The sequence below is a fragment of the Ostrea edulis genome, chromosome 3 (assembly GCF_947568905.1).
Source record: "Ostrea edulis chromosome 3, xbOstEdul1.1, whole genome shotgun sequence".
Taxonomy (NCBI): domain Eukaryota; kingdom Metazoa; phylum Mollusca; class Bivalvia; order Ostreida; family Ostreidae; genus Ostrea; species Ostrea edulis.
In genome coordinates, this window is record NC_079166.1 from 90,030,058 (window position 1) to 90,151,929 (window position 121,872).

Below are 121,872 nucleotides of genomic sequence, written 5' to 3' on the forward strand. Positions count from 1 at the left end.
CTGATCATGAAGACTTTTCCTTAGTACTGAAACAGGTGCTCCTGTATCTATAAGTAGCTGGCAATGTTGATCTCCTATTTGTGCTTTTACATATAAACATGTGGTATTTTTCTCCACATTCACTGACTTCAGTGAACTGTCTTTAATCGCGTGTTTTGATTCAGTTTTACTTGGTAACTGACTATTTGTCTTAGATTTGACATCAGGATTTTGGTTTTCATTAGAAAACTCTTTCAACGCGCTGAGATCAGTAGTTGTCTTTGAAACCGCAGGTGATTTCATCTCAATTGAAACTGGGTCATTAGTACGGTCTGTTGACTTTTCGTTTGCAAATGATCGTTTGTCACTTTTCAAGGCTGACATTCCGACCTCAATGTCAGCCGATATTAGTTTAAAGTTTTTGGGGTTTGCCCGGGTTTTGTAACTGCCGGTCTAAGATCGGGAAATTTCCTGTAACATCGGTTTTCTATGTGACCTACACCTTTACAATAATTGCATATAATTTCAGATCTGGTCTTAGGCTCTGGTGTGGAAGTTTGAGTACTTTTTAGTAAATCTTTTATTTCTATTTTGAATTTCTCTAGTTTGAGATCAATCATTTTCTCCATTTCCTCTCGATGGACAGAAGTTTCTCTCTTCTGAAGCGTGTGCATGGGTATCATGCCCTGATCGCGTTCGGTCCCGAACTCGTTACACGGTTTTTTTTACATGATCTAGAGAACCATCAAAGGCCTCATATTCCATTGCGTATGCGATCGCTTGATCTAGTGACAAGGGATGGTGAAATTGGACATGTTTTTTGAGTTCATAATGTCCTAAACCATGAATGAAATGGTCTATAATTTGCGCTTCTAAAGCAGAGTAGGCGACATGGGGATATGCTTTTAATGCTAATCTGCGTAAGGCATAACCGAATTCTGCTGCAGATTCCTGTTTCTCGCGTTTTCTGTTTTTAAATTCACACCTAAACGCTACTTCTCTTTCAACAGGATTAAATCGTCTGCCCAGAATAGATTTAAGCCTAGTATAATCTTGCAAGTCAGACCGCGTACATTCACTGAGTAGTTTTTGCGCGTTGCCTTTTAAAGACATAATGAGCTGTTGAGAACGTTCGCGTTCATTCCAGCCATTCCAGTCTGCTACTTGTTCGAAGCTAATTATATAATCTTGCCAGTCGGTTGATGTACCATCAAATTTCTCGGGTTCTTTTTCTTTAAGAATTTTGTCACTGTTAAGTGAGTAGCCCGGTGAATAACTATGCAAAGTTCGCATCGGAGTGTAACACTCCTCGTCCCGATATAATCTGCCAGTATCTGTATAAAGTGGCGGATCTAGAAATCTATTGTGATCTATAGGAGTATTGTACTCCACGTGCCGATCAATACTACGTCGTGGCGGATCTACCAAACCATTGTTATCATTGAATGATATTCGACTTGTTTGCCTGGGAGTATTGAACTCCTCGTGCAGAGTTCTATCCGAAATAATACGGCGTCTTGGCGGATCTACCAAACCATTGTTATCATTGAATGATATTCGACGTGTTTGCCTGGGAGTATTGCACTCCTCGTGCAGAGTTCTATCCGAAATAATACGGCGTCTTGGCGGATCTACCAAACGGCTATAATCATCAAAACGATGCCAATCAGACTGACTAACAAACTTGTTTGACAGGTCTCTATTCTCGGACGCATTCGAAGGCGTCTTTTCAATTTTTGGTCTAGCACCGCTAACTGAATCGTAATCAGTGTAAAAAGGGGATTTCCTGTTGATTTTGTCTTTTAATTGCTTTAATATGTCGTCAACATACTTATCAAAATCGCGATTTGATTCATCATGTTTGTCCTTACCCGAAGGACCAAATGTTGCCATTTTCAAACAAATTAGACCTTCACTTTAAGTTTAACATTCATTCAACATTCAAATTTGACTCAAATCCTGGTTCAAACGGCACCACTGTAGTAGTTGGGCATTCTGCCACTACTATTGATATGTTCTTTTTACTTCGCGTTGTGTTTTTTTTTTTTAATGATGATAAGTGTTATATAAAGTATTCAACCCTTTAGATATTTCCAGGTAAGTTTGAGTCCGCCTAGAGTGAGGCTAGCAATAAAATAATAAATAAATAAAGTTTTAAACCTTTAATAAAGTTCAACAATTGTATGATAAATACCAAAATAATAATCCCGGGGAATGAATGTGGCTTGAGAGAAAAATATAACTAAATAGGAAAAATAAAGAAACAATAATCAAAAATACAGGGTGAGGCAACTCCTGATATTTACCTTGTTGCAAGGAATGGCTCAGCAGAAGCCCCGAGCACGGTTGTGCTCGGGTTTAAATACTATTCTTAACAAAAGAATGAAAGTAAAAGTTACCTGTAATGTGATTTGATAATAAATCTAGAAGTAACCAATGAGAAGTTTTGTAATAAAATACGTTTGAAAATATAAAAGATAACTCTCTTCCTGTTTCATGAAATAAACAACTCGAATACGAAGATAGGAATTTACGTAGACAAGTAAGTAGAAAATAATGAAATGGAGATAATATAGACCGATACTACCACATAAGAATGATCTGACATATCAGAATTAAGTATTTTATATTTATCAGAGACATGTGTAATAATTTAATTATATGTCTCAGTAATTATGAAATGAGTTGTTACAAAACTGCACTCTTAGTCTTTCCACACATCAAAGTAGATGTTTATCTGTTTCATTGAAAAAAATATAAAAATTGTAAAATAAATAAAAAACAGATGTCTGAAATTGTTCAAAAGAATTTGTTATGAAATTCTAAAGGGTTCCCATAAAACATTTTTGTAACATGCAATGAAATAGTTTTTAATCTATTTAGTAAAACGTTGTATAAATATTTTCATACATTTTTTTTCAGAAACATTTGAAAAACGTTTTTGAAATGTTCAATAAAGATATTTAAAATATCATTTTAATGACATTTTTTGAAAACGTACTTAGACTGTTTTAAGAAAATGTCATATCAACATTTTCTAAAATGATTATCAGAAATGTCAACATAACATTCTTAAAACGTTTGAAAAAAAACGTTTTAATCAGGGACTGAAAAACTGTTTAATGAAACGCTTAAAAAACATTTCTGAAACAATTCATTAAACAGATTAGAAAACCTTTTCAAGAATAAAAATAAAAATGCTTTTTACACGTTTTTAACACAATTTACAAAAAGACGAAATGTTTTAAAAACATTTTTAGAACGTTTTGAAAAAATGTTTTATCAAACCCCCAATAAACCATTAAAAAAATGTTTTGAAAAAGGTTCGTGCTCCTTGGGATCCCCACGGGATGATAAATAGTTAGATGTAAAACTTATACGGTACCAATTTTGATGCACCAGATGCGCATTTCGACAAATAATGTCTCTTTAGTGATGCTCAAACCGAAATTTTGGAAATTCGAAATAACAATAAACTTGTAAGAGCTAAAGGGAAACATAGAGTGCCAAAAAACTGGAACCAAATTCGTCCAAGAATAAGAGCTATGCATCAGGGAGATATAATCCTTAATTTTGAAATGAATTCCCTAACTTTTATCCCAGCAATTAAATATACATCCGTATTTTGAAGCTAGTAACGAAGTACTTAGCTACTGGACTGTAGAGACCCCCGGGGACTAACAGTCCACCAGCAGATGCCTCGACTTAGGGGTCGTAATGTAAAACTTATACAGTACCAATTTTGATGCACCAGATGTGCATTTCGATGTGATAGAAAGACAGTTAAAGGATGATATTTTAACTTCTATGGAATGGATGCATAAGAACTAATTGATAAATTCAAAGAAAACACAGTATATTTTAACAGAAACGTCATAGACATTATCTAAATGTAGAAACATTTCTATAAATGTTGGTGAAATATTAATAGAGTATGTTAAATGTGGCAAACGTTTCGGTCTTTACATCGATGATTATCTTACGTGGTCTTATCACACAGATGCCTTATGTAAAAAAAAAAAAAAAAAAAAAAAAAAAAAAAAAAAAAACCTAGTCAGAAACTAGGTGTTCTATGGAGATTGAATATTTTTATGCCAAAGGAAACAGTACTTGAATTCTACAGTACCATAAATTTTTCCTCAATTTAATTATTGTTTAACAGTATGCCAGATACAAGACAAATATTGATAGGTTTTTTAAATTACAGAAGAGAGCAGCAAGGATCATTTTAGAAATCAAAGTATCCCTCTTTCAGCGTCAACTTCTTTTATACTTGCTATCAAGTTTGAGACGGATGCCTTTGTCTGACTACTGTAAAAGAGGTTATTTATGTAGAGGTTAAGTAAACGTTTTTCCACGTCCAACATTATGTGTTGGGGGAAATACGCGGTCATGGTAACTGAATATGATATATATTATATCAAATATTCTTAGTTATACGCGTGGTGGAAAACGTACTTTTTACGTAACTGCGAAGTTAGTGTGAATTTCCCCACGTGTAAATAACCACTTTGACAGTATTTTATGTATCGACATTTTTTTTTTAATTTTTTTTTTTGACATCTTATGAATCCTGGGTATTTGAATGTTTTAGATTTGTGAACGCAGTAAACACAAGAAATACAAGACAGCTTTAATAATCTTATTGAATGAAAGGTGAAAATAATGAAGTGAAGATAACGAACAGTGACTCCTATAAGCAATACAAAATGGAGAGTTGGGCAAACACATACCCATAGATATGCCAGAGGTGGGATCGTGTCTAGTTACGAATTCATTTAACGAGGGAAATATAACGCAGTTGATGTAAACAGTGCACTGCACACGTCATCATTAACCGCGATTCTTTTTCTTTCAAATCAAACAATTATCCACAACAAAAGGTACGAAGGTATGGGAAAGCTTGTCTGGAATTTAAAATCATGTGTGTACTTTCCAAACTATTCATTTGTTTTATCTACGGGTGTTGATAACGGCCAGAACGGACACTTTAGTACACGAGCATACAACACAGACTTCACAGGAAAACAGATTTATATAGAACTGCGCATGCGTGCATTGCACTAAACTATGGAAACACATAATGAACATAATTAAGATACATAATATCAACATCCCTTTTTCTTTAAAGAGCTTTCAAATTAGTGCAAAATAAACATATAATATAAGAGAGCATTTGACTAGAAATAAAGACTTTCTTATTCTTGGATTCAACTTTTCAAATATATTAGACTGTCTTTTGTTATGTTTCATCATAAGAAAATAATCAAATTAACATTTAAAGATATTGAATCAACAAACAGTCAATCTGCAACATGATCAATGGCGAACATAGTCTTTTAATTTTACAGGTTCCTTGCGAGCACGGATAGATCTACGCAATGTTGGTTCCGGATTGTTTGTAGATAATGTTTCTTGCACAGGACAATCACTTGCATTCACTATTTCGCGAGATGAACCGATTACAGCTGTGGTTTCAATTGGCTTTTTCTTTTCTGGAAGATTTGCTGGTTCTGGGCTGGTCATTGTTTTCTCAGGGGGTGTATTTTGAAACGGTTTCCTCTTGTTTTCCAGGCGCACTGGGGACTTATCTCTTATTACTGCTTCAATTTCAGTGGGTCTAATATGAAGACGATTTCTGCGATAAGTTGTTCCATCCTGTGACTGAATTATGTAGGTCTGGTTATGAAGACAGTCAACAATTTTGCCAAGAATCCATTTTTCCTTTTCTTTCCTTTCAAAGAAAACACTTTGGTTCTGCTTCAGTGTAGGTTTGTCATAAGCCGTTTTGTTATAGTAACGTTTCACCGACTTCTTCCGTTGTTCACGTTTTGTATTGCGACTCGTCTTAGAGAGTATTAGTTTTGGAAGTCTTGTTCGAGTTGGTCTTCCAAACATCATCTCGCACGGACTAAGACCTGTATCTTGTCGAGGGGTATTTCTCTGTTCCATGAGTGCCTCGAATTGGTCTGTTCCTTCCTTGTCGCATTTAATAATCATGTTTTTGATGATTTTTACAGCCGATTCCGCCTTTCCGTTGGCTCTCTGATGGTTTGGTGAGGAGGTAACATGTCGTATTCCCCATTCCGTGGTGAATTTGCTGAATTCATATGAAGTAAATTGGGGTCCTCCATCCGAGACAATAATTGAAGGAATTCCGAAATGTGAAAATTGTTTCTTCAACGTTTTAATCAGTTTCACTGAAGTTGTTGTTGACATCAGATCAACTTCAATGTAATTTGTGTAATAATCAACACTAACAAGGTAAGTATGATTTTTCACTTGAAAAAAATCCAATCCAATCTTGTTCCAGGGTGTGGTTCCTTCATCATGTTGAGTAAGCATGGTTTTTGTTGGTCTAGCTTTCATCTGCTGACAGGCATAACAGTTTTCAGCAATCTGTTTTATGTCACTTTGCATGTTTGGCCAAAATACTGTTCCACGAGCACGTCGAATCATAGAATCATAGCCAAGGTGAGCTGAGTGAAGTCGACACTTAACATCAGATCTAAGAGATTTCGGAATCACTATGGCTTCTCCCTTAACGATAATGTCATTATGGACACTCAATGTATCTCGTAAGTCATAATAATGTTTCACTGGTTCCTCTACCAAATTCTTTCTCTCTGGCCATCCAGTAGTGATGTATGCAATTAAACTTTGCAATTCAGGATCCTTTTCTGTTGCCTTGCTAATCTCTTCAAGACGAACATCTGATATATCTGGATCAAAACATACATTCATAATTCGTGGGCGATCATCTGGATCTTCTACTGTTGCTCTGCTCAATGCGTCTGCAATGACAAGGTCTTCACCTTTGATGAACTTGAAAGTAATATCGTATCTGTTCAATTTCATCATGATATCCTGTAGTCTACGTGGAGCAGCTGATAAGGGCTTTTTCAGAATAACTTCTAGAGGTTTGTGGTCATTCTCAATAATCACTTTTCTTCCATAGGTGTACTGGTCAAACTTTTCCAGTCCGAATAGAATGGATAAGGCCTCTTTCTCGATTTGAGCCCATTTTCGTTGTGACGAAGAGAGTGAGCGCGAAGCGTATTCAATTGGCTTTCCACCTTGTAAAAGAACAGCTCCAAGACCATCTTTACTGCTGTCTGTTTGTACAGTCAATTCCAGATCAGGATTGTAGTAGGCTAGAATAGGAGTACAGGTTAGCTGTATCTTGATATCAGTAAATGCCTTTTCACACTTGTCAGTCCACTTCCAGTGAGTGTCTTTGCGTGTGAGTTTTCTAAGTGGTTCCAGAGTTGTGGATAAGCTCGGTATAAATTTGGCCATGTACTGCACCATAACACAAAATCTTCTTACACCTGACACATCAGTTGGTCTAGGCATGTCGACAATGGCTTTCACTTTTCCATCGTCTGCTTTCACTCCATTGCTAGTTACTTTGTGCCCATGAAAAGTAATTTCTTGGAGTCCGATTTCTTTTTTTTCGTCATTCAGGATGATCTTTGCTTCATTACATCTTGAGTACAGGAGTTTCAGTTTTTCCTTGTTGTCTCTTTCAGCTTCTGGAATAGTATCTCCACATCCAGTAACAATGATATCGTCCGCTATGGTAAAAACACCTTCAATATCACCCAGAGCTTCAGTCAACTTTCTCTGAAAAATTTCACTAGAAACTTTTAATCCAAATGGGAGTCTCTGCCATCTGTATCGACCAAATGGGGTGATCATGGTTGTCAATAAACTGGATTCATTATCCAACTTAACATGCCAGTATGCCTCTTTTACATCTAACTTGCTAAACAGCTTTGCATTTTGTAGCTTGGGTAGCACATCATCAAGTACAGGTAGTTTATAGTGTTCACGCAATAATGCTGAATTTAAAGCTTGTGGATCAAGACAAATCCTCAATTTGCCATTGGCTTTGTGTACTACTGCCATCTGATTTACCCATTTTGTAGGTGTTGTAACTGGAATAAGGATTCCTCTGTCAACTAGACTGTCAAGTTCTGCTTTCACACGGTCTTTGATAGCGAGAGGGAGTTTTCTACATGGGAGAGTTTTTGGTTGGATCTGGCTATCTATTACAAGTGTAGCTTCTCCAAGGTCACCTAATTCTGATTTAGATGTGGTATTCAGCTTCCAGATAAACTTTTCACCATTCACTGTGATGAGATTCATTTTCTTTATAACATCAAGTCCTAATAAACTCTGAAGTTTATTGCTTACAACTGCAAATGTCACATTCACCACTTCTCCAGATTTTGGGTTTGTAACACACAGGTCTACTTCTCCTAAAGTTTTCAAAGGTGCTGCATCATACACGCGCAGAGTCGATGAGGACGGACGAACTTGTTCCTTTCGAACATACTTCTTTTGGATCGTATTGGTTTGTGCACCACTGTCCAATTGGAAACGTACGTCACAATTGTTCACATTCATAACTGCCGTTAATGAATTATTATTACAGTTCAGCGAGTTCACAGCATTCAGCCAGTGTTCATCTTCATCAGATGACTCGTCATACCGATTTCTCTCTACCAGGTGCACTTTCTTGCATTTCACACTGAAATGATTTCGTCCATGACATTTATTACAAGTTTTTCCCCATGCCGGACATAATTCTTTCTTCCAGACATGTTTGTTTCCACAAAATTTGCACATTTTCTCTCCTCTGTCTTGTGGTGTACTTTGTGCTGTTTTCTTGTAAGGGAACTTGTTTGTACTTTTTCTGTTTCTTGGAGTTTGATGCTCACTAACTTTATGTACACTAGACTGGTTTTCCTTCTTCATTTCTTCTGCTTGTCTATTCGCTTGTTCATAAGACTGACAAATTTTGATTGTTTTCTTAAGGTCCAAGTCATCATCCCTAAGAAGAAGCTGTTGCATTTTTCCTGAGCAACTGAATACAATCTTGTCTCTAATCATTCGATCCTCTTCTTTGAAATTACATGATGCCGCTTTTATTCTTAACTCGGTAAGAAACTGGTCAAAAGGTTCCACATACTTGGTACTCCAGAATTTGTGCGATTCTGCCACTTCATTTCTACGAGGATTACAGTACTGTTCGATCTTGCTAAATACATCACCAGGCTTGTTTTTATCTTCATCTTGTGTCCACTCAAAATGATCATAAATTTTAAGAAGTCTCTCACCTCCACAATTGATAATCGTCGCCGTCTGAATTTCCTCCGGTAGTTTCGTCGTACCGCTAGCAATCAGGTAAATTTCCACTTGTCGCTTCCATGATTTATAATTCTCCGCTATATTACCAGTGAGAAGGTTTAATTCCGGTGGTAATCTTAAATTAGGATTTATCAAAGCACATGCATTTGCTTGAGCAGGAACTTCATTATCCTCAGGGGGTGCCATACTTTCACAATGCGGTCAAACGTGGAGTGGTACAACTGTAATTATTTTCAAATAATCACACATACATACAGTTTTTCTTCAGGAAACTCAAAGAAATAAATGTTCCAGATCCTGTGACACTTTTTGCACCGCTGCCACCATGTTGATAACGGCCAGAACGGACACTTTAGTACACGAGCATACAACACAGACTTCACAGGAAAACAGATTTATATAGAACTGCGCATGCGTGCATTGCACTAAACTATGGAAACACATAATGAACATAATTAAGATACATAATATCAACAACGGGGTTGTCAATAAAGTATACCCCAGTGATGGCGACATTTTTTTCCAGAAGCACTATGGGTAAACATCTTTTTTCAGCTGATGAAGAGCAGATTTCGTGATTCCTGTGTATACATTATTTTTAATTTTTATTATGTCTTACGGCGTGACCGTGCTTAAGGGCGAAGCAAAAAGTATTGGCATTAGTATCTATATCCAAAAACAGGACACCCCCCCCCCCAAAAAAAACCCCCGAAGTTAGCACGAGGACAGAGTTTTATCAAAGCATCCTAATATTGGACATTTGATCCGCCTATATATTGAACGCGGGAAATATAACGCAATTTATGTAAACAGTGCATTGTGACGTCATATTCAGCACCGGTATTTAGCAAATTTACAAACATAGGGGACATGACACCATCGCGTTAATCGAGGCATGATTCTATATGATTAAGAAAATAATATTTACATGCTTTTACGGATTTTATGTAACATCTCAGAACGACGTGAACAAGGGTAAACGCGATTCAAAATGGAGAAATATATGTCCACGTGCTAATATTCGAATCGACACCATTCGAACAAGAATTTTCAAGTTCCATAGGTATGGTTCATTTTTTCATTAGTTTTCTATATTTTCCTTTTCAACATGTATATACGCGTTACCTATAGGGAGAGTTCCGACCTCATGGCCCCTCGGGCCGTGAAAGGGCTTCACCCTCTATAAGTCACTGAAATACTCAGTATACGAATGAAACTAGGCAGCAGAAACAACCCGTTATAGTTTTCTCCCAAGGTTATGATATTGAATCATTAAAACATGATGAATGTGATTGAAATGTTTTTATACTGTTATATATACATTTTTTTCTGCTGCCTTCACTATGACTTGATTAATAACCTTTGACAAAGAATTTCACAAAACATTTAAACCATCATCTTGTGACCACAGGCACCTGAAGTATGGATATTACTACCCCCCCCCCTTTTTTCTTTTGATAATTTTTTTGGTGGCAATAATTTCTCTGAAATATGTGAATTCCCAGTCTAATACACGTGGGTTTTATTATACCTGTAAAAGGTCAATCTCTAAAGCTTTACAAAAAGCTTGAAACGATTACATGGATCGACAGAGGGATGAGATAGACTGGGAATTCACACATTTTAGGTGCTTGTCCTTGTGACGAAGTGTCGTATAGAGTATAAGCTTTAGTGTATTGAGGTACTACTTTAAACCTAGGGGTCGGATTGACTGGGGACGGATCAACTAAGGACAGTGGCGGATTTAAGGGCCCGAGTAAACTGGTACCCTGTTCGCTTCTCTCAAGTCACACGCTCGTCTTTTTCCGTAACCGGTAAGACGACTCGGACGTGGATTAGCCTGGTACCCGAGGCCTTCCGATGTTCAAAGAACGAAGACATCGGAAGGCCTCGGGTACCAGGCTAGGACGTGGATCGGCGCAAGAATTGCATCAAATTGATGCATTTCTTCGGCGGAAGCGCGCCTGTGGATGAGGTTAAAAGGCCCGAACTGAATCCCTGTATAATGTGTTATTCATATTTTCGCCACAGATTAATTTTGGTATCATAACATTTTATTCACTCTAATACATGATTCATTTGTGGTTACGGAAATAGCCGAGTAGTTTCGATTGCTCTCGTGTGTAGCACCAATCAGCGGGAAACTAAAATTTTGAAATTGAAGGTAAATCGTGGTAGGCCTATCTTGTTTAGGAAAATGTTCTAAACGATAAAAGAAGTAATAATTTCTTCCACTCCCGGAGAAAATATATGAGAATATCTTTTGATTTCTTGAATTTCTTTATTGGGAGAATTTTTTTTCCCAAAACCCTTAAAATTTGCGTCATTTTATTAATTTCACCTTATTAAAAATGATAGAAAAATAGTACGAATGATTTTAGTATTAGGAGACATTTCGACTATATACTGTTATCTACAACGCGTTGCGTACACGTTTTAGGGTAATAAAATCGATCCCGAATATATATTACGATACCAAAATATACATCGGGTCCGTCTTCTCTATAAGAGATTAAACTGACAAGAAAAATTTTCTATGAATATCAAAGAAATTGCATAGAATATAGAGATTTATGAACAATATCGCATGCTTCATGCGGCTTATTCCGTAATACCATTTCTCTTTAAATTCATTGTTTCTCTTTCATATTTACATGTCTACATGTATATCAACATTTTAACAATTAAAACATGTGCCCTAATTATCATAGATATTATTTACGAAATTAAAATATCACCATCATGCTATTATAGGCGGAAATTGGGGCAAGTGGGGCACTTTAGATTATTTTTGATATTCCATACTAATAGATCTGTATTTACAAAAGTTTAATGTCATGCAATAAAAGATAGATATGTTAAATTTCATTTCTCAGGTATGAAATGCTTTCAGAAGCACTACTCCAAAAGAAGGGAGACAAATCGTATAACTGCTGAGTGTCCCAGTTGCCCTTCTGTAATGGGGTAACTGGAACAACAATGGTGATACATAAAGTTAGAAGATTAAGTAGGGACAGGGACAAACAAGGGGTTCTTCCTCTCCCTCCAACCCTTTTTCCTGATCCCTCCTCCCCCCATCTTGTCGTTCAACCCCCTTAAATTCTCTCCCCAGCCCGTTTTCCTCCCTCCCTCCCTCGATCCTTCACCCCCCTCCCTTTCCCGATCAATCTTGACATTAAACACAGGTAAAACCGGCAAAGTGCTTCAAATTCGATTATCTATTAAATATTGAGCATAAGTTCAATTATATTCCTATCAATTGTCAACCCAAATCCACAGTTAGCCATTTCTAGAATATGACCAACAAGCTGATTCTCTTGATCCGATGTTAAGTACACGGCTGGTCGGGAGGCTAGGACATCAGTATCTTGTTTTCATTTCGCACTCCTTTCATGCGTAGATTTTGGTACTGCATACAGTAATTCTGCAGCTCTGCGAAAGCTTAGTTTATCACGTGTAGGTCTAATTTTTACTGCTTTTTTCATAGACGATTAAGACCACTTTACTTGTTTGGGGTTTTGGATTTTCTCTCGTCTTGCCCTTCAAACCTGCACATACCATATACATGCAATCATAAGCAAATGAAAATGACCTTTATTATGTTTGAAATCTAAGATTATTTATTGAATCAAATCTGCTGTGTTTTAAAATAGAGAATTATAAATTTATTATTTATCCTTTTAAAAGCATTATGAACTATCCAAAATCCTGCACCATTCACCAGTTCTAAGGATATCATTTTATTTGAAATGCATAAAATCTGAAACTAAAATACAACTTGAACACCTGTCCCACTTACCCCAATTCAAAAAGGAAATAGTCATGGGGAGAATAATATACATTTAAATAATTATTATTGTAATTATTGTACTGGCATTACTACCAACACCTTAAATGAATAACAAAGATTTGGAAACAGCGGTGGTTTTAACAGAAATGGTTGAGAATAACCCCACTCGCAATTATTTAATTGCACAATGTGTTTATCAAAATTATCAATTTGTGACGTCACAATATCTCAGACCACAGCATCCGGTACGATGTCGTATATGAATTCCATTTTCGTAAATACTCTAATCAATTTGAATGTGATAAGATATAAATACTTTGCAAAAAATGTTTATATCAATATTATCATATGAAATTTTCCACTTCTAAGTGGTTTATAAGGTGCATCGTTGTATTTTGTAAAAGCCGTCATGAAAATAAATGGTGTCTTTATCCCGAAGGAATTTCTTATTCTGAAATCCAATGCGTCATTGATAAATTGCATGGTACTCAACATTTTTCGCGAGTGTTTGTTACGTTTTACAAATCGAGGTATTGGAAAGTGATTAAAACGTTTATCCATATAATTTTAACAAATCAAATTGTTAAATAATTTGTATGATAACAGTTATAATATCTACATCGACAACCCCCTTCTTATTGCGTAACATACGCAAAATGCGCTTACCTTTCGGATCAAATACCCGATAATTGTTCTGTTTATTTCGTCTTCAGCTGCCAAATTTCGCTTTTTAGCAGACGACACTGAGGTAATGTTTTCAACCGAAGAATTTCATACTAGGGTTATAAAGGATTTTTTAGCTACAGATGAAAAATATCAAAGTGTCCCAGTTACCCCGATGTCCCAGTTACCAAGAAGTTGTGGGCAACGCTCCACGGTAAAATGACCAATTTTCTCGTAGAGCGTTGCAAATAACAGGAGTATATCACAGGGGCTCGGTTGTCAGATATTGAAGTTTTGTATTATTTGTTCCCGAATAATAAATTGAAGTTTTGCATGATTTGTGTCCGAATAATAAATTATATAAATAAAATCCACCACCAAATTCCGCCTTTTTCGAGATTTTAAAAAAGGTGTATCATGTGTACATTAAAAAAAGAGCTTGTATGGATCTATCCCGAGACGCATTCTGCATGCCATAAGATTAAAAGGACACCTAACGAAGAATTGAATTGTAAGTAGTTCACTTTTTATTCTTGGTGTATGTTTTCATACAATTTTCAGCCAGAAAAATATTGATGCGTTCGTCGTCAGCGTAAACACGCCGCCATTGTGACCGAATACTTTTTGCACGTGTACATTTTAGATTGATTCTTAAACAGGGAAGTAAGAATCGTCGTCCTTTTTATACTCCTGTTATTTGCAACGCTCTACGAGAAAATCGGGGATTTTACTGTGGCGCGTTGCATGCAACGCGTGAGTTATAAAGATGGGCCTTATTCCGTCTAATAAACTTATTTAGCTTGATTCCCCAAAAGAAACCAAGCCCCATCTCTGATATGGTTCCTAACCGAGAAAATAAGAATATTCCGGATTTTCGTAATTGTTGCTTGTACGAGTTGTCGTTCGTGCGGGACGGTATGTATCCAAAGTTTGGTTGGTTTATATATATGCATGTGCTAAATACTATGGATAACAACGATTCGCCGGCTAACCGATTACTTGGTTGAAAAAAAAACAACTAACTGAATAGAAAATTTGTAACTGATTGGCCGGGTTATTTGTAGTAAAGAAATACTGCCATGCCTGTATTACAAGTGTTTAAAAAAAAGGGGGGGGGGGGGTCCGTAATATTCAACAGTCTAGGTGATGTTTAAATATTAACTTTTTAAATGACTGATCAGATTTAATAATCTTCAAAGTAAAATTTCATACCGATATTTATATTCCATTTGTAGGTAACACCTTTTTGAAAGTTCCCAGTCAGGCTCTATAATGCTTGCGTAAAATAACTGGCCTACCCGGCAATTAAGCAGTACTAGTATCACACTGATAAATTCAACGCTGCCAGCATGATTTTCAGATGGATTTTATGATCAGTTCAATGAATCGTACCATTATAATGCATGATAATACATGCATGTATATTTCTCAGAGAAAGATATATTGTACAAAGTTAGAGGATGAAAATAAAAAGGAAGGGGGACGCCTAAAATCATGGAGGTCAGACTAAATCATATTTCAAATAAAATTTCTGAGTTAATTCTCAATGTTTCATGCATAGTAATACTTAAACGAGAAAGAGATGAAATGTCAGCAGTGTTATGTAGAACAGACTCGCTCGTCCTGAGTAACTTTAGTGGCGTCCTAACGGATTTTTGCCACCTTAGCAATTCTTGTAAACAAAATTTGAAGACAATAGAATTATTTCTTTAACATAAACTTTAAGCCAAATATTGTAATAAAAATAATTTATGATGCACCGTGGCTTTGCAAAAAGTGAACATTTTGAATTTCTACAAGGCCTATTCCTGCTTTCATGCAGTTTTTGTTCACGTCTTTACCTATCGAAGCATTCGTCATACTGTTATTTAGTTAATTAGACAAAACTGAAGCTAAAATGAAATAAAATAATACAGTAATTGAGAATTATAAGTTTAACGATTAACTGGTTAATTACATGTAATCGGTCAAAAGAATTTTAAAATATGACTAATCGGTTACCAAATTTTCACCCCAGGGCATTGTCATCCCTACTAACTAAATATTACTGCTGTGTTCACAAACAAGCTCTTCAGTGTTTGCGCCTCTGGTGTGTTTGCTAAACACTTACTTTTGTATTCTTTATATAATCGATGACTATTCGTTCGTTTTATTTACCTTTTCATACCGCGTACAATGTTTAGGGTGGGGGGGGGGGGGGGGGTTAGTGGAGAAGTCTGCTTTAGTAAGATTACTAAAATCTCCGTAACCGCAATTCCTGGATCCGCCCCTGAGGGACATAACGACTAGGGGATGAAACGACTTGGGGACGGATTGATTGTGGGGCTAGAACGTTTTCCAGAATCAAAACATGAATGCTTGCGAAGAGAAGTCCATGAAGGCTATGCCTCTCAACTTCTCTAAAGAGAATAGGGTATTACTACCCCCCCCCCCCTCCTTTTCTTTTGATAATTTTTTGGTGGCAATAATTTCTCTGAAATATGTGAATTCCCAGTCTAATACACGTGGAGCCAGAACGACGGATCAAGTCTACATGTACGGCTATTATTTTAGTAGAACTCCCCTTTTCATAATTTGCTGGATCCGCCACTGATTTAATATGAAGAAACACAACTCCTTCCACGTTAAAAATTCTACAAGAGTTGTCTATCTTTATGAAGCAGAAGACGCTGTGAAAACAAAAATGGAAGACGAATCTGAACTGAAGGAAAGTTTATTTTAGGTATAGTTGCAGGCACTCAACAAATATGATTGTCGGGTACAGTACCTTTAGGTATTACTGAATTACTAGTTATTTACCTATAGGCCTATACATACCAGATCTAGGCTATACAAGATATTTTATATTGACCGATCAAGGGGACCGGAAGTTAAATTGTTAACTTGTTTAGCATAGAAACTCAACGATGTTACTTATTATATATTAATCATTGTCTCTGGTGTTGATGATGAAATATGATTGTACCTGTGTGTAAAAGTACCTGGTAGGCCCTAATACATCACAATGTTGTTGCATTTAACAAAAAGATTTAAACTCCAAAAATTGTAATTTTTAAACCTCTCATATTTTTATATTGACAAACACACACTATTTGTCTTCAACCTCCTGCATATCACATTGAAAGCATACTGATAACTCAAGGGTAAGTCCTGTATACCTTCCCTTTTTCTAATTAATGTGGAGTTTAGTTATACTCTAAAGTCTCTTTGATCAAAGTTATTAGTTCACCTGAGTTAGCTTTCTGTGATCGCCTGTTGTCTACCGTCTTTCTGTAAACTTTTTACATTTTCAACTTCCTAAGAATTACTGGGCCAATTTCAACCAAACTTGGCAGAAAGCATACTTGGGTGAAGGGATTTCAATATTGTGCACATTGAAGGGTCATATACCATTCAAAGGGGGATAATCACAAAAATGCAAAAATAAGGTGGGGTTATTTTTAAAAAAAAACTCTCATTAAGAACCACGGGGCCAGAAAAGCTGATATTTAGGAAAGCTTTCTGACATAGTGCAGATTCAAGTGTGTTAAAACCATGACACACGGTTGGGTTGGGGCCACGATAGGGGATCAAAATCTTTGAATATATTCTTCTCAAGAACCACTGGGCCAGGAAAGTACTTTACATGAAAGTTTCCTGACTGACATAGTGCAGATTCAAGTTTGTTAAAAACATAACCCCCAGGGTATGACTGGGCCACAATAGGGGAGTTTAACACACAAATACATATTTAGGGAAAATATTTTAAAACCCCAAGAACCACTGGGCCAGGAAAGTTACAAATTTATATGAAAGCTTCCTGACATAGTTTTGTTAAAATCATGCCCCTGGGGTAGGATGAGGCCCAGTCTAATTAAGACCAACCCCCCTTCTCCTATCGTCGTCAGAGGATAGGAGAAGGGGGGCTGGTTTTAATCAGACTGGATGGGGCCACAATAGGGGATCAAAGTTTTACATAGAAACCAATCTAAGGAAAATGAGATTTAGATGTTTAGATCCACTCGCATACACATGCAAGTATGCGAGGGCGTCTAACATCTTTAAAATTCTAATTACATTGACATAGAAATATATAGGGGAAATCTTTAAAAATCTTCTTCTCAAGAATCACTGGACCAGAAAAGTATATATTTACATGAAAGCTTCCTGACATAGTGCAGATTCAAGTTTGTTAAAACCAAGGCCCCTGGGGGTAGGATGGGGCCACAGTAGGGAATCAAATATTTACATGGGAATAAAATCTTTGAAAATCATCTCAAGAGCCACTGAGCCAGAAAAGTGTACATTCAGGGTTTGACATTAACTTTTTTGGGCACTTGACCAATCGGGCTACTTAGAATGATTTTTGCTAGACCTGACCTTACATCCACTAGCCCTGACCAACGTTCCAGAAAAAAATCTTATAAGATTCTCCATATCTAAATACATGTACTTAATTTAAATGAAAAACGTTAAGTTTGAACTAAAATGCATTTAATTGTCTCAAAAAAATCTTTAATCTGGTCATTCAATTTGATGCTTTTACTTTCAACCCTATTTTCAGTTTCTTTAAATTTTTACCGGCACGGAAATTCTTTAATCCATTTAGAATAAATTGACCTCAATATTTTTTTTTTAAATTTCTATTTCATAAGCCCTGCTTTGTTTCTTCCCAACGTTTTTCTTTTTTTTCTTTCTTGAGACATCTTTTGCTTTCATTGAGGACGAGATTTCATATTTGATTATATAGACATTCCCGCACATATGTTTAATAAACACTTTCTTATATTCAATTCAAATGAACGGTTTTGGTGTTTTTTTAATGAAAATGAATTCAATAATTCTATTTAACCAAAACATAACTTTACACACATAAACAATGTGTAGATGTCGTAGAACATCACTTACGACCGCGACTTATTAGAACTAAAGATAGAGATTATATCATCATGCAGTTCAAAATTACTCGCAAACTCTTTACAGTTACTTTCTTTTATGAATAAAATATCTTATGATTTAAAGTAAAGTTTCTTAAATTTGTTTATATTTTTAACACGACCAGTCGGACTACTGTAAATAAACATTTTACCCGACCGAACCTATCATTTAGTAGTCTCGGTCGGTCGGACGTGCCTTAGTGTCAAACCCTGTACATATACATGAACGTTTTCTGATATTATGCAGATTGAAGTTTGTTCAAACCATGGCCCCCAGGGGTAGGATAGGGCCACGACAGGGTATCAAAGTTTTAGATACAAATATGTAGGGGAGATATTTAAAAATCCTGTACTTAAAAACCACTGGGCCAGAAAAGTTTGTATTTACATGAAAACTTTCTGACATAGTACAGATTCAAGTTTGTAAAAATCATTTCCCGCAGGGGTAGGTTGGGGCCACAATAGGGGGTCAAAGTTTACTAAGAAATATATAAAAGCTTCCTGACATGCATACATACATACAACATGTATATGTAGTACAGATTCAAGTTTGTAAATAGTGTGCTCCCTGGGGGTAGGTTAAGCCCACAAAAGGGATCAAAGTTTTACATGTATACGAATATGTAGGGAAAATCTTTAAACATGGGCCAAGATCACTCAGGTGAGTGATGTGGCCCCTGGGCCTCTTATTTGTCTTGGGCTAGTAATTCTGTTTATATCTTGTTTTCTTATGCACTGAGATATTAAATATTGATGTGCTTTATTTATCCATGCTGTCTATATTTTATCTAGGATGTTGCCACTTAGACACTGGTGTGGATGACGGCACAAGACCTACCCCTGTACACTAACATTGTATGGAGGTGTCTGATCCTTCATTAAAACCAGTGAGCATGCAGCACTATGCGCCCCGCCAAAGAAGTGTCTCGATAAGGTAGCATTATGAAGGAGATATTTAGAACATCTATTGTTAATCTAACATTATACAGTGTACCTATATGCTCTTAACCATGTCAACTGCTGCCAAATAATTAAGTCACGAACTTCCAGGGGATGGTGATGTGGGACATACATGGAATACAAATTGATTACTCATTTTAATCTATATTGTAAGTAATTGACAATTATAGAAAATGACTTAGAATATATTAAAATGATTTTGTTGAAAATTCTCATACAATTTTGTAAAATTTCTACAAATGAAGGAAATTTTTATCTGTGGAAGGGAAAATATCCATTTGTTGCAAAGGGGAAAGGTACCTTTTACCGGTACCTAGTAAAAACAACCTTGATAAATCCCTGACATTTAGTCGATGTCATCTTTGTTTTGTCATCATCATCTAGTAAGTAACCATGTATTCAGCAAAGTTCATTCTTAGTCACCATTTTAATTATTTCGTGCTTTGAGTTGACAGTTTCATTGAAGAAGTACACACTTTAATTGTGCTGCTAGTCGCAAGAGCGACTTACTTGAGTACAGGGGTTATTGTACATGTCATCGCTCTAAACAGGGATAATTACAGGTAGAGATTCGTTTCTCCTGAGAGTCTTGACATGCACCAGCTCACAACATCTGTGACTCAATCGTTTCAGCCTCAATTACATTCTCAATTGATCATAATTTAATTTTATCAATGAATTTTTAGGGACTTGTAAGTGTTTGAGGGCAGAAGCGGTTTTCTTAACTCACCAGCCCATCATTACCTGCTAGTGAAGGCTGAACACTTTTATAAACATTGCTGGAGTGTAGCAATCAGTGGGAATCCTCATCTACCCTATGAAGAGTCAGAGAAGTATTCGTTTTCTTGTAATAACTTGAAGTTTACTTTAAACTGTAGAGAACATGAAGGCAGATAATACAGTTACCTCCTTTAGACTGTATGAATTATAATACAACACTTGCTAATGATGTTATTCTACATAATGTTGTTAGAATGTTATGAATTTGGTCATTAGTCAAAAGATACATGTATGTGTTAGAACTGTATGCATTGATTTATTCCAGTTATAACTGCACACAATGTCACATTATTCCAGTTTACATACAATGTATAATTATTTACATCTATCTTTATATTTAACAGTAGATTTCAGTTTACATATAATTATCTACATATATCTACATATTTAACAGTAGATTTCTGTTTACAAAAATTATAATTATCTACATATTTAGCAGTAGATTTCATGTACCTGACTTTCCAGGAATGCAATTTTAGGTCATCTGAGTGACACTGGTGACCTACTGCTATTGGTATGCATCCATCATCGTATCATGTCGTCTGTCGTACATTAACAATTAAACATTTTTATATACCTGTCTTTTGATGGAAGTAATTCGATACAGTAATGTCTGTAACTCCGTCTGTAGATGAGACATATTTATCATGGTACAGTAATGTCTGTATGCCTGTCTGTAGATTGGGTGCATTATGGTACAGTAATGTCTGTATGCCTGTCTGTAGATTGGGTGCATTATGGTACAGCAATGTCTGTATGTCCGTCTGTAGATGAGACATATTTATCATGGTACAGTAATGTCTGTATGACTGTCTGTAGATTGGGTGCATTATGGTACAGCAATATCTTTATGTCCGTCTGTAGATGGGACATATGGTACAAGAATGTCTGTATGTCCGTCTGTAGTTGGGATACATGTATATTATGGTATGAAAGCAATGTCTGTTTGTCCGTCTGTTTGGGTAATATGTAGGAGGGTCCACCATCTGAACACTTTGTTATGATGTATGAAAAGACCTCTAATTCAAAATGTAAAATTGATTGCCCCTTTGTCAGAGTGAGGCTGTAACACATTGGCTCTTTGTCAAAATCAGGCTCTAGAGCTTGGCCAATATAAGATTGATAGATTGATTGAATATTGTTTAACGTCTCTCTCGAGAATTTTTCACTCATATGGAGACACCACCAAGAACGGTGAAGGGGTTAAAATTTAGGCCTTTGCTCGGTGCTTATGGCCATTTAGTAATGCGGGTTCTTTAGAGTGATACACCTACTGTGACACGGAACATCCATTTTTAAGCTTGTCTCTGAAGTCCTGTAACATTCACACATGATGCCGAGCATTTGGCAATGGAAATATCAATATGTTTTAATGACTTATGTCTGTCGCAGCCGGGACACAAACCCCGGCCTTCCGCATGTGGGGCGAACACTCTAACCTCTAGACCACTGCGGCGGTGCCAATATAAGAAAATTAGCATAGATTTTGTAGTCCTAGTGTTACTTTTAAGTAATATTCAGGTGACCGATTAAGCCTGCGAGTCTCCCCTTTATATTTTGTCATGAAACTGATAGAGTTAGTTTGCTTGCCAAAGTTATCTTTAAAAAAATAGTTAAGATTTCTAACGTGAGCAAAATTTCACTTGTCTGATTTCTTGTCATTCCAGCACTCATTTCCACTTTGGTTTTTCAGCATCCTGGGCCTAATTGTGATGGTGGCACCCTGACCACAGAAGCATTTCCTGTCCCTTAAAAAGAGAAGGTTACTTTACAATCTGATCCCTATCTGGAGACAGTGTTTGGTATGGAGCTGGTAAAACTGTCATGTTTTTAATTCACTTAAGTTGTAAGTTGAAGTGAGATTTTCTGATCATCACTATTCTGTTTCCGTCTGTCCTTTTATCTGTAAACTTAGCACAACTTCTCTACAATCACTGGGCAAGATTTCTACCAAATTTTGAACAGAATATTCTTGGGTTCAAATGAAGGGCCTTGTGTCCTTCAAAGGTGAAATAAGAAATGGCAAAAAATAGGATGGGGTCATTTAAAAATCTTTTCATGAACCACTGGGCAAGAAACATGAACCACTGGGCTAGAAACACGAACCACTGAGTTAGAAACATGAACCACTGAGTTAGAAACATGAACCACTGGGCTAGAAATATGAACCACTGGGCTAGAAACATGAACCACTGGGCTAGAAACATGAACCACTGGGCTAGAGATATGAACCACTGAGCTAGAAACATGAACCACTGAGCTAGAAACACAAACCACTAAATTAAAAACATGAACCACTGAGCTAGAAACATGAACCACTGAGCTAGAAATATGAACCACTGAGCTAGAAACATCAACCACTGTGTTAGAAATATGAACCACTGAGCTAGAAACATGAACCACTGGGCTAGAAACATGAACCACTGGGCTAGAAACATGAACTAATGAGCTAGAAATATGAACCACTGAGCTAGAAACATGAACCACTGAGCTAGAAACATGAATCACTGAGTTAGAAACATGAACCACTGAGCTAGAAATATGAACCACCGAGTTAGAAATATGAACCACTGAGCTAGAAATATGAACCACTGAGCTAAAAATATGAACCACTGAGCTAGAAACATGAACCACTGAGTTAGAAATATGAACCACTGAGCTAGAAACATGAACCACTGAGTTAGAAATATGAACCACTGAGCTAGAAACATAAACCACTGAGTTAGAAATATGAACCACTGAGCTAGAAACATGAACCACTGAGCTAGAAACATGAACCACTGAGTTAGAAATATGAACCACTGAGCTAGAAATATGAACCACTGAGTTAGAAATATGAACCACTGAGCTAGAAACATGAACCACTGGGCTAAAAACATGAACCACTGAGCTAGAAATATGAACCACCGAGTTAGAAATATGAACCACTGAGCTAGAAATATGAACCACTGAGCTAAAAATATGAACCACTGAGCTAGAAACATGAACCACTGAGTTAGAAATATGAACCACTGAGCTAGAAACATGAACCACTGAGTTAGAAATATGAACCACTGAGCTAGAAACATAAACCACTGAGTTAGAAATATGAACCACTGAGCTAGAAACATGAACCACTGAGCTAGAAACATGAACCACTGGGCTAGAAACATGAACCACTGAGTTAGAAACATGAACCACTAAGTTAGAAATATGAACCACTGAGCTAGAAACGATGAGCAATGTTGTGAAGCCTTCCTGACATATGGTAAATTCTAAATTGTTTGAATTAGGGGATAGGATAGGGACAGAATAGGTGATCAAAATTTTACATATTATTTTTTTTAAACAAGGTCATGATTTGTCATATTGATATGCAAACATTCTCAAGTAATGCAGATTTAAATTTCTTCAAATCATGGCCCTAGTCCTGCAGGGGTAGGGTAGGGTCACAAAAGGAAATCAATGTTTTACATGGGAATTATGGGGAGAAATCTTTAACAATGAATTTGTGGTCAAGAACAGTAGATTCATGATTGATGTGTAATCACCCTCAAGTAGTGCAGATTTGAGTGGGTTTTTTTAAATCATGGTCCTGGGAGATAGTTTGATTAAGGCCTCGGAAGGGGATTAACATTTCCATTGTAATAGATGGTCTGATGCCTTTTCTGAAATTTACGTTGGGAGGTGAGGGGGCGGAGAACTATTTTCTGAAATTAATGTTGGGAGATGAGGGGATGGGGAACTATTTTCTGAAATTCACTTTTTATACACCCATCATTATGTTATGGTGCTGTCCATGCGTCTTTCCAGCTGGCTGGCTGACTGGCCGTCCGTCTATCCTGGGTCATGTTTTCTGGACTTTTTTCCGGAACGGATGTATGTACAATTTTGAAATTTGGTCACAATATCTTCCTCAAGAATTGTAGGAGTGAGTTTGCATTTCAGCCGGATTGGTTCATCCTAGACCTACTTTAGGGCTTTAAGTAACTCAAACACTTTTCCGGACTTTTTTTCAAATTACAGATACAGATATTGCCTTAGCATATACACATCTTTCAGAGAAAGACAAGTTCAGTTTCCATTTCAGCTGGATTAGTCTGTCCGTCTGTGTCCTTCATTAGGACTAACAAGTAGGTTGCATAGTTTTCCTGTCTTTTTTTCATTATGGATATAGACATTGCCCTAAAATTTAGTCAAAGGCTTTCTCTTGGAGGAATTCAAGTTCAGTTTGCATTTCAGCTGGATTTGTCCATCCTTGACCTACTTTTTAGCTGAAGTAGGTCAAACTGTTTTCCGGGTTTTTTTTTTCATTACGGATTCAGATATTGCCTTGATATTTAGTCAAAGGCTTCCTCTCAGAGGAATACAAGTTCAGTTTGCATTTCAGCTGGATTGGCACACTATGACCTACAGTACTTTAGGGGTAGAAGTAGGTCAAACAGTTTTCCAGATTTTTTTGGTATGGTCACAGGTATTGCTCTGAATTTTAGTCACAACCTCCCTCTCAGAAAAATACATACTCAGTTCACATTTCAAACATTCAACTTAATTGGTGCACCATGACCTACTTAAGGGCAAAAAGTAGATCAAATGGTTTCCTGGACTTTTTATCATCATAGATATTGCACCGACATTTCGTCATGACCTCACTCTCAGAGAAATACATAATCGGTTCACATGTCAGGTGGATTGGTGCACCATAACCCACTTTAAGCCTTTTCTATTCAGAATGTGTGTTGTATCAATTCAGAGTGCATAATACGCTTCCAGGTTTGATTTACTGTCCAGCGGGCATATATTGTACCGTGTGTGGTACCATTGTTTAGGTGAGGGGGTGAAGAACTATTTTCTAAACTTTGTGTTGGGAGGTGAGGGTGTGGAGAACTATTTTCTGAACATAACGTTGGGAGTTGAGGGGGTGGAGAACTATTTTCTGAACATAACGTTGAGAGGTGATGAGTTGGCAATTTATTTTCTGAACTTTACATTGGAAGGAGGGGGGGGGGGGGGTTGAGGGGTGGAGAACTATTCTTTGAACTTTACTTTGGGAGGTTAGGTGTGAATAACTATTTTCTGAATTTTACGTTGGGAAGTGAGGGGTTGGAGAGCAATTTTCTGAACTTATCATTTTTAGGTGAGTGGGTGGAAAACTATTTTCTGAACTTAATTTTGGGAGATGAGGGGATGGAGATTATTTTCTGAAATTCAGTTTTTAAGGTAAGGGGTGGAGACTTATTCTCTGAGCTTTACGTTAGGAGGTGAGGGGTGGAGAACTATTTCCTGAGCTTTACGTTAGGAGGTGAGGGGTGGAGAACTAATTTCTGAACTTTATGTATGGAGGTGAAGAGGGGAGAACTATGTTCTGAACTTTGCATTGGAAGGTAAGGGGGTGGAGAGCTATTTTCGTAACTTGACTTTGGGAGGTAAAGGGGTGGAGAACTATTTTCTGAAATTTACGTATGGAGGTGATGAGGGGAACGACGTTGGAGCCGAGGGGGGGGGGGACTATTTTCTGATCTTTGTGTTGGGAGGTGAGGGGATGGAGAACTATTATGAAATTTACGTTGGGAAGTGAACGAGTGGAGATCTATTTTCTGAACTTTACGTTGGGAGGTGAGGGGGTGAAGAACTATTTTCTGAATTTAACGTTGGGAGTTGAGGGGGTGGAGAACTATCTTTTTAACTTTACTTTCAGAGGTGAAGGATGGATAACTATTTTCTGAACTTTACATTGGGAGTTGAGGGGTAGAGAACTATTTTCTGAACTTAGCATTGGGAGTTGAGGGGGTTGTAGAACTATTTTCTGAACTTAATGTTGGGAGGTGAGGGAATGGAAAACTATTTTCTGCACTTGACTTTGGGAAGTGAGGGGTGGAGAACTATTTTCTGAACTTTACGTTGGGAGTAGAGGGGTGGAGAACTATTTCCTAAACTTAACATTTAGAGGTGAAGGGGTGGAGAACTATTTTCTGAACTTTATGTTGGGAGTTGAGGGGTAGAAAACTATTTTCTGAACTTTACGTTGGGAGTTGAGGGGTAGAAAACTATTTTCTGCGCTTGACTTTGGGAAGTGAGGGGTGGAGAACTACTTTCTGAACTTTACGTTGGGAGTTGAGGGGTAGAGAACTATTTTCTGAACTTTACATTGGGAGTTGAGGGGTATAGAACTATTTTCTGAACTTTACGTTGGGAGTTGAGGGGTTGAGAACTATTTTCTGAACTTAACATTTAGAGGTGAAGGGGTGGAGAACTATTTCTGAAATTTACGTTGGGAGTTGAGGGGTAGAGAACTATTTTCTGAACTTTACGTTGGGAGTTGAGGGGTGGAGAACTATTTCCTGAACTTCACATTTAGAGGTGAAGGGTTGGAGAACAGTTTTCTGAACTTGACGTTGGGAGTTGAGGGGTGGAGAACTTATAATTTTCGTTGATGATGTTTAGGACTTAATGGATACAGAGATGAGATATTGTTTTATGAAAGTTTCTGCATTGAGGTTTGGTCTCATTAGGGTACATTTAGAATGATTACATGGAATTTTGTAGACATCTGCCTTCTAAAGACATTATATAATGGTATGGAGAGGTCATTATTTGGTTTTCCAATCCTTTATGTGAGAATAAATTTTGCAGGATAAAGGTTACTGGAGAAGCCTTGCTGATTGATGAGGATAAATTTCCTGAGACTCTGGCATATGGTTGGACTTGGAGAGCTTTATTGCTGTAGAAAATGTCAGGTTTGTTAATGAAGTCATGTAAAATGTTCCATTTTTATGCCTCCGCTATGAAATGACACGGACATGTAGTGTTGACCTGTTTATGTCATTCCGTTCTTCTGTCATTCTGTCATTTCATCATAATTCAGTTTCCAATTATCTCTTCTATTGATGTACATATTCCACTGAAATTTGGTATAAAGATACATCATGACAAAACTCAAATTAAGTATGCTTGTGTGATTTATAACAGAGTTGTGCCCCTTAGACTTAGAAAAAATTAAATAATTCATAGTTTTCACCCATTATACCCCATGCAAATGATCACAATTCACTATTTCCCACCATTCAATGTTGCTCAGCGGGGAGCATCGGTGCTGTTAGGACAGTGCTAGTTATTTCTGTCATACATGGACATTTTGAATTGATTATTTCATAAAATTGATGCAGGTCATTGACAAGTTACTCTATGCATGGTTTCAGTCAGATTGTTATACCTCTGAACGAAGTTCTGAGGGGTATATCTGAATCACTCTGTCTGTCTGTCTGTCCGTCCGTCCGTCTGTCTGTGCAGATTCGTGTCCAGGCCATAACTTCTTTGTTCTTCGATTTAGGCATACCATATTTGGCACACAGGTAAATCACCATGAGACGATGTGTCGAGTACCTTTATGACCTCTATATGATCTTGACCCTTGACCTCAAGGAAAAATTAAAAGTTTTTTTTACAATGGATTTGTGTCCACGCCATAACTTCTTTGTTCTTTGACATAGGCATACTATATTTGACACATGAGTGTATCACCATGAGACGATGTGTCATGTACCATCATGACCTCAAGGTCAAAATTAAAGGTTTTTACAATGAATTTGTGTCAGGGCCATGACTTCTTTGTTCTTTGACATAGGCATATCATATTTGACACATGAGTGTATAACCATGAGACGATGTGTCAAGTACCTTCATGACCTCTATATGACCTTGAACTTTGACCTCAAGGTCAAAATTGATTATAGGATTTTGACATAGTCATACCATAACACATGGGTGTATGACCATGAGACTATGTGTCATGTACATTCATTACTTCTTTATGACCTTGACCTTTGATCTCAAGGTCAAAATTATAGGTTTATGCCACGGATTTGTGTTAGGACTATATCTTCCATTTTGTTCTACAAAGGCATACCATATTTTTACACTCAGGAAAGAAGTAATTTATACCTATTAACAACACCCTTTGGGAGATTGGGGTAAGCGAGGGGTATTCTTAGTGAGCATTACTCACAGTACATCTTGTTTTTAACAGAGTTGTGCCCCTTGGACTTGGAAATCTTAAACAATGTACAGTTTTGTTCATTATGTCAGTCGTGCATGGAAATTGTGAATTTAAGTTTGGGATATGGATACATTTGATTTGGGAATATGCAGGTCAAGTTTGTATTTGGTTTTGGTCGAATAAGCTTCGGAGGTCAGGAATTGAGCCACTTGGACTTTTAAACATAGATATGGCATGAGAATACACATGGTTTTAGTTGGATAAATTTTGTCAGAGTAATGGCCCTTGAGTGGATGAAATTGTGTCGCTATGACACATTCAATCGTTCGTTTTCATAAAACTATGAAATTATCTGGGATAAAATTTAAAGGACTGTGAACAGCAAAAGCTTAAAGATGTAAAAGGAAATTATCAATAACAAAGATAACAAAGAAAAAAGTGTGGTCATCGACTTATGAGTGATTGATTGACCATGAGTAATTAACTTTCTACAATTAGCGTGGACATATTATAAATGCATCATTATGTATTCTTGTACAAATTGATTGAAGAATTCAAGATGAAGTGATTGGTTGTACAGAATTTTTTAAGTTCTCTCAGATCCAGGGAAACATAAGGTCAGTCTGCTGGACTTAAACCTAAAGCTGTAGAATGTCATAAACATCTGGTAAAACACCAATATACAATTGTAGGGGGAAGGGGCAGTGGGAGTCACTGATTATACCCACCGCAACAGGTATACTGGAATCGGGTTGTCCGTCCGTCTGTAGACGCAATGGTTTCTGGGTTGTAAAGCGTAATCCTTACCACCTACAGTCACCATATTATGCATGTGGATTACCCATGGGATGAAGATGTTACCTATTGAATTTTGGATCAAAAGGTCAAAGGTCAAGCGCATTGGACATCTAAGTAGCAATATGGTTTCCGGGCTGTAAAGCATTATTCTTTCCATCTAAAGTCACCATACATGTATCATACATATGGACTACCCATGGGACGAAGATGTTCCCTATCGATTTTGATGTGAAAAGGTCAAGCGCACTTGACGTCTAAGTAACAATATGGTTTCCGGGCTCTAAAGCGTTATCCTTACCACCTACAGTCACCATATCATTTATATGGACTACCCATGGAACGAAGATGTTCACTATTGATTTTTGGGTCAAAAGGTCAAAGCTCAAGCACACTCCTAGAGAAGAAACTACCCAAGGTTTTGTCATGCCCTTTCTTTTTTACACCCAGAAAAGAGGTAATTTATACCTCTTAACAACATCCTTAATTTGGGAGATTGGGGTAAGCAGGGGGTATTCTTAGTAAGCATTGCTTGCAGTACCTCTTGTTTCACTTTGATAAATAACTGGTTAGTCTTACTCCATGTACCAAAAGCGGGGGCATTGGTCCCATATGAACTGTATGACGACTCCATTTCCCATGGATATTGTAGAGATAGTTATTTGCTACATAACAGAATACAATGGACCAGATATGAATTTGAACCCAGTGTCTCACTAGTCAGGTGCTCTCAGAATCTTTAGGCAGGTGCTTTCAGAATCTCTAGTCAGGTGCTCTGGTGTCTGGTCGTCCCACCTGACTTTGTGGACACAACTGGAAAACTGCTCAATGGATTTTGTAGGATTGTTAGTCATCAAGTGTAGTGTATCGTATTGAGTCACAAATTTTGTAGGAGTTAACGATATTGTACTTTGTTGAATTTGTACATTCGACACTATAGAAACATTTATGGATGCAACTTCTCAGAGAGCGTTCAACGGATTTTGTTCAAATTTTATAGGATTGTTAGTCAGCATATGTAGTTGATCATGTTGCGCTGCCATTGTAATACAACAAATTTTACAGGAATTAATTGTCCAGGACTTTGTTGAATGTGTACATGCTACAGTATAGGAACACTTTGTGGATGCAACTCCTCAGAAACCACTGTACAGATTTTGCAGGATTGTTAGTCACCATACATAGTTGATCATAAATCACAGCAAATTGACTCTACAAATTTTACAGGAGTTATGGGACTTTTGTGCTTCAATTTTTTATGGTGGTGGGATACACATAGCAACCTTATTCCTATAAAAAGCATAAGCTCATATTGTGACCCCAATATAGCCCGAAAGGGCACTACATAACCATGATACAAGGTCAAAGATCATGGTATGAAATGGAAGGTCTTGTCATAAGAAGTATATAAACAAAGTATGAAAACCTAAAACAGTATATATTGCCTTTAACTTTTCTTACTAGTAAGTCAAGATCAAGGTCAAGGTTACAAGATGAAAGACATTGAAGCAAATAAAAGGTCATGTCAGATGAATGCATTAAATGAAAGTTATATCATTCAACATTCAAAAGTTATCAGCAAGTTTTAGTTTCAATCAATGTTTATCAAATTGTGTGAATTTTCAAGGTCAAGACCACAAATTCAAACATCACTATATCAAACAAAGAGTCTTTCCTTAGGAATCTATATCTGTACAAAATGTTAAAGCCCCACATTGAATAGTTCTGGAGATATAACCTTGCTTATGTTATCTTAAAAATAGGTCAGACTCCAAGATCAAGGTCACATATATAAACATGTAAACATACGAGACTGTAATAGACTGAACTTTTTGAAAATAATTTTAAAAGTTCTGAAATACAGACAATTCTTGACAATACAGTTTGACATGAATACACTTTGTCTGTGTTGATTTTGTAGGACTGTGGAGTGTTGTGACCTTGTTGGTGGTAAACAGAAGACTGTGACCTTGAATCTGAAGATCTGTGATGGATGTTTGGGGTCACTCTGTTACAGTACTATAAATCTAAGTAAGTACTCAGTAATAATGTAAGATTGTAGCTTTAAATCGTGTTTATCTATCATATATACACATAAAAAATAACACACAAAATTAAGGATATAATTAACAAACAGAATAACATTCCATCAGCTGTTCATCACATGAAAACAAGTATACACGTACATGTAAGTACTCAGTTGTGAATGTACTATAATTCAAGACTACACACAAAATACTGACTATAACTATAAATCCTAAGTACTTCACTATAACTGATTTACCTTCATTAAATTGTATTCAGTGACTCACATCTGTTTAAAGAATTGTATAGAAATCAATAACTAATATCACAGTCAAATCACAGGCACCTGAAGTGTGGATAGCTTGTATAGATCTTTTGTACATTCTAGAATCCAAAATATGTTATTTCCCACCAATCAGCCTCATAAGTCGCTCTGAATAATCAGTTTCTACCTTCTGTAAGCTTTTGAGATGACAACTTGTAAGATGCTACCTGTAGTAGTATAAATTATTGGAAGGGGGGGGGGAGGGGGTATGTACACAACATCTATACAAGCTACCCACACTTCAGATGCCTGCGAATCAAATTAGTATTTGGGCCATTAAATTTATAAATAGTTGCTCAGACTAAAAATTTAAAATTTTGAAGAGGTAGCCAGACTTTTTTTTTTTTACTTGGCTGTGGCATGAGTTACCTTTTCTTCATATTTTTATACAAAATCAAATAGCTTCACATCAGTAATTATTTGATCAAAAAGATACCTACAATTTTATTAAAACTTACTGAAAACTTTACATAAATATATATAACACAAGAGTTACCTCATTTACATAAATAAACAAATATACTAACTTTAATCATGTTTCATTAATTATAACAATACAGATATTGTAAGGTATAATTACTAAACAGCAGTGAGAGATTAGTGTTCTATCCTTACACACACCAACACAAGTACACAACTACTGTGTCAATAGATAAGTACATGTAATTAGTATACTAAGATTAACAGTGTCTCATTAATTATAATACATATATTGTAAGATATAATTACTAAACAGTAGTGAGAGACTAGTGTTCTATCCTTACACACACAAACACAAGTACACAACTACTGTGTCAATAGATAAGTACATGTAATTAGTATACTAAGATTAACAGTGTCTCATTAATTATAATACAGATATTGTAAGATATAATTACTAAACAGTAGTGAGAGACTAGTGTTCTATCCTTACACACACAAACACAAGTACACAACTACTGTGTCAATAGATAAGTACATGTAATTAGTATACTAAGATTAACAGTGTCTCATTAATTATAATACAGATATTGTAAGGTAAAATTACTAAACAGCAGTGAGAGACTAGTGTTCTATCCTTACACACACAAACACAAGAACACAACTACTGTGTCAATAGATAAGTACATGTAATTAGTATACTAAGATTAACAGTGTCTCATTAATCATAATACAGATATTGTAAGGTATAATTACTAAACAGCAGTGAGAGACTAGTGTTCTATCCTTACACACACAAACACAAGAACATGTTAATTACAGGTCACAAACTCAGGACTGTAATTAACACAGAACTGTAATTAACACAGAACTGTAATTAACATGGCACTGTAATTAACACAAGGCTGTAAATTGCACTGTGTTTAGAAATGTAATTAACACTGTGTAGAGCTGTAATTAACACCGTGCTGAGATCTGTAATTAACACTGTGTTTATAGATATTGAATTTTCCTCACTTTATTATCTCCATCAGCCACAAAGAGGTTGTCTCTGATGTCCACACATAAACCCCATGGAGCGCGTAAACCACAGTGAATGTAGCGGAGGAACTGTCCGTCCTGATCTAGGATGTGGATACGGTGATTGTTACAGTCTGCTGTCAGGATGTGACTCTGGCTGTCTGTAGTGATGCCGACTGGATTAAATGATTGCTCGGTATTAGAGGGATGACCAGTGTATCTAAATCGGAGTTTTCCTGACTGATTGACCACCACTACTGCACTAGCTCTATAGTCAGCCACACAGATATCCAGGTTCTTGTTCTCACTGAGGTATTTAATGTTACCAGATGAGTAGAGAGGACGACCCTGATCATCAAACTGAATGCTTTGTTTCTCTGTGGAGCCGGAGTAACGCACGACTTTGGATTGTTCTCTATCATCACTCTCCATGGTAACCAGGAGATCGTTAGCCGCGGTACAGCAGACATAGAGAGGTCTCCACCCCTGTAGTGTGATCACGGTCTGTATCTGTTTATTCTTAACTAAGTTTATAGTTCCTTTATCAGGGTCAGTATAAACAAGATCTCCGTCCCGTGTCACTGCTATGTCGCGTGGTGTGTTCCCTGACTTGGTTTTTATTGATGTCAGTAGTTTACCCCGGAGGTTGAGGAGCTTCATGGTTTCGTTATTCCCGCGTGTCCAGACTTGATCTTCACTCAGACAGCTAACACTGTATAGATATCTATACCCAGTGTCTATGGTGGCGGTGACGCGCGGTTCGTCAAGTAATGGTTTGACTGGAGGAGACGATACAGCTTCTGCTGACTTCATTGTGTCGCCATGTTCTGTGTTAATGGATAATGGCGACAGAGAACCGAACATTTCATTGAGCTGATCTTTGTTTATTTTCTGAGGAGAGAAACTCGGTAATGTGACTCGGACTTTAGGCGGTAATGTTCTAAATTCGGAATTCCTAGATTTGTAAGATGAGGTTAAGGAGACGTCATTGGAGTCCAGTATTTTCTTCAGGTCCTGAATGATCTGTCTGAGTTCTGTAATTCGGTTTGTAATTTCATCTGTATTTTTATTGAGAGCGGCCAGGTGTTTGTTTTTCATCTCCGCAATGTCGGATTTCCTCTTGTTGACAATGGCGGTAATCTCCCGGTGTAAGATTTCTCCTTGTTGATCGGCGGCTGTTGTCATTTTCCGGTATTTCGTTTCTAACTCGGCTTTCTCAGTTTGGACACCGGACGCCATTTCTTCATATTGCGGGTAAATTCTGGTCTCGAGTTCCTCTAAATCTTTTTGTAAACTCTCTGTTTTAGATCCGAGTTTTTCCAGAACATCTGATATTTTGTGGCCTCTGTGTTTATCTGAGGAGATGCAGGTAGAACAGACAGGAATAGAACATTTCTCACAGAACAGTTCACAATGTTTGTCGGTGTGTTTCGGACATTTTGGGTAGTTAGGGGTAGACTTTATGTGTTTTATAAAGGGCACGACATTGTGATCTTTAGAGGAATCGGAGAGATGTTTACCGACACAGATAACACAGAGATTTATATGACAAAGTTTACAGTGACTCTGTAGGGGGGCAGTTTTACAGAGGTCACACAGTAGGACGTCCTGGGCACTGCGCCGGGGATGCATTTCTGGTGTCGGGGTCACACGAGAAGTTCACTGTCAATAAAAAGATGAATGTTAATATTGAAGATTTTGTCAGGCCAAATACGGTCATTCATTTTAATATTTGTTAAATGGAAAGATATATTGATCAATATACTAAAATACACACCCCTCATTCAATTTGAAGATTGTTGGAAATTATTATCAAAGTGATCAGATTTATATCATTGATTACATATACACCCCCCCCCCCCCCCCCCAACCTATCTCATTCGATATTAATGACTCTGTATTATCAGAATGCTTAGATATAATTCTGTCTCACCTTAAAATCCAACATGGCCGCCCTGTTATTTCGACCTTCCGTCTAGTCCTGATAATTAAATACCTGTGCGGCGTGTCAGCCTGTATACACTATATACGTGTTATCGATTCTTTAAATAGTTTTAACGTTTGACCTAGTTCGTGTGGGTAGCAACATGTATGTCAACAGTTACGTCAGGAGATACGGTTTTCTTTCCTAAAACAAGTTGATCACATATACATGAATATACACCTTATATATTGATATTCGACCTCACCAACAAAAATGACCGCGCGTTGTTAGTTAAAAAGAATATCTATGAAATAAAGTAATATTGATAATAATTATTAAAAAAACGGCAATATCTCTTGGGGGAGGGGGGGGGGGGGGTGTTATTTCATATAGTGGAGCCTCATTTGTGTTGAAAATAAAAAAAAATAAAAACTCTAATCTGAATCTCACATATTGTACAGAAATACGCTTTTTAAAAAAATTCATTTTTAATTCTTTTGTTTTTGGTACATAGGTACATGTTTTTACTTTCATAGAGACGTTGTCAGCGTTGTCAGTTTTAGATAAAGTGCTACAAATACCAGCACGTACACGTAGGATGTTGTATCATTAAAGGTGTATTAGGGAAACTATACACGATTGCAAAGTTCGTATCAGCGAGGTTATTTTTTATCTTGCCAACACTAATCTTAATATCTGGACCCCCCCCCCCCCCCCCTTCCCGAATCGTGTGGAAAATACCAGACGGGTTTTCGTTGATAAAGAATGTTGTCCAGATAGGGTCATGTGCAAAAGTTTCTTAAAGCTATTACGATAACACACAGCACACCGTCGCGCTATCACTATAGCACACAACACGTCGTCGCGCTATCACGCTTACCCACAACACGCCGTCGCGCTATCACAGAACACACAACACGCTGTCGCGCTATCACACAACACGCCGTCTCGCTATCACTCTAACACAACACGCCGTCGCGCTATCACGCTTACACACAACACGCTTTCGCGATATCACAGAACACACTGTTGCGCTAATACACAACTCGCCGTCGTGCTATCACGCTTACACACAACACGCTGTCGCGCTATCACAGAACACACTGTTGCGCTAATACACAATTCGCTGTCAAGGTAACACGCCGTCGCGCTTTTGCACTAATACACAACTCGCCGTCGCACTGTTAGGCTAATAATGTCAAGCTAACACGTTGTGTGATAGTGCGATGGCGTGTTGTATTATGATAGTGTGACGGCGTGTTGAATGATAGTGTGACAGCGTGTTGTGTGATAGGGTGACGGTGTGTCGTGTGTATTAGCGCAATGGTGCGACGGCGTGTTGTGTGTTAGCGAGATAGCGCGTTTTAAGAAACGCGATGTTAAGCATTTGCACAAGGCTCTATCGGAACACAATACAAATCACCCCACCCACCCACACACAAGGGGATATATCTTATTTTAGTTTTTGATTGCTAAGAAATGTTTAAGCCCAACTTAACAAATTAAACCCACGCGTCACCCAGTTTTCATCAGTACATAATTTGCAACAGGTTGTAGAGTAGGTGTATGAAATCACCAGAGAGTGAATTAGGCAGATTTAATCACGTGATGTGCCACTGTGTATAGGTAAATTACTCGTGTTGCACATCGTGCATCGGGCTTACAGAATGGGGAATGGTAGGCGGACGGGCGTCCCTGTAATAGGTACCTACTTTGTGTAATCAACTTTCACGCCTCTAACTTCACATTATTCAAACTTTGTACAGATGTTATGGAGACTTTGAAGATGTACATGTGTCTTTTTGGAAGTGATCAGACACTTTTAAAAAAAAAAAATGGCACGTTGTTGAACTTTGCCATTTTAAGCATGGTACCTACTTGTGTCACCAACTTCTTTCACAGCATTTACTTGATCTTATTTGCAGACCTTGTACATTATAGTTGTTATGAAAATAATGAAGATATACATGTGATATTCTATTTAGGGGGGGGGGGTGTCAACATTTAATATTTCATTTTCTGGTATCACGGTATGTTTTGTACTGCTGTCTCTATGATAGATAACATTTTTAAAAAAGCAACATGGCCATTCGATTTTTTTTAGCGTGCGGGTGAAGCTTCCGTTATGCGCCCTCTAGTGAGAAAATTGTGTGAAATACGTTACTTATTTGTATTTTGATATACTTAACGGTTATTTTTTCTGTTGTAGGTTGAGTTGAGTGCAATAATGAACCTCCAGATATCTATGTACATGCACACGTTTATGATTAAACTTTTGTTGCACTCGCGCAAGTGAGCTTATCCTATATCACGTGTTCGAGTTTTATTTCATGAATACCTTAGGTTTTGTTGAGCTAGAGAATTACTACAGAAATAAAAGAAAAGACTTAATTCCAGTGATTTATTTTATGATGAGTTGTTCTTTGTATCATGGTGATTCATACATAATCTGCGAAACAACAATCCTATGAAACTAAGACTTACGGTCGACAGGGATCCTTACTCCTCCTAGGCACCGGATCCCACCTCTGGTGTGTCCAGGGGTCCGTGTTTGCCCAACTCTCTATTTTGTATTGCTTATAGAAGTTATGACATTGATCACTGTTCGTTATCTTTCACGTACAAACATTGTGTTTGATCACGGTATGAAAATCACGACCCTCGGAACAATAAAGTCAACATGCAAGTATCCGTAGGTAGTGTAGAGTCAAGTTTCTTCAATTCATGGCTCCAAGGGGGAACAAAGTATTTTGGGAACATGTAAAAATAATACACTTTTTAAAATTAATCTCAAAATCAGCATTGTCATGATTAGTCATACATTGTATCAATATCGCTAACATCTACAGTTGATGCAGATTCAAGTTTGTTCAAATCATGACCCCCAGTGTAGAGTCTGGCCACAATAAGGGATACAAGTTTTTACGCGTACACTATAAAAATCTTCTCTAGAACAGGATCATGATAAGTAGTTATTATTATGAAAACATCTCCGGGTAGTATTCAATCCAGTATTTGTTCAAACCATGGTCCGGGAGGGGAGGGGAGGGGGGGGGTCAGAAAAGAAACAGTTTTACAAAAGCGCTTCACAGCAGACTACGTTTCATAAATGCGCTCATGAAGCATGAAATTTATTTCTTATTTAATGATATTTGCTACAACTTCTGAAAAAACGTAAACTCATTTGTGAACATGTCAATTTCAGTCAGCAGTTGTATAGGAGACCGGACTAGAATGAACGTTTTATTGATGGAAATTAACACAAACCGACCGTAAGCAGGGGCGGATCTGCGACCCCTTAAATCCGCCACTGCATGGTAAGTCACAAACTCTACCCCTGTCCAGGTACATCTAGTGTCAGAGTTCATCGATATCATCCTAATTTTAATAATAATATTACCCTAGAAAAAATAAAAGTAATTAAACTTAGTTTCTAAAACACTGCCGCACGAGACCGAAAACTACTGCATTGTAAGATTTGAATATCATGAACAACATTATTTTTCAAATCGAAATTTTAGTATCGTCATCGCCAGTTTAGATTTTACGGAAGGCGGTAGTTGTCATTTATGTGGCGGCAAATATGAATTAACTGGCAGTCATTATTTTTATATATGGCAAGCGCTTTTTCATTTACGATCTAACTATATTCAACTGCTCTCTCTCTCTCTCTCTCTTTCTCTCTCTCTCTCTCTCTCTCTTTCTCTCTCTCTCTCTCTCTGACAAATCCCGGAAGCCCGATGCCTGGGACCTGGTAAAATTGGAAGCGGGCATGTGGAAATTGCATACTTATAAGCCGGAAGGGTATGTTAATTGCAAGGCTTAATTAAACCTCTTTTTTTTTTTTATAACAAAGTCCTTTTACTTTTGCTTCGAATGGATGATTTATTCATCAGATGAAACATTCGTGAATAATGTAACATATCAAATTAAATATCATTTATAGCATTAAATATACTTAAAAGTGTTTGTTTATTTTATTCTCTCAACGTGAAGCATAAGATTTTAAGGAGGTATGCTACACCAGAGAAATTTGATGTAGATGAAAAGTGGAGGATATGTACAACAATATTTTGAAGTTGAAAAATTTCAAATTTACTTTATTTTGTCAAAAAAATACAGTTTTAGTAGAAGGTAATCTGAAAAAAATTTAAAACACCTGCTGGACTCGAACCTGCGACCTACAGTTCAGCATTCGGTATTCTAACCTACTGAGCTACTCGGCTAGGTATTTAAATAGAAAAGGAAAAGTCAAATATTGCTGATATTGATTTTTTCATCCATGTTTTTAAAGGAAGTCAGCCATTATGACGATGTAGAGTATTACCTTAACGACATATTATTTTACCACGATTTCCAAGAAACTCTTCTGTATTGGAAACACAAAAAGTGTACAGATTGAAGGGGGAAAAAAATGCTTTTCGAAAAGTGAAAGCCCTCTCTCTCTCTCTCTCTCTCTCTCTCTCTGTGTGTGTGTGTGTGCTTGAAAGGGAAAGGGGCGCAACTCCCGTAACATAATCTACTAAGAAGAACATTACCGTTTGTCGATCGTGCATTTAATTTAAAAAGTTGTATGAATGTTCATGATACCAGATGTATAGACAAATGGATGCCCGCATGTGATAATATGGGTACTTAATTCACCAATATACCAGTTACGTAAAACCAGGGGACTCCCTTTTCAACTTTGTTGACAATATCCATTTCCCGTGATTTTTACCTGAAAATTAAAATTAGTTATTTTCACATGTAGCTATTTTGGTGGTAGTAATGACTGTAACCTTAATTAATGAACTAATGAATTAAATAATGACGACTTCTTCTAGTTCTGGAATATGAATCTTGGACAAAGGGTGCATTATTAGATTCTTTTCTGCTTGTCAACAAGTTTAGAAGAAAATATCTCCTCCGGTTTTCCCAACACTTTGAAACATGATGCTACATATGGATCTGCGTCCGGCTCTAAAGTCTCTAGAATATTACATATCACCGGATCAAGGGGGGGGGGGGACAAAAAGAAACAAACCAACAATGCTTAATTAGTTAAACATAATTTATTGAGGTTGATTGTATCTTATTTAATGTCCCTCTCGAGAAATGCTCACTGAAATAGAGCCGCTAGTCTATTGAGAAACTTAATAGGATCGGGCAACAGACATAGTCTATACATGTATATGCATAGAGCGGCAAATTGATACCTATAATTGTTTACATAGACGCAAAATGGGGAGGCGTCCTTTAAGCCATTCCAAAATTATTGGAAAATAGTTCAATGTGTGAGCATATAAATTTGCTTACCTTTGTCACGCATATCTCGTAATATTAAGAAAAATGGATTAATTAACCTGGTAATTTTAAATTTTCTAAGCGTTGTTTCGGCAAGAATAATCCAGAACTGTGTTCTTTCAGCCTCTCTTGGTTTAATTAAACCCTGCGCACAAATACTTGACGAGATAACTATATCAAAATGTTATATGTGTTTCCTACTCTATGATGTTTTAGAAGAAAACAACCCCTAATATATTACATGTATAGAACTCATCGGTTGATATACATTTCGAATTACGCTAAACACGATACTTTTGAAAATATTTTTTTTTTCTTATTTCCAGGCAAAACATTTAGCTTATAAGTATAACAACTTTGTTTTTGATGTGTTGGTGTCTTTATCTTTAAGACATTGATAGAATGGGGAATATATCAAGATTCAGTTGAAAATCTGAATTTATGTCAAAACACGTCAGTAATACCCCTTTATTTTCGATCCAGTTTGCCTCCCCAATGTCTAAAATACTTCCCGACGCCCCTGCGGTTTCTGTACCTGCCAGCTTCTGCACCGACCGGATTCTGTACCTACTGGATACTGTATCTACCAGCTTCTGCACCGACCGGATTCTGTACCTACCGGATTCTGTACCCACCGTATTCTGCACCTACCAGCTTCTGCACCTACCGGATTCTGTATCTACCGGATTCTGTACCTACCGGATACTGTATCTACCGGCTTCTATAATTTATAATTTGCTGGCTTATGAAATCTGTCAAATTAATCAGTGTGGCTAGTGTCTCAGAAAAGTTTTTCGTGAAGGCTGATGTAAATTTCATTATTTTTCTCAAGAAGAAATTTAATATCTACACAGAAATTCCAGACTAGATGAATACAAATGATCTCCAAAATATATCATCTAAACCGTTTGGTATAAATTTTTAATATAAATACTAGACGCGGGGAGCCAGCAGGGCACACACGACTGGATGAAGTTTGACAGGACATGTACATTCTGTATTTCCAAACTAGATTGCATCGGTGATATGGACAGAAAAAGTTGCGATTTTAAGGCAGCCATTTCCGGATGAGAAATTGAAGCAAAAATATCGTTATAGTTACCAGTAGAGGAATTTATTCAATGTCGTCTTGCGTCCATGTTATAAAGACATTCTGTATCCGATCTAGTTCCCCATGTTATAAAGACATTCTGTATCCGATCTAGTTTTCCATGTTATAAAGACATTCTGTATCCGATCTAGTTCTCCATGTTATAACGACATTCTGTATCCGATCTAGTTATCTATGTTATAAAGACATTATGTATCCGATCTAGTTACCCATGTTATAAAGACATTCTGTATCCGATCTAGTTCTTCATGTTATAAAGATATTCTGTATCCGATCTAGTTATCTGTGTTATAAAGACGTTCTGTATCCGTTCTAGTTATCCATGATATAAAAACATTCTGTATCCGATCTAGTTATCCATGTTATAACGATATTCTGTATTCAATGTAGTTATCTATGTTATAAAGACATTCTGTATCCGTTCAGTTTTATGGAGTTGATTTTTTTTTAAACATCCCTTTAAAAATCAATAGCATTGTGAAAATATTATTTTTAACCCAAACACTAACATTGTTTTTATAAAGGAATTTCAAATATCGTTTTTATTATGAAACAGAAAAAGAAAATTTGAATACGAATCGTAAACAACACCTTTCAATCGGATAATGAAAAAAAAAACTTCTTTATACCAAGATCTGATAGGGATTTTGCCCCTGTAAATTTTCAAAATGGGATTGAAAATCACCGATATCTTTATCCATACGCTCTAAAGTACAGTTCACTTCCACCTTGAACATGTTTTTCAACTTTAGAAAAAAAAAACCACCTCAATTTACCAGCATTGTTTTCATGAGTTAGTATATGTAGATATGAAAATGAGTTGCATTATATACACAATGAAGATATTCATACAATATGGATTCTGGGAAGGACCGCTGTTTACAGTCTCATATTGCTAGTATCTAGAACCTCATACAATTATATCGCTAAGATTCGAGTTTACTAATATCAAATCAGTCATATTGCCTGTGTTTATCACCGTAGTCTACACCATAGATCGCTGACAAATCAAGAAGACTATTGAAGTCATCGTCCTTTATCGAAGATACTGAACTTTTCTTTATCGATTATAGTAAACATCAGAGTACTGAAAGTACGGATGGAAATCGATTTTATGTAGGTTTATCTCCCTCACGCACAGCTCTTATCCTTAGACGAATTTGAGTCCATTTTTTGGCACACTGTTTTTTCCCTATAATAGCTCTAAAACTTCATTGTTATTTCGAATTTCAAACATTTCGGTTGAGCGTCACTGAAGAGACATTATTTGTCAAAATATGCATCTGGTGCATCAAAATTGGTACCGTATAAGTTTTACATGTATGTTATGTCTCTATAATAATTATCCATTTTTACATACATGTACATATATACATGGGTAAGTTACAAACTTGTCTGGATTATATTTTACTATTCCAACATATTACACACATTTACTCTCAGAATTGTAAATTCTGTCAAAATATGTCACTACATTAATATTCTAGCACAAAAACAATGTTCATAAACTCCACACAAAACTTAATAATTCTTGGGTTTATGCTAATCTTTAAAAACATTTCTACAACTCCTCTTTAGAAAAAATGGGGAAAAGGCTTGACACGGGTGATGACTTACAAAACTAAAAAATCCTCATTGTTTATAAAGTGCAAGAACTTGTACTTAAGCCTCAGATATTTACTTTTCTTTTATCTTTAAAATTGCTCTCGTTGGGAACTGGGTTAGAATACGGACTCGGTTACCCTTCCTTGTTGTAAAAGGAGACTAAATGGGGTGATCTTTCGGATGAGAGCGCAAAAACCAGGCATAAAGATATCTCCCTGTTGAAAGGTTGTAAGCGCCGAGCATGGGTGTAAATTTTACAGCCCTTCACCGGCAATGATGACGTATCCATATTATTGAAAAAATTCTCAATAAATAATATACAACCAATCAACCTACTAAGAATTATGGATGTAAAGTTTTGAGGAAATTGTACGGGATAACACAATCCGTAACGTTGGTGACGTTGTTTCTAACTTTCAACATACATGTATACAACTACACAAATGATTATATGATATAGAAATACACTAAACAGCAAAAAAAAATTGATAATAATAATTAAATGAATGAAATAACAAATCCGACCTACCGATGGATATGGCGTGTAAAACGTTGCACAATTATACTAATCTTGTTATTCATATTCGAAAACTTGTAATTTATATTCTAAAGCATATCATTCATATTCGAAAAGTTGTTATTCATATTCGATAATTTTATCATTCATATTCAAAAACATGTTATTCTTATTCTAAAATGTGTTATTCATATTCAAAAACATGTCATTGTTATTCAATAAATTGTTATTCATATTCTAAACTTTTCTTTTATATTAAAAAACATGTGATTCATATTCGATAATCTTATCATTCATATTCAAAAACATATGATTCATATTCGATAATCTTATCATTCATATTCAAAAACATATGATTCATATTCGATAATCTTATCATTCATATTCAAAAACGTGTGATTCATATTCGATAATCGTATCATTCATATTCGATAATCATGTCATTTATATTCGATAATTATGTTATTTATATTCGACAATCATGTCATTCATATTCGATAATTTTGCTATTCATATTCAAAAGCATGTAATTCATATTTGATAATCATGGCATTCTTATTCGATAGTCATGTCATTCTTATTCGATAATTTTTTTTAATTCTTATTCAATATAATTTGCATTGTGGGTAATATTATCTGCTTGTAAAGTCTCTGCTCATTGGGTACATGTATGTGAAAACGAAAGTAGATTATGGTGTTACCATATCTGGACCACGTATACGCAGCACATTCATAGGTAATGAATGTCTATTGATTGATAAACTTTTGTAAATGATCATCGTATTACACTAATTAACATAAAGAATGTACACTTACCACCAGATGGTGTGGTATATTATTTTCTGAGGAGAGAAACACGGTAATGAGACTCGGACTTTTGGCGGCAATGTTTTAAATTCGGAATTCCTAGATTTGTAAGTAGAGGTAACACTATTACCTTACCCCCAACATTTCAGTTTCCGGGGTAGGGGTCTTCGATGATACTGAAACTGATGTTTATTCACTAAGTGTAATCCGTTATGTTTAAAAATTAGGGGCCGATCTCCGTAACTAGTGAGATTACCATCACCATTTCTTTACAGTGGTGGGAGAGGACCACTAATACCTTACCCTCAAAATTTCAGTCCTCGTGGTAGGGGTCTTCGATGATTCTGAATCCGATGTTTATTCACTAAGTGTAAAGCGTAATGCATAAAAAATGGAGGGGCGGATCTCAATAACTAGAGAGAGTACCATCACCATTTCTTGATAATTCATACAGTGGGGTCTCTTTTGGTTCGAAAAAAAAACCTCTGAATCTCATCTATTGGATCTTTATGTAAAGAAATACGCTTTTCCATTTTTTTAAAAATTAATTTCTATTTTGATATTTTACTTTCTTTGTTTTGTTTTTTCCTTTTGTTTTGCTCTTATGTTTTGGGGGGTGTTTTTTTTTTATAGAGAAGAAGTTTTAAAAACCATAAATCCAGCATGCAAGGGATGAATCAATGAAGGTGTAAGTAGGGAAACTACACACGGTTGCCACGGCCGTATCAATGATCGTTCTTACATTTACCTTAAGATCCAATGCCAAGGTCATATCTGAAAGGCCGGTGACATTCACTTCCGTTGAAGGGCGATAGGCTAAGGACCATACAGTACCTTGGCTGAACATCTTAGATTTAATTATTTTATATATGCAATTTTGATGCTAACTTTTTAGAGTATAATTGACTTCAACACATTGAAAGTGCAACATGCATAGACTTGTAAAGATTAAGGGACAAGGTTAAGAGTATAGTTTTTGAGAGCTATTGAATCTGTCGGGCATGTTATACCTTACCCCCACTTCTTTTTACAACGGATATTTTTTGTTGTTTCCGTATGCAAATACATGTACGTATATTGGGTAACACCCCCTCCCCACTATTTTTTATATTACGTAGTAGTTTAAGTTACATGTATGAATTGAGTTGCTGTAAGAAGGGCGCCTCCTTCCCCCATTTAATTCTTCTAGGCTGGTTTATTTTATGAAGTCTCGACCCCCCCCCCCCCCCCCCCCCCCCCCCCCCCCCCCCACGTACACAATTGATTTATTATTTTGAAGGTCGGGGAATTTGCTGTTCCCCTCTGTTACACTCCAAATCGTCGCCCCATCCCAAATCGTCGCCTGTGACGATTTTGGATGCCATTTCACTCCAAAGTGTCGCTCGGCATCCCAAATCTTCGCGCTGGCGACGATTTTGGACATCAGATAAATCATTAGGGGCGACGATTTGGGATGTATTACAGTACACGCCAGGTCGTCGCCCTCCCTAAATCGTCATCACGCTCATAAAACGTTTAAGTGCCTGGTCTTGTTCATTTAACATCAACATGTCGATATCAAGAAGTCGATATATCACCGATTTGAAAAATGAAACGACTTTTCAACTGGATAATTTTTTCATCTTTTGCACTCAACGTTTTTTATTATGTTTGTTCTGGCAAAGCATCAGATAAATTACAAATCTTAATCATATACATTGTAAAATACATTAATAATGTCAATTAGGGATAACAAATGAATTTTTGGCACATTGCTATCATATGCACGCAATACCACTCCAGATATTATCACAGCTACAGACACCAACAACATTATTATCAAAATACAATCTTATCACAGTACCAGGTCTTATCACAGACAATATAAATTATATACTATAAATCCATCTCTGCCAAGGATAATCCATGAAAGCAATTTATAAAATTTGCTTATTTCCAATGGGGTCCTAAGATGTTATAAGTTGATTATAGATTATGTATGACTAAGACAGCATAGACAAAATTAAGATTGAACATTAGATGATTTTCCTAGCCCAAATTAAGTAAAATTATGTACCTGTTTGATTATATTGATACAAAATATTCTTAAAGATGTATCATTATACACCATCAAATGACAAACGCCATATTTTCCCCGACTTCGTTGGACTGATGTCAACACGATGACCTGTAGCTTATCACCAAAATTAATGTCACTAAAATGAGCGTCGTCCAGGTTATTTCACGACTTTTGAAAGATGGTATTTGTTGTAATCCGCAAAAGATATGTCGATAAAATGCCAATTTTATGCTGACAAAGACTATTTTTGACAATATCTTCTCATTTAATCAACCAAACGACTGAATGAAGAAGATTTTAATTATGCCGTTTTGATGCTAATTGCATCAAAGTGACACATATGTCAGAGTTTGTGATAATGGCATGGAAATAATCCCTCGCTGCAAACCTTTGAAGAAAGATAAAGAGTATGTGCAGATAAGTTTGATATCGTGCTAACTAATATAGCAAGTAACATCTACACTCATACACACGCATGCACACATACAACACTCATACAAAAACAAAACAATATAACAAATAAAAATAATTTACAGACGATTACACGTATACACGACTAAAGCTAAATATTTAATTATGTTGCCTTATGTAGGAAAACCAGCAGACTTGTCTCTTGAACTCGAAATAGGTTACACGGGATGGCGAAAAAAATACGTTGACGAAAGAGTTACCACACTTTACACAACAGTCGTTGGCTGTCGTGACAATTTGCCCATAATTCACTCAACGTTTCTGTAGCCGTAAACGTATTTCCTGTATTTTTATAGGTCGTTCTCCAACGATGTTCATCAAATATCTCAGAACGCCATAATATACATGTTGCGAGCACCTGCTCGAGCCATACAATATACAGATGGTCACCGTTGTCGAAATGCTCAAAATAGTGTTCTCACTTTCTACACAGGAACATCATTCGAACACCCGTAGTACATGTAGATACTGTAGTCGGGTTGGGTATTCCGATTAGTCACAGTTCACTTCCGGTAACCTATGACGTGGATAACCATATATATATATACATGTGTGTGTGGGGGGGGGGGGGGGAATTCCTTGAGTTGACAGTCGGAACCATGCCTTAGAACTATAAACACATGCTTGTTGGCTTGTGCATACCCTAATCCTCCTTGACGTGCTGCTTTACATGTGTGTTTATATGGTGCCTGCTTAGGTAACTATGCTTTGTTGTATGCTGTTACTAATGAATTGTAACGTGCTAATGTCCAAGAATAAGGCAGATGTTATATTTACAATTATACACTTATTTACACACAACATTTATGTTGAACAACTTCACATATTTGAAGTTTAATACACACATCAGTCCATCTGCTTACGGAGCAGAACTGACATCCATCTGTATTAAACGTCAATACAGAACTGACTCAAACTTGGGCATGTCCCTCAAACTTCAAGGTTCCCAGCCAAAATCATAAAGCACTGATAATGGCTAACCTTAATCAGGAATATAAACAATGAACCCTTATATTCCCATGAGAACATCGGCGACCACTAATGTAGGACGTTGGCAGACATATCCCGTTATCTGTTGTGATCACAGTATAGAGCAATACATGCTGAGCATGCATACAGGATAAATAAATAAACAGAATTAGTGAAACTCCAAAATTATGACAGTATTAATGCTATGCATTAACTTGTGTATATCGATACGTTCTAGTATACTTGTTTGTTTACATATTGTCAAACTTATCACAGCCAGTTTGACAACAATACAATGCAGGCCCAGTACACCACACAGGTCTACCATTTTAACACATTGAAAGGTCACATCTTCACACTTTCACGGCCTGGTCAGAACTAACACGTAAGCATTGTGATCATGTCCATATACTAGTTTCATACAAATTTCCTATCAGCTAGAAGGAAGATCACCCATCACTTCCGAGGAAAAAAATGTTCAAGGTATGTCTTTGATAACTTCTAAGGTATGATAAAAAATATTGTTGGACAATGCATGGTACTCATCTGTTTATTTTGTAAACAATGACCTGAGAGTAGGGTATTATTTTTTAATTTGCAGGTTTTGATTAAATTATTAAACTGTCGAAATGAATCAATTTATTTGACAAAATATGAACTTGAGTTGCCCATATCATTATAATTCAATAAGCTCTCTCCAATTGAATCAATGTTATCATCAATTAAATTGAAGAGAGCAATAATTGAATGAATGCCCTCTTCAATAAAACTGGGGACATCCTGAGTTTTATTTTTATTGCCAAATTTGATTACTGCGCTTATCAATTGAATTGTTAATGTCCTTATTCCAATGAACGAGAATTCATGAGATATAGCATTTTATGTATATTTTCCTTCGTTTTTCCAGATTCGGTTTCTGGTTGATATTACTTTGATGATGCGAGCGTCTTTCGCAAGAATTATTCTTTTCGACGACGCGAATGTGATAAGTCTAATTCGGTACTGTTTTGATGCCATTCTATACAAAGTAAAACGTATTCTTAAAGCATTCGGAATAAAACGCAAAAGCAACCACTTTTGAGAGATATGAGAACTATCGTTATAAAGCTATGTGAAAGGTTTTAAATACCCAATGTCATATGCGAATTAATCAAGAAGCTGTGCGAAACATTCTTTCAGTGATTGATCCAGAGGGTGTTAGACTTAGAAGGCAAAATTGTATTCGCTGTCGAATATATAGAAGTCGTAGTCCACATTTTATCATATACATGTATGTCGATGCTTATGACAAACTTGTACCTTTTGGTATCGCTATTCATGGAGGAATAGACGGATTTTCTCGGCGCATTCTCTGGCTAAAATCAGGACCATCAAATAAAATCCCAATAATGATTGCAAAGTACTTCATTGATGACCTACAGGAGGTGGGCCGTTTACCAAGGGTGATACAAGGACCGAAAATTTTATAATGAAAGACATTTAAATTGCTATTTCATTCTGACAGCAACATTTCCACCCCATTCAGGCGGCTCACACAATCATTGTTGCCTTTATTTCCTGGTCAATTTATAGAACAAGACAAACATTCAATGCCAAAGAAATTTTCAGGTTTTTTTCCTGTCAATTTCATTTTTTATTTGTTTTATATCTGCTAAAACATTTGTTTTTATGTTGTTTCATGGTCACTGACATAAAGGTACAGATTGTGTCAGTATTGTCATTGTTTCCTTTGTTGTTGGTATGACGTCATATTATGACACCTTGATGTTATAATTATGCAACAGTATCTGGGTTGCAAATAAATAAAAATAGTTCGAAACTCCTCTTTGTATGGATCGTCTAATACATGTATTTCAATATTTGACTATTCTTAACAAATGGCCCATGGGCCACATCGCTCACCAGAGTCACCTTGGCCCATATTTAAAGGTTTTCCCTATACATTCGCATGTAAAACTTTGATCTCTATTGTGACCCCAACCTATCCCCGGGTGGCATTTTACAACCTTGAATCTTCACTATGACAAAAAATTGAGGAGTACATTGAAGATATAACGAGTAGTGGTCACAAACGTGTAATAATGGGTGACTTCAATATTGACCAACTGAAAACATTCAATTTCAAACAATCCATGGAAACGTTTGGCTTAGAGCAAACTATTACGAAACCCATCCGAGTAGCATAAGATTCAAAAGATTCAAGCACGCTCATCGATCACATCTATGTAAATGTGCGTGAAGTTTACAGCTCATCTGGCGTAGTGCCAATAGGTCTGAGTGATCATCACCTGGTGTATGTCGTCCGTAAGACACAAATTGATCATATACAGTATATGTGAAAAACAGAGATCAGTAGAAATTAGACGAAAATAATTTTCTCAGGGATCTGCGGGGTGTTGAATGGAACAAAATTAAATCTTTTAACAACGTTAATCAAATCTGGTCAACATTTAAGAAGCTTTTTATGGAAATAGTTGACATACATATGTCAGTCAAAGAACGTCGTATCACGGCTGATTCTGAAAAATGGATTAACGACACAGGTCTATTTGAAATTCGTCAAAGGGACAATCTCCATCGGAAGCCTCTAAGATCCCGCCACGAATCGGACTGGGCCTCATATCGATCAGCAAGGAACCGCGTTGTAAAAATAATCGGTGATACTAAAAGAGAATTTGTTGACAATGCAATAAATCAAGCAGTGACAAACCTAACGATATGTGGAAAAGATTAAAGCAATTTCTACCATCTAAATCTACAGGCGCACCAGCATCCTTCTTAGATATGGATGGCACAGTAATTTCAGACTCCTATAAAGTTTCAAATTCCTTCTTCAGTGATTTCTTTCATGGCCCATCTCAACAATTTGCGACAAATTTTGATGATTCGCTCCCGAAAATTGAACAACTAATAGCAAAAGGCTCATGTACTATTCCAAATGTGTCTATAGAATTTTTTAAGAAAGAAATTAAAAGCATGTCAAATTCGAAAGCTACGGGTATGGGTGAAATTTTTGTAAAATTACTGAGAGTATTGATGTTGTAGCTGACATATTGTGTTTCATCATGAATTTCACTATACAGGGGGGTGACGTTGTAAATGAATGAAAAAATAGCTAGAGTTCCCCGCTTTTCAAATCTCCATGTTAATAGTTATAGACCGGAATCTGTTTTACCTATCATAAGCAAAATTATGGAAAGACAAGTTTTTAACACTTTTTAAGAGTATTTGAATGCAAATAATTTTTTATCAGAACATCAACCAGGTTTCACACCAAAACATTCTTGCGAAATTGCTTTACGTAATATCATTGACAAATGGCAAGAGAACATTGATAAAGGGAAACTTACAGGTGTACTTTTTATTGATTTACGCAATGCATTTGACAAAGTTAATCATGATGTATTGATGCACAAAAGTTTTATCTTTTGATATTTGGGACAAATCTTTTAAATGGTTTCATTCTTATCTATATGAAAGATCGAATTGTGTCAAATTCAAAGGGGCAATCTCAAAGGAAAACAATGTTACCATAAGAGTCCCCCTGGGTTCTATATTGGGTCCTCTGTTTTTTATTATGTTTGTAAATGACTACTCAACATGTCTCAATGACTCTACAGTCAATATATATGCAGATGATACCACGCAAGATGTTTCTGATAAATCCTTAGATGTGATAGAAAAAAATATTAAAGGATGATCTTTTAAATTCTGTGGAATGGATGTATTAGAACAAATTGAAAATAAATTTAAAGAAAACACAATGTATTTTAATAGGAACGTCACAACAATTATCGAAATTTATAAACCTTTTCATTAATGTTGGTGACATTTTATAGAAAATGTCAAATGAGCCAAACTTTTAGGTGTTTACATCGATGAATGTCTTATGTGGTCTTATCACATATATGCCTTATGTAAAAAAAAAAAAAAAAAAAAAAAAAACTTCGTCAGAAACTAGGTGTTTTAAGGAGATTGAGTACTTTTATGCCAAAGGAGGTACAACTAAAAATTAACAATACTATTGTTTTTCCTCATTTTAATCATTGTTGTACAGTATGGCTGGATACAAAGAACAAGACAAATATTGGTAAGCTTTTTAAATTACAAAAGAGGGCAGCAAGGATTATTTTCCACATCAAAGTACCTCATTCAGTGTCAACGTCTTGTATGCACCCCGTGGAGATCCGGTTTAGAATAGGTACTCAGTACCCCCTTGCATATCGTAAGAGATGACTAAATGAGGCGGTCCTTCGGATGAAACCGCAAAAACCGAGGACCCGTGTCTCAGCAGGTGTGGCACGATAAAAATCCCTCCCTGCTCAAATGCCATAAGCGCCGAGCATAGACCAAAATTTTGCAGCCCTTCACCGGTAATGGTGACGTCTCCATATGAGTGAAATATTCTCGAGAGGGACGTTAAACAATATTCAATCAATCAATCTTGTATGCTATCAAATTTGAGATGGATGCCTTTGATTGACTATTTTATTTATCGAAATATCATTCTTATGTTTAAAGTTTTACATCATATGACTCCAGAGTATTTGCATGTTTTTAAATTTGTGAATAAGGTAAACACAAAACCGAGCTCTACTAATTTTGTTTATGTTACAAAAGCCAAAACACGATATTTGAGAAGATCTTTTATCATTTCAGAAGCAATCTTATGGAAATCATTGTCAGATTTGATTAGAAAATGCCCACCTACGACATCTTTTAATTCAGCCGATCTCAAAGATGTTTTTTTTTAATTCTCAATAATATCCATGTGTTTGTAGTTCTTACATGAATCTGTATGTGAATTAACGGTTATATTTTCATGTTTTATTATATTGTTTTCGATTGTACAAATGTTAAATACAGAACCACAATGTACTCTTGTCAGTATAATCAATTGTTCAATCTTGTATAAATAAAGGATATTATTATTGATTGTATATTGTTTAACGTCCCGCTCGAGAATTTTTCTCTTATATAGAGATATCACCACTGCCGGTGAAGGGCTGCAAAATTTAGTCAGATGTTCAATGCTTATGGCTTTTCAGCAGGGGAATCTTTATCGTACCACACCTGCTGTGACGCGGCTTTTTACGGTCTCATCCGAAGAATTGTTCCATGTAGTAGCCTCTTACAACAATTGAGGGGTACTAAGGATCGTTTCTAACTTGAATCCTCACGAGCGATATGTTTATTACTATTATTATTACATCAAAATCTATTACAATAAGACTACTTTTTCAAGATTATGTTGACTGTACATTTAGCACGGATAATAGATGTGTACTGTAATTACCTCTGGTGAAATTCAATAAGTGATCAAACATATATTTTTAGAAAGCATTGATAATAGACAAATGTGCAGAGCCAAATGATAATCCAAACGTTTTGACTATACATTTGTATATCGATATTTGGGGCTAAGTAAGTTATAAATTTCTAAATTAAGAAATACATTGTTTCAGATTTTTGGACATCATCTTATACATATCTGCCGTGAAGATCCAGTTGATAAACAGCTATTGGATCAACCCAGTACCAAGACGATTGTCTGGAAATTGGTTATAAGAACTTGAATATGAAAGGTGAAGATAAGGAACAGTGATCAATTTCATAACTCCTATAGGAGTTTTACGAAGAGGTTTACTTTTACAATCGACGGTTGACTTTTACAATTTAAAGGGATCAACTCCAACTACAGAAATTGGACCGAAATAAATATACAGACTGCATCAGTAAGAACACCAAAACCGACCATTATGTTTATAAATAGAGTATTGTAAACTCTTTAGCAACTCTTGTTCTTTCTACATTTGTTCGATACTTTCGCAATGCTCTACTCGTTTTAAATGTTTTATTAAGTTAAATTTATCGATATTCAAATGTACATGCGATTTATTAACTGCGAATGACGAACTGAGAAATACATAAAGGGACCCAGAAAGTTGCTATAAAAAGAAAGAGTGGTTCTAAGTTTTGCTGTATATCGTGTACCACAGCGCAGTGAATGTAAGCAAGCGAACTCAAGTTATCCTGACATTTCTAAAGAATGTGTCAATGATCAGCTTCGAAAACTTAGAAGTTCTCTATATATATCACATCTGGGGTTTCTGGCTCCCACAGGAAAAAAGCAACCCCCACACACCCTTCCACACATATAACCTTTGGACGACAGCTCTATACTAGACCAAAAAGCTGAGGGGGATAGGCTTGTTGAGATATATTTTTTATAACCCCTCCCTCTCATTTGAAAAAAAAAATGCTACGTCCTTGTTTCCCTCTCTTCCGTGTTGAATCTCTACGTCTAAAGGACAACCAATAAGTGATGTACATATCAATATACACAGTGGAATCAACAATGTTTGTGGTACATGTAAATATTATTCATAAAAATTGGCCCCCGTGAAAATCGATTACTCCCTAGTATACTAGGGTATTCTATACATTATCTATATAAGCATTTGACGGGTGCTTGTCCTTTAGAAATGCCGTACCCGTGGATATCCGGGTAAGAATAGGTCCTCTGCAATACCCCTTGCTTGTCGTAAGAGGCGACTAAATGGGGCGATCCTTCGTATAAAACCGGAAAAACCGGGCCCCGTATCACAACAGGTGTGGCACAATAAAGATCCATCCTCGCTCAAAGGCCGTAAGCGTCCAGCATAGGCCTACATTTTGCAGCCCTTCACCGGCAGTGATGACGTGTCCATAAGATTGGTTGTTTTTTACTTCCCCTCCTGGATTTTTCACTCATATTGAGACGTCACGAGCTGTAGGTGAAGTACCACAAATGTAGACCCAGCCTATGTTTAGCGCTCAGCGCCGTAGTAAGGGTTCTTTATCGTGCCAACACATGTCGCGACACGGAACTTCCGTTTTTAAGGTCATGTCCGAAAGGCCCATGATTCTCACCTTTAAATGCCGAGCGTTTGGCAAAGGAGCAATCACTACCTATTCTAACGTCTTAGGTTTGCCATATGAGTGAAAAATTCTCGAGAGGGACGATAAACAACATCAAATCAATCTTAGGTTTGACGCGGCCATGGCACAAACGGCACTCGAACTTACGACTTCCCGGTTACGAAGCGAACGCTCTACTACTGAGCAACCGCGACCCCATATGAGTAAAAAATTATCGATTGAGACGTTAAACAATACATACAACAACTGATTGCGGTAACGTCTTTCAATTTTGCAAATACCTCACCCACATTTTTCATATTTGGAGTTGGCCCCTTTAAATTGTAAAAGTCAGCCGTCGATTGTAAAAGTAAGCCTCTTCGTAAAACTCCATAAGCAATACAAAATAAATAGTTGGACAAACACACAGACCTTTGGACTCACCAGAGGTGGAATCAGGTGCCTAGGATTAGTAAGCATCCCCTGTCGACCGGTTACACCCGCCTTGATACCTTTATCTTGATCAGGTAAACGAAGTTATCCGTAGTTGAAATCAGTGTTCCACGAACGCTCTAACAATCGGTATGAAACACGTCAGACAGCAATGGACCCATTGATGGGTTGTATTGGCAAACTAGATTGTTACAACAACCATCAAATTTGCGAAATGCTGATTTTAAACGAGATTGTTGAAATCCCTGCACCATCAACTTGTCTGTCAGTAACTTGCCTCGATTTAAAAACTGACCATACGCAAAACAAGTCCTTGCATATCGAATCAGTTGAGAGATATTTATAAATACCATATGCAGGTGATAATGGAATATTCTTATATATATATATGAGAAGTTGACGATGGAGAAGATGAAATCACCCCGTTGTCATATAGTGGAGTTGTTAGTTTGTCCGTTAATACATGTATCTAATTTCAATAAAATATCTAATTATGAAACAGAAGTGGACGACTCTGTGTGGTGTCTTTTATTTCGAGCTCGCAGAGATATATCAAATCAACATATGAATGAAAGTTATCATTGTTAATAGATAAAACGTCGTCGCTGTATCTAAATGTCGAATTGAAGACCACAAAAAGGTATTTTTCTTCTCACGTAGAAGTTTCTGAATAAATTCTGCTTCATGTGAATATAAAAGCAGGTCAGCTAACAAAGGGGCACAATTCATGCCCCTGGGAACTCCAACAGAGTGTTGGAAGACCCGATCACCAAATACCACGAAGATATGTCAATGCGGAACTCTAACATATTTTTAATTCAACTTCAGAATAAAAAGAATATATTTGTTAAAAATTAATGCAAGTACATTTAAATTTTGCTATTGAAAGTAAGTATTTAAACATTCGTATGGATTGTACTTGGAGAGGAAAAACAGGTAGTACTTTTTGCTAACATTTAAAATGGTGTTGTTGCCTAGCAACCAAATCATGTACATGTATACTTTAATGCAAAAACGATACATTATTTTCAATCAATAGTAAAGATCTTATTTTAATGTTGCAATATTTATTCTACTTACTGGAATAATGACAGAACATCATATTGTTAAGCTAAGTTACGATTTTTGTACTTGCTGACCTTTGACCTTATTCCCTTCCTTATGCTCACCATTATTTTTGTAAAGCACCCTTTAAAAAGATTTTTTTAAATCAATTTTTCAAAAAAAATGTGTTTACTAATTATCATGCTATATAAATAAGTTTAAATTGTGTTGAATGGATGTAGAAAGGCAAATTATTGGTTAAAACTGCACACAAAAAACACATATACAAATGTCTTTTGTCAATAAAAAATGATTATTTGATTATGATGTTTTTATTGAATTTTAACAGACACATAAGCTCATACATTTAGATTTTTAATTTTTAAAATCTAATCTAGGGAGAGGTGTCATAGTGTGTACATTAAAGAGAAACATGATTGTAAAATATACCTCTTTCACGTCATTGGACAAACGTTATGATCTAATAATCTTACTTGTCATATGCCTACCCCAGATCGGCGAAGATAACGAACAGTGATCAATTTAATAACTCTACAAAATAAATCGATTTTCAACAAAATTCTGTCATTCAGTCTTTTAAAACCTCTAAAATGTGCCGGTAAAGAAGTGGGGATAAAACTAAATTAATCAAGAATTTTCCAATATCACGGACTCGGTTAAAGAGATAACACACGAATAGCTACAAGGGATGAATTGCACTAGGGGCAGATACCTAAATCACAGATCTAGACTGAATGTCGAAAGAACATGGAGGCCATTCGGATTCACAGGTAAGACTTAATTATATCGCACTATAATATCATTAAATTGTTGTAAATGTATAAGATATGTTTTCAACTATGAATATCATTGTTGCGATAGATCTTATTTTGCAAATTATATGGCCTTTATAATGATCTAGTTTGTCGAGACAACCTGTCATTGGCTAAAATGATGTGTGACGTGTTTTATACCAATTGCTAGGCCCTTCTTTAAACATGGATTTCTACTATGGATAACTCCGTTCACATGATCGAGATTTAAGGCTCACGGTTGGTGTGAACTGTGAAGGGGCGATGCATACTTCTCTTAGGCATATGATTACGTCTCTGGTATATGCAGGGAATGCGTGTTTGCCCAACTCTCTATTGTGTATTGCTCTTCGGAGTTATGAACTTCATCACTATTCGCATCTTGTTGTTCCATAAATGAATCATCATCTGATTGTACAGTAGATTCACTTGATTCAATGTTAATATTTTGTTCATTAATGTTATTTAACATCTCTTTATGTTCTGTAGTTTCACCCTCTGATTCTTGAGCATCTGACTCTGGAGGCACCACATAGAGGGTCCTACGTGGAGATCTACCTTGTTCATTTAGGGTAGTTCCCATTCATCGATTTCTACAAGTCACGATAATTCTTTACCTGCTTTTGTCAATTTTTCGTTCAATTGATTTTCTATTTTGAAATCCCTTTAAGATTGGACTTTACTTTGTCTCTGATGAAATGCGAAGATAACAAACAGTGATCAATACAAAAAATAAAGTTGGGCAAACACGGACCCCTGGGTATACTAGAGGTGGAATCAGGTGGCTAGGAGAAGTTGTCTGCCTTAATCTAAAAACTGATCTTATACAAAACACACTGCTGTGTATCGAATCAGTTAAGATACATAAACACTGTATGCTGGTGATAAAGGAATATTACTATATAAGTATGGAAAGTTGATGATGGGAAAGCTGCAAACCTCCTGTTTGTCATAAAGTTGAATTGTTAGTGTGTCGTTACCATCTAGGTTTTTAAAATATTTAAGTTTTTAATGACGAAGTAGTTGTATATGACCTCAAAAATCTAATATTTAATGTATCGTGAGGAGTGTTTTGATTTAAAAGATAAATAAGAGACGTTCAGATAGTTTTAAAATATCAGGGTCACCGTAAAAATACATATACCAACAATTCGATATGAAATATATTTAACGATATCGTGCTATCATACAATACCAAGATCTAAAAGTCTAAGTCAGCCGTAGTCCAATATGTATACACAAAACAATATTATATATTTACTATAAAACAAAATCCTATTACTAGATCTTGGATTTAAATTATAGTTCAATCCTAACTTGCACATTTTTTCAATATCTTAACTGTAGCCTATTCATAGTAGTTTTGTTATGTGATGTACAATCTATGCAAATCCCATTTTATGTGTTAAGAAACTGATAAAGAAAATGTTTATTTTTGGTATTGTCAGGGAACATCCCGTGTGACCCTGACACCAGAAATGGACCCGTTCCGCAGGGCTCAGATCATCCTACTGTGTGACACTTGTAAAACTACCCAGCTACAGAGTCACTGTGAACTTTGTCAAATAAATCTCTGCATTAACTGTGTTGGTAAACACCTCTCAGATTCCTCTAAAAAACACAATGTCGTGCCTTATATACACAGAGGTTCTACTCCTAACTATCCAAAATGTCCGAAACACGCCGAAAAACATTGCGAAATGTTTTGTGAAAAATGTGATATTCCTGTCTGTTCTATCTGTGTCACCTCTGGGATACATGAAGGTCACAACTTATCAGATGTTTTGGAAAAACTCAGCTCTAAAATCAAAAATTTACAAAAAGATTTGGAAGAACTAGAGACCAGAATCCATCCCCGATATCAAGCAATGGCATCCAATGTCCAAACCGAGGAAACCGAGTTAGAAGGGCATTGCAGGAAACTGACAACAGCTGCCGACCAACAAGGTGAAGTCTTGCACCAAGAGATCACCGCCATTGTCAATCAACGGAAATCTGAAATCCAGGAGATGAAATTTGAGTACCTGGACACTCTTAGAAAAAAAAGAGATGGAATTACAAACAGAATTACAGAACTCAGACATATAATTCTGGATTTGAAGAAAATGCTAGATTCCAATGACGTCTACTTAACAACTACATACAAATCTAGAAATTCCGAATTTAGAACATTACCTCCTAAATTCCGAGTCGCATTACCGAGTTTCTCTCCTCAGAAAATAAACAAAGATCAGCTCAATGAAATGTTCGGTTCTCTATCGCCATTATCTATTAACACAGAAGATGGTGACACAATGAAGTCAGCAGAAGCTGTATCGTCTCCTCCAGTCAAACCATTACTTGATGAACCGCGACTCACCGCCACCATAGACACTGGGTATAGACCACTCAGTGTTAGTTGTCTTAATGAAGAACAAATCTGGACACGTGGGAATAACGAAATAATAAAACTCCTTAACCTTCAAGGCAAACTACTGACATCCATACAAACCGAGTCTGGGAACTGGCCACGAGACTTAGCAGTGACACGAGTCGGAGATCTTGTTTATACTGATTTTGATAAAAGAACAGTAAATCTAGTAAATGATAAACAGATACAGACTATTGTCCGACTAAAGGGGTGGAGACCCTGGAATGTTTGCTGTACCGCCTCCAACCATCTCCTGGTTACCATGATCAGTGATGATAGAAAACAATCTAAAGTTGTACGTTTTTCTGACTCCACAGAAACACAATCCATTCAGTATGATAATATGGGTCGTCCTCTTTATTCATCTGATGACATTAAATACCTCAGTGAAAACAGGAACCTGGATATCTGTGTGGCTGACTGTGAAGCTAGGGCAGTAGTGGTAGTCAATCAGTCAGGAAAACTCCGATTTAGATACACTAGTCATTCCTTTAATACCAAGGAATTATTTGAACCAGTCGGCATTACTACAGACAGTCAGAGTCACATCCTGACAGCAGACTTTAACAATCACCGTATCCACATCCTAGATCAGGACGGACAGTTCCTCCGTTACATTCACAACTGTGGTTTACAATGGCCATCAGGTTTATGTGTGGACAGCAGAGACAACCTCTTTGTGGCTAATGGAGATAAAAAAGTGAAGAAAATTCAATATCTATAAAGACCGTGTTCATTACACATCTCACGACTCTGTTTTGATGCGTATTCTGTTTGTTCATTATATTTTTCAATTTAAGTATTATCATGAAAGCCGAAGATAACTAACAGTGATCAATCTCAACTCCTATAAGCAATATAAAAAATACAAAGTTTGGCAAACACCAATCCCTTTATCTATCCGTGCATATACAAGGTGAAGATAACGAACAGTGATCCATCTCATAACTCCTACAAGCAATACAAAATAGATAGTTGGGCAAACACGGACCCTTCGACATACCAGAGGTGGGATCAGGTGCCTAGGAGGAGTAAGCGTCCCCTGTTGACCGGTCACACCCGCCGTGAGCCCTATATCTTGATCAGGTAAACGTATCTTACTATCTGTATTATTTTACAGTGTATATATATATGTATAGTGCAGATTTCCATTATTACTATGTGCTCACTTGTTTATGATAAAATAACAGAGAATGATCTCAAACATGCGGTCTTCATCACAGATCTTTAAATCCAAGGTTACATTTCTTTGTTCGCTATAAATAACGTCACGACACTTTACAGTCCTTCACAATCAACACAGACAAATTGTAATAACATCAAGCTCAGTTGTCTGTATTTCACAACTTATCAAAATTATTTCAAAATTGTCCATTTATAGTGTAACATATTTTCATATATGCAGCTGAACCTCGGTATCGGGATCATTGATATCCTGAACACTGTGGACATGTTCAAGTGAGTTAGAAGTCACAACTACATTTTTCAATATATTTTAACTTCAATATCTCAAACCTGAGATCGAGAAGTTTTTCTCGGTCCCATCAAGTTTGAGATAACAAGGTTTGACAGTATAGGTAAATGTAATAGGAAGGTGATAATATATTGCTTGACCAGGAATCTAACCCAGGACCCTGTATTACTAGTCATGTCTTCTAACTGCTACTCTAACCCCTGAGCTATCCAGGCCGATAGTCATGTATCTTCATTAGTGAATGCTAGCAACCCATGAAACATCGTCAAATTCTACTTCCCTAGCTTTTTTCCCGATGTTTGAAAAATATCTCCGACAGTCCGTCTTATCACGTCCGGTTTCCATAATTTCATAAAATGATTTGAATTCCTTTACAGTGAACGTTTTGAATTTGCTTCATGGTATTCAATGGCTTCCAGATTCTGTTTTATATCCAAGATAACTCGTTTAGATTTCGGCGTGTCCGTCATATTGAGGTCGATTCCGTATCTTGGATTTATACCCCGGATCAGATATTTAAATCCAGGTTCACTCGTTGCACACAGGTACGGCTTACGTGAGTACGACTCAGACTTTGGTAAATATTGTACCTACAGTAGAGGTGGGTTAAATCCGACGTCATCATCTACCATAAATAATGGCAGAATATTTGGATATTTTCGATCGTTTTTGTGTGGACACATTGAACTGGACAACGCGTACAAGACTGATCAAACCCAATGACATTTTATAAAAAATACATATTTTTGATCATCAAAATGCTGGTTTTAACTATTTTTTGATAGATTTATTGTTAAATTTGTGATGATACTTTGCAGAACTCCTCGGTGTCCCCTTTGAATAAAGTTCTTATAAAATCGAATTACTGAGCTACCTGAATTTGACTGAAAACGGTGGCTTTGTACGCATCAAAAGAAGTCTTAATGTCATGGTATACCCAGGTAGAATGAAGTAGTGTTTTGCTGTGTTTACATGGTATATTCTTAATTGGTCAAAAAATGCAAGTCGGTCATTAATACATGTACATGAAGACAACCACTAAAAAGACGTTTTTCAAGGATTTCAGTTTTTTTAGTAATGTGTATACATGTACATTGAATTTTCAAGCAAAGCCTTGTGAATAATGCAAAGATAAGGGAGGTTTCATAGACAATTCTGTGTGGATGGATATGTGCTCTTAACAATCTTAAAACCTTTACAAATAGTCTTACAAGTTTCTAGAACAAATTTAATTGGGTATCCAATCTCCTTATATAATTGATGAAAAATGTATCTCATGCAAGATTATGAAGTTTGGATAGTTATTTCAGTCGGTTTTAGATTTATCAATGGACCTGGTTTTCGGTAATGTTTTCCCGTTTTGCACTTTTTCTATCATTCTGTATGTATTTTTTTAATAATATCCTTTCGACATTCATTAAGTTAAAGGAAAACTAAATTTTCAAGTGCTGTGGACTTTGGTTACCAACTAACTTTTAATATCTTACTTTATGCAAGCCCAGATTAGGGGGATAGCGTTATAACGGGGTTTTAAGTAGTAAGGAAAACGAGGCTTTGTACTGTTTGGCTATATGCGGGGATTGCATTATAACGGGGACAATATAGCGGGGGATCTGTTTATAAATACAATAACAAGAAATAAATTTCTTTTCTGAAAATATATGTAGATGAGGGTATGCACTGCGACGCTTCACGTGGGTGTCCCTCATGAAAAGTCCAGCCGTTACAATAAACGTACTATATTTATGAAGTTTATCTGTATTCATATGCACGTTGTTTATAATTAAAACGCGTTGAGAAAGAAATGGCTACCATTACTATTTGCAAAGATAACAAAGGCAAAACCATTGGGAATGTAATTATTGAAGTGTATTCACGTACATATCTACAAATCTCCATTTTTCGCTTCATCCTTCTTTATTTAAATTCACAGATACAGACCATTGTCCGACTAACGGAGTGGAGACCTTGGAATGTCTCCAATACCGTCCCTAATGATATCCTGGTTACCATTGTCAGTGATGATAGAAAACAATCTAAAGGTGTACGTTATTCTGACTCCACAGAAACACAAACTATTCAGTTTGAAAATATGGGTCGTCCTCTTTATTCATCTTATGTTATTAGATACCTCAGTGAAAACAGAAACCTGAATATCTGTAAGGCTGACCGTGAAACTAGTACAGTAGTAGTGGTCAATCAGTCAGGAATTAGATACAGTATACATTCTTCTAATACCAAGGAATTATTCGAAACAGTCGGTATCGCTACAGACAGTCAGAGTCACATCCTGACAGCAGATTATGACGATCACCGTATCCACATCCTAGATCAAGACGGACAGTTCCTCCGCTACATTCACAACTGTGGTTTATATGGTCCATACGGTTTATGTGTGGACATCAAAGACAACCTCTTTGTGGCTAATGGAGATAAAAAAGTGAAGAAAATTCAATATCTATAAAGACCGTGTTCATTACACATCTCACGACTCTGTTGGTTACAGTTGCTTGTTATCACAGCGAAAAACTAATGTTAATTACATCTATTAATTGCAGCAATGTATTGTTAATTACAGCAGTGTTTCAGATGTGTGTTTGAATGTTGAATAGTTTTCTGATTCTTCATTAAATTTTGATGCGTATTCTGTTTGTTCATTATATTTTTCAATTTAAGTATTATCATGAAACCCGAAGATAACGAACAGTGATCATTCTCAACTCCTACAAACAATATAGAAAATACAGAGTTTGGCAAACACGGGCCCGTGTATCTCTCCGTACAGGTCTTATTATCTGTATTAATTTACAGTGTAACTATAAAAGCTATGCATAGTGTAGATTTACATTATTACTATGTGCTCACTTGTTTATGATACAATAACAGAGAATTATCTCAAACATGTGGTCTTCATCACAGATCTTTAAATCCAAGGGCACTGTTCGCTATCAATAACGTCACGACACTCCACAGTCCTTCACAATCAACACAGACAAAGTGTAATAACATCAAGCTCAGTTGTCTGTATTTCACAACTTATCAAAATTATCTCAAAAATGTCCATTTATAGTGTAGCATATTTTCATATATGCAGCTGAACCTCGGTATCGGGATCATTGATATTCTGAACACTGTGGACATGTTCAAGTGAGTTAGAAGTCACAACTACATTTTTCAATATATTTTAACTTCAATATCTCAAACCTGAGATCGAGAAGTTTTTCTCGGTCCCATCAAGTTTGAGATAACAAGGTTTGACAGTATTATAGGTAAATGTAATAGGAAGATGATAATATATTGCTTGACCAGGAATCTAACCCACGACCCTGTGTTACTAGTCATGTGTTTTAACTGGTGCTCTGGCCACTGAGCTATCCAGGTTGATAGTCACGGTCTACATAGTCCAAACCATTACGTTCCTCCCTGTAGTAGGATAGGAGAAACGTTATTGTTTGACCGGGAAATGAATCTGAGATCCCAGTATTACTAGTCAATTGCTCCAAGCACTGAGTTATCCACACCGATATTCATGGTCCATATAACCTTAATTACCCAAACGTTTGGTCTTCATCACGGATCTTCAGATTAAAGGTCCCAGTCACATACTATTTTTACTGTCACAACAGATATCTAAATGTTCACAGTCCTACAAAGGCAACACAATTTATAACAATAAGAATTGATAAGAATTCACTTTCATAGTCCTAGCTATGATCTGCAAGATACTAATATTGAAACAGCAAAGTGGTCTAATATCATTGGAAACTAGAATGTTCGTACAGTTGGAATGGGACAAATCTCCCCCGCTTGTGGGTCTTACACTGACACTGACCAGTCACGTATCTTGTCCACACTGACCACCACTTAATTTGGTAATATGGTGAAGTTGTCAGGGAATTCAGGTTCAGTTTGAAATCCAGTAAATTGACCCTAGTGTAGTACCTGCAAATTCAAACTAAATGAGCTTAGTTGGTTTGACAGTCAAGCAATTTGACCTTAGTTGGTACCTAGGATGTCCAGCAAACTCACCTTGGTATGATACTTGGGAAGAACAATTGTACTTTGAACATTGTACTTTGATCCCCATGCAATCCAGTTTGACCATCTATCAAGAGAAACTTTTAATGATAAATTTCACAAATAAACACTTGAATCACTTTTTGCAATGTCACGATCTGTTTTCATTTCTTTGAAAGGCCAGGGACACAGTTGCCAGCACATCGACTTTTCTACCTCGTTTGCCATGGTTATGAAACTATCTTGGACAATTGAATTCATTTTTCTATGCAAAACGCTGTATACATTGTCTATTGTTTTTAATCTTAGATAAAATCGTAAATAGAAATTGTGTTATGCTTGACTGAACAATCGCGAAGGCTGTCGTAACAAATTGGTGTCATAAGTGGAATATATTTGTTCAGTGAGCATATACGTCTTTTTACTTGCTTATAAATATCATATGCAAGTACTTTTTAATGTTTTCTTGAAGCTAGTTTTGTTGCTTTACGTATACTTTGTACTATGGTAGATTTTTGGTATTTGGTTAGAATCCCGAACGGAGAAAGGTTACTGTTGGTCTGCATATGTAGTTGTGCTCTAGATTGTTGAGAGATTCGGTACTGTAGTACTGATTACAAACGTTTATTCTGTTTCTGTAGTTAAGGTGGAAACACCGCAACTACAAGAACTGACGGAACATGGCCAGAGAATGGAGCTAAAGGAAAAGGTCTCCAGCTGTTTATCATAGATCAACAGGCTCATTATCAGGGGATGCAAGTAACTAAACAAATTAAACTTAAGACGGGCAGAGAAGCTGAAAGACACCTCTGGTGTGTCTAGGGGTCCATGTTTGCCCAACTATCTATTTTGTATTGCTTGTAGGAGTTATGAGATTGATCACTGTTCGTTATCTTCACCTTACATGATTAAGGCGGACAGATAGTTTGAAATACGGAAGGAAGAAATCAAGTAAAGCAACTAAGCATAGAGGAGTTAAAAGGTTTGACTGACGTAGAAACTAGTTACCAAAGTAAAACCTTACAATTGGAACAACAACTACACGTAGCTTGGCAATCTAGTAAATCAGAGATTCAGAGCAATATTTCTACAAAGGCACCTAAAATGTCATATTTTGATGAATTGAAAGATGTAGTTTCCAATCTTAGACTGTTTGAACGTTATGCAACAACACAAAGGGGACAGCTGATACATGGGCTGTGAAGCTAAGCGCGTTACTATGGGAACAGGTACTGGATCTGTACAGTGCTCTTTCACAGGAGACAGCCCTTTAAAGCTTTTAAAGGCAGCATAACGGAAACATTTTGAGAGACCTGAAGACGGGTTCAGACAGCAGTTTTGTAATTGTCGTGCGGGAATAAGATGGGGCTTATGCACAGTTTACGGTATGCTTAAACAGTTATATAAATCAACGGAGAGAGATGAGGAATGTAACCAAGAATTTCTCAGTGAATTCTGTGACTTCGTGATCAGATTCTATCAATACGTAACGAAGACTTGCTGCTGTTTCTTACAAATAGTATTCCAAATAACATTGAAGATATAAGTATTCTAGCTGACTAGTATAGGGAGGCAAGAGAAGCGAATTTACTTACATTAGTCTATTATAGTAAGAAAGACGTCAGTTGATCAAAAGAACCCTGGCCAGTCTAAGATGCAGAACCCGCGATATACCAAAGACATTTCACCAAGGGTCAAGAATCAACAGGTTGGAAATAATGGGAAGAAGAATGTACAATCTTTTAAATGCTATAAAATGAGACATATAGCCTCAAAATGTTCGTAATCAAAGAACCTGAATTCAATTGGAATGGTGGTAGATACGAAATATTCAACAAAAGATATTGTGCTACGTTTACTTCGTTTACTACAACTTCTTCTGTTTCACTGGTAATCTCCTCAAACTTGGTGAAGACGTCATCTCTCAACTATAGTGCTTCGTTACATGACATGCTTAAAATGGTAGGTAGATTCAATGGACACTGTGTTACCGTTTGAGAGACGCATGACACTGGGTGGAATGATAATGATAATAAATTCTTTATTTAGACAGGATAGCACAATTAGTACAAATGACTAGTTTACATTGTGGTCCTGTATAAAACATATTCACAGACAGATGCATGAGAGAATAGAAAAATAGATAACATAATATAAAATATATACATAAAATATGCAAACGATATCACCGGGGGACAAATATCATAAGAATGTAATAGTGTTGTGATTCTCCGAGAATTGATTTCAGAACAGTTGGCAGGCAGTAAACGTATGTGCATCCTTGAGGGCGGATTCAAGGTTGAAGCGCCGATTGCTCGAGTGAGTATTAATAGTATTTGATGATCTACGTATGGTCAGTTTTTATATCGGAACAGGCTACTGAGAGAAAAAAAGCAGATTATACACGAGTTTCTACATTCTCGTTTACAGTCAGCATTTCGCAAATTCTATGGTCGTTATAACGATCTAGTTTGCCATTACAACCGATCACTGGGTCATATGCTGTCTGCCGTGTTTCATACCGATTGTTAGACAGTTCTTGGCACACTGATTTTGACTATCGATAATTCCGTTTATCTGATCAAGATATAGGCACCTGCTAAATGTCCAGGGGTCCGTGTTTGCCCAACTATCTATTTTCTATTGCTTATAGGAGTTATGAGATGGATCACTGTTCGTTATTTTCACCTTGCATAGGGCTCACGGCGGGTGTTATCGGTCAACGGGGGAAGTTTATTCCTCCTAGGCACCTGATTCCACCCCTGGTATATCCAGGTGCCCGTGTTTGATTAACTCTCTATTCTGCATTGCTTATGGGAATTTTCAGATTGATCACTGTTCGTTATCTTCGCCTTTCATACGCCGTATTTTATGTGTCAAGTTGATGCTTGGTGTTTAGATAATCCTTTATTTGAGCTGATAATAGGGAATATACCACATGTCAGATACTCAACAGATCCATATCGTAACTGGCAGATATTCTCCATGCAGCGATGACTCGTCAACAAACACAGCTTGAAAGTAGGTTGAATAAACCTCTTTGTGTTCCACAAATTATAGGAACTGTGCCTGATACAAGTCCTGTTGATTTGGCGAAAGCCCAATAAGATGAGACATTACACAAGATAAGCACTATCAAATGTTAACCAGTCGGCGAAGACGATGATGCAATATTTTTAAAGGAGAGGGGTATACTATACCGGTTATTTAATTCTCCAAAAGCTGAATATAAACTGCGATTTTATCAACTTGTCGTCCCTAAAAATAAAGTAATTCACATGACTCATTGATGTCAGGACATTTAAGAATAAAAAGAACCACATGCAAAGTGCTGTGATAGTTTTATTGGCCAGGTGTGCTGTCAGACGCGCGTCGTTTTTGTCGTTCGTGTGACATTTGTCAGAGAACAATATTGACAGGGAGGACTATTAAAGTTACTCTTTCTAAAATGCCAATTATAGATGTGCAATTCCAGCTTGTAGCAATAGGCTTGGTTGGTCCAATTCAGCCCGAAACGCATCGTGACCATCGCTATCTTTTGACATAAGTTGAATTTGCTACCAGGCATCATGGAGCGGTCGCACTCAAAGGTATTGAAACGTCAAGAGTTGCAGAAGCTTTAGTTGACATATCCTGTAGCGTTCGTGTACTAGTTGACGAATCAGGAATCGCTGTTCACCTTGCAGCTAATGGCGGAGACTAGTCGACTTTTGTTCACGCGCCAAATGATGATCTCACCTACGTACAACAGGTCTGTCGAACTATTCAACGGTACGCTGAAACAAATGCTATGTCGATTATGTACTATGTCGATCTGACCGAAAGATTGGGACAAGTATCTCTCATCAGTCTTGTCTGCATACCGTGAGTCTACACAGCAAAGTCTGGGCTTCTCTCCTTTTGAGCTAGTCTACAGTCACGCAGTGAGGGGACCGATGCGGATTCCTCCAGAACTATGGACAAAAGAGGTAAGTAATCCAGATGTGAAAACTATACATCAATACGTTGTAGATTTTAAAGAAAGTCTCGAGTCAACCTACCAAATTGCTAATGAAAACCCAGAGAAGGTGTCGCTGAGGTACGCAGTCAATTACAACAAAGGTGCAAGAAGAAAAGATATGACTGATTACATATTGTTTAACGTACCTCTCAAGAATCCTTCACTTATATGGAAACGTCACCATTGTAAGTGAAGATCTGCAAAATTTAGGCCTAAGTTCGGCTCTTATGGCCATTAAGCAGGGAGAGATTTTTATCACTCCATACCTGCTGTGACATGGGGCCTCGTTTTTTTGCGGTCTCGCGAGTTGTCTTGAGGTCGAGATGTCTTTGGGGACGAGTTGTCCTGATACTATGTATGGAAACCCTATAACTTTATACTGAGTGATGAAAACAAAAACATATTGACACAATACATAAAATGAACAAAATCAAACTTCATGAGAAAAACAAAGTCAATGAGAGGATGTACAGAGGCGTGGGTATGCAGTAGATGATAATACACAGAAAAACAAAGTAAATATCATACATAACAGCTGAGATAACAAGTTATACATAGGAAGCCTATACAATATGTACTGAGATTTACTGTACAAAAGCTGCAACCGAACGGTATGTAGACTCATTTTTCTCATATAATCACCAGTATGAGATCGACTTTACCCATTTGAGACAGTCATATGAGATGTTTCTATCTCAAACTGCTGCGACGTCATTTGATTGTATGGAACAAGATTTTCTGTCTAGGACTCGGCAAAGCCTCGTCTTAGGTTGCGGATCTTGTCCCCTCGGTGGAATTTCCCTATCTCATACTCGTACTAAAGAAGGATTCTATTAACCTAATAAACATGGATAACAAAAAAGAGAAGAGATCATAATGGAATCAAATTTCTGACATGTCTGACTTAGGTAGAATTTAAGCGAATTATAGTAAAGCATATTTCGGCATCAAACAAGCAATAATTATTCAATATATTTTTAATATTATCGGTTTTTTGCGGTCTCATCCGTAGAGATATATGAGATAGAAAACGAATATTTGGTAAAGGGTGTTAACCAGATTCTTGAAACAAAAACTACATAGACAACACAATTCTGGATATCATTTTAGATTCCTTGCGCACTCCGTTTTTAAAAAACCTTGTAAATATTGTTTCGGATGATTTGGGTTTACGCCGTGTTCTGAATGAAGCAAAAATACAAGCGTAATCGTAGTTGTGAGACCTAAAGATTGAAAGGCGAAGAAGTAAAACTAGTCCACAAGGAAATAACGTGAATGTGATGGGACTCTTTCCCAATACCCAAAGACAGAAACGCAGACATGGACATCGTTCATATAAAAGACCAACTATAAATGATGTCACGTTTGATTCACTTTTGCCTTACGTCAACAGACAATTAGGTCCACATCATATTCGTACAAAACTTTACTCTATTCCATTGAGAGTTTTACACACGTTATTTGAAGAAGCTATAGCTAGTCTATACTTGGATTTTTCAACACCTGAATATAGACTAAACTCTATGATTATGGATGTTGCCTACCACAGGCTCTATAAACCAGCACGGACCATGGATGATATTCCTTCCAAATCATGCCGCCAGTTCCTTAAGCTCAAAGTTACAAACAAAGGAATATATGCTGTCAACATAAGCAACATTTTTCGTCATAAAAGGGTTCAGTCGTGTATTCCGACTTATTTCAAGTTCATGTCTAGACCCTGTATTTCCTACAGCTATACTTCTACTATTGCATCCAAACTTTTTAATTATAAACAAACTTTGCAGTGCCTAGATATAGACCATCTTATACTTAATCCACCTACGTGTTCTTGTTCTTCGTCTTCTTTCAACTATAGTCCAGCTGGACATGTCGTTACTGGTGATGTTGATATAGTCGAAAACACTTATTCTAAAAGGACCTAAACACAGAGAACCTCGGTCTTTTAATTGGCGACAGAACTTCATCTCTATTATGAATTCTGTCAAAGATTATGCCAGACGATGGGTTAAATATGAAAAAGAATAACTTGATACATTGTCAGAATGGGTTAAAAGCATACGAGGGATATTAAAATCCCGCATTAGACATATGAAAACACAAGTACTTACCATCTATCCTTCTGTGTTTAGTAAACTAGAAGTGATAAAAAAATTAAATAGGTTACATGAGGAATATGTTTTGGTTCCAGCTGACAAAGCTAGTAACAACATTGTCTTTGTTTGTAAGGCTCATTATTGCAACTGTATTTTAAACGAACTTGGCATTAATTCTACTTTTGGTAATCATACTTATACTCCAACTGCCCTTTCAAAAGATGAAATTCTTCAAAACTATGCTTCAGTTTTAGACACATTTAATATCCCAGTCAATGGATCGAATGAATATGAGTTACCGTACCTATACTGGATTCCTAAACTACATAAAACCCCTTACAAACAAAGATACATTGCTGGATCCAGTAAGTGCTCTACTAAGCCCCTATCTTTGCTCCTCACGAAAATATTAACAGCTGTGAAGGAGAAACTTCAAACTTACTGTGCGACTACATATGCCAGAAGTGGTGTTAATAAAATGTGGATTCTAAACAATTCTAAAGAACTTTTAGTAAACTTGAAATCGCAGAATTTTTCCCAAATCAATAACATTATAACACTATACACGATCATTCCTCACGATAAATTAAAGACTAGACTTTTTGACATCATAGACAGTTGCTTCTTCAACAAAAACGGAAAACGGAAATATTCATATCTAGTGATCAGTCATTCAAAAACTTGTTTTGTTAAACACCACTCTGATTCCACGCACAAGTACTCTGAAGTTGAAATAAAAAAAATATGCTAGAGTTCCTCATTGACAATATCTTCGTGGTCTTTGGTGATCAGGTCTTCCAACAGTCTGTTGGAATTCACATGGGCACGAATTGTGCTCCTTTGTTAGCTGAACTGTTTCTATATTCATATGAAGCAGAATTTATTCAAAAACTTCTAAGCCAGGAGAAAAAATCTCTCGCTGTGCCCTTCAATTCGACATTTGGATATATCGATGACGTTTTGTCTATTAACAATAATAGCTTTCATTCATATGTCGATTTGATATATCCCTGTGAGCTCGAAATAAAGGACACCACAGAGTCGTCCACTTCTGCTTCATACTTACATATTTCATTGAAAGTAGACATTAACGGCAAACTGAAAACTCAACTGTATGACAAACGGGATGATTTCAATTTCTCCATCGTCACCTTCCCATATTTATGTAGCAATAATCCATTATCACCTGCATATGGTGTTAATATATCTGATCTGATTCGATATGCAAGAGCTTGTTCTGGGTATAGTCAGTTTTTAAATCGAGGTAAGCTACTGACAAACAAGTTGATGGTACAGGGGTTTCAACAGTTTCGATTGAAGTCAGCATTTCGCAAATTCTATGGTCGTTATAACGATCTAGTTCGTCAATACAACCTCGCATTGGGTCAAATGCTGTCTGACGTGTTTCATACCGATTGTTAAGCCGTCCCTGGCACACTGATGTTGATTGCGGTGATTACCTGATCAGGATATAGGGCTCACGGGCGGGTGTGACCGGTCAACAGGGGATGCTTACTCCTCCTAGGCACCTGATCCCACCTCTGGTGTGTCTAGGGGTCAGTGTTTGCCCAACTATCTATTTTGTATTGGTTATAGGAGTTATGAGATTGATCACTGTTCGTTATCTTCACCTTGCATTCTCTAGCGACGCGTTAAACAATATACAACAAACCAACCATTCCTTCGCAACTTTCGCTCCGTTCCTACTCCATCGTCACAACTTCATCTCTTTGAAATCGGAAGTTGTTTGCACCAGCTGGCAGGGTGGGTCTAAATCTAGAAAATGTTCTGAATTACCCAAGATCATGGTACCTTTTCCGCCCCAAAAGGGTTGCTGTAGAACAAAAAATGAGACGCAGTGATAAATCAAAGGGATAATTAATTCTAAATATCGTATAATACATTCAAGCCCCTACCTGACTTCTAAGTGTAAAAACTTATACAGTACCAATTTTGATGCACCAGATGCGCATTTCGACAAATAATGTCTCTTCAGTGATTCTCAACCGAAATGTTTGAAATCCGAAATAACAATGAAGTTTTAGAGCTATTATAGCCAAAAACACCGCGCCAAAAAAGTGGAGTCAAATTCGTCTAAGGATAAGAGCTATGCATGATGGAGATAATCCTTAATTTTGAAATGAATTTCTAAATTTTATAACAGCAATTAGATATACATCTGTATTTTCAAGCTAATAACGAAGTACTTAGCTACTGGGCTGTAGAGACCCTCGGGGACTAACAGTCCACCAGCAGAGGCCTCGACCCAGGGGTCATAATGTAAAAACTTATACGGTACCAATTTTGATGCACAAGTATGTAGGAACATGCGAAGATGTTTTCTTCGCTATCGTCTAATGCTTCTGCATTCTCGCTTGAAGTAGCCATCGTTGACGACATTTCGTCATCAGTAAGTGATTCGAAGGACTCAACATTTGTATCCAAAGCCAAGAATTATCGGACGTTCAACCTCATGTCAGAGTCCAACTTAAGTGACAATTGAACTTGAGATAAGGAAAGCGCGAGGTCATGATCGTCGACAGGTGCGCTATATTTAGATATACTGTATCTTCATTAGTGAATGCTAGTAACCCATGTAACATCGTCAAATTCTACTTCCCTAGCTTTTCCCCCGATGTTTGAAGAATATCTCCGACAGTTCGTCTTATCACGTCCGGTTTCCATAATTTCATAAAATGATTTGAATTCTTTTAAAGTGAACGCTTTGAATTTGCTTCATGATATCCAGTGGTTTCCAGATTCTGTTTTATATCCAAGATAACACGTTTAGATTTCGGTGTGTCCGTGATATTGAGTCCGATTGCGTATCTTAGATTTATACCTCGGATCAGATGTTTAAATTCAGGTTCACTCGTTGCACACAGGTAAGGATTACGTGAGTATGGCTCAGACTTCGGTAAATACTGAACCTAGAGTAGAGGTGGTTTAAATCCGATGCCATCATCTACTTTAAATAATGGCAGAATATTTGGATATTTTCAATGTGGATACATTGATAGGAAGTGTACAAGACTGATCAAACACAATGACATTTCATAATAATGACACTTTCTAAATACATATTTTTGATCATCAAAATGCTGGTTTTAAATATTTTTAATAGATTTATTGAGAAATTGGAGATGATACTTTGCAGAACTCCTCGGTGTCTCCTTTGAATAAAGTTCTTAAAAATCGAGTTAATGAGCTACCTGAATTTGGCTGACTGACACGGTGGCTTTGTACGCATCAAAAGAAGTCTTGTATAATGTCATGGTATGCCCAAGCGCATCCAATGAAGTCTTCTTTAATGACATGGTATACCCAAGCGCATCCAATGAAGTCTTCTTTAATGACATGGTATACCCAAGCGCATCCAATGAAGTAGTGTCCTGCTGTGTTTACATGGTATATTCTTAATTGATCAAAAAACAATGTAAGCTGGTCATTAATACATGCACATGTACATGAAATGCACCACTAAAATGACATTTTTGAAAGGTTTCATTTTTTGAGTAATGTGTATACATGTACATTGAATTTTCAAGCAAAACCTTGTGAGTAATGCAAAAATAAGGGAGGTTTCATAGACAATTTTGTGTGGGTATATATGGGTTTTTAGCAATCTTAAAACATTTGCAAATAGTTTTACAAGTTTCTAAAATAAATTTAATTGGGTATCCAGTCTCCTTATAAAATTGATGAAAATCTTATCTCATGCAGCAAGATTATGAAGTTTGGGTAGTTATTTCAGTCGGTTTTAGATTTATCAATGGTTTCCGCCAATGTGTTCCCGTTTTGCACCTTTTCTATCATCCTGCATGTGCTTTTGATAATATCCTTTCGAGATTCATTAAGTTAAAGGAAAATCGAATTTTCAAGTGCTGTGTACTTTAATCACCAACTCACTTTTGATATCTTACTTTATGCAAGTCCAGATTAGGTCATCCTTACTCAGTTTTTTTTAACGTGCAACAGAATTCCTTGTTGGGTAAACCCGACTAATTTGGCATTTAAATCTGGCTTACGTGATCCACGGATCAACCGCTGAGCCATTCGTACCTGAAACCATAGATACGCAATTGGTCATCTAGATTTCAAAAACAAAAGTATGGATTTCAACTGAAATGATTATGATTTACACAACTTTGATCCCTGGGAGAATCACGGCGGATATTCGCCAAGCCTGTTCACTGAAACATTCTCGCCGTTGGTTTATGGGAATTGGCGATAATTAGCGGGGGTGATTATAACGGTAATTTACCACATCAGTCATGTAAATACGTTGGTGGATGGCAATGTGCCGTGGGGGATTGTATAATGGCAGGCTTTTACATAGTAAGAAAAAAGGGACTTTGTACTGTTTGGCTATATGTGGGGATGGTATTATAACGGGGGCAATATAGCGGAGTATCACTATATAAATAAAATGATAAGAAATACATTTCCTTTCTGAAAATACATGTATATGAGGGTATGCACTCCGACGCTTCACGCGGGTGTCCACCATAAAGTGCGTCACAGTCCACACCCTACTGCATGTTCAAAAATGTAACTTATTTCCTTTCTTTGCATTTTTGTCTTCATTTCTTTCGAAATGTCGAGCCGTTACAATAAACGTACTATATTTATGAAGTACATCTGTATTCATACGCACGTTGTTCACAATTAAAGCGTGTTCAGGAAGAAATGGCTACCATCACAATTTGCAAACATGGCAAAGGCAAAACCACTGGAAATGTAATTATTGAAGTGTGTACCTGTACAAATATGCAAATCTCAATTTTTGGCTTGTGTTCTGAAGATACCACGCTCTCACTCCATCCTGGTGTGTTCTTAATATGCCATGCCCCTTTTTCATCCTGTTGTGCACTGATGAAACCACACCCACTTTCCATCCTATGAGTTCTGACTAGACCAATCCTTCCTTCCGTCCTGTTTGTTTTGAATAGACCACTCCCTCTTTCTGTCCTGTTTGTTTTGAATAGACCACTTCCTCTTTCTGTCCTGTTTGTTTTGAATAGACCACTTCCTCTTTCCGCCCTGGGTGTTCTGACGACACCACTCCCTTTTTTCTATATAATTCCTTTCTTTTACTTGAACACTTTCACGCGTAAAACCTGGATTCCGCAGGTATACATTGCGCCGCCGAGTCCCGTGTGTCACTTTTGTTTACTATTGATATTACCCTATTATTTCAAAAACCCGTTTATTGATGGACCTGCCAAAAAACCTGTTATATGAGAAACATTTCATATTGATCGAGCCATACTGCATTGACATACTTCTTTTAGCCGATGAGTAGAAGATGAAATTGTCTTTTATGTTTATGAAGATAAGGAGTTCACGCCCTCTTTCCGTATTCACTTCTTCATTAATTTCGATCTTCACAATGAGAATGAGTAGAATTGCTTCCAGAAATTGTCTTTTTTTCTGAGATACAGTACTATTTCTATTTCTGTATTTTGTGTATATTTATCCACGCTAATGTCTGCCTTACCCATGTTCCTAATACACAATACTCAGCCTGAACACAATATATCTAAAGATTCAATACAATTTTTAAGTCTTAAGTTTTTAAACCAGGTCAGAACTTAAACAAGCCATCAACATGTACTAAACCAACTGTTATTGGCGAGGACTTTGTTTCGCGATTAACGAGTGAAAAACGGGTTCACAGCGACTAGTTTTGCGACTGAAATGACCTTTAACAAAAGATTAAAGACAAGTTAGCGTCGAGAAATATTATGGAAGAGGTTCTCGCGAACCTCACGAAGATTTTTTGCACGCGAATCAAAGTTTGTTTCCGGTAGTAGGTACTGAATACCTTGTAGATGTCGTTACATCACGGTGTGTAAACAACATATATAGGGTAGGGATGTTTAAACGTGCAATTTACAAAATGTTCTTGGTGCCGCTGCCATCGCGATAGTGAATGTACATTGCATTATGTGTTAATTCAATGGATGCATGACATTTCAGAAATGTCAGAGTGTTTACCATTGGTTGATTGAATTTCAGACGCCTCTTGCTTTTGTGACGTAAGCATCACGTTCTGATATACTTTATTTATTCCTAGTGATCCACATGCTTGTCTCAGTGTTCATAGTCGTACCAATCTGATATTGATGCAAAATCATGGGAGCTTCCTGTACGTGCTATGGTAAGTAAGTTTATGTGTCTTTTTCTTGATTTTGTCATCTTCTGTTTGCATCAGTATTTTCTATATACATGTATGATCTTTATTGTTATGACCTAGTCTGCTTTATACATTGTTAGTGAGTTCCAGTTATTGCAGAGAACGATAAAAAAAGTACAAGGACTTACTATGGAAAATTGTCTGTTGTTTAAAAGAATATATCATATTAAATACGTAAAATATCCCAAACTTCTCTTCCCCTTCTCGCTCTCGTTTTCCACTTCCCACACGTGGCGTGGAGGCATGATAAAAGGTGAAGATAACGAACAGTCATCAATCTCATAACTCCTATAAGCAATACAAAATAGATAGTTGGGCAAACACGGACACTGGACACACCAGAGGTGGGGTCAGGTACGTAGGAAGAGTAAGAATCCCCTGATCTCTCAAATCTTGGTTTTCGTGATGTGCTTTCGTCGCTCAAGATCAAATGATTGAAAAATAGACTGGTACCAAATGTTTTGAATATGACATTGTGTTGGAAGCACAGTCCGTCTAATAAACTTATCTAGCTTGATCCCCCAAAAGAAACCAAACCCCGTTTTCTCTGATATGGTACCCCCAAGAAAACCCTCTTCCCGGGGAAACTTCCCCTTTATGTGCATTTAGTATGTATCGATTCTTAAACGAGGAAATAAGAATAATCGCTATATGTACTCCTGTTATTTGCAACGCGCTACGAGAAAATCGGGGATTTTACTGTGGAGCGTTGCTTGCAACGTCTTGATGTTAGATGCTATAATAGCATGATGTAAATATTTTAATTTCGTGAATAATATTTTTGATAATTAGAGCACATGTTTTGTTAAAATATTGATATAGACATGTATATATGAAAAAGGAACAAATGAATTAAAAGAGAAATGGTATAACAGAATAAGTCGTTTGAAGCATACGATATTGTCCAATCGGGTATATTTTGGTATAGTAATATATACTCGGGATTTTATTACCCCCAAAACGTATACGTAATGCGTTGCAGATAACAGTATATAGCCCACATTTCATACCGGCCATCGGGGTCCCGTAGTTAGGGCGGTTCCTTCCTGACGTGGAAGTCATGACTTTGAGGCCTGCTCTTACATTAAGCGTGTCCTGTCTAAAACACAGAAATAAACATCAAGTACCCCTCCCTTGAGCGTATCCTACTTGAAAGAGAAATAAATATTGACTGTGCCTTCGCCAAAGGTTCGACTTTTAGATGTGAGAGTCGCGAGTCTCTCGGATGACACCATAGCAACCGAGATCCCGTGTCGCAGAAATCGTTGTTATAATGATATAAGCCACACCGTTGCTACGCCCCATATACAACATGCATTAGGTGTAAATCTGTGGCACTTTACATACGGTTGGTGACATCTAAATACGAATAACATATTCTAGAGGGGCGTAAATCAATTGAACAAGTATTTTGGTGACGATCTTTTGTCCTGGAATTTGATATTTACAAATTAATGGTGAAAATGTAATACTAGATATTCACATGAATTCGTATGAGCTATCTTGGTATAAATGCGATATTAATGTATTGTTATATGACTTTTATAAGCACTATTAACTGCATTCGTTATTTGAAGAAATCGATCACTAATGAACATAATATTGTAAGCGAAAGCTGGTGGATTATACGAAGTTGATATATTTCAGCTACTGTTTCTCCTGTTGTTGTGGAAACAAGAACAATAGTGAAAGAGGATTCTCCGGATTTAGGAGACACAGGTACAAAAATGCAGGTAAGTACCCCAATGTACAGATCTATATTTCAATATACCGGTCTATACTCCAAGGTACAGATCTATACTACACTGTACAGATGTATACTACACTGTACAGGTCTATACTACAATGTACATATCTATACAACAATGTACATATCTATACAACAATGTACCGATATATTCTACAATGTACAGATCTATACTACACTGTACAGGTGTATACAACAATGCACAAATCTATACTACGGTGAACAAGTCTATACTACAATGTATAAATCTATACTACAATGTACAGGTTTATACTACACTCCACAAATTTATACTACAATGTACAGATATATACAAAAATGTACAGATCTATACTACACTGTACAGATCTATACTACACTGTACAGATCAATACTAGACTGTACAGATATATACTACAATGTACAGGTCTATACTACAATGTACAGATCTATACTACACTGTACAGGTCTATACTACAATATACTGATATATACTACAATGTACAGATCTATACTACACTGTACAGATATATACTACACTGTACAGATCTACACTACACTGTACAGATCTATACTACAATGTACAGATATATACTACACTGTACAGATCTACACTACACTGTACAGATCTATACTACAATGTACAGGTCTATACTACACTGTACAGATCTATACTACACTATACAGATCTATACTACACTATACAGATCTATACTACAATGTACTGATCTATACTACAATATACAGATCTATACTACAATATACAGATCTATACTACAATATACAGATCTATACTACACTGTACAGATCTATACTACAATGTACAGATCTATACTACAATGTACAGGTCTATACTACAATATACAGATCTATACTACAATGTACAGGTCTATACTACAATGTACTGATATATACTACAATGTACAGGTCTATACTACACTGTACAGATCTATACTACAATGTACAGATTTATACTACAATGTACAGATCTATTTTACACTGTACAGGTATATACTACACTGTACAGATCTATACTACAATATACAGATCTATACTACAATATACAGATCTATACTACACTGTACAGATCTATACTACACTGTACAGATCTATACTACAATGTACAGATATATACTACAATATACAGATCTATACTACACTGTACAGGTCTATACTACAATGTACAGATATATACTACACTGTACAGATCGTCACTACACTGTACAGATCTATGCTACACTGTACAGATCTATACTACAATATACAGATCTATACTACAATATACAGATCTATACTACAATGTACTGATATATACTACAATGTACAGATCTATGCTACACTGTACAGATCTATACTACAATATACAGATCTATACTACAATATACAGATCTATACTACACTGTACAGATCTATACTACAATGTACAGATCTATACTACAATGTACAGGTCTATACTACAATGTACAGATCTATACTACAATGTACAGGTCTATACTACAATGTACAGATCTATACTACACTGTACATATCTATACTACAATGTACTGATCTATACTACACTGTACAGATATGTACTACAATGTACAGATATATACTACACTGTACGACTCTACGCTCCACAATCCTGAGTACACAGTTTTTGATGTTTAATATCGGTGTATATTCAAATTAGTAATCCACTATACATTTAGCTCTGTACTCTAGTGACTACTTACTCTAGTAACTACATGTATGTAGAATAACTTAACACAGGTAATAATAGGTGTCCGGTATTAACACGGGTAATAATAGGTGTCCGGTATTAACACAGGTATTTATAGGTGGCTGGTATTAACACAGGTAATAATCGGTGACCGGTATTGACTTAACACAGGTGACTACGGGTGTGAGGTATTAGAAATAAAAGTATCGATATTCGTTTGGATATGACCCTTAAAACGGAGGCTATGTGACGCTGTAGGTGTTGGCACGTTAAAGAACCTTTGCTACTGTGGCCTTTATTGTAATACATAGGTCAAAAGACGTGGTTTTTCGCCTATAACTCATGATGTCTATAAATGAGTGCCAAATTCTCCATTGGAACGTAAAGCAAAACTCACAAAGTCAAACAAAATATGCTCAAATTATTTTACCATGACCTTCATTATGAGCCTAAGGTTCGTTGAGTGTACTACGTTTTCACATTGATCATATTAGATTTTTCTTTTCAGTCCCGTAAAACCTCGCGCTTTAAGCGCCGGAGCGAGCTCTCTGTGACGTCAGACGATAATCCCCAGCAGGTATACTTAATCCATCTGTCCGCAGTCCTTCTTAATCCCAGCGACTGTCCACAGCTAGTGGACTTCATTTTGGACAAACCCGTCATCATGGTGGAGGTTGGTGTGGTGGTGGACAAGGGAGGCAAATCTGGTGGACCGAAGAAAATAATAGTAGAACCGGAAATTGACTGGGACGGTCTGGATATTACACAACAAGGTGGGTCGTGTAGCCAATTCACTTAATTAATTTCATATTTTGTCTGAATTCTGAATTCCTCAAACCCCAAAATCAGAAACATATGCATCATAAACATATCACAAACACCCGGGCAATCTCTGACGAATGAACGCAAGCTTCTAACAGGAGAAATAGTTATCTAATGACACCCCTGTTGTTATTGTTTCTAGTGCCCTGGGTTGTTTTTGTTTTTTTAGTTTTTTTTTAGTTTTAGTCAACTGGGCTTCTACATTTGTTTGGTTGTGTACGCCACAACTACTCTTCATTCTGGACTTGTTATCTGGGCTGTGGGATATTTTCTGGTGGATAACCAACAAACGGGACATTTCTCTGACTTCATTAGACAAAATTTTATCAGGATATAGGGCTCACGGCGGGTGTGACCGGTCAACAGGGGATGCCTACTCCTCCTAGGCACCTAATCCCATTCAGGTGTGTCCAAGGGTCCGTGTTTGCCCAACTATCTATTTTGTATTGCTTATAGGAGTTATGAGATTGATCACTGTTCGTTATCTTCACATTGCATCATAACAAACTGATCACGAAGGAAATGATGATGTAATTATTGTAAGTTCAGAATGCTGCTGTAATGTGTGTATGATAGGCGAAGATATCAAACAGTGATCAATCTCATAAACCCATAAGCAATACAAAATAGATAGATGGGCAAACAGTGACCCCTGGGCACACTAGAGGTGGGGTCAGGTGCCTAGGAGGAGTAAGCATCCCCTGTCGACCGGTCACAGCCGCCGTAAGCCCTATACATGTATCTTGATCAGGTAAACGGAGTTATCCGTAGTCAAAACCAATGTGCCACGGACGGCCTAACAATCGGTATGAAATGTAATGAAGTATAGGATAAAATACAATGCACCGGTTCTCTGGGAATACAACACCATAGCAAAGCTGTTCACCAGTCCTCTAACAAAATTAAATTGAAGAGTTCCGATAGTGTATTTCATAATAGTTTGTACTACAACTGGAGGTACAGAACTTACTGGATGACAATTAATTTATACAAAGCATTTAAATATAAGAATTAAAGCAATAAAAACAAAACTGTGTAATTTTTAACCAATCTATTTGAAGGCGTACTAAACTATCGGCACTCTTCAGTGTTGAGAAGGTAAAGAAGAATTGGTGGTCATTTGTAATAGGTTAAAAAATAGCCAACTTTATTTACTGTGCGATTTACACTATGTAAAGGTAAGAAATAGATGTTTCGTTGTGATAGGGAGTTAATAGGATATCTGAGGCGAATAGTTGAAGCAGGCAAGAAATTCAGTTTAACCCTTTTTAATCGCAACAAGCGGCTGACGTTCAGGCAAGATTTCCCAAATCACTTGGTTAATGACATTGATTTGAGATTCGGAAGCGGCTTCAGTTCAAATATCCATTTTCGACGAATCTCACTGAGATTAAACTTAGATTATATGGTTGTAATAATCGATCCTCTGTAAAAAAAAAAAAAAAAAAAAAAAAAATATGATTCAACATATGCCCGACAGCGACTAATAATTGATTGGAGAAATATTAGAAACCGACCATCGCAATGGACTGAACTGCACGTGTAATTGATTAATTCATAGGATGACATTTTCGTTGACTGAGGAAAGTAAGCGTGTTCGTGAGGAATTCATTTTAATGTTGAATAACTTTTGTTGTTGTTGTTTTGGGTTTTCGATCAGTCTTCAACGATCATGAAGATTTCAGTTCTAGAGTTTATCCATAGCATGAACAAAACGAAATTCGTTCTTCTCGAAAATTAATGATTTACATAATTGAAATGAACTAATGATTTTTTTTTTTCGCATCCCACTGTATATCCTTGTTTTGCAGTACTGCCTGGTTACAATATTTTTGTGTTTTCAGGACCTTGCCGTTTATTTCTCTAACGTTATTGTCTGGTTACAATATTTTTGTCTGTTTTCAGTACCTCGCCATATTTCCTCTTTAATGGTATCGCCCAGTTTATTGGGGTTACAATATTTCTTTTCTGTTTCAGTACCTCGCCGTTTATCTCTGTCTAATGGTACCACCCGGGTGTACGGAGTACTATCAAGGTCATTCAACTGCCAGCTAGGCAACGAGAAAGTCACTCTCAACGCATTGCTTCTGGGACAAAAACAGGTAACCCATTTTCATTTTCGGTTAGTGCAACAGTGTGAAAATTTCTGCTATTTTCCGATTCCCTGTTTCATCGCCGTCTGTAATGCTCAATATACAGTCTGTAACCATGGTTACTGACCTACTGTGTTACACTGACCCCGGTCCTGTGTCAGGTGAGATGAAGCCGTCGAATTCAATGCACCACTGCCCTTTGTAACATTGCCCCGCCACTTTGCCTCTCTGAAACAAGTCATTTCTTTTTATATGCTGTGCTAACAATCTCGATCACCGACACCGAAATGCAGTGGCCCAGGCAAAGCGGGAGGTAACTCCTGACTATATGTTTAAACAGCCGTAAATGTCGCAATAATGACAATGACAAGCACTTCAGATCCCATTGAAAGATTTTACCGAGGCCCATCACGTGACCTGGCTTTAACAATTCTGTCAGTTTCGACAACTTTGTCAAACATCGAGAGATCCATGAACCACATCGTTCACCTGAGGACCGCGAGTCACCTCTCTCACCTGAGCACCAACAGGACTACGGGTCACATCGCTCACCTGAGCACCGAAAATATGAAGTGAACGCCTGTTAGTGGTTATATGCATATCGATTTATCAGTGATGTAAACTTGTATACATTTAGATTCAGATAGATTGTAACTCAAAAATATACAAGCAATTTTAAACTTTGAACCTTTACGGTTAAGTCCTGTTCCTATGAGTCATGGAATAATAAAATTTAACTCCACATGAAAAGGTTTTCATTTAACGCAACCAATGTAAAACTTGTAATCCCTACATAGTGTGACTCCATATCCGTGCCTCAGATATTATGGTAACTATAATGAACAATGCTGAAAGCACACATGAGGATGCCTTCATATCAATTTGACATTTTGTACTATCTTCGTTGTTTAGAAAAAGATTTTCAAATATTTTAACCCCCCTTGTGCCCCCGCCCTGAGAGCATTACGCTATACGAGGATGATTACGTATCAATCTTGGCAATGTCCTGTAGCTTTGTGATTTTTTAAGAGATTTCAAAGTGTTCTGCTATAAGATCGATGTTAAACTTTGGCCTATCTCGGCCCCTGGGAGGTCCTCCGTATAGAAAAAATATGTCTGGCAAGTTTCTTGTTTTCCTTTTTTTTTCTTTGTGGGTAGGGTGTTCCTTTTTTTTCTTTGTGGGTAGGGTGTTTAGTTTTTTTTTCTTTGTGGGTAGGGTGTTTAGTTTTTTTCTTTGTGGGTAGGGTGTTCATTTCATTCTTTGTGGGTAGGGTGTTCAGTTTTTTCTTTGTGGGTAGGGTGTTTAGTTTTTTCTTTGTGGGTAGGGTGTTTAGTTTTTTCTTTTTGGGTAGGGTGTTGAGTGTTTTCTTTGTGGGTAGGGTGTTCCTTTTTTTCTTTGTGGGTAGGGTGTTCAGTTTTTTCTTTGTGGGTAGGGTGTTTAGTTTTTTCTTTGTGGGTAGGGTGTTCCTTTTTTTTCTTTGTGGGTAGGGTGTTGAGTTTTTTCTTTGTGAATAGGGTGTTCATTTTTTTCTTTGTGGGTAAGGTGTTAAGTTTTTTCTTTGTGGGTAGGTTGTTCAGTTTTTTCTTTGTGGGTAGGGTGTTCAGTTTTTTCTTTGTGGGTAGAGTGTTCCTTATTTTCTTCGTGGGTAAGGTGTTCAGTTTTTTCTTTGTGGGTAGGGCGTTCCTTTTTTTCTTTGTGGGTAGGGTGTTCAGTTTTTTCTTTATGGGTAGGGTGTTCATTTTTTCTTTGTGGGTAGAGTGTTCAGTTTTTTCTTTGTGGGTAGGGTGTTCAGTTTTTTCTTTGTGGGTAGGGTGTTCAGTTATTTCTTTTTGGGTAGGGTGTTCAGTATTTTCTTTGTGGGTAGGGTGTTCAGTTTTTTCTTTGTGGGTAGGGTGTTCAGTTTTTTCTTTGTGGGTAGGGTGTTCAGTTTTTTCTTTGTGAGTAGGGTGTTCAGTTTTTTCTTTGTGAGTAGGGTGTTCAGTTTTTTCTTTGTGGGTAGGGTGTTCAGTTTTTTGTTTGTGGGTAGGGTGTTCAGTTTTTTCTTTGTGGGTAGGGTGTTCAGTTTTTGTTTGTGGGTAGGGTGTTCAGTTTTTTCTTTGTGGGTAGGGTGTTCAGTTTTTTCTTTGTGGGTAGGGTGTTCAGTTTTTTGTTTGTGGGTAGGGTGTTCAGTTTTTTCTTTGTGAGTAGTGTGTTCAGTTTTTTGTTTGTGGGTAGGGTGTTCAGTTTTTTGTTTGTGGGTAGGGTGTTCAGTTTTTTGTTTGTGGGTAGGGTGTTCAGTTTTTTGTTTGTGGGTAGGGTGTTGAGTTTTTTCAGCCCATTCTTACTACTGTGGAATCATTTTAAGTTCGTTGAACTCAATTTACGTGGATCGTTAAAATTTTACGGTTTCGTTGAGTTATGATTTTGTGGATCGTTAAGATTTCACGGTTTCTTTGAGATATAATTTACGTGGATTGCTAAAATTTTACGGTTTTATTGAGATATAATTTCGCTGATTGTTAAAATTTTACAGTTTCGGTGAGATATAAATTCGTGGATTCTTAAGATTTCACGGTTTCGCTGTGACATAATTTCGTGGATTGTTAAGATTTCACGGTTTCGTTGAGATACGATTTCGTGGATTGTTAAGATTTCACGGTTTCTTTGAGATATGATTTCGTGAATTGTAAAGATTTCATGGGTTGGTTGTGATATAATTTCGTGGATTGTTAAGATTTCAAGATTTCGTTGAGATATAATTTCGTGGATCGTTAAGAATTCACGGTTTCGTTGAGTTATGATTTCGTGGATTGTTAAGATTTCACGGTTTCGTTGAGATACGATTTCGTGGATTTTTAAGATTTCACGATTTCCTTGAGATACGATTTCGTGGATTGTTAAGATCTCACGATTTCGGTGAGATATAATTTCGTGGATCGTTAAGAATTCACGGTTTCGTTGAGATACGATTTCGTGGATTGTTAAGATTTCACGGTTTCGTTGAGATATAATTTCGTGGATTGTAAAGATTTCATAGGTTGGTTGTGATATAATTTCGTGGATTGTTAAGATTTCACGGTTTCGTTGAGATACGATTTCGTGGATTGTTAAGATTTCAAGATTTCGTTGAGATATAATTTCGTGGATCGTTAAGAATTCACGGTTTCGTTCACATATAATTTCGTCGATCGTTAAGAATTCACGGTTTCGTTGAGTTATGATTTCGTGGATTGTTAAGATTTCACAGTTTCGTTGAGATACGATTTCGTGGATTGTTAAGATTTCACGATTTCCTTGAGATACGATTTCGTGGATTGTTAAGATCTCACGATTTCGTTGAGATATAATTTCGTGGATCGTTAAGAATTCACGGTTTCGTTGAGATATAATTTCGTGGATCGTGAAGAATTCACGGTTGTATTGAGTTATGATTTCGTGGATCGTTAAGAATTCACGGTTTCGTTGAGATACGATTTCGTGGATTTGGTTTCGGATACATGTACTCACGGAATCTACGAAAATGTGAGTCTCACGAAATCTAATGACTGATATTTGTTGATTATATCATCTTTAAAATGGATTTGAACCTTTCTCTACAATTGGTTTATCTGATTCTTCGGAAGAAAATGAAAATATCAAACATTTACAACACTAACCCCGACAGACAATGGAGAAATTTTGATCAGAAAAGTTCACTATGAGCCTTCGATTGCAATAAGGTAATAAGAACGACACAGACAATATCTAAAGGTCAATAACTGCATCGTTCATTGTTAAGGTAATAACGACACCGCTAAAAACTAATGGCATAATGGGGATCTCAAATGTCAATTACACCGTCATATGTCTGATGATATATTCTGATTATTTAAAGTAAAGGTTGGAATGCTAAATAAAGATCAACCACAGACATACGCGCGCTGTTATGTTATCGGAGGTCACGTCATTTCAATGATATTTGATCAAATGCTATGTAAACGTTAACCGCTCGAATAGGGTTGTACAAAGGTGAAGATAACGAACAGTGATCAATCTCATATACCCTATAGGAGCCTCTGTGGCCGAGTGGTTAGAACATCGCGCTCAAAATCACACTGCCTCTCACCTCTGTCGGCGTGGGTTCGAATCCCGCTCGCGCCGGTAAGTGAGAAAGTTTCCCAGTTTACTTTCGGAAGGTCGGTGGTCTCTTCCCAGGTACATTGTATCTGTTCTCTCTTCCACCAATAAAAACTGGGCGCCACCAGATAACTGAAAAATTGTTGAGTGTGGCGGAAAACCTCAATCAATCAACATATACCCCATAATACAGAATCAAGAGTAGGGCAAACACGGACCCCTGTACACATCAGAGACGGGATCAGACAAACACGGACCCCTGGACACATCAGAGGCGGGATCAGACAAACACGGACCCCTGGACACATCAGAGACGGGATCAGACAAACACGGACCCCTGTACACATCAGAGACGGGATCAGACAAACACGGACCCCTGGACACATCAGAGACGGGATCAGACAAACACGGACCCCTGGACACATCAGAGACGGGATCAGACAAACACGGACCCCTGTACACATCAGAGACGGGATCAGACAAACACGGACCCCTGTACACATCAGAGACGGGATCAGACAAACACGGACCCCTGGACACATCAGAGACGGGATCAGACAAACACGGACCCCTGGACACATCAGAGACGGGATCAGACAAACACGGACCCCTGGACACATCAGAGGCGGGATCAGACAAACACGGACCCCTGGACACATCAGAGGCGGGATCAGACAAACACGGACCCCTGGACACATCAGAGACGGGATCAGACAAACACGGACCCCTGGACACATCAGAGGCGGGATCAGACAAACACGGACCCCTGGACACATCAGAGGCGGGATCAGACAAACACGGACCCCTGTACACATCAGAGACGGGATCAGACAAACACGGACCCCTGGACACATCAGAGGCGGGATCAGACAAACACGGACCCCTGGACACATCAGAGGCGGGATCAGACAAACACGGACCCCTGGACACATCAGAGGCGGGATCAGACAAACACGGACCCCTGGACACATCAGAGGCGGGATCAGACAAACACGGACCCCTGGACACACCAGAGACGGGATCAGACAAACACGGACCCCTGGACACACCAGAGACGGGATCAGACAAACACGGACCCCTGGACACATCAGAGACGGGATCAGACAAACACGGACCCCTGGACACATCAGAGGCGGGATCAGACAAACACGGACCCCTGGACACATCAGAGGCGGGATCAGACAAACACGGACCCCTGGACACATCAGAGACGGGATCAGACAAACACGGACCCCTGGACACATCAGAGGCGGGATCAGACAAACACGGACCCCTGGACACATCAGAGGCGGGATCAGACAAACACGGACCCCTGTACACATCAGAGACGGGATCAGACAAACACGGACCCCTGGACACATCAGAGGCGGGATCAGACAAACACGGACCCCTGGACACATCAGAGGCGGGATCAGACAAACACGGACCCCTGGACACATCAGAGGCGGGATCAGACAAACACGGACCCCTGGACACATCAGAGGCGGGATCAGACAAACACGGACCCCTGGACACACCAGAGACGGGATCAGACAAACACGGACCCCTGGACACACCAGAGACGGGATCAGACAAACACGGACCCCTGGACACACCAGAGGCGGGATCAGACAAACACGGACCCCTGGACACACCAGAGGCGGGATCAGACAAACACGGACCCCTGGACACACCAGAGGCGGGATCAGACAAACACGGACCCCTGGACACACCAGAGGCGGGATCAGACAAACACGGACCCCTGGACACATCAGAGGCGGGATCAGGCAAACACAGACCCCTGGACACATCAGAGGCGGGATCAGGCAAACACAGACCCCTGGACACATCAGAGACGGGATCAGACAAACACGGACCCCTGGACACATCAGAGGCGGGATCAGACAAACACGGACCCCTGGACACACCAGAGGCGGGATCAGACAAACATGGACCCCTGGACACACCAGAGGCGGGATCAGACAAACACGGACCCCTGGACACATCAGAGACGGGATCAGACAAACACGGACCCCTGGACACACCAGAGGCGGGATCAGACAAACATGGACCCCTGGACACACCAGAGGCGGGATCAGACAAACACGGACCCCTGGACACATCAGAGACGGGATCAGACAAACACGGACCCCTGGACACACCAGAGGCGGGATCAGACAAACATGGACCCCTGGACACACCAGAGGCGGGATCAGACAAACACGGACCCCTGGACACATCAGAGACGGGATCAGACAAACACGGACCCCTGGACACACCAGAGGCGGGATCAGACAAACACGGAACCCTGGACACACCAGAGGCGGGATCAGGCAAACACAGACCCCTGGACACACCAGAGGCGGGATCAGACAAACACGGACCCCTGGACACACTAGAGGTGGGATCAGACAAACACGGACCCCTGGACACACCAGAGGCGGGATCAGACAAACACGGACCCCTGGACACACCAGAGGTGGGATCAGACAAACACGAACCCCTTGACACACTAGAGGCGGGATTAGGGAGGAGCAAGCATCCCCTGTCGACCAATCACACCCGCCGTGTGTGTGTACATCTTGTTAGAAGTATGACTCTTAGAAAATTGACAGGCTAATAAAATGGACACAAGTAAAATATGAAAACGTTTTGGGTTTAGTAAATATTTATTTAATACATTTAAGAAAGATAAATATCTCAAGTTGTCATTGCAAAGACATGGGCTATCTGTCCTTTATAACGGTTTATATTGTACCTTTCATTGTATATTACAATAAACACATTAGTAGAGTTTGGCAGTACAAGAGTACTATACATCTAAGTCATTCTAGATCAATCAAAAGTTTATTCGATGTGCTAAACTTACTGACTGAGCTTTACATGTAGCTGAACTTCGTCAGTTTTAGCATGGTACATACTTTGTGTAATTCTAACTCCTCTGTAACCTATTTTAAAGCGTCCCAGCGATTTCTGTTCTTGGATCGATTTTATACAATATACAGGGTAAGTTGAGGCAGTTTACACATTTTAAAAAACGCGAAGCGGTTTATGAAAGAGTGCCCACTGTCCAAATTTGAACTTTCATTCAACATAAAGAAGGTTAATAAAGTCACATCAACCAATCAAGTTGCGTTTTACAAGAAAAATTCAATTATTCTCATTTCAATAGTGTGACTTACACATGAAGTTAATGACGTCACATCAGCTTTACATGCTACCTTAATCGATTAGAAAATATTGGCATTTTTAATTTTGATATTTCTGTTTGTGAGAGATAGTTTCTTAAGAGAATGGTTTGCTTTATATGCGCACATTCATACAGCGATTGGGGGGAGGTGTATGAAGTTTGGAAACTGACAGCTTACGTGTCTTATGAAGTCACGATATAGTGTATGTGTGAGGCACATACAGCATGGACGCCCAATGTACAGCGTGAAATCCCTTATTGTTATCTATCTTACAAACAAGTAAATCCCTCCAAACAAATTGATGTATCCTAACCGCGGCGCTCACGCGTATTGTAACAACCGGTGCTCACTTATATATCATAACAACCGGCGCTCACTTATATATCATAACAACCGGCGCTCACTTATATATCATAACAACCGGCGCTCAATTATATCCCATCAACCACCGCTTAATTATATCCTAACAACTGGCTTTCACTTAAATATACCAACCGGCGCTCTCGTGTATACTATAACAACCGGTGCTAATGTATATATCATAACAATCGGCGCTTATGTATATATCATAGCAACCGGTGCTCACATGCATATTATAATAACCGGCACCCACGTGTATATTGAAATAACGGGCGCTCACATGTATATTATGAAAACCGGCGCTGACATGTATATTATAAGAACAGGCGCTTACATGTATATTATAAGAACCGGCGCTCACGTATCTCATAACAACTTGTGCTCATATATTACAACCGGCGCTCACTTATATATTATAACAATATCTTGCGTATTAAAACACTTGGCACTCACATGTATATCTTAATAACTGGTGCTCACATGTATATTAAACAACTGGTGCTCACATGTATATCAAAACAACTTTCGATCACACGTATATTAAAACAACTCTCTTGTATATTAACAGCCGGCGCTGACGTGTATATTAAATTAACCGGTGCTCACATTATCTTATACCAACCGGTGCTTACATGTTTATCAAAACAACTGGCGCTCACATGCATAGTATAACAACCAGCGCTCACATGTATAGTATAACAACCAGCGCTCACATGTATACATTATAAGAACCGGCGCTCACTTATATATTATAAGAACCGGCGTTCACTTATATATTATATCAACCGACGCTTACTTATATATTATATCAACCTACGCACACTTATATATTAAAAAGACCGACGCTAACATGTATTGTATTGATTGATTGATTGTATCTTGTTTAACATCTCACTCGAGAATTTGTCACTCATATGGAGACGTCACCAAGATCGGTGAAGGACTTCAAATTTGGGGCTTTGCTCGGTGCTTACGGGCATTAAGCAGTGAGGGTTCTTTAGCGTGCCACACCTACTGTGACATACGACATCCGTTTTCTAGGTCATCTCGGAGGACCCGTGACATTCACACCTAATGCCGAGCGTTTGGCAATGAAACTGTCAATATCTGTCTTAAGGACTTACATATGTAGGTCTGTCGCGGCCGGGATTTGAACCCCGGCTTTCCGCATGCGGGGCGAACGCTCTAACCTCCAGACCACCGCGGCTGTAACAACATGAATTTCAAAACGACTGGCGCTCACATGTATATCATAACAACCGTCGCTCACTTACATATCATATCAACTGGTGATCACTTGTACATGTATATTGAAACGACCGACTCTCACATGTTTATTATAACAGCCGGTACTCACATATTCTTTAAAATAACCAGTGCTCACACGTATATTAAATAAACCAGTACTCACATGTATTCTAAAACAATCGGCGCTCACATGAATATCAAAACAACTGGTACTTACATGTATATTATAACAACCTGCACTCACGTCATGTATATCAAATCAATCCGTGCTCACATATATATAAAAACAACCGCCGCTCACGTATATTATACATGTAACAACCGCCGCTTACATGTATACCAAAACAACCGCCGCTTACATGTATACCAAAACAACCGGCGCTTACATGTATACCAAAACAACCGGCGCTTACATGTATATTAAAACAACCGGCGCTTACATGTATACCAAAACAACCGGAGCTTACATATATATTAAAACAACCGGCGCTTACATGTATACCAAAACAACCGGCGCTTACATGTATACCAAAATAACTGGCGCTTACATGTATACCAAAACAACCGGCGCTTACATGTATATTAAAACAACCGGCGCTTACATGTATACCAAACCAACCGGCGCTTGCATGTATACCAAAACAACCGGCGCTTACATGTATATTAAAACAACCGGCGCTTACATATATATTAAAACAACTGCTGTTCGCGTGTATATTATAGCAACTATTGCTCACGTATATTATAACAACCGGTGCTCACGTATATTATAACAACCGCCGCTCACGTATATTATAACAACCGCCGCTCACGTATATTATAACTACCGGTGCTCGTGTATAAATTGCATATGAAGGCTATAAAAACCAGCGCTCACATAACCGAGACTCAAACATATGTTCCAAGAAAGCGAGGCTTAGGTATATTGTCCATTAAATCGGCCCCCACTTTGCTACAACCAATGTTATATGTTTCGACAAGCGATACTCACGTATAGATATCAATTTCAGATATCGCTGACGACAGATATCCAGGACGATAAGGAATACTCCCTGCGTGACGTCACGGATATGTTTAAATGTTTCATGGTATGTTATTCATTACGAGCATGGTCTTACGGCTCCGTCACGTGATTTCCCTTCAGTTCTAATTTTGACTTGGTACATTGTTTTTTCCAATTGAAATCAATATGCTCTCTTTTCTTATTCCAGGCAGAAAACACTGGAAATTCGAAAAGTATGTAAGAAAACGGATTTTTTTTTACATGAGTGTTGTTTGCAAGCATTATCAAATAACTATGCATTCAGCGTGTTGTCAAACAGCTATTCGGTCCATTTCTAAAACTGTTTTTGCACTTTTATTTCTTTTTATCCTCATATTTGAACTTTTCAGAGATTTCAACCATTCGAAAAGTGTCATTTGCGGAACGCATCAGGAACAATTCTGGCGAAGATTATGACGGGAAAGAAGCGGATACCGACTCCAGAAGTTCCCGCCTCATTTCTGCATATCTCGCAGACGATAGTGTACGTCAGCACGTGCAGACAGGGAAAGAAATCCTGAGGAAAGTATCCGTTGGGGAGACAGTTATAACATTGCCTGATAAGGAATCTGTGACAATAATTTCAAAATCCATTAAAGAAGAGAAAATTCGGAGTTCACCTCCTGAGACTGAGTCACAGTCACACCAGAAGAGACAGCGGCGGTACTCACTGGAGGAGAAACTGGTGTCAAAGGAGAAGAAAAAGATCGCAAACGAGAACGTCCACAGGTAATGCACTAATTCGATCTATATCGATTACATTGGCGGATCTAGAGGGGCACGGGGTTATAAAACCTCTCCCCTTTGTCTATTGGCGGATCTAGAGGGGTTTGGGATTATAACCCCCCCCCCCCCCCTTTTGTCTATTGGCGGATCTAGAGGGGTACGGAGTTATACCCCCCTTTGTCTATTGGCGGATATAGAGGGGTACGGGGTTATACCCCCCCCCCTTTGTCTATTGGCGGATCTAGAGGGGTACGGGGTTATATGTCTGGATAATTTCTGTTTTAAAAAGTCTTTTTTTACCATTTTGGGATCTTCCTTTTCCTTCCTTTCGGGGGTGGAAAATATACAAGCTTGGGTCGCAACCTCTCCTGTTTCAAAATTTTCTGGATCCGCCACTAAGTTGTTAATTAGATCTCTGTATGTTATGTACTAATTAGGTCACGGAAGCTTAGTGGTACTCGCTTCTCATGCGGAAGGTTCCGGGTTTGATTGTAGATTGCAGCGCTGAGTCCAACCTAAGATCATTGTTCCTACGCCAAACGTCCTTCATTAAAACTGAAATTCGAGAGTCTTTTAAATCTAAATTTTAAATGGAGGCGTTAGTAAGCTAAAGAAGCCTCGAGCACTGCTTCAACATGAAATGCCGCATCAGTTCTTTACCTATACGTCCCTATACGATTTAAAAACGCTCTACATTATGCTGTGCAAGTGATATAAATATTTGTATGTATCTTTCGTGTTATAACTTTAAAAGAAGGTGTTTGTTAATAAGAAAGATTCAATAAAGTTATTATTGATAAGTATTCATCAGTAGGAAATCTTCACAAAATCGTTTTAATCTATTTTCGAACCGCCCCCTAGATCTTCGCTTATGCATTCGTTTATTCCTTTCCTCAATATTTACTAAACTATACAGACTTTCCCATTGAAAGTCATTCATCACTAGCATTAATATGGAGTCAACATCTTCTACGTATACTATATAGCTAGCCTGTAGCAAGTCAATAAATCTACGTACGCTATATAGCTAACCTGTAGCAAGTCAATATATCCAAGTACGCTATATAGCTAGCCTGTAACAAGTCAATATATCTACTTACGATCTATAGCTAGTATGTAACAAGTCAAGATATCTACGTACGCTATATAGCTAACCTGTAACAAGTCAAGATATCCAAGTACGCTATATAGCTAACCTGTAACAAGTCAATATATCTACTTACGATCTCTAGCTAACCTGTAGCAAGTCAATATATCTAAGTATGCTATACAGCTAGCCTGTAGCAAGTCAATATATCTACTTACGATATATAGCTAGCCTGTAACAAGTCAATATATCTACTTACGATATATAGCTAGCCTGTAGCAAGTCAATATATCTACGTACGCTATATAGCTAGCCTGTAACAAGTCAATATATCTACGTACGCTATATAGCTAGCCTGTAACAAGTCAATATATCTACGTACGCTATATATACATGTACCTAACCAGTGGAAAGTGAATCTAGTCTCACCGACGTTATCAGTAGTAACATAGACTATTGTACCAGATTCAATTACATGTATATTACGTTTTCTTTGCTAATGCAAATCTCTATATAGTTAGCTGGTTTTCAAAGACGGTTCAACTTTCCCGAAATTAATGTGTTGATCAGACCAGGTTCTCTTATTTACATGTGTATGTACTTCCGTTTCCTTCAGACGACATTCCGTGGGAGACCAAAGACGAAAGAACGTGCGAAAGGTGACTCCACATTGCAAAGTCCTCGTTACAGGTAGGTACGCATGCGTATCACTGATTGATTACCTGAATGTTGCCTTCATTCACCCCTCCCCCCTCCCTCCTTGATATTTTCCAGTCCGCAGATGCTAACAGGTTGTGGAAATTGAATCTTGTCACTATAATTAATATGATTTTTTTTTATTCAGATGTGTGAAATAAACAAGTAGATAAGAAGTCAAACGACTTGATACAATGCATCGTATACTATAAATACGTGAAGATGATATCTCTCAACTTTTGCCTGAAGCAATATCCTATTTCATTCTCTTTCAATTGTTTTCATTCGCGATAAACTTTGCACCTAGCAGTTGCATGTTTTAGATTTTGGACAAAGTTGTTTTGTCTATGACTAAAGTTGTCTTATCTTGTGTAGGAATTCAATAATTCCACACTACACTACACAGCAGACTTTATTTACAGACAGCTTGTAATTTCATCATAACTTTATATACAGACAGCTTGTAATTTCATCATAACTTTATATATAGACAGCTTGTAATTTCATCATAACTTTATATACAGACAGCTTGTAATTTCATCATAACTTTATATACAGACAGCTTGTAATTTCATCATAACTTTATTTACAGACAATTTGTAATTTCATCATAACTTTATATACAGACAACTTGTAATTTCATCATAACTTTATATACAGACAGCTTGTAATTTCATCATAACTTTATATACAGACAGCTTGTAATTTCATCATAACTTTATTTACAGACAATTTGTAATTTCATCATAACTTTATATACAGAAAACTTGTAATTTCATCAAAACTTTATATACAGACAGCTTGTAATTTCATCATAACTTTATATACAGACAGTTTGTAATTTCATCATAACTTTATTTACAGACAGTTTGTAATTTCATCATAACTTTATATACAGACAGCTTGTAATCTCTTCATGTATACAAATCTTAAACGATACTACATGTATCATACAAAAAAAATAGATTAAAGAAATACAGGTAATCAGTCAACTGTTACGTATTATACCGAGCTAAGCTCGGACGGGCCGAAGGCCCGTCCGCAAAGCAAGGCTCTAAAGGTAACACGTATGTAAAAGAAAAAAAGTCAAAATCAGCAAAAGAAAAAAAGATAATCTCTATATACGTTCACTGAAATTTTCGTGATCCATATGGGCGCCGCCATTTATTTTTTCATTACCTGCTTCAACAGTTATTCGTGTTTTATTTTGAATGCCAATAATAGAAGACTCTGACGTGCAATTCGTAATTTAAACACTCAGTTTGTTCAAAGTGAATAGTATAATTATCATTGTAACAGGTTTTAGCAAATAATTACATATAAAACCGTAATACGACTAAATAGACGAAAGAATTAATGAGTTTCTTTGAATAAGAATATACGATAAACAATCGGATCACGCGCTCGTCCTTTTCCGTAACCGGTAACAAGATTCATTTGCGGTTGCGGAAATAGCCGAGTAGTTACGATTGATACGATAAAATTACGGTTACTTTTTTACCATTTTGAATTTATTGGTTAATTTTGTTTAGTTTCATAACGGCTTTTTTCATTGCAAACGGAATGTATTATTGTTGTTTATAATTGTTTTCTTTGAAAAAGAGAAAAAAGTCGAGGCTAAATGTGACATCACAATGCACAGTTTACGTCGCCTTGCGTTTTATTTCCCGCGTTCAATGAATAGGCGGATCCTGTAAAACTGTTGTCCCCATATAAACCCCTTTAATATTGAGATGTTACTGGGTTTTTAGCGCAAGGAAAGTTTCATTTAAAATATATGTTTTTAAATGAATCATAATCTACCGTACTTAACGGAATTATGATTACCACTTGGGACACTCCAATGACCATTACATGCTTCGCTCGGTCCAACGGTCACGCCGTATACATATTAGAACATCACAACAGAGCGACATTCGGTTAAAATGAAGTAAAATAGAAAATGTTAAAAATGTACTATCCTATCTATTCTTTTAAATCATATACACTCCTGTACTTCTTATGGAGTCATATTCTGCGGTTGTAAATTTTCTTAAAACACAGTTGAAAATACTTTTACTATGCGCTTTAATTTTCCTCATTTTGACTTGGCAAGGAAACATTCTGTGCTTTTCATTTTGTTTAGTGGCGCTGTACTCTATACACCATGTGATCATTTTGCTTAATATATCACCACATGACTAGCTTCCCATTATGATGAAAACTAGCAATTGTAAACCTGAAATAATTCTACTTTTGAGTAAGCCATACATGGGTACATCATTAGTAGCCAAGGAGGACATTGATATTTCAATGTAATTTCAGAACCCGGCGCGTGGTGCGCTAAAGATCCCGAATTGTCAGAGCTTGAGGAGGAAGAAAACGAACGTAGACTCTCTACAGTAACAGACACGAGTGACAATGTCTACGCCAGCACGTGCAGTCTGCAGCGCAAAATATCCTCCTCCGTGGATTATTTCCCATTGTCTGGGAGTTACTTTGATCCGATCACTGAACTCTCGTGCGAGGAGGACGATGGCGACCGGAAGAAGAGAGACAAGCAGCGATCAGTTAGTTTCACGTGACATGTAGTCCTGTTCTCATTTTTGTCTCTGATGAATACTTCTGTTTGGGACTTTGGGCATTCTGAATACTATGTATATGTCATGATTATCGGTTGTAAGATTAAAATAGCCATTATCTTAGAATTGCTAGTAAATGTTCGAAATGAGAAGATAATTAATGTTAAGTTTACATGTTCTGTCTCAGTACTATAGATGACAAAATAGAATAGGGACAACAGTTCCTCAATAGAGATGTTATATTTGTATATCATAAAAGTAAGATCCAGCAGAGAGAGAAAGAGAGAGAGGGTGAGAGAGAGAGAGACGGCTTTTATACAATCAGATTTCTATCTACTATTTTTTATCAGTATAAATTACATGTAACATAATGTACACTGTCGGTAAACAAGCATTCCCGTCTGATGAAGGGTCTGTGTATTGTCGTGACTAGCCCTTTATAATCGTATGATGAAGGGTCTCTCAGAGCAAAGCATGTATGCCAAAGTTCTACAAAACAGTCCACACAAGGGCAAGGAAACTTGGAAATACTAGCTCCCTCAGTGAGAGATCCTTAATCAATCAACAGGGGATACTTACCCCTGCTACCAGGGTGCTAGACATCTGATCTCACCTCTGATGCATTCAGGGGTCCTTGTTTGTCCTTCTCTCAGTATTGTATTTTTCATAATTAGGATTTATGAGATAAATCACTACTTGTTATCTACACCTTTTGATACCTTTGAATTGAATAAGAGCTAAAAAGAAATATGACTATCGTCACGCGATAACGTTCTACAGAAAAGTTATAATGACGCAATAACGTTGTACAAAGTTATAATGACGTATTACCATTGCACAAAGTTACAATGACGCAGTAACGTTGTACAAAGATATAATGAAGCAGTAACGTTGTACAAAGTTATAATGACGCAGTAACATTGTACAAAGTTATGATGACGCAGTAACGTTGTACAAAGTTATAATGACTCAGTAACGTTGTACAAAGTTATAATGACTCAGTAACGTTGTACAAAGTTATAATGACGCAGTAACATTGTACAAAGTTATGATGACTCAGTAACGTTGTACAAAGTTATAATGACGCAGTAACGTTGTACAAAGTTATAATGAAGCAGTAACGTTGTACAAAGATATAATGACTCAGTAACGTTGCACAAAGATATAATGAAGCAGTAACGTTGTACAAAGTTATAATGACGCAATAACGTTGTACAAAGTTATAATGACGCGATCACGTTGTTTAACGAGTAATCACGACACACTGACTTGTACAGATAAGTTATACATCGTGACGCGCTGACGTTGTACATAATTATACGTAAAGACAAGCTATAGTTTTACCCCCTTCTGCCCGTCATTCTCATTCCGTCTTTCTGTCATTCCGTCATTCTCTCAACCTCTCATTGTACAAAGTTATAATGACACAGTAACATTGTACAAAGTTATAATGACGCAGCAACGTTGTACAAAGTTATATAGTGACGCAGTAACGTTGTTCGCCCCTTCCATCATTCTTTCATCCCGTCATCCTCTCATTCCGTTATTCGCCCCTTCCATCATTCTTTTATTCCATCATTCTCTCATTCCGTCATTCTTTTATTCTGTCATTCTCTCATTCCATCATTCTCTCATTCCGTCATTCTTTTATTCTGTCATTCTCTCATTCCATCATTCTCTCATTCCGTCATTCATTTATTATAGGATTAAACATTCTTTTTTAAGAGAATGTCGATGTGTAAAACCTGGACATTTTACTCACAAACTGAATAAAAGTGCGAAGCGAAGTGAATAAAATGGCCATAGTCTACGCATCGATAAATTCTTCAAAAAGAATGTTTTATTCTTAGAATTCCAATTCGTTCCCTGTATTATCAATTTCAAAAATCTGAATAGTTTCCCCGCACTATGTTATTTGTGTTCAGGCGCGTATGCATACATAGCGGTTTTTGGATTTATTGATGGGTAGATTCTCGCTTAGATTTATTGTTGTTCAATCAAAACAATTATGATAGATAACATTGGAATTACGCCGTCATTATAGTAATTTTTCTACACTTTTTTTGCTGTGTTTGTAGATAATAAGCTGGTTTTTTTTAGTGTGTCTCCAATTAATGATGACTTGAAGATCAAGTTGATCGACATAGTTTTGCAAAAGTTATTGCTCTTAGACTTTGAAAATGTCTCATTATTCAGTTTTCTGGGCTTAGTTTTTGTTTTGCCTGCATTTGTAGATAATCAACCGAGTTTTTGTATGTGGCTATGAAGTGATGATTTACAGACCTAGTTCGAGTTTCAGGTTGATCGACCAATTTTTAGCTCACCTAAGCTGAAAGCTTAAGTGAGCTTTTCCGATCGCCTGTTATCCATCGTCTGTCCGTCTGTCTGTAAACTTTTTTTTTTTTTTTTACAATTTCAACTTCTCCAGAACCACTTGGCAAAAAGCATCCTTTCAAGTCTGTTCAAATGAAGGGTCATGTCCCCATCAAAGGGGAGGTGATCACAAAAATACAAAAACAGGGTAGAATCATTTTAAAATCTTCTTTTCGAGAACCACTGGACCAGAAAAGCTGCAATTTACATGAGAGCTTCCTGACATAGTGCAGATTCAATTTGTGAAAACCATGGCCCGCGGATAGGATGAGGTCACAATAGGGGATCAAAGTTTTACATACAATTATATAGGGAAAATCTTCTTCTCAAGGGTAGGATGGTGCCACAATAGGGAACCAAAGTCATACATACAAATATATAGAGAACAGCTTTGAACCTTAAATATGATATTCTATATACAAAATCTCAATTAGCCCCGTGTGTGCAAAATTCTACATGTATACAAAATTTAAAAATAAAAGTAGCCCCAGTGTTCCTTTTTGCATCTATACAGGGTCTTAGTCCATTTGCGCTTACCATTGCTTAGTAATTAACACCCGCCTTGCGCTTACCAGTGCAAACACAAGTAATTCAATCCTCTTCACAACTTATTCAATAAAACAAATACACTACATGTAACAGTAGATTCTGTTTTTGTTTTATTTGCAGCCAATGATAAATTTTCATATCCTTGGACTGTCATATATTTCAAACTTGTACATGTATCTGAGCGGGGGCATTCGTGCCCAGATTTGTATTGTAGCATCGGCTTGTTTGTGAGTTGGGTTTTTTTCTGTGGGGAAGAATATTGTTCGTCTTCCTGCAGATGTTTTTTAATTCACAAAACAGTAATGTGATTGATCGAATTTCTTTATTATTCGTTGTAGTTGGACACATTTTTGAACGCATTTTCATCGTGGCTTTATAAATACAAGTTCTTCGAAACAAACAGAAATGTTACCAAATGTGTTTGCCATTATCATGGTCAAGTTATTATTTTATCATATAATGCCCTTTCTGAAAAAGGTCTTGAAAGCATGTATTTTTATTTTATAACTCCTATACATGTACATGTAGATATGGTTTTATTTTATAACTCCTATATATGTACATGTAGATATGGTTTTATTTTATTACTCCTATACACGAACATGTAGATATGGTTTTATTTTATAACTCCTACACATGTAGATAAATGGCAGCTGGAATTTCATGTTAATGTCATCATGATTGATTTTGTCAGTTTATTGTTTTGAAGAATATTTCTTCGAAAATAAGATTTTTGTTGTTTTATTCATAAATTGTTTAACAGAATAAATTGTTTTAACAGAATAAATTGACTTTTCGGTACATGTGGTATTTGTTGTATTAGCGTTTGTTTAATCATTTGATTTTTACGATTTCCCCGTGGTTGTGTGTTAGCTCGTTGTCTGCTTTGCTATGTCTTGAGCTTGTTCAAAACAAAATCAACACGTCTTACATGTAGCATTTTACCTGTTTCTAGGTCGACAGGTGGACAATCCCCTGAAGGTGTGAAATACACGCGCCCTCTCATCCCCGCCACCCACATTCAGCAGCTACTTACCGTGATATTTCAGCTACTTGCTGATCTTTTATTTCCGTCTTACAGCGATATCTGATTCCCAAGGTGTGAATTAACTGTCATACACCCTCGAATTTCTTATTGAATAAAATGAAAATACCTGGTAAAGGGTGATAACTCTGTTAACCTTGTGTGATATTTGTTTCCAGTTGCTAATGATTAATTTGTGTAGCTGAACTACACAACATTTCATTGAAAGCACTCGTTCCTGCCTGTAATTGGTAATTAAAAAAGCCTGTAACTTCCTTGTCTATGTATTTACATGTATGTAACTAACGATGCGTTGATAGAAATACAACAACAGCGTAAATCCTTGTTAAAAGTTCGTGTTTATATTTCATTCAACGCATCGTTAGTTACATATGGAGCCCCCAGTGAGGATCGAACTCACGACCCCTGGTTTACAAAATTTTCACACGGCTACATTCTCCCCCTCTCCATGAAATGATGTCCCATCATTTAATGATACTATGTACAATGTTTTCAATCAATGAAGGAGATGTAGATTTTAAAATATTGGAGCAAAACAAAGTTGCTAACAACTGTGCTCTCTCTTGTCTGTTCTCAACCTCCTGTGTTTGAGACATAACATAAGCGTCATGCCACTTTGGTTTCTTCCTTGTTCTTGACGAACGTCTAACCTCCTCTACTGAGTCATCTTCTACTAGCTCCTCCTCAGCTTGTACTTCTGCATGATCATGCGCTTCATGGATTTCCAATGGCTGTGGTGCCATAGTCGTATCCTTCTGTTTATCAGTGTGTCCTCTTTCAATTTGTATGGTGACAAATTGTTCTTCATCTTCACTATCTGATTCCTTTCTCTGTTCGTCCTGTTTCTCCTCTATCTGCGGATTTCTTTCTCCAAGGCCTTTTCTCTCTGCTGGTTTAGGCCTAAATGTCGTCCCAATAGGAATAATAAGATTCCTATGAATAGTTTTCTCATGCCCATCCTCAGCTGTAATTACATACACAGGAATATCTGTATTCGGTTGAGATTTGATAGTGTAAATTGTTTCTTCAAATTTGTCTGCAATTTTGTGTTTTCCATCATATGCCAATATTTTCAATAAGACTTGATCCCCTATATTCAATTTCTTTGCTTTAGCTTTCTTGTCAAAATTCATTTTCTGTTTATGCCTGGAAGATTCTGCTGTATTCTTTACTAATTCAAAGGTTTCTTTTATTCTGTCCCTTAATTCCGTAATAAATTCGCTGTACGATTCCTTTGTGTTGTGCTCCTCAGGTAATCCAAATGTTAAATCTATCGGTAATCTAGGTTTTCTGCCAAACATTAGTTCAAATGGAGAATAACCAGTACTTTCATGTTTTGTACAATTGTAAGCATGAACCAATGAAGAGATATATTTTTTCCAGTCTTGCTTTTCCTTATTCTCTAAAGTTCCTAGCATATTGATGAGGGTCCTATTAAATCTTTCTGTCATGCCATTACACATCGGATGGTATGGTGTTGTTCTTGATTTTTCCATTTTTGTTATCTGGCATAATTCTTTGATTAAATTGCTCTCAAACTGTGCACCTTGGTCACTGTGTAATCTAGCTGGAATACCATAATGTACAATGAAATTATTGTAAAGTGCTTCTGCTGTTGTTTTCGCAGTCTGATTCTTTGTCGGAATTGCCTGAGCATATCTTGTGTAATGGTCTGTAAGAACTAAAATGTTGGCGATTCCTCCTTTGCAAGGCTCTAATGTTAGATAGTCTAAACAAACTAATTCTAGTGGATAAGACGATGTGATATTCACCATTGGTGCCTTCTGACATGAGGATTTTCTTCTCATGTCAGATATATCATTTCCGCTATCCGAATTTATTAAGAATTACAAAATCGGACAAATAATTAAAACCCGGTGACATTGAATGAAATGTTCGGAATTTGTCATGTAACATTCAAGACCGATAAACTGAGAAATTTTGATTACGTATATCTGAATATTTATCTAGCACAGATGTTTGAAAAACTGCAGGTTTATATTTTAAAAAAATCAAATGCAAACATATACCGAAAATTTTATTTGTTTATGAAAATTATTTCAAAAGTTAGCTGGATTTGAAATTCTCAGTTTATGGTCTTGGGGTCTGGAGTATCCTTGCTTCCATTTCATAACTTAGTCATTTATCTCATTATCATAATCCGTATTTAAAATGTTTGAAACTGTGTTAGCTCATCATTTGCATCTGTAACATGTTTGACTAATGACATCGCATCATCTGAATCTGTAAAATGTTTGGAATTCATGTCATTTTCTTTGACGTATCCAGAAACTTCAAAATGGAAATTTACAGCGTAGTGGATAAATAATATTAATAATAATAATATTTATTTATATAGCGCCCTATAAGACTATAAATAACCACTCTAAAGCGCTGCACACAATAAAAATGATACAACGTTATAAACGTAGTAAAAGGGAATTATGATAGCACTAAGACAGATAATATCAAAACAATGCTAGAAAAACATCAATAATGTTGAAGTAAAATTACTAAAATTTAAAACACGATATGCATGAAAAAAGTTCCACGCCGTACAATCAAATGCTATAAAATACAATAGTTGAAATAAATATACAATTATACACTTGAAAAAGTCATGTTAAAATGATGGTAAAGAAACCATAAAGATTTAACCACCTATAATACTAATAATATGCAAGTCTAATAAGATGTGTTTTAAATGTTTTTTTAAAAATGTTCAAATTCTGACAACGGTGGAGGGTATGAGGCAGAGAGCTCCAGAGTGTAGCTGCTGCCACATCCAAGCGCCTGTTTCCACATTATGGAGGTTCGACATCTGGGTCTAACTAATATCAGTGAATTTTCAGATCTTAGGGAACGATTCGGTTGGTAAACAGTGATCACCTCCTCCAAGTATTTTGGTGCCATCTTCTGAATCACCTTGTATGCGTAGAGAATAATTTTGTATTGGCTGCGCCTGTCAATAGGAAACCAATGTAAAGAAATCAGCACTGGAGTTATGTGATCACTTCTCTTGGTACGAGTAATGATTCGTGCTGCCATATTCTGCATCCGTTGCAGTTTTGCCAAGTCGGTTGTGTTAATACCGAAAAGAAGAGCATTGGCGTAGTCGAGCCGAGATGTCACGAGGGCACATACTAGGGTCTTGCACGCATCTTCTGTGATGAGTGACCGTATTCGTCCGATGTTACGTAGTTGATGATAGCAAGCACGATACAGAATGCACCTAAGTTCTTCACAAACGGTATCTCACTGATTATTGTGTCGGCAAAGTTCAGATGGTACGATGGTGAGTCTGTGACTATGGTAATAAATATTGAAACTACCACGATAGAAGGTTGTGAAAGTATTGGTGGAGATTTCATAGGATGTTAAAAATAGACTAGTATTAATATTCACAATTTACACGGAAAATTCCACTTTTCTTCCATTTACGAATACATACATACCTTTCTCATATAAGAAAAAAATTCAACATTTGTAGGAAAGACAACTCTGTTTGCCTTATCTGATTAGACAGATAATTACCCTTTTGTCGAGAATCTTTTCCCCCATTGATATTTACCGAATTTTGACCGGTGGCTAAGACTTGAGGAATTCGATAAAAGCGTGGTAAGGTTTGGAGTTGGCGCTAAATCGAGTATGAGAGTACACACACAACGAGAGAGAGAGAGAGAGAGAGAGAGAGAGAGAGAGAGAGAGAGAGAGAGAGAGAGAGAGATTATTGATTGATTGTATATTATTGTTTAACGACCCTCTAAAGAAGAAGAAGAAGAGAGAGAGGGGGGGGGGAGACAAACAGACAGAGAGGGGGAGAGAGATGTATAGGTATTTTATATAATTTTGATAAGGTCAAAATTAAAAGCTTTTTCTGGAAAATACCTTTTCGTGCATATCATGTAAGGTGTTCTATATAATGTGTTCTATACCTAGATATTAACACAGTATAATGATGAAAGCAACATATATATACTGTACTTTCATTTCTGTCGGACTTCCGAGCTGTTAGAATAATCGTACTATATTTACCAAGACTCACGCGCACATCGTTCACATTCATCAGAAAATGGCTATCATTTCAATTGGTAAAGATATCAAAGGCAAAACGCATTGGAAATGTTAATATATTTTGATAACGTTAAAATGTAAACACCGCCATTATGTCAATAAAGTAGATAGATAGATAGATAGATAGATAGATAGATAGATAGATAGATAGATACATGTAGATAGATAGATAGATAGATAGATAGATAGATAGATACATGTAGATAAATAGATAGATAGATAGATAGACAGATAGGTAGACAGAGAGAGAGAGAGAGAGAGAGTCAGACAGACAGACAAACAGGCGGACAGATAGATAGACAGACACATAGATAGATAGATAGATAGATAGATAGATAGATAGATAGAAAGAAAGATAGATAGCTAGATAGATAGATAGATAGATAGATAAACAGACAGACAGATGGACAGACAGAGAGATAGATAAATAGATCGATCGATCGATAGATAGATAAATAGAGAGCGAGAAAGAGAGAGAGAGAGAGAGAGCCAGCCAGCTAGACAGACAGACAGATGGACGGACAGACAGATAGATAGATAGATAGATAGATAGATAGATAGATAGATAGATAGATAGATAGATAGATACATGTAGATAGGTAGATAGATAGATAGATAGATAGATAGAAAGATACTGATAGATAGATAGATAGATAGATAGATAGATAGATACATGTATATAGATAGATAGATAGATAGATAAACAGACAGACAGATGGACAGACAGAGAGATAGATAAATAGATCGATCGATCGATAGATAGATAAATAGAGAGCGAGAAAGAGAGAAAGAGAGAGAGAGAGAGCCAGCCAGCTAGACAGACAGACAGATGGACGGACAGACAGATAGATAGATAGATAGATAGATAGATAGATAGATAGATAGATAGATATAGATAAATAGATAGATAGATAGAAAGATACTGATAGATAGATAGATAGATAGATACATGTATATAGATAGATAGATAGATAGATAGATAGATAGATAGATAGATATAGATAAATAGATAGATAGATAGATACATGTATATAGATAGATAGATAAATAGATAGATAGATAGATATAGATAAATAGATAGATAGATAGATAGATAGATAGATAGATACATGTAGATAGATAGATAGATAGATAGATAGATAGATAGATAGATAGATAGATAGATAGATAGATACATGTATATAGATAGATAGATAGATAGATAGATAGATAGATAGATAGATAGATAGATAGATAGATAGATAGATAGATAGATATAGATAAATAGATAGATAGATAGATACATGTATATAGATAGATAGATAAATAGATAGATAGATAGATAGATATAGATAAATAGATAGATAGATAGATAGATAGATAGATAGATAGATAGATAGATAGATAGATAGATAGATAGATATAGATAGATAGATAGATACATGTAGATAGATAGATAGATAGATAGATATAGATAAATAGATAGATAGATACATGTAGATAGGTAGATAGATAGTTGTGATAACGCCTTTTATATTATTGCTTTTTAATGTTTTATTTATTTTTTATGTATTATGTGTATAACATTCTGTTGTAAGGTATATATGCATTGTAAAGCACCTTTGAGCGTACATAGTGTATGAAAAGGGTGCTATATGAATATGGTATTATTATCATTTATTATTATTAAGTTAGAATGAGCCTTTTTCGTCAGAATCAATGAAATCATTTTATTTACAAACTGCATCACTGACAGGTAATATGTCTTTATCATATCAGCAAGTACTATTAAAGGAAAAATGTGATTCATCAGAAGTTTGCCTCAAAATACCATTTTAGATGGTTTCTTTAAGGACATTTTTATTTGCTTTTGTTTTGTTTTGTTTTATTATTATCATTCTTATAGTTATTATTTTGGTTTTTGTTTCTTTTCTTTTTTTTCTTTTGTCGTTGTTGTTTCTTTGTTGTCTCCCTCCCCCCCCCCCCCACCCCCCCACCCCTCCCTATTTACGGCTTGGGTGCTGAGTGGACACACAAAGATGAAAACATAAATACAAGTCACAACTGAAATTATGAAAATCATATTGGTACACATGTAACATCGATGTATTTTCACATCAAAAAGATAAAATAAAAATTAAGATGAAAGTGTTTGGTAGTCATGTATGCAAATGAATTGGCAAAATTAATGGGCTCATATAAAGTTACACATCAATCTCCAAACCCTTTTAATTAATGACGACGAAGTAGCAGGGCTTAATTATGTACGCATAGTAAGAACCATTTACGGAAAACGGTGGAAATCCCAAGCTAAACAACAACAGTGCAAATAGGATCTTCAGAAAAAATAAAACCATTCTTCAGAGTCTCACGATAATTCCCAACCACCTCTCTCTCTCTCTCTCTCTCTCTCTCTCTCTCTCTCTCGCACGAAATAAAAGAAACTGTCTTTATCACGGGTAAAGAAACACCAATTAATCTGCATTTCCTCTGCCCGCTCCGCTTTTACAGCATCAGTTTTGACTTTGATGGATGGCTTGCAATGAATTAGGGCCCCACCCATGAAGGATAAATGTCCCCCACTTGTTCCCCACTTTAACACCACAGAGATGAATGTTCGGGGGGGGGGGGGGGGGGCACACATCCGCATAGGCTGTCGTAGATAAGAATGAGTTTTAATCTAGTACTAATAACTTTGACACTATAGGTTTATGTGTGTGTGTGTCAGTCTCCACAATCTAATCCAACTTTCAATCCATGCTCAAAGTCTCACTACATTTGTTCAGTGTACGACTTAGACAGATTATTGAAATGTGCACACTGACAAGAACTCACATTAAAACACACATTTACAAACAGAATCTTTAAAGCATTACTTGTTGTCATTTTTAGTGTCAAAATGTTTTGTCGGAAAATTGTGATTTATATTTCATTGACAGAAAAATATAAGGTTTATAAGCTTTTCTTATAGATATGTGTATTTGAAAACCTATCCAGAGGCTCTGAATGAAGCAAAATTACATTATCGACTTCTTGTACAAAAATTTATTTCTATATGATGCTATATATTCAAGAGAACCGAAATATTTAATTTGATGAAATCTTAATCTTAGTTTTAATTTAATCAATGACTATGGTTAAAAATACGCATAAAACTACTACAGAAGTGTTGATAGCATATTTTTACCCACTCCCAATCACATTTAGAGCAAATATTACTTTGAAAAAGAAAATCAGTTTTTGAAATATAGATTCTACACAATGAAAAACCATCAACTCCGCGAACGTCTTTTTCATACTTTGAATAACACTAATGTTGCACCTGAAAACAGACATATTAAAAACAAGATGATTATTATTCCCAACCGCGGGAACAAAACAAAGTACGTAGGTATGGGAATCGTCAGTGCCGCACAAATCCCCTGATCACGTGATGTCATTGATAGGCCCAACGAGGAAGCGGATCTATCTTTAATCAATTATTTCATTTAAATTCCGTTTATTTTGGATGAATGCTTTTTCGCAACTGTTTACGTCACCAAGTCGCTTTTTTGACCCTGGTTCATAAAAACAAGAGAAAATAATTAGCATTGTCTTAAAAACGTCGACCATTCATCAAACCGTGACATTTGGCGAACTCGTCGTTTTTATGACGCCCTGGGACCGCTTACCTGCAGTCTAAATTCAGACCGGAATACGTCATGGGGATTTAAGTGCCTGCCCCAGCGCTCTGATTGGTCGGTGCGGTTTCGTTGGGGATGTCTTCTCGGTCCCGTATTTTGTATATAACTTCACGAGTTAAGTTTGAGAAACCAAACAGGCTTGTGACAGCCATCTAGAAACAGAATATCACAACAACGAACATGGTAAGAAAAGAATTTTATATCAAACAAAATTGAACTGCATTGATCTTTATTTCCATCTTCTTCTTTTTCTCTCTTTTCTTGTTTTTTTTTTTTTTTTTCTCTCTTCTTTTTCGGAGGTAAAATGTTTGGGTTTTTTTCTTTTCTAAAAAAAAAATCTCGATAAAATTGTTCAGCGTGTTCATATCACGTAGATCCTGGAGGTAAATGCAAATAATAAATAAATAGATAAATAGAATAAAAATAAATAAATGCAAAAAGTATCCCATCATTGAAACTAGAACGGTGACTAATTTACTGATTTTTATTTCAGCTTGCTAAGCTTCTCATCGCTTTCTCCGCCGTGTGCCTCGCTAGTCTATTGGCCGAGGCGGCTCTCCCTAAACCCCGATCTCGCTCCTTCGGGAGTCAATTTCTGGACCAGACTCTGAGACGTCGTGGAGGAAGAGGTCGTAAGCCCGTGACCCCTAAACAGTGCGAGGCTTCCGGTCACGCCGAGATCGTAAAACCCAAGGACTTCATCACACCCGGATGGAATGAGGAGTATGTTTAACGATCTTTCACTGTTTTAAAGCGTCTTATAGATAGGAAGGGGGGTATGCTAATTGGTATCAAACACAACCTATCGTTGTCTTTCAATTCATTGATTACATAGAGCCCAAATTATTTCTTTATTTGTGAATTATTTATTTATCTATCTATCTATTTATCTATTTATTCATTTATCTATCTATTAATTTATCTATTTATTTATCTATCTATTAATTTATCTATTTATTTATCTATCCATTAATTTATTTTCTATTTGATTTATTTAGACAAAGAAGACAGATCATTGAGAACGTCAGGATGAACCAGGAAGAATGGAACAGAATGCAGGCTTTCAATCAATATTACAATCCACTGGATTACAGTGAATACGGGTATGTAGACACCACCACAACACCCAGCCACCCACCTACACAACACCACACAATTCACACACACCACTCACACACCACCACCACCACAACAACACACCACCCAGCCACCCACCCACACAACACCACACAACCCAGCCACCCACCCACACAATTCACACACACCACGCGCACACACACACACACACATACCCCACACACACACACGCACACATACACACACAACCACTCACAAAAATAAACACACACACAACACCCTAAAACCACACACCACACTCCAGAAAATAGCCAAACATCTACTGTTCAATACTACAATACATTAAATAATGTGAGTCTCCATTCAACTACAGTACAATACAAAATCTGAACCCATACCCCCTTTCTTTAAATAATTGCTAGATAACATTATACAATTCGGTGAAAACACAGTTCTTCTTTCTAAGAAGGTTAAAGAGAAGTACGATTCGTCAGTAACTAATGTAGTTTCCGCCACCTGCTAACAGTCGGTTTGTTTCTATAGCTACTTCAAGAAGGACACTTACGAGTTTGGGTGTAAAGACGTGTGTATCCAGAAGAGAGTGCCTGTCTTGGGGGCTTACCTTACTATTGAGGACCACAATGGAATGAACGGTACCTACCCCTGTTATGTAGCCCCCACCCAGAGGCTCTGGTACACGACCTGTGGACAGTGAGTATAATTTCTAAATCTCAGTTTTATGGGTCTCCTTACGAGCAAAGTACGCGTTATCTAAGAACATTCAATAAGATCTCGTTTATGTCTCGCTAAGAACGGAATTTCGGAATTTCCATAACGATGACTACACGATTGAATAGATCAAGTTGTAATCGGTGTTGTTCTTTGTGTTCTCTATAGGAAACTGCCCGAACTGACCGTCAAGATGAGCCCCGCCTACCAGTGTCTCCCCAATATGATCCAAGAACGTGAGGTCATCATGTACTGCCCCGACATTGTCCCCCAGTGTCGCACCAGGACCTTCGCCCTCCCACAAGCCTGCGAACTCTCTGAGGTTAAATGTGTATCCACCGTACCCAAAGGAAACCCCTTCGCTAGATTCATGAGAGGCTAAACAAATATCTGATTCTATTTCAAGAAAGAAATTAACATGATAATTATCAAGGAAATGCTATTATTGTTAAAGACAAAATTCTGAAGTTTCAAGAAAAAATAGATGTTTTCATGTGTAGTGAAATTTTCACATAATTTTTATTGGGTTTACTTCTTTCTAAATTTTGTTTGTTATCGTAACATCTTGGTTACTTCAAAATATCTGGTTCGTATCTTTTCAAATGTTTAAAAATAATTATAAATGTGTTTGTTGATTGTTGTCAAAATATCTCAATGATGTATGTACCTTTGTACCAATTTATTGTTACACTTGACTGTGATAATAGGGACTTGAAATGACTGTTATTTGTTTATGATTTGTTTATATTTTTTATAATTTGTTTATATTATGGAAGCAGAATTTACCAACACAGTCCACACGCTGTAGTTCAGTAAGTTCTACTTCCTATAATGTGGAATCCAAGGTTGCCAAATCCTCATTCTATATGTGTATCATTCATCTCCTATATGTAATTGTGTATACATGTGCCTGACGCGAGAGAGATAGAGAGAGAGAGTTATCTTCTTATGTGCAATATTTTTTGTGCAATAAATCTTTTGCATATAAATAATTTTCTCTTTGTTCTGATCATTGTGACTGATTTGGTCACTTGCCAGAGGACTATACAACGCTACGGGGTGCCAATATGTCTTGGATAAACAACGCCATCGATACAGTGAGATTGAAATCTCCTCGAACGTCAAAGCGTAAAAAGCGACCCAAGAGTCAATTCTGTTGAATACCTTAACACTAGTGCTGCTTTAGAAACCAGTAAAAGCGATTGACAGGCAGTATTTAGGTCCGGCGATTGACAGGCAGTACTTAGGTCCGGCGATTGACAGGCAGTACTTAGGTCCGGCGATTGACAGGCAGTACTTAGGTCCATCGTTTCGTGAGGAACATAGGTCACGCCAGTCCTCCAGCGAACACGGCTCTGGGCTACTCTAAATGTGTGACGTCACACGCCTTCACTTTTGTCTCCATGTCTCAACTCCATGTGTTTCTAGGTCGCCCCTCTATAAGTTACGGGGGGTTGCCAACCCATCCACCCCAATTTTGGTTGAATTTTCAAACTAGGACATATTTGTTCATTTGGGGTCTTCACCCCAAGAAAGTAGCGTGGCGTAACCCATGTATAGATGGATACCCTGGCCGGAAGTTCTAATGGAATCAGTTGTGATGGGTCACAGCTAATCACAACAACGCATTAAAATGCCATTGCGAATTGTCTATGTTTATCATTTCCGAACTCACAAAATCTACACACGTAGGAACAGGAGGTGACGACGATTAACATCCGGTCATTGTGTCTCATCCTTATAGTGACCGGTCATTGTGTGTCATCATTATAGTGACCGGTCATTGTGTGTCATCATTATAGTGACCGGTCATTGTGTGTCATTCTTATAGTGACCGGTCATTGTCTGTCATTCTTATAGTGACCGGTCATTGTGTCTCATCCATTTAGTGACCGGTCATTGTGTGTCATTCTTATAGTGACCGGTCATTGTGTGTCATCCTTATAGTGACCGGTCATTGTGTGTCATCCTTATAGTGACCGGTCATTGTGTGTCATCATTATAGTGACCGGTCATTGTGTGTCATCATTATAGTGACCGGTCATTGTGTCTCATCCTTATAGTGACCGGTCATTGTCTGTCATTCTTATAGTGACCGGTCATTGTGTGTCATTCTTATAGTGACCGGTCATTGTGTGTCATTCTTATAGTGACCGGTCATTGTGTGTCATTCTTATAGTGACCGGTCATTGTGTGTCATTCTTATAGTGACCGGTCATTGTGTGTCATTCTTATAGTGACCGGTCATTGTGTCTCATCCATTTAGTGACCGGTCATTGTGTGTCATTCTTATAGTGACTGGTCATTGGTATCAATAAATGAAAAACCTCCGGAAACAATTAAACAAGTTTGTTAGATTCCCCTAAATGTATTTAGAACACTAGACTAGAAACTTTAATCCCGAAGTTGTAATAGTGTATTAATTGATAGCAACCTTTAATCCTGAAGTTTAGTGTATAAATTGAAAGCAAACTTTAATCCCGAAGTTTCTGTGTATTAATTGATAGCAAACTTTAATCCCGAAGTTTCAGTGTATAAATTGATAGCAAACTTTAATCTCGAAGTTTTAGTGTATAAATTGATAGCAAACTTTAATCCCGAAGTTTTAGTGTATAAATTGATAGCAAACTTTAATCCCGAAGTTTTAGTATATAAATTGATAGCAAACTTTAATCTCGAAGTTTTAGTATATAAATTGATAGCAAACTTTAATCTCGAAATTTTAGTGTATAAATTGATAGCAAACTTTGATTCTGAAGTTTTAGTGTATACATTGATAGCAAACTTTGATTCTGAAGTTTTAGTGTATAAATTATAGCAAACTTTAATTTTGAAGTTTTAGTATATAAATTGATAGCAAACTTATCACATATACACAGTTACATATACCTTAGTTAATCAACAAGTAAACGAAGAACTAATGCATCTATTGGGAAATAAAAACTTTAAACCTCTTTGAAATTATATCGATTTCATATCATCGCACAATGAATTCATCATGATAAAAGTAATCTCGATTCATATTATTCAAATAAGATTGTAATTTCACAAAAAATATTCATTGTTGACTGATGAGATGTTTTAAATCACTCTTTCCTCTTTGAAATTCATTGGCAGAGAGAAATCCTCTAGATGTATCGTGAGCACGTGCGTAAGTGTTAATGATTACTTAAGAGGACGCTCCACAAATGAGATTTCTAAGATTTGAATTACATATACTCTGAAAACTTTCATACCTCTTATTTGTGTTACGTTAACTTTGAGCTTTGACATAAAATCGCTTCTGGCATTGTCACTATTTTAAAAATGCTGAATTACAAAACCTTTATTAACATTTTTAAGCATTAATTTACAGTGTGTTTATTGACGGTGTTAGTGATTAATTTACAATATGTTTATTGACGGTGTTAGTGATTAATTTATAATATGTTTATTGACGGTGTTAGTGATTAATTTACAGTATGTTTATTGACGGTGTTAGTGATTAATTTATAATATGTTTATTGACGGTGTTAGTGATTAATTTATAATATGTTTATTGACGGTGTTAGTGATTAATTTACAATATGTTTATTGACGGTATATAGTGATTAATTTACATTTTGTTTATTGACAGTGTTAATGATTAATTTACAATGCGTTTATTGACGGTGTTAGTGATTAATTTACAATGTGTTTATTGACAGTGTTAGTGATTAATTTACAATATGTTCATACCTACAAAAATTGTCACTATTTGACCCACAGACAAAGTGTTCATGACAAATGCAATTAGAAGTCTATTGAGGAAAAGAAATAGGATTCATCATAAAGCAGTCAGAACTAAAAACCCATCACATTGGAGTAAATATAGATTTTTAAGAAATAAAGTAATTGGTGAAATAAGACGTTCTAGAGAAAACTATAATAAAAAGCTTACAGAACAAATTAACAAAAACATTCCACCTGGCAAATGGTGGAGAATAATTAAATCTCTATCAAAACTTAATAACAACCACAAGCCTATACCACCTATTAAATTATCAGGCAAAACATTAGTTCATCCTATAGATAAGGTCAATGCACTGAATTCATTTTTGCCAATATTTCTACCATGTACCAAGAACCTGATATACCACTACATTGTCTGGGACCTCCTATGCATCATTCTCTTAATGATATCAGTATATCTGAACAAGAAGTACTTTATCAACTATTGGTCTGAATATTAACACACCTCCGGGTCCTGATGGTTTACCACCTAGAATCCTAAAATATATAGCTTCATCAATTTACAAGCCTCTTACAAATTATTCAATCAATCATTATCCCTGGGTAAACTTCCAAGATTATGGAAGATAGCTCAAATTACACCAATTTACAAAAATAAAGGTAGTGCACAAGATGTAAATAACTATAGGCCAATATCAGTCACATCAGCTCTATCTAAAATACTGGAAAAATCATTTTTAAGCATCTTTACAACTACGTCTTAGACAACAACAGTATCTACAAATATCAGTCTGGATTCCAACCTGGGGTCTCAACCACAAACCAACTTGTTGAAATATACAACTCTATTATTTCAAGTCTCGACAAAGGTAAATATGTAAGGTTTATTTTCTGTGATATATCAAAAGCCTTCGATAGAGTCTGGCACAAAGATATTCTATTTAAGTTAAAACTCTACGGTACGGTATATCTGAACAAATTATTAAATGGGTTGATAACTATCTAACTAATAGATCCCAAAAAGTTGTCTTAGATGGATTTACTTCTTCTAGAACTACAAATTCTGGAGTTCCTCAAGGGTCTTTTTTAGGACCATTTTTGTTTTTGTTATAAATAAACAACATATCTGATGATCTGTCAAATAGTGTAAGACTTTTTGCGGATGGCACCTCTTTGTATGTTATTGTTGATGATGACATACTAACAACAGCTAATTCACTAACAAATGATTTTGAGAAAATAAAGCAATGATCTATAAAATGGGCTGTGGATTTTAATCCACAAAAAACAATAAATCTAGATATCACAAGAAAACAAATTATCACATCCTAAAGTAAAATTTGGTTATAATGGTCCGGAAGTTATGAACACAGAAAATCATACTCATTTAGGATTAAAATTTCAATCTGATGGCACTTGGAGATCACACATATTAGATATTCATGAAAAGGCATCTAATAGACTAAGCATCTTACGTATGCTGAAATATACTTTAGATAGGTAATCTTTAATAAAAATTCATTTTTCTTTTATTCGCCCTGTTATTGAATATAGTAATTTAGTTTGGGATAATTGTACAGAAAGAATCTAATTTACTAGAAAATGTTCAGGTTTCTGCAGCAAGAATAGTCACTGGAATGAGAGTAAATTCTTCCAGGTCAGCACTATATGATGAATTGGGCTGGGATAGCTTATCAACCAGAAGAAAAGTTCATAAACTTATTTTATTTTACAAAATAGTATATGGAATTGCCCCTCAATATCTTCAAGAACTTTTGATGCCTTTCGTTCCTCCACAAAATTTATATCAATTGAGAAACTATGATAATCTTAAATTTATTCTTCCTCAAGTTAGGACCTCATCATATATGAATAGCTTTGTACCTTCAACAATTAAACTATGGAATGACCTACCTGCTCATATTAGAAACCTTCCTACTTTAACATCATTTAAAACTGGTTTAAAATATGTACTACAATAAACCAAATAAACTGTTTAATCATGGTAAACGCAATGCGAACATCTGGCATTGCCAATTGAGAAATAATGCTAGTAATCTAAATTTTGACTTACATAGTCAATTTCTACGAGATACTACTTGTGATTTGTGTGGTCACCCTGCTGAAAATGCTTATCATTTTTTTTCTTTGAATGTGTTCAGTACTCAGTACAAAGAATTCCTCTTTTAGAGTCAATAAATGCAATGCAACTACAAGTTCCCATATCAGTAAAGTTATTGCTGAGTGGTGATGAGACTCTTGGGGTCAAAGATAACAAAGATATTTGAATATGTTCAGAAATATATTATAGAAAGCAAAATATTTTTTAAATGTGTTTAATACCTGTGTGTTTGTTATGTGTGTCTATTCTTATCATGTTTGAGTCGGTACTCTCAATCTTTCTTTTTTTCTCCTGTTCTACTTATTCGTTTTTCTTTCACTAATTTTATTTGATTTCATTTTTTTCTTTTGTATGTCATTTTATTATATCCTATTAACCAACCCACATTTCTATTTTGTTAGCCTATTATTCATATCAAGAAATCATAATACTTATATAATCATTATATTTGGAATGACTTATTATTCTTTTACTTCATATCTATATTGTAATTTCTTGTGTATATAATTATGTGGACTTTACCTCGTACCTTAAAGGAGAAGGCTTATGTAGGCATTGCCTGCTACCTAATCCTTATTATGTTATTCATAATAAAATACTGTTTAAATTAATATGTTTATTGACAGTATTAGTGATTAATTTACAATATGTTTATTGACAGTGTTAGTGATTAATTTACAATATGTTTCTTGACGATGTTAGTGATTAATTTACAATGTGTTTATTGACGGTGTTAGTGATTAATTTACAATGTGTTTATTGACAGTGTTAGTGATTAATTTACAATGTGTTTATTGACGATGTTAGTGATTAATTTACAATGTGTTTATTGACGGTGTTAGTGATTAATTTACAATATGTTTATTGACAGCGTTAGGGATTAATTTACAATGTGTTTATTGACAGTGTTAGTGATTAATTTACAATATGTTTATTGACAGCGTTAGGGATTAATTTACAATGTGTTTATTGACGGTGTTAGTGATTAATTTACAATGTGTTTATTGACGATGTTAGTGATTAATTTACAATGTGTTTATTGACGGTGTTAGTGATTAATTTACAATATGTTTATTGACAGCGTTAGGGATTAATTTACAATGTGTTTATTGACGGTGTTAGTGATTAATTTACAATGTGTTTATTGACGATGTTAGTGATTAATTTACAATGCGTTTATTGACGGTGTTAGTGATTAATTTACAATATGTTTATTGACAGTGTTGGTGATTAATTTACAATGTGTTTATTAGCGGTGTTAGTGATTAATTTACAATGTGGTTATTGACGGTGTTAGTGATTAATTTACAATGTGTTTATTGACGGTGTTAGTGATTAATTTACAATATGCTAATTGACGATGTCTAGTGATCAAAATCAGTGTACAAAGAACAGCCTAACAATTTATATGAAACTTGTCATGGTATTTATTATATATATCTGATCATTCATTATGATACTTTACTATTGTTTTTCTAAGGATTGCTTTGTATTAGGCCTTAAAATGAACAGGTTGAAGATAGCGAACATTGATAACTCTCATAAATACAATGAATAAAATAAAATTAAAAGTAGGCTAAATACACACCCCTGGAAAATGGATCAGTGCCTAGAAGAAATAAGCATCCCCTGTTGACCGGTAACATCCGCCATGAACATTTTATCTTGATAAAGTAAACGGAGTAAGCCGCAGTCAATATAAGTATTGAAATAGCGATCTATGGTATTAAACATGTCAGCATTCATCCTAACGACCGCTTGTTTTTGCAAATAAAATTAGCATACGATCAAAGAATTTTCGAAATGATTACTTTAAATGAGACAGTGGAAACCCCTGAAACATAAAAAGTCAGTAATCTACCTCGATCGAAAAATGTACCAGGCACAATATGCTTTTGCGTACCGAATCAATTGGGTGGCAAAATAAATGTAGACGATGAAGAAGCCGAAGTCATCCAGTTTGAGTTGTCAGTTTCAGACATAAAACATATGTGGAAGACTCTGTGGTGTATTTTATTCTAAATCCATTTGAATATATCAAATCAACAGGTGAATGAAAACAAACTCATCATTTTCTTAACAGAACGATAAAACGATGTCGATGTACCTAAATGTTGAGGACCACATTGAAAACATTTGTCTCTTGTAAAAGAAACATTTAATTGTGCGTGATTACATACCCAATCCTTAAAATGCGACATTCAATTTCATTGACTTCATTGTAGATGTGTATTATTACCGTCTCATTTCAGTAAAACGGGTCAATAGAGCATCCTTCCCTCTGTATGAAAGGTGAAGATGACGAACAGTGATCAATCTTATAACTCGTATAAAGGTGAAGATGACGAACAGTGATCAATCTTATAACTCCTATAAAGGTGAAAATAACGAACAGTGATCAATCTTACAACTCGTATAAAGGTGAAGATGACGAACAGTGATCAATCTCATAACTCCTATAAAGGTGAAGATAGCAAACAGTGATCAATTTCATAACACCTATAAAGGTGAAGATGACGAACAGTGATCAATCTTACAACTCGTATAAAGGTGAAGATGACGTACAGTGATCAATCTCATAACTCCTATAAAGGTGAAAATAACGAACAGTGATCAATCTCATCACTCCTATAAAGGTGAAGATAACGAACAGATCAATCTCAATATTCCTATAAAGGTGAGGGTAACCAACAGTGATCAATCTTGTAACTCCTATAAAGGTGAAGATGACAAACAGTGATCAATCTCATAACTCCTATAAAGGTGAAGATAACGAGCAGTGATCAATCTCATAACTCCTATAAAGGTGAAGATAACGAACAGTGATCAATCTCATAACTCCTATAAAGGTGAAGATAACAAACAGTGATCAATCTCATAACTCCCATAAAGGTGAAGATAACGAACAGATTAATCTCATAACTCCTATAAAGGTGAAAATAACAAACAATGATCAATCTCATAACTCCTATAAAGGTGAAGATAACGAGCAGTAATCAATCTCATAACTCCTATAAAGGTGAAGATAACGAATAGATTAATCCCATAACTCCTATAAAGGTGAAAATAACAAACAATGATCAATCTCATAACTCCTATAAAGGTGAAGATAACGAACAGACCAATCTCATAATTCTTATAAAGGTGAAGATAACAAACAGTGATCAATCTCATAACTCCCATAAAGGTGAAGATAACGAACAGATTAATCTCATAACTCCTATAAAGGTGAAGATAACGAACAGTGATCAATCTCATAACTCCTATAAAGGTGACGATAACGAACAGATTAATCTCATAACTCCTATAAAGGTGAAGATGACGAACAGTGATCAATCTCATAACTCCTATAAAGGTGAAGATAACGAACAGATCAATCTCATAACTCCTATAAAGGTGAAGATGACGAACAGTGATCAATCTCATAACTCCTATAAAGGTGAAGATAACGAACAGTGATCAATCTCATAACTCCCATAAAGGTGAAGATAACGAACAGATTAATCTCATAACTCCTATAAAGGTGAGGATAACGAACAGTGATCAATCTCATAACTCCTATAAAGGTGACGATAACGAACCGATTAATCTCATGACTCCTATAAAGATGAAGATAACAAACAATGCTCAATCTCATAACTCCTATAAAGGTGAAGATAACGAACAGTGATCAATCTCATAACTCCTATAAAGGTGACGATAACGAACCGATTAATCTCATAACTCCTATAAAGATGAAGATAACAAACAATGCTCAATCTCATAACTCCTATAAATGTGAAGATAACAAACAGTGATCAATCTCATAACTCCTATCAAGGTGAAGATGGCGAACAGTGATCAATCTCATAACTCCTATAAAGGTGAAGATAACGAACAGTGATCAATCTCATAACTCCTATAAAGGTGAAGATAACGAACAGATTAATCTCATAACTCCTATAAAGGTGAAGATAACGAACAGATCAATCTCATAACTCCTATAAAGGTGAAGATAACGAACAGTGATCAATCCCATAACTCCTATCAAGGTGAAGATAGCGACCAGTGATCAATCTCATAACTCCTATAAAGATGAAGATAACGAGCAGATCAATCTCATAACTCCTATAAAGGTGAATATGACGAACAATGGTCAATCTCATAACTCCTATATAGGTGAAGATAACGAACAGTGATCAATCTCATAATTCCTATAAAGGTTAAGGTAACGAACAGTGATCAATCTTGTAACTCCTATATA

General features: G+C 36.7%; 6 protein-coding genes and 1 long non-coding RNA gene across 8 annotated transcripts; 5 read left to right on the top strand and 2 right to left on the bottom strand.

Moving 5' to 3' along the window:
* Positions 1-5,298: 5,298 nt before the first annotated feature.
* On the bottom strand, positions 5,299-9,321 carry LOC130053676 (uncharacterized protein K02A2.6-like). Its single transcript, XM_056161069.1, has one exon. The coding sequence runs from the start codon at positions 9,319-9,321 to the stop codon at positions 5,299-5,301; it is 4,023 nt and encodes a 1,340-aa protein (XP_056017044.1).
* Positions 9,322-21,718: 12,397 nt separating this feature from the next.
* LOC130052994 (uncharacterized) lies at positions 21,719-31,032 on the top strand. Its single transcript, XR_008801422.1, has 3 exons — positions 21,719-22,046; positions 26,857-26,960; positions 30,936-31,032. It is a non-coding gene; the product is annotated as an uncharacterized LOC130052994 (long non-coding RNA).
* Positions 31,033-31,070: 38 nt separating this feature from the next.
* LOC125673683 (E3 ubiquitin-protein ligase Midline-1-like) lies at positions 31,071-34,830 on the bottom strand. 2 transcript variants are annotated; one of them, XM_048910375.2, is made up of 2 exons: positions 34,738-34,830; positions 31,071-34,466 (listed from the first exon to the last, which is right to left on the bottom strand). In XM_048910375.2, exon 2 carries the CDS (start codon positions 34,434-34,436, stop codon positions 32,778-32,780), a length of 1,659 nt encoding a protein of 552 aa, XP_048766332.2. In that variant the 5' UTR covers positions 34,437-34,466; positions 34,738-34,830; the 3' UTR covers positions 31,071-32,777. The 2 variants fall into 2 exon arrangements, with proteins under 2 accessions (XP_048766332.2, XP_056015333.1); XM_056159358.1 differs by lacking the exon at positions 34,738-34,830 and adding an exon at positions 34,582-34,598.
* Positions 34,831-56,598: 21,768 nt separating this feature from the next.
* LOC125674506 (tripartite motif-containing protein 3-like) lies at positions 56,599-63,291 on the top strand. Its single transcript, XM_048911653.2, has 3 exons — positions 56,599-56,741; positions 58,211-60,258; positions 62,580-63,291. Exons 1-2 carry the CDS (start codon positions 56,706-56,708, stop codon positions 59,894-59,896), a joined length of 1,722 nt encoding a protein of 573 aa, XP_048767610.2. The 5' UTR covers positions 56,599-56,705; the 3' UTR covers positions 59,897-60,258; positions 62,580-63,291.
* Positions 62,451-63,110, top strand: LOC130053677 (tripartite motif-containing protein 2-like). The gene has a single exon (XM_056161070.1). The coding sequence runs from the start codon at positions 62,451-62,453 to the stop codon at positions 63,108-63,110; it is 660 nt and encodes a 219-aa protein (XP_056017045.1).
* Positions 63,292-76,897: 13,606 nt separating the features above from the next.
* Positions 76,898-98,396, top strand: LOC125673696 (uncharacterized). The gene is made up of 9 exons (XM_048910384.2): positions 76,898-76,922; positions 78,606-78,691; positions 80,895-81,159; positions 83,186-83,310; positions 93,186-93,263; positions 93,387-93,411; positions 93,568-93,946; positions 95,647-95,720; positions 98,031-98,396. The coding sequence occupies exons 1-9, from the start codon at positions 76,898-76,900 to the stop codon at positions 98,288-98,290; spliced, it is 1,317 nt and encodes a 438-aa protein (XP_048766341.2). The 3' UTR covers positions 98,291-98,396.
* Positions 98,397-110,102: 11,706 nt separating this feature from the next.
* Positions 110,103-112,788, top strand: LOC125673713 (uncharacterized). The gene is made up of 5 exons (XM_048910483.2): positions 110,103-110,173; positions 110,484-110,713; positions 110,989-111,093; positions 111,611-111,778; positions 111,965-112,788. Exons 1-5 carry the CDS (start codon positions 110,171-110,173, stop codon positions 112,176-112,178), a joined length of 720 nt encoding a protein of 239 aa, XP_048766440.1. The 5' UTR covers positions 110,103-110,170; the 3' UTR covers positions 112,179-112,788.
* The last annotated feature ends 9,084 nt before the right edge of the window (positions 112,789-121,872 follow it).

Coding starts and splice junctions, on each gene's coding strand:
- LOC130053676 (XM_056161069.1), bottom strand. CDS start 9,321: ATGGCACCCCCTGAGGATAATGAAGTTCCTGCTCAAGCAAATGCATGT.
- LOC125673683 (XM_048910375.2), bottom strand. CDS start 34,436: ATGCATCCCCGGCGCAGTGCCCAGGACGTCCTACTGTGTGACCTCTGT.
- LOC125674506 (XM_048911653.2), top strand. CDS start 56,706: ATGTCGAAAGAACATGGAGGCCATTCGGATTCACAG. Junction 56,742..58,210: donor GAGGCCATTCGGATTCACAG/GTAAGACTTAAT, acceptor TGGTATTGTCAG/GGAACATCCCGTGTGACCCT.
- LOC130053677 (XM_056161070.1), top strand. CDS start 62,451: ATGGCTACCATTACTATTTGCAAAGATAACAAAGGCAAAACCATTGGG.
- LOC125673696 (XM_048910384.2), top strand. CDS start 76,898: ATGGGAGCTTCCTGTACGTGCTATG. Junction 93,947..95,646: donor GCAAACGAGAACGTCCACAG/GTAATGCACTAA, acceptor CGTTTCCTTCAG/ACGACATTCCGTGGGAGACC. Junction 95,721..98,030: donor TTGCAAAGTCCTCGTTACAG/GTAGGTACGCAT, acceptor ATGTAATTTCAG/AACCCGGCGCGTGGTGCGCT.
- LOC125673713 (XM_048910483.2), top strand. Junction 111,094..111,610: donor CTGGATTACAGTGAATACGG/GTATGTAGACAC, acceptor TTGTTTCTATAG/CTACTTCAAGAAGGACACTT. Junction 111,779..111,964: donor TGGTACACGACCTGTGGACA/GTGAGTATAATT, acceptor TGTTCTCTATAG/GAAACTGCCCGAACTGACCG.